Source organism: Amia ocellicauda, chromosome 13, assembly GCF_036373705.1.
Source record: "Amia ocellicauda isolate fAmiCal2 chromosome 13, fAmiCal2.hap1, whole genome shotgun sequence".
Classification (NCBI taxonomy): Eukaryota; Metazoa; Chordata; class Actinopteri; order Amiiformes; family Amiidae; genus Amia; species Amia ocellicauda.
The window spans coordinates 6,854,059-6,998,237 of NC_089862.1; the positions used below are offsets into that span (position 1 = coordinate 6,854,059).

At 39.2% G+C, this 144,179-nt stretch overlaps 3 protein-coding genes across 9 annotated transcripts; 1 reads left to right on the forward strand and 2 right to left on the reverse strand.

Annotated features, from left to right (window-relative positions):
* Positions 1-4,553: 4,553 nt before the first annotated feature.
* On the reverse strand, positions 4,554-45,437 carry LOC136766383 (uncharacterized). Its single transcript, XM_066719800.1, has 25 exons — positions 45,385-45,437; positions 43,255-43,393; positions 40,438-40,596; positions 39,350-39,487; positions 38,572-38,723; positions 36,054-36,157; positions 34,717-34,909; positions 34,133-34,264; positions 28,527-28,673; positions 27,714-27,852; positions 24,833-24,983; positions 24,188-24,324; positions 22,942-23,053; positions 22,597-22,660; positions 16,447-16,653; positions 16,092-16,237; positions 14,993-15,111; positions 10,938-11,062; positions 8,957-9,054; positions 8,237-8,373; positions 7,772-7,896; positions 7,138-7,283; positions 6,871-6,973; positions 6,493-6,635; positions 4,554-6,144 (listed from the first exon to the last, which is right to left on the reverse strand). The coding sequence occupies exons 1-25, from the start codon at positions 45,403-45,405 to the stop codon at positions 6,024-6,026; spliced, it is 3,258 nt and encodes a 1,085-aa protein (XP_066575897.1). The 5' UTR covers positions 45,406-45,437; the 3' UTR covers positions 4,554-6,023.
* Positions 44,530-83,713, forward strand: LOC136766384 (uncharacterized). Of its 3 annotated transcripts, XM_066719801.1 has the most exons (26): positions 44,537-44,685; positions 44,967-45,082; positions 46,962-47,112; positions 47,696-47,842; positions 48,350-48,487; positions 49,254-49,408; positions 50,095-50,198; positions 52,287-52,482; positions 52,569-52,700; positions 55,508-55,627; positions 56,076-56,214; positions 56,769-56,922; positions 62,134-62,270; positions 63,045-63,156; positions 63,503-63,569; positions 64,815-65,027; positions 67,407-67,552; positions 72,126-72,244; positions 72,681-72,805; positions 73,122-73,219; positions 73,373-73,521; positions 76,580-76,704; positions 81,368-81,513; positions 81,806-81,908; positions 82,114-82,256; positions 82,764-83,713. In XM_066719801.1, the coding sequence occupies exons 3-26, from the start codon at positions 46,968-46,970 to the stop codon at positions 82,882-82,884; spliced, it is 3,234 nt and encodes a 1,077-aa protein (XP_066575898.1). In that variant the 5' UTR covers positions 44,537-44,685; positions 44,967-45,082; positions 46,962-46,967; the 3' UTR covers positions 82,885-83,713. The 3 variants fall into 3 exon arrangements, 2 of the variants coding, with proteins under 2 accessions (XP_066575898.1, XP_066575901.1); XM_066719804.1 differs by lacking the exon at positions 44,537-44,685 and having other exon boundaries at positions 44,852-45,082; XR_010821726.1 differs by lacking the exons at positions 76,580-76,704; positions 82,114-82,256; positions 82,764-83,713 and having other exon boundaries at positions 44,530-44,685; positions 81,424-81,513.
* Positions 83,714-87,763: 4,050 nt separating this feature from the next.
* fam113 (family with sequence similarity 113) lies at positions 87,764-103,818 on the reverse strand. Of its 5 annotated transcripts, none has more exons than XM_066719806.1 (11): positions 103,689-103,818; positions 101,826-101,932; positions 99,506-99,585; positions 98,771-99,003; positions 96,614-96,764; positions 94,102-94,348; positions 93,313-93,405; positions 89,595-89,681; positions 89,167-89,253; positions 88,714-88,902; positions 87,764-88,262 (listed from the first exon to the last, which is right to left on the reverse strand). In XM_066719806.1, exons 2-11 carry the CDS (start codon positions 101,896-101,898, stop codon positions 88,120-88,122), a joined length of 1,383 nt encoding a protein of 460 aa, XP_066575903.1. In that variant the 5' UTR covers positions 101,899-101,932; positions 103,689-103,818; the 3' UTR covers positions 87,764-88,119. The 5 variants fall into 5 exon arrangements, with proteins under 5 accessions (XP_066575903.1, XP_066575902.1, XP_066575904.1 ...); XM_066719805.1 differs by lacking the exon at positions 103,689-103,818 and adding an exon at positions 102,651-102,805; XM_066719807.1 differs by lacking the exon at positions 103,689-103,818 and adding an exon at positions 102,543-102,805.
* Between the last annotated feature and the right edge of the window lie 40,361 nt (positions 103,819-144,179).

Sequence of the window (144,179 nt, forward strand, 5' to 3'; positions counted from 1 at the left end):
TGGGGGGATTCTCCGGGGATTCTGGTTCAGACTGACAGGACAGAAGGAAAACTCCGTTCTCATAGGGAGTGTCTGCTGGCCCTACCACAAGACTCTGCAAGAAACCTGAGAAAGGCCAGGATGTAAAAACGAGGTTACTTTGAAAACAGCTACACAAATACAAGTGTGTATAAATGAACACATGATCACTTGCTTGTACATGTGCATACTCTGTATCATGCATTGCGGCTATAATGTTCAGAAACCACTGAAGGCTGTTTTATTTAATTTATTATTAATGTATTTAACAAAATATTACAACAATTTCATACAGTACTTTAGTGGTGTTGTGGAATTTGTTTTAAATAAACTATTGAAATGTGATTATTTTCTACAATTAATTGATAAAACGATTACTTTATATATATTTTTGTTCATTTGATAATGCATCCCTACTAGATGATATTCTAAAGTATTAATTTGGTTGCCTTACAATGTTAATGTTCTCTATCAAGTACCAAGTACCAAAAAAACATGACATCAATGTAGACATTAATTATGAATATTTATCACACAATCATTTCTCATTGTTTTAAAGAATGGAACAATACTCCCAGTTCATAGCTGACAGTTTGGTGCATTTCTTGTTTGACAAGATGCAGGCTCTAACACCATGCATCTACAATTAGGTAACAAACTAAATATTATAACCTTTAAAAATGTAAACCTGACAACACACAAGGTAGCTGTGTAAAATAATAAAACAAATCTTGTTGCACACCTTCTACAGAGACGTATATTTAATAAAATAATAGCAGACATTCGATATATTTAGTATTGCAAAACACTATTTCAACACTAAACCTTCCTAGAAGAGAACAAAAACCAGTCATGTTGTGGACATTGTTCCTTGAAATCTGCTCATTTCAGCAAACTGTAACACAGCATAGGTACGTATGTTATCAAACAACAGACATATAGGTGGCAGAACAGAAAAATATCTGAGTTTTAGAAATGAAGCGCCAATGGCACTCAAATATAGGTCAGGGTCTAGGAGACACCTAGGTTGCCATTAGGGCCTAGGGTCAAGGCCCCTGAGGGACCTTTACCTATTTTACGGGTGTATCTTTCACTACCATTGCCCTTACCTGCACTATTTTCAATTATTTAACAGCTCAAAATAATTTAAAAATCCAATTATACTTTTATGAAGCCTCAAGGAATGTACAGCTGAGCTGGAAGTGAAACCTGCAAACACAGGACCACCGCTCTCCACAATCACGGGATGAATCACTCAAAGTCCCTCTCCTATCCAGCCCTACAACATTATGAAAAGTTTCAGATATCTTTACATAACCAATTAATCAATCCATACACTCTTCCAGAGAAAAGCAATCCACTAGCACAAGCTGTCTCAGTCAGGCATTAAGCTGTTCATATAATAATGTGACAAAATGTGAAAGTGAAGTAATACTGGTGCATGTGCAAGTCACATACCAGTGATTCCGGCAGGCTGTGAGTACAAGTCAGTCAGTCCTCCCTGGACACAAAATCTTTGCTACTTGAGTTTTATAGTTGTGAAAAAAGTGTATGGCTCTGATCTGTGAATGTTGTCTCTGTCTCTGCTGGACAGACGCATGGGTCATAGTCTTGAGTTTGGGTGAACAGTTGTCAACTTCACATTTGTTTGGGTGGGATAAAACAACTGAAGGCCAACGTGGAGATTTCTTGTTACTTACTTTGATTTGGACATCTTTATAAGTGCCTTTTAAATAAAAGTTGCCAATACAGAGTGGTACACAGAAAACGTCGCCAGCATTCAGGTCGTACAACCTGGTGAAGGATCAGGTAGCAGCAATGTGGCCACCTCTGAGTTTCAAAATGCAAAATTCAATTTCAAGTGTCAATGCAGAGGAAACCAGTGTCAATGCAAAAAAAAACACAAAAGCACTGCCCACCCGACATCATCTCCACCAGTGAGACAGTCTGGGAATCTGGAACCCACCTCCTTCAGCTCTCTGATCCCTCACTCCAGGGCGTCGTACAGCGGAGTGCAGCCTGACGCACTGATGCCCGAGACAAGCTCCTGAGGGCACACAATAAACAGTCCCTCTCTGCCTTTACAGCTGCAATTAACTCTGTTAATCCACTTCTTGTTTCTTAATTATATCTTGACGTGGCGATGAATCATGCGTTTATCATTTACTTCTTTCCATTTAAAGGAAACTCAGACCGAGCAATACACCTGTTACAGTAATTTACCAGGCGGGGTGCCACTGTTCTGCCAGTGAAAAGAAAGTGAGAGTGAGACTGCTCTCCACACAATTAACATGCAGATGGCAGGAATAAGTATTGAAAGTAAGCAAGCCTTATTATGATATATCATTGATCCAGTGTGCTGAGAGACTCTCATGCATTACCAGGGATTACATTATAAAAAAGCAAACTGAATACCACATGTTACAAAAAACATAGAGGTAGTTGTTCATTTAAAACCATAACGTACATGACAGTCTGTGCTTTTCATAATAAATAGTCATGGTAGAAAAACAAATGGTACAATAGATGATTCCGGCCATTCTTTCATTCTGGTTCTTAGATATGTAAGACCCAAGAGCCAAGGCCCAAAAAGAACACCAAATATGTTCAATCAAAAAGGTATTAGTGAAAACATTAGTAAAAGGGTAATATAACCTTGAAAAAATCCTCAAGCCCATGTCTATTATCAGAACAAAGATAGGTTGCAAATTACAGATGTGCTGGTCACCCCCTTTTGCTATCTGATGCTGAGTTCATTGTAATATGGCTCAGCACTGGGGTAACCGGACCAGACGCACTACCTGAAGAATTCTGTGATTCCAAGGAATTCCTTTTCTCCAGGTGGAATCGGTGAAATGTCTGAGGGAACATGATTTTAAAGCCAAAACCTTAACAAATTATACAATGAAACAACTGGGGAAAAGTGTGCGCTTCCTGAGAGCGAGGCCACTACAGTTCTGCACCTCAAGGGATAGGTCTACGCACAGCGTGCTGAGGAATTTGAGGAATTCTGCTGCAGGATTCCCCAGGGAGTGCAGCACGATGGGGAAATGGTTTCCTCTTGTGCGTACATTTCTTGCAAATATTGAAATGTCTAGTAATGTGGGAAAGCTTGTTGTGTTCAAATTACATCTCATAAAAAAGAATGCTGTAATTAAGCATCACGGCTTAAAACACAGGGCTTTCCCTTTATCAAGCACAAAATGCTCAGATCAAACGACCCAAAATCATTCCCTCTGCATTCTGCATCCTGCTGCTCAGGTGCTTCAGTGCATCAGAAGCGTATGAAGAGTCTGTGTAAGACTGGACACACTAACTCCAGGTGGGATGTATCAGAACATGGAGCTGGGCATTAAACCAATGGGGAGAAGGTATATTGGATACTCTTACTGAGGGGAAAAAAGTTCTCACCTCCCAGTTGAAGTGTCAGTCTGTGACTCAGAGCGGGAAAGATCTCCACGAGAGAGGCAGGCACAGTAAGTTTATGCATCGCTGGGTCGCTGCAAGCTCAGGGGTCTCAGGTTCTGCCCGAAACACCCAGGACTTCTTTTATTTTCTAGAGAACGACTCAAAGTCATTGCAAATGTTTTTAGCTACACCTTCCTCTGATCCATAAACACATTTTCAATCAGTTCAGATTCTCAACCCATTGTTTCCTCTGAACTCATACTCACTGCATAACTTATCACCAATCTTTTCTTTCTGTTCTCTTTCTACCGATGAGAGGTTAACGATCCTCCTGATGAAACAAAAATGAAATCATTTTCCATTTATAAAGATATCAGGCCTTTACTGGGCTTCAGGACTTCACTGGCTAGATGGCAACTAGACCCAAATCTCAAAAGTGAAAGTTGTAATTTTGTAAGCTCCGTATTGCTATTTTTTTCTATATATTTATTTTAACATTCTAACATTTTTAGTTTGTTTGTTTCACTTGCTACTTCAAACAAGTATCTCTCCACCACATATTGCATGGTTTATGGCTTTTGGATTCTGAAACAATCCAGAGTTCCTTTCAGTTTGAATGCTGGAATATATTTGCATAATAATTACTTATGAAGCAGAATTAGAGTTTAAGGTAAACTGGTGTTTGATTACTCTCGTAAGATTTCACACAAGGATCTAATGATCTTGCCTAAATGAACACACCATTTTTTTGCAGTGTTGTCCTAGTTATATTACAGCTGTTTGTGGTTAGGTTATATTAGGTTACATTGTATTTAAGTTTAATTAAAATTACGAACTACTTTGAAGTTCATCCTATAAGGAATTCACAAACAAATTCTGTTTTATCAGAAGGAGCTCCATTCTAAATCTTACCTAAAGACAAGCCCACAGCCAGAGGCATTAGCAACACTCTGCTGCCACCCTCTGGACAAACCCTGCATCACATTTAATAGAAACTGAAAAATAAAAAATATATTAAGTGGAGTTAGTGGATTATATTGAGCACGGGATATTGTCTCTAGCATTTGTCCTTTTTTGAGAACATTCTATAGAATCATAATCAAAAGATTAGAGATCAGAAAACTAGATTAGAGATGAAGACAAACATTTAATGGCATTTGGAAACTAATCTTTTCCTAGATAGCTTTGCATTACAAAGTATAAAATCTTAAAAAAAAAAAAAAAAACATTGAATGCTGACAAACATGATGCAGCTCAAGATAGTACGTACTACCAGCCCTAGGTTCAGGATGGCAAAAAAACCACTGACTTATACTCTGTATAGTAATTATATCAGCGCAACAGATTCATATTCCGTATGTTGAATATTGTTAATACTTATTAGAAGGTGAAGGTGCACAGCTACATTTGATGTTACTTTTATGTTTTGATCATACTTTTGTAAAAGGTGCATCATATTCAACAACCGGAATCCATTAAATGTACAGATATCAGACATGGTGTATAGAGATTTAATAGAAAATATAGAATACAGCATATGCAATGAGTTATACAGTGCAGCAACAATAAAAAAAGATATATATATATATATATATATATATATATATATATATATATATCACACATGAGAGACCAGCCAGCCACAGAGCAGCATTTCCTAACAATCCTAAATCTTGTATACAATACAACTACAGCAAATGAGTGAAAATATTTCAATATTATTGGATAGTAAGCAAGTAGTGGAACCCAGAACTACAAAAAATGTGTTTAATCTGTAGTATATAGTAGTGTTGGTGGAGAAAGTGTATAGGCAGCAAAGCACAGTGATGGATTGTGGGATTTGTGAGATGCAAACAGATGGGATTTGATCAGGCATGCTCAGAGATGCTGCTGTCCTGAAGATCCTTAGTTGCTGGGCAAAGGAGGAGAATTATTGGGCAGTGCACACAGAAGAAGAGATACAGCCAAGATGCCAAGGTAAGTCCATCATATATTTTCAATCAGTGTCCAAAAATTATGTTAATCTTGATTCATTAACCAGGCAATTGAGTGAATTATGTTACTGAAAGGCTGGTTTGAATATATATTGTAGGCCTCTCTATTACTTATAAAACACAGTAGGTCTACGTATTATTATAAGATTATATATTGTGAAGCTTAATATTATAAGAAAGAGTTTTATGGTACCAAATAACTATTTCTTAATCTTTGTATCACCAGTTCACATCTTGCTCATTTTGACACAGATATTCCTCCTCCTCAGGCAGTTTAACAGGGGTAATCATGAGATTACATTATGTATTTAACAGCATATACAATTATTTTACATTGATAATTGGTAGATATTTTTGACATAAAGCAATACATCCTTTCTGACTAAAAATCTACTGCTGTTTAATTCTAAATTATGCATTTCCAAATTATTTTACAAATGTTATGTTATTTTGAACAATAAAATAAACCCATTACATAAAATCTAAACTATGGAACTAGAGTATTAAAAATCTATCTTATTTTAAACATTTGTTTAATTGGACATAAAACTTCATCTGCTTATGTTCTTTGGAATAAGTGTGCCTCATATGACATGTATTGATTTATACAGCAGTTTCTTGAATTTGGCGCTTTCTGTAGGTTTCCACCATTTTTTTCATGTCTAAGCTTGATTTCAGTTCAGCTTGATGTAGAGGCTTATTATTTGATGGATCTGTGGCTTTCCTGCAAAATTCAAGAAAAATAAATACATTCAGTATTAAGTTATCAAAATAAAGCAATTTGGGGATAAACACTCACAATGAATGAAAGATTATGCAACAGAAAAGATTTAAATGGATACAACTATTAAATAAAGTGAATTATTTTCTCTAATTGTACATAGAGCTGATACACCCAGCTAAACTAGTTTTAATTTAAATAAGGACTTATATTAGTCTAAAATGTGTTTGTTTTAATTAAAATTATTGACACAGAAAAAACAGTTATTACACTTCTTACACATAAACTTTCTTAATTGTTTTGAGTTTCAGACTTATTACTTGGGTAAAGACAATTTTTAGAGTTGCGTACGTTTTCAGGTGGTTTTCAATAGCACGGCGCTCATAAACATTTCCAGAAGGGGTTTCCACCGGATCAATGAACATCTTTCCTGTAAGCCTACAAATCAAATGTGAAGGTCCAGGTTCATCTTTCAAGTCCATGCCCAGCAATGTCTATAGAAGAAATGGACAGACATTCAGATCATTAGAACACAAACATTTAACTAAAGCATGGATTTATTTTAAAAACAACTACAAACATTTTTACACAATAATAGTTTTACGCACTTGGTATTGCTGAAAGATAATAACTAAACACTAAGTTGCTCTTCTCTGCTTTTGTTGAAACTCATCTCTTTCTATCAGTTCTCAAAACACCAACAATTTTGTTTCCAATTTTATCATTAACCTTTTCCATGTCTTCCAAAGATGTGCTGGCATGAGTAGTTGTGCTGTTTTTAGCCTCTTCAAGGTATTTCCCTCTGCTGCTCTGGTATTCCTCAGCCAGGATGCTGTGAATAACAGTGTAAATACAACATTTTAGAGGCTGTAAAGAATGATCTGCTTTTCAAATATAATACTAAGATGAATTTGGTTGATTTTGCTGGGGCAGGCTCACTAGTTATTTTCACAAAGAAAGCCATTTGGTTCATGATGGTAGAAATACAGTCTTTACCTGTCCAATGGATCGTCAGGCTCAGGTGCAATCAAAAGGCCGTACACAGCTTCCAGGATGTTTCTCATAGTTACATGGGCAGAATAATTGCGATCAAATATGTTGTGACAGATACGTCCCACACTATTCACATTGCAGTGGTAAATCTAGTTTGAACATTTAAGGAATACTTGTTTCATATTTCATATCCCAGCCTACACTACATTAACCACATATATTTTATGAAAACAAATGGCTATCACATTAAAATTGACTCGTTACCTAATGATGGAAAATGATATGCGTTTTACAAGATACATTTTGGAATGTCATGTACTTCACATAGGTTTCAATATTCTATTGCTACATACAATATTAATAGTCAGGCAAATCTTTACATTTTGATTCATTTGAATACTGAATATTCTTGCAATGTATCAATCTATGTATAGCTTTCTTTAGTTATGTATCATTACTCAGACATGGACCTGCATATTAACACAATCAGGCCTTTTTGTCTTGAAAATCATTATCTTGTAAATGACAAATTGAAATTCTGTAACATTGTGTTATGAAGCAAACCAAAATGTATTTAAATTCAGTTATTTTACAGGTAGGGCTTCCACTGTTATGATGTTAAGTGCTTTAAGGATACGGTTGTGATGAAGCGTACGAGGGGAGGTTTAATAGGGTATTCTTCTCCAAACTTGCAGTAAAGGAGGAAGGTGCCATTTTCATAGGGTGTATCAGGAGGGCCAAGCATGAGAATCTGCCAAAAAGCTGAAAAATATCTCAGTATACAGCTCAGAACAAATAGACACAATAAATGCGCACTTTTGCTTTATCTACACAACAAACAAAAAAATGTCAGTGGCACACATCAAGTCAGTAAGCAGTTGTCAATCTCACACATATAATATCTAAATAAGAATAATATTGAAATGTTAGTTACAACAGCTAAAATCTAGAGACTTGCTTTCAGTTGGCATACCTTAAAATAAGAACATTAGAATAATTAAATCCTAGGGTTTCAGAAAAAAACACATACAAAAGCATGAGTAAGTATACTCTAATATACAAATTTTTATGTAAATGTTTGGTTCACTTCTATTCAACTTACTGATGTCGGTCTCAGAGGGAAACACTTTGCAGTAAGGATGAGGTGAACAGTGCAGATTCTTCAATTCTTCAAGAATTCGCTTGTCTTTCTCCATGACTTTACCAGTCTTGCATTCCTTGATTTTCTTTTTTAGCGCTCTGCAGTGCACAGGTTTCATAAGCAGGTCATCTCATATTACAAGGATGCTTCCATAACTGTTTAATTAAACTATGGTATACCAAATAAAGGACTGGTGTGCAAACGTGGATTTTAAAGATTAACAATCCTATTATTTTAACACTTAAGTCTATCAATTACTTTTTTCATTCAGGTAATTTTCATAGCCAATTGGTAAACATTACAAAAGTGGTAATTAGGATCATAACAAAAATGAGACATTTTGGAAAGAGTTATTACACAATTAATGTCCCCTTTACATTCATTTAAAAAAAATACGTTTATTTTTCTGTATTTGTTTGGTGTATTCTGTGTGGGAAATTAATTATGTTTCTGTATATTGAGTTTTTGAAGGAAATAGAAAAACTTTGTTCACATGTTAAATATACTCTGATGTTTACTGAAAGTAACTGTTGCTAATGGGTATACAATGTGTTAGATCAAAAATAATGTCCTCATTATCACAGAGAAACATCAAGAGATCATACCTACCATACAATTTCCTAAATAATCATATTTCTTGTTTGATTGCTTAATATGACTCACTATAATTATATAACTTACACATGTGTTAAAGCCACTTTTTCATTTACTTCTTCAGGCCGTTTAATGTCTGGTTTGTCATCGTACCCATGTGATGTAAAGACACTAGTTAAATCAGTCTGGAAAAATCAACAAAATTGCACTTAGTTGAAATATAATGATTTTATAAATAAACATTTTCTGAGATGAAGAATTATACCTGTCATGTAATGTGACAGATATTTAAATTATGCTAATATATAAAAATACACCAATACATTAACCCTTTGAGAGTGAGGCTGTACCTGTACATATTTTAACTTTAGGTCCTGATTACAGAGGTAATATATATTATATTATAATATATAATGATATTATAACTCTGTATGAGATAATTTTGGAAGCATGTGTAAATTACTTTCATTGCTATAATTGCTTTCTGAGGCCCTAATCCAGATTTTGTTCATAGGCTCTGTTATTTTTAACAAACAAATTAGGCTTGCAGGCAGTTCAGTACACTAATGACACTTTCCGAGTAATAAGAAATATAAAACACGTAACAATGGGTTTATAATTTGAGATAAACAATTAGGTCAATATTTGGAATTGATCTAAACACAAAAGGAATCTCATGTGAGTGATTGTGTTAGCGAAGACATAAGTGAAGATTTACTTTCAAAGAGTGAAGGGCGTACTGTATACTGGAATACCCATATATGTCTATGGGAATATGGGGATCCTGTCATTTTGTCTTGTACTTTTCATCACACACTTTTCATAACGAGTTTTTCGTCACCAGCGACAATTTCTCACTGGCAATTCATCACCAATTTGCATTGCCACTTACAAAATGCAAACTGACTGTCTGTTTTGATTTTGATTAATTGTTCATGATTAAATGTCTGTGATGAATTGTCATAGACCTGGGTATATGTCGCCATGCTCAAATACCTAAGGCCTGAATCAGCCAATCAGGAAGGACTATACTCACATCTAATTGGCTGTAACTGTCAATATATGGCAGTGGAGAGGTTTTTTCAAGAATTATATTTTTTACTTTTATTTGGTAACAAATGTAAGAACAGGTAATTCTGAAATATAAACAATGTTTTTAGTTTGTTTATATTCTCATGTACGTTTTTTTGCCCATGATCAGTGGCATATTTTGGGTGGGGGGGGCTACCAGTTATGACAGCAATAGGGGAGCGATCATTCAGTGCACTAAAACTACTCAAAACATATTTGCGCTCCACTATTACAGAATAAAGACTTTATGGACTTTATACACTTGTATAAGGACCTCAAACTATTTTATGTTGATGTTTTTCCTGAATTCGGGTGTCACAACAGGTGACTTGCATTCACCTAGAAACTCCCACATCAGCGGCGGAAACAGCTGATTTCCACTGAAGATGCATATTTCTAGCAGCGCACAGATCGAAAGTTGTGCTCCTCACCCGTTTCAATCACAGAGCTCTACCAAAATACATCTCTTTGATTGACAAGCACCAGAAACCACATCCAGTTTACCTGCATAATGTCGGTTGATGTGCGATTTGATGTGTTGGTTGATGTGTCCCATAGTGATTTGTGGTTGTGAAGCAAAGATATGTTTGAGTCAAAATCTGCCTGATTTCAAGGATTTCATGCAGATTTTGAGCTAGGTTTTTCGACTCCAAAATGACACAATTCGCAGATGTGTCTGTTCAGGTACGCAGTTCAGGTATTTAATTTTCAGTTTTCTGGGGGAGGTCCCCTCAGACCACCGTCATGAAATTCCTCATTCCTCTTTGCCCTCATTTTGCCCCCCCACCTTTGTGAATTCCTGGCTACGCCACTGCCCATGATCCTCTAGTCTTGTTTTTTACTTATATTTGAATCTGCTGCCAGTTTAATTTGACACAATTCCAACAAATATTTAACTAATATATTAGGCAAAGTGAGACAAATCCAAGAAAACATGGACTACATATAGATTAACAAATTTAATATGCCATAATAATGTTATAATTAAATGCCATACCAGCCTCTGGATGGATGATGCTTCATATTTCTTCTTAACCTTCCTGCACTCCAGAGATAAGACAGTTTCCATTTCAAATATTTTCAAGGCATCTTTACTCGTTGAAGGTTTGAAACAGCAGCCACCTAGGGTGATAATTTCAGACAGGATTACTATGAATCTATGAGCAATGATTTGTGTAGTAAAACCTTGAAAAGGCACGGGCTTTGTACTAAGCTTTAATTATTGTGTTTTAATTTGCAATTGCGTATAGCAAGTTTAAGGATATCTAGTTCTACAATATATTTCCCCAGTTTTTGGTCTTTTGCATTGTTGCTATTTGATAAATAGATAAACAAGTTTTCCTGACTGGTGCAGAAGATCTCTGAAAGGATGAAGAACTGTTTTAATGCCTACAATAGCTTAAAGGGGATTTATTAACATTTATATTGGCTACAATGGCAGAGAAATTGCCCTTGATTTAAAATGTTTAAAATGTAGGTGTATGTCTGACTTTCTATAAGAACAATGAAGGGGCTAGTGTGGCTGTAGGACCCTAACTAAAAACATTTTTTTTATTGAGGTAAAATGCCTGACCCTGGCCTTGTGCCAATTAATCCCGTTGGAGTTAGAATGACCATAGCTTTTCTTGTTTATTTGAAAGTACGATTCTGTAATGTGTCCACTCTTAAGAGACCTGGGGTCAGCTGCACAAAAGGTCTTAAATGCCTTTAAGACCATTTTTTAAGTCTTAAACTTAGATTTAAGCCCAAAATAAATAGGCCCGTTGCACAATATATATATATATATATATATATATATATATATATATATATATATATATATATATATATATATCAGTTTGGTCTTAAATTTAAGTAATTATTTAAGCCTACCCTACACCAGTACACCAGGCTTAAATGGGAATATTAAATATCTGTTGCTATAGAAACTGACATGAAACCAATATGGTAGGACATATGCCAGTTAATTTTGAATTTTTAAATGAAAGGGCATTTAATTACATTATTTGCCATATTGAAAACCCCATTTAAAACCCCAATCTAATTTTTGCTGTTCACCCTTTAATTGTATGCAAGGTGCAAAATCAGGGAAGTGGCTGAAATTATGCATGATTCCTGCTATGTACATAGCTGTCTGCCGCGCAAAAAACAGGTTTGCAGCTCACAAAATAATGTGTTGAAAAGTATGGTGTTAACTCCGCGCACAGCACTATTTCAGGGGACAGCTCCTGGACAGCGACATACCAGCACAGTGTTTTTATTTATGGTTGTATGTATGCTGCACCAGAACAAGTTCCTAACAGTCTTTTTTTTTTGACAGAATGGCAGTACATACATACATACATATATACATAGGAAATGTAGTTAGTAGCATGCAGCATGTCTGTGGACATTTGAACAGTAATGCTGCACTGTACACCTGGCAAAGCGCAACCCTGACACAGGCAAAGATGCTGCAGGGTGACCGGCCTCACACAGACACAATTCGCCCCCTCATACATTCTCCACATGAGCAACCATGAGTGCATTCACTTATCATAGAGCTATATAACATACACATATACATATATAGGTATATACACAATATAACATTATGACCACTGACAGGTGAAGTGAATAACACTGATAATCTCATTATCATGGCACCTGTCAGTGGGTGGGATATATGAGGCAGCAAGTGAACATTTTGTCCTCAAAGTTGATGTGTTAGAAACAGGAAAAATGGGCAAGTGTAAGGATCTGAGCGACTTTGACAAGGGCCAAATTGTGATGGCTAGACGACTGGGTCCAAGGAAGGAAAAGTGGTGAACCGGCGACAGGGTCATGGGTCGGCCAAGGCTCATTGATGCATGTGGGGAACAGACGAGCTACTGTACCTCAATTTACTGAAAAAGTTAGAGCTGGTTCTGATAGAAAGGTGTCAGAACACACACTGCATCGCAGTTTGTTGCGTATGGTGCTGCGTAGCCGCAGACCAGTTAGGGTGCCCATGCTGACCCCTGTCCACTGCCGAAAGCACCTACAATGGGCACGTTAGCATCAGAACTGGACCACGGAGCAATGGAAGAAGGTGGCCTGGTCTGATGAATCACTAGTTCAAGGTGTTGACTTGGCCTCCAAATTCCCCAGATCTCAATCCAATCGAGCATCTGTGGGATGTGCTGGACAAACAAGTCCAATCCACGGAGGCCCCACCTCGCAACTTACAGGACTTAAAGGATCTGCTGCTAACGTCTTGGTGCCAGATACCACAGCACACCTTCAGAGGTCTAGTGGAGTCCATGCCTCGACGGGTCAGGGCTGTTTTGGCGGCAAAAGGGGGACCTACACAATATTAGCTAGGTGGTCATAATGTTATGGCTGATCGGTGTATATATATGCACACACACACACACGCACACACACACACACACACACACATTTGTTCTTATTTCTTATTATTTCCTAATTTATACATTTATTTGTGACTAATGCCAGTACAGTAGTAGACAATATACAACTAATTAAGACAGTTGGTTGTGGCGGCTGTAGGCTACTTGAAACTAATAATAATACTAATCTCTGTTGGCACAGTGGTTAAATAACAGCCCTGTAAACTCTGTAATGTGAGTTTAAATCCCTAAGTCAGCTGTAATTTATTTGAGTTATTTTTTTCCTTTTTTAAATTATATATATATATATTTTATAAATATATTATATATAAGTTAAACGAAAACGAACAATTAAAAGGTGATGAATAAGGTGTTTACACAGCTTCTCTTAATTAGAATTCTATTTAAATAACAAGGTTCAGGAAACATTAACACCTAGCAAATATAAGACAAAGGGAAATTAACTCATTGATATCCAGTTAGAGTGGATCATTAATCGAATTCAGACAAACTAAATGTAAGAAATCAAAAACAATAACTTAATAAGAATAATAATAGGACATCCAAATATGCACTGAATTTAATAACAACGCTTAAGTAAAATAAATTAACAAAACGCGCCCTTTGTGCTTTGTAAGCACTGTACTTTCAAAAGATAAAAACAAGCTTACTTATGGAAATCAAAAAGGATGGCGGCTACAGAGCACTGCAGTACACACCTGTGGACACACAGCAGCAGCAATGCACATAATAAGATTATGCTTGAGTCTGTGACTACCTCCATACATACAGACAATTATGAGTATTGGGTAATATTTATTACTACTATGTCCACAATATTGTGTTTGTACTGCAATACTATGCATATGAGCCTTGTTGTTTGCCCTGTCAGGACAATGGCATAGAGGTGTGCACTACTATATTACCCAGTGAACGGTACAGTGTGGACCGATGCCAGATGTGATTTCTAATTAAATATTAGTTATTGCTCTTATGTTTTGTAATTCGCCCTGGATATATATATATATATATATATATATATATATATATATATATATATATATATATATATATGTACAAATAACAGAATGTGAAACATGGCACTCGCCTCTGTCCAGCACACTGCCCTCATTCATCCACCTGCTGAGTCCTGTTCCTTTAATTACTTATTAACATATGGTAATGTCTCTGTAATTGGAAACATGACGATGCAAATGTATTCCGGACTGACATTAACCATGCGCATAGTGCAATCGAATATTAATTGCGTGAAAGCTTTAATTTGACTGAGTATACTTGTTTTTGCGCGATATTTGCGTGGCATATTAATCCAATAACTGCGCAAAGCTGTGTTCAGTGGGAATAATAGTGCACTGTGTAGTGGCGCAGGCAGGTTTGACAGGAGAAAAATGCTATATTCCAAAGATTTGCACCATGTTTGAATATCTCTCCTTTTTAGGAGTCGCATATTTTTGGCATGGCACACATTTTGCGTGGACATTGAGTGAAGTTTGAATATCGGGCCCTATATCATTTTCAATCTAAAGAGGATGGAAATATTTTGTACACAGCCACTCCATTCCAAATAGATCCAGTGTGAATGGCCTATAATACAGTAAAAATACAAACATACAAACAGTAAACATTCTGATCACCTTTAAGACATAATTATTTGGCTTACCAGTCACATTTGTAATCCCATGTAGTACATAGTTTTCCACAGTTCCAACAATGATGGCATCAACAACTATGTTAGAACTGATTAGTTTGGCAGCAACATTCACAGGGTCACTCACTGAACTAAAATATAATGAAAAAGATGGAAATGTTATTGTAATCAAGAAATGACACAAGCAGCACTGATGAGATTTAAATTTCCAAAACAATGTACAATGATCATCAGGCATATGAATGAATCTTTATTTATGACACAAATGCAGTGAAAGTGAAAGGTGTTATGAAAAATTCACATTGTTCCTTCATGATGATAACTATCTATTTAAACATAATTGAAAACATAATCTACTATTTAAACATGATGTAAATATTTGAGTAAGTCTTAATTGAAGTTGCAAGAAAACTACCCTTTAGAATACAAAATTAGTTTTCCTTCAAGCACATTCTTTACACATTGGACAGCAGTGTGGAGTAGTGGTTAGGGGCTCTGGAGTGGAGGGTTGTGGGTTCAAGTGCTGTTGTACCCTTGACCAAGGTAATTTACCTAGATTGCTCCAGTAAAATCCCAGCTGTATTAATGGCTAATTATAAAAATAATGTGTTATATTTTAAAAATGTAAAAACGAATTATTCAACCGAGTATGATCTTCAATTTTGTGTTTGTTTAAAGTTGTATTGATCCAAGTGTGTGACCTGCCCAAGATGTTGCTCCCTGAAGTTTTTAACTTTTTATAAACTGTGTAGAGGTAATTGTGAGCTTTAAAACATTCTCCATTAGGTAACCTGATATTCAGAATTAGCTGGCAGGCTGTAACTTTTCTGTAATGTTTCTGTTTTAGACCTGGCAGTAAATGTAAACATGTAACTTTTTTCCCTACTGAAACACACTATGGGGAAACAAGGTTCAGATTGCAGTTTTCTCTGCATAAAAAATGGAACAAACATCTTTCTAAATTATATGGTTTATTTGAAAAGGATTATGCACAAAATACATATGCCCAGTACACAGTTCAAGAGTTGCAGATTATATGTATTCATAGTCACAAATAAACTATTTAAAACATAGCTAACTGAACACAAATACTAAATGTAAAAATTCATACCCCACGTCCTGTCCATCTGTGAGACATAAAATCCGTAGTTTGCAGTCAGGAAATTGTTCTTTGATCTTTCCTAGCTCTGAAATGCCAAAGTCCAAGCCATCATAAAGAGGAGTATTTCCAGAAGACTTAAGACTATTTATGTATTCCTAGAGCACATAAAAAAAAAAATATTTGTATAATATTCTGTGCTAAACCAGGGGCATCAATGAGAGATATATAAGGGCAGTGGTTTTACATGGACTCATTGAGCCTTACAGATAAAAAAAAAACATTGATATTAGTGCTTTTTAGTAGGATATTTCATAATTTATATTTTTTAATACAATTTAATTTTAGTCTCAAACACAAAAGTTACCTTGAATGTCTCCATAGTTTCTGTGAAAGTATGGAGGATTGTTGCTTTTCCTCCGACTCTCATGAGACCAATCACATGTTTAAAGTCATATGCCATACTCCTATTAGCAAAGGCATGGAACAGTTGTTTGACAGCATCAATTCTTTTCATTTTGGTTACTTTATCATAGCATTCATCCTGCATTGAAGAACTCGAATCCATGATTACCTGCAACAGAGAACAATATTTTAGACAGTTTTGGAGATTTACAATACCTCTACCCTGCAGAACATTGTTGCACTCTGTGGAAATATAGAACTATTATTTTTAGTAATGGCTGTGACCCAGAAGAAAACAAAGGTGGAAATTACCTGTGTTTAAATCTCAAATAAAGTCAAATAAACAATGGCCCTAGACCTATGGCTCAACCTGATTGTCCTGTCTTGTGCTTGGAGGCAGCTTTTATTCACCACTGCAAAATCCACTGTGAGACGGAAGTACTTAAAAATATGTACCCAGATATCACTCCAAAAATCTGGTCAGCGTATATTAGATTGGATAATTTCCTTCCCATAACACTACATGAACCGCTTCACATACTTAGACTAAGTAAGAGAGCATGGGGAGAGGTCATGGTGACCAATATCCTGTATATAAAATTACATACAAAATCCACAGTGGCTGGTTTATTTATTGTTAAATGCTTCTTTCTTCTACATATAAATATAACCTCTATTCAGCTCTCTGAGTTTGTAAATGTTTTTATTTATGTGTGTAGTGTCTTGCAGAAACCTGTGGCTTTCACCCTCTTTTTTTAGCTTGAATAACAACTGATGTGATTGACTCGCAGTGCCTGCACATTTCGGAAGCCACACCAGCAAAGCGTGTCTCCTCCTTGTTCAAAGCTCCTGATATTTTACATTTAATACAGCCAGAAGTATATTCAGAGCTGCAGCTCTCCAACAACTTATCAGATTAACAGAATGCAAACATTTGTTATTTAACAGGGTCCTAGGCTGTAATGAAGGGTAAAGTTTCACCTTTGAAATTTAGGAAAAATAAATGACCAAAGCTTTGGATGTACTAATTTGCATAATTATGGGGATGTCATAATTTAATCTGCACGTTTGATTTCAGTTTCGGTTCACAAATAGAGCATTTAAAAATATAGTGCCTTATCTTATCCGACTGCTTGCTGTGTTGTTTTTTGTCCACAGGGCTTTTTCTTCCACAGCAGAAACATTAACAGCGGCAGTAAAATCCGAGGCCCAGCTGCCCAGCCTAAGCCTCGGTGTGTAGTAAGAGATCTCGCCCGCGTGAGGGGCTCCTCTGCCGGCTTGCGCCCGCCTGGAGAGCTCGCTCTCTCAGCTTGCTGGAATCGAGCTATGCTAGGCTTCATCATCCGTCTGTGCGCCCTCGATTCTAGGCCTCGCTTCGGCTGGTGGACAACCACCCTCAGCTCCCCAGACCCTGGACTCGGCGTCACCTGTTATACCCGGAAACACTGGCCCACACGGTGTGGTTAAGCCTACGGACCTACGCGGCACTTGTATCCCACACTCCGGAGTCTGGATACACAGTGTACTGTCCGGCAACAGCAAGGATGCATGCGGTTTGGTGTAGCAGAGCCCCCGTATCCGCTTATGTTGGGTGGAGACGCATTTGCGCCGCTGTGCAGAGTCCCACTAGGCGCTCCACTTGGCATCCCAGTTGTTGTGCACCCCATGGTGCAAACACTGACCGGTGCCCCCTCTGCATGTTTTTCTGGTTCACGCATATGTGCACTCTGCAAAGATGGAGAGACCCCCTCTTCCTCTCGCCCCCGCCACTGTGCCACTTGCGTTCACCGCACCTTGCCCATCCTGGAGTGGGGAGGTCCTCTTCTGTGCACCGACAGCGGGCGCAATCTGACCGCGGCTTCTGGCCCCAGTACAGTTTGCCCAGAGCCCCGCAACCACTGCCACGCCTGGCGATTCCCCACTCCAGCGAGTGGCAGGGGCTCTGTGGCCCTGGACCTCTTTCTCTCCCCGAGCCCCACTGTCTCCTCCTTCAGGCAAGCAGCTTCGGAGACATTGAAGAGCTTGTTGTGGCTCCTAATTACTGCGCCTGATACTGCGCCTGCTGCCATGGCCACATCTGCTAAGGCAGCTGCTCCCCACATGCTCTCCCCTCCTACCCTGCCTGACATGCCCACAGTGTGTGCCACTGTGGTGCCCACGGGCCATCTCCTCCTCTTCCATGTCATTGCTAGCCCACTCCTCACCACGGCGTCGGTGTCAGATGTCCGGCTCCACGGACAGACAGCGCAATGAGGCCATCCTTGCTTTGAAAAGCAGGATGGACCAAATCTGAACTCAGCTGAGCTGAAGCTAGTGTCACTTAAGACTGTGTTCTTGCTGGCAATCACCTCTGCAAAACGTGTGAGTGAGTCACATGCCCCGCCACATCATGGGACTTTTTCTAGGTACCCCCTTGGCAGACATTTGTGCAACTGCAGCCTGGGGTTTACTGCACACATTTGTCCAGTTCTACAATTTGGATGTGACAGGCCCAGTCCCTTCCATTGGGAAGCCGGAGTTGGCTCCAGTTGAGCCCCAGTAGTCCACGGGCTCTGGCTCCTGATATTTCTTCCAAGTCTGGCCCCTGTTAGCACATCCTGGATAGAGCTATACTGAACTGTGTTTTCCCTTCCACACGAGCTGCTCCTGGACTTGCTCACTGCCCTGCTGATGTGTTCCCAGGGTCTGACATGGGGCCTCCAGGTACGTTGCCTTACAAGAGCACTCTGTATATAGTTAGTTTGTCATTGACATTGTGTTGCGGTGGTGCATGTGTCTGGCCTGTATCCCGTTACGTGTATATACTATGTGTAAATAGCAGGACTGCGGCTCCATCTTAGCTTGCTAGTAGTTTAGAGTGTCACTGCCGCTGTTCCCAGCTTGAGGCACTCGAGCTATTCTCAATGTCTCGCTAGTTCCTTGTCATCAGGTCTGTGGCCCGCTCTGGCTGTGAACGCCATGGAGCAGGAGACCGCTGCTCCTGTCCTCAGCAGAGGGCACTCGAGCTGACTCTAGTGCCCCGCTGTGCACATAGTTTGTTTGTTAACCACGTAGAGCTGTCATTGCCCTGCGTTAGCTGTGCTATTTAGCAGGAGTCAGCTGCTCCTGTGTTCCGTGTGTGGCACATGAGCTGGCTCCTGCGGTCCGTGGTATATATAGTTTATTGGAACGACATTGTAGAGCTTGTTGTGGCCTCGCTCCTAGTTACTAGTAGAGCCTGCGGCCACCGCTCCTGTGATTGTGCGGAGGGTGCATGAACTGATTTCCTGCACCCCATGATGTATATGGTTATTATGACAACACAGTGGAGCTGGCCACTCTGTACCATTCAGTTTGCTCCTGTGCTGCACGGAGGTGCAGCAAAGGTGGCGGAGGTGGCATGAATGTTCCTGCTGCCCATGTTGTATTTACTGTTGTGTCCAGCTGTGGCTATTCGGATTTACTAGCCAACTGTGAGTTATTTTATTGGATTCTGTGGTCCCCGCTCCTTTGACTGCCCTGTGCCACATATTGTGCAAGTAGATTACGGCCTCACTCCTAGCTGCACTAGTAGAGCAGCCAGCCTTGCTATTGTAAGCGGAGGGCGTAAGAGTTGACCTCTGTAGCCCCGCTTTGTACATGCTGATTGCAGTTCCCGGTAGAGCGTGACTGCGGTCCTCGCTCCTGGGCAGCCCAGCAGTGGCCCCAAGGGGCCCCTGTTGGCTTCTGTCTGGAGTTGTGTTGCTGAGGCCTCCTAGCGGTCACCTTTGGGGCAGGCTCCCTTATCAGCTCACTGCCTCCTCCCTTGCAACGGTTTTGTTAGACCGTAACCCCTCCACCTTGGGCAGTGCTTTTTTGCATTTGCAATCTATCGATCTCATGCACGCAGATTCATGCCCTCAACTATTAGAACTTCAAGGACTTGTTTCACAGACCCACATTAGTACTAGTCATGGACTACCCAATGTTATTTTAGGTAGAGTAGTTCTAGACTAGTTCAAATAGTTTCAAAGGTCTTTGAAACCCACCACAAATAAGTTAAATAAAATCAATTTCTAAATATAACTTTAACCCATCTCCTATCAACTATTATTACATAATTAAGAGCAATAAAGTTAAACTAACATTTTGAGTATATGTGTTCTAAATTAAATGGTTGAGCAGGATTTTTTTTCTCTTCATAATAAACAAATATGTTGATGTATAGGCTACGTTGAGATTTTGTTTCACTGCACATTTCAGCACTCTTTATATAGCATTTATTGTTTATTGCAAATGGAGAACAACTTAAATAGTGAGAATTTACAACTCAATGGGCAAATTAAACGTTAAATCTCTGATCTGTTTTACAATTTTGTCATATGGTTTTAACAGCAACAAAAACAATGAATATGAAACTTTTTGAAATATTTTGAATGTTTGAGAAATTAATTAACCTCCGCTGAGAGCCCTACTCAAACTAAATAATTCTTAAGCACATATACACTCACCTAAAGGATTATTAGGAACACCTGTTCAATTTCTCATTAATGCAATTATCTAACCAACCAATCACATGGCAGTTGCTTCAATGCATTTAGGGGTGTGGTCCTGGTCAAGACAATCTCCTGAACTCCAAACTGAATGTCTGAATGGGAAAGAAAGGTGATTTAAGCAATTTTGAGCGTGGCATGGTTGTTGGTGCCAGACGGGCCGGTCTGAGTATTTCACAATCTGCTCAGTTACTGGGATTTTCACGCACAACCATTTCTAGGGTTTACAAAGAATGGTGTGAAAAGGGAAAAACATCCAGTATGCGGCAGTCCTGTGGGCGAAAATGCCTTGTTGATGCTAGAGGTCAGAGGAGAATGGGCCGACTGATTCAAGCTGATAGAAGAGCAACTTTGACTGAAATAACCACTCGTTACAACCGAGGTATGCAGCAAAGCATTTGTGAAGCCACAACACGTACAACCTTGAGGCGGATGGGCTACAACAGCAGAAGACCCCACCGGGTACCACTCATCTCCACTACAAATAGGAAAAAGAGGCTACAATTTGCACAAGCTCACCAAAATTGGACAGTTGAAGACTGGAAAAATGTTGCCTGGTCTGATTGATTCAGATGGTAGAGTCAGAATGTGGCGTAAACAGAATGAGAACATGGATCCATCATGCCTTGTTACCACTGTGCAGGCTGGTGGTGGTGGTGTAATGGTGTGGGGGATGTTTTCTTGGCACACTTTAGGCCCCTTAGTGCCAACTGGGCATCGTTTAAATGCCACGGCCTACCTGAGCATTGTTTCTGACCATGTCCATCCCTTTATGACCACCATGTACCCATCCTCTGATGGCTACTTCCAGCAGGATAATGCACCATGTCACAAAGATCGAATAATTTCAAATTGGTTTCTTGAACATGACAATGAGTTCGCTGTACTAAACTGGCCCCCACAGTCACCAGATCTCAACCCAATAGAGCATCTTTGGGATGTGGTGGAACGGGAGCTTCGTGCCCTGGATGTGCATCCCACAAATCTCCATCAACTGCAAGATGCTATCCTATCAATATGGGCCAACATTTCTAAAGAATGCTTTCAGCACCTTGTTGAATCAATGCCACGTAGAATTAAGGCAGTTCTGAAGGCGAAAGGGGGTCAAACACAGTATTAGTATGGTGTTCCTAATAATCCTTTAGGTGAGTGTACTGTGTGCTGCCACAGCAGCCTAAATCAGAAATAGTTGAAACTTTGCTTTTGTTTTGGGAGCTTGAACCTCCAATCCCCTGTTATGCAAACATCACAACTTCATATTTAAATAACCACATGAGGAAACTCCAGCAAGGAGTCTGGCTTAAACAATATTTTTGAATGGATACTGGTTTCAACTGCAATGTCTCTAGCTATGTGTCTTGATTATTAGAAGTAGAAAGTGAATTTAAGGGTGATATAGTGATATACGTATGTGTTGTCCTGGTCAAAGAACAGTATTCAACCAACATCCTAAGAGTCTTAAAACTATTGTATTTTATCAGTAATTGAAAACTAAAAATATGGTAAATCACTTGAAATATGGAAATGTATACACATAATTTATGTGAAATTATCATTTTTGCCCATCTCCTAAGTATTTAGCAATTTTTAAAAACATTTACCAGTATTGCTTCTTTAGGCATTCTAGTGGTGCGGATGATCTGGTCACTTCTAACATCACGAAGGCTGCAAGACAATGTAATAATTAATTAGTTGAAATTAAAATACTTTCAAACTTTCATTTAAAACATTTGAAATGTAAGTTAAAGCCCCTCACTGTGCCATTAACCCCATTATTTATATATATAAGCTGCTGATTGAAGCAAGTGGAAACATCTTGGGGAGGCCTTCATCCAGCAGTGGATAGATAGGCTGATGGTGATGGTGATGATATATCTATATACAGATGTATAATATATATACATAATTTAATTATTATTATTATTATTAATAATAATAATACTGACTTGTATGCAAGTGTTTCCACACTAATGTTTTTATCTTTGCCCTCCAGAGTGTCGAAAACTGTGACATTTTCTGGATTTGCTTTGTCTTTTTGTAGGTAGACACCAAGGTTATCTGGAAAAAAAACATAATCAAGTATTATTTAGGATTGATAAAAATACTGCTCTTACACAATGTATTTATTTGAAAGTAAAATAAAGTCACATGTTTTTTTTGGTAAAACAATTCTAACTCCTTATTCTAAAGGTATTATAGATATACAATTGTCTTCAAAACATTTCATACCCCTAAGGACATTTTATTTATTTGTGGATTAGAAAAAGAGAAACAAGAAATAGCATTCCATTTATTTGCAGCTTTAGTTTAGTCAGAATGCTCCCTCATTCTCAAAGAAAGAAGGTTGACTGAGGTTTCCATTTCAAATTTAGGCCAAGTATTGCATGGTGAAGGTCTCAATAGTTTGCAGGCCAAGGGCTGGCCACTCTTAAGAAAATGTCAAAGGTTTAGTGGAGAGATTAAACAAAGTCCATAGTATTTGGTCACTCTGACAGTGATTATATTTGGAGAAAGCCTGGTGAGGCGAACCAAGAAAAGTAGTCCAATGTGTTCACTTTGTCATGTGATTATTCAGGGTATGCTTGCTATTTTGTGTTAATGAAAGGTGTTACTGGAAAAACAAAATGTTATAATGAATTATGTATTGTTTATTTTCTCCAGATCCATAAGGTTGTTCTGGTAATTTAATTATTTAAATATGTACTTGTTGGTATATTCTATATTCCCTTTATAGAAGACCTTTAATTTAAATTAACAATTTGAAGAGTTCTGAAAAAGTATAATAATAATGGTTATATAGATTGTATGTGTGAATATATATATATAAAAACAAATATATATATATTCACACACACTTCTGGTAACAGGGAATAAGTGGTACCTTCAAATTATTTGAGTATTTTCCATTTGCTTGAGGAAAGCTGTAATTCAAGTTACACCTCTGGACAAAAGTAACATTACTAAGAAAGAAGGTAAACAAGTTTTGAACTTACATGTTAAGGTGTTATTATTTGATGGCTGAGAATGGCCACTGACTAAATTGAATATGCAGTATTATTCACAGTAAGAGGCAGTGAAGTATGTACTCATGTATGCCCCTGTTAAATTAAATAAATGCAGTCTAACCTATAACATACTCTCCTATTAGAGGTTTGTCATTTTTACTGTCTTTACTAGACTGTGAGTTTTTACCTTCTTCTAAAAGTACAAGCAGTGGTCCTTCGAGTCCTATTGACTTTAGATATAAAGGTGGGGTGACGTCCAGATGAGGGAATGTATTACGGTTTTCACACATCTCATGGAAAGATATCTCATGTTGTATCTGAAAACTGTCAAGGCAAGCACAGAATTAGTCCATCCATCCATCCATTTTCGAAACCGCTTATCCATGTGGGTTGCGGGGGACGCCGGAGCCGATCCCGGCAGGCATATGGCGCAAGGCAGGAATACACCCAGGACAGGACGCCAGTCCATCGCTGGGCACACACACGCACGCACACGCACACACAGGGCAATTTAGCGTGGCCAATCAAACTAACCTGCATGTCTTTGGACAGTGGGAGCAAACCCGAGTACCCGGAGGAAACCCATGTGGACACGTGGAGAATAGAATTAGTATATTACATAATACATGACAATTTTCTTTATTTAAAGAATTTTACATGTATTACATTTTTGTTAAATACTACCACCCATCACTTTAACAAAACTTTGTTTTTCTTTTTCTTTGAGGTTTGCTTTACATTATTTTGTGACCAAACATAAACATATTTGCTTGTCATTCAGGGTATTTTCTATTTCTATGAGAAATATTGCCCATTTGGAATTCATACTTACTCATCACCCTGAATAAAATTGTGTGAAGTCCACAGGGGGAATGTCGTTTGAGAAGGAGGAACACATAACAGAATCCTCTCGATATCTGTAGCTCTTTGCACAGAAGCTGCTTTGAGGCTCTTTTCTGAGCAACTTGGAATTTTTTCTCCATCTAAAAAGAATAGTTAGCAAGTTATTTAATTTGATTAAAAAGTATGTAATTTACGATATAAAGATGCTCCCTCATAACACTCCATTGCGGGGTGGAAGTAATATGCTCGCCATCTTAAAGGGTGTCCCAGTTCCTTAGGGAACAAATGAAGGGAGCTTTATGTGCCCTCTAATGCTAATCAGAATAAAAATGTTGCTTTGAATTAATAAAGAAGCTATATAGTTATAAGATATAAGTGAGCAATATATTTCAGATATATTATTTGTACAATATATAGGGACAGAGGAATAAGATCCAAAGCTTATCCAGCTGCGTTAAGCAAACAGTGCCCTGTTCCCAAAGAAAACTAATGCTGCAAAGCTGGGCTGGCAGTGAGTGTTGAAAGGTGTCCCAATTAACTATTGCTGCTTCTTGTACCCTATGAAAAATTTGCCAAAGTTCTTGCTGAACACAGATTTAACAGGACCCCGGGGCAGTGCCATGACAAGTTAAAAAAAGTACAAAAAATAAAGCACAACAATAATCGGACAGACAGCAACCGAAAAACTTTTGCATTTTATGAGAACTGCTGTCGTCCTGTGAATAATGTGCATGGTCTGTTGCGCCATTTAAAAGCCACAAACTGTGTTTCCTCAATCAATTACAGGAAGGCATATATACTAGCACATATCTTCATGATGATTATAATAATAATAATAATAATAATAATAATAATAATAATAATAACAACAATAGATTCTATTTAAAAATGTTTTTTTTAAAAAGCACCATGGAAACATTATTGCAATGATTGAAGCACAATAATAGTTTAGCACTGGAGAAGAAAACAAGCAAACCTTTGCAAAAATCACTCATTTATTGTTGCACATGAAAGAGTTTTTAACTAGTAACGTAATGCTTCTCTGAATAAAATGTTGTCTATACACATTTAGCTCTTCCTAATGTTTCTTAATAGAAACCTGGGTATATATTATTCTGTCTACAATCATGTAAAGCAGAAAGAATAAAATAGCAACAAAAGTCAGGCTCCATAGCTGTCAGGCACTATTTATACCTAATATATGTCATATAACTCAATGATGTCACCCATAACTTGCTGAAATCTGCAGGTTGAAAAATACATCACAAACTCAAGAAACTCATATTCAAACAAAGCAGGTTCACTTAATCTATCTTTACAACTCAGGATCGAGTCCATCCTGCTCAGGAGCGAGATGAACCAAGCGCTGATCTGTTTATTACAACATAGCCGGGCTCACGATCAAGCTCAGAGCCCAGATCAGATCCTTTTACACAGCCAGGAGAAGAAGAAAGACTGGGTGACGTATGCATGTTTGTGTACCACTTGAGTTTCCATCATACTATAAGTGTGAGGATCCAGTGCCGTAAGTAGCAACATGGGTGTTAATGGTGGAGTGCTGAAACACTGTATGATATATTAACTCATTAAAAGATATATATATATATATATATATATATATATATATATATATATATATATATATATCTTTTAATGAGTTAATTAAAAAATCAAACAAAGGGCCTGCATCTTATAAAGGCCGATTTATACTTCTGCGTCGGTCCGCATGTGCGTCTCTGCGTAGCGACGCAGAGCAGGGGTTTGTGGGTAAGCGTAGCCCGCACGCCTCCGAGATCTCAACAGAAAATGAAGATTTTTTTTTGTTAACATTCTTATTTGATTCTGCACTTTTGTAATAAAACCTTGATTATGTTAAACACATACTTCAGTTCCTGTCTTCATTCTAAATGGCGAGCAGGTCAGAGAAACGATGGGGTGACATACGAAAGTATTGAAAATGCATCTCCTCATCCACAAAACGCATTTGTGCACATAAGTATTTTGTCCCTCGAATTGTACATTTCGTTAATTCACATTTTATCCCACGTATTTCGTGCTTGGAAATTTTGGACGAAAGGTAAAATGTGCATTGCTTTCCGTGGGCAGAATGAACAATTAGCATTCATGATCAAACAGTGACTGATTGATCCAGAGACCCGGGTTTGCAACGAGATCAGGATTGAATTCCAAATGAACGTTTGAGCCGATCAGATAAGTGCTGTACCAAGTGCAAATCTAATACAATAAATAATGATAATAGTTAATATACGATTGGTAGAAAATCGCGTGTTTCACCAATCAACATGATTATAAATCTTTCACAATCACTCATTTAATTACAAAACCAATATTGTCGGCTATATATTATTCAGACCACATGAACTGCGGGTCTGGCAGGTGGAGAAGAACTTATTAATAGCTCATTAATCTGAGCAGTTTAACAGCTGAAACGCCATATATGTATTTAATTCAAATATTTAGTAACATATAAGAACGGATATGCAGGAGAAATTCGCAGATATGTGTGTATGTATGTTCTAGTGTTAAGTCTCTAGCCACCTATAGCAAGATAATATAGAACTGCACATACAGGATGCACTTTGTGTTTGTGTGTGTTCGTGTAGTTTCATGTCATTACCAGTATGTAGTAATTTACATCCATACAATCGTAAGGTGCGCCAGAGAAACCGGGTTTGGTTGTCCGTAGATTGCGGTGTGTTAATGCGACACTGCCCCCTATGGACGCGTCAGTCTTACGTGCGAGTGTGTTGGCAGACAGCTGTGACCGTCTGCGCACGACGCCCGCGCATGTACGCAGAGATGCAGACGCATAAGTATAAACCAGCTATAAGAAACAAAGACATCTGTACCTGCAATTTTTTGCATCACATATGACCTTTCAAAAACGTCTGCAATTCCAGGAATGCGTACTGGTTCACAAAGGTGCAGTCCTGATCCTTTACACATCAAAGTTATAGGAGCATATACCTCATAGTCAATGCTTTGAGTCTAAAAAGAAAAACATAAAAGAATGAGAATTGAAATAACTTTGTTAATTTCAAATGAGATCTATATTGTCATATATTGTCATGACACAACATTAGGCAGAAAAATACTGTATATTATTCTTGTATTACATGTATAGGTATATTCCCTATATAAGTAAAAATGTATATGACTCGAGACTATAGTAAAAGCTTCAGTATCTAAACCAGTGAATATAACCAAACAAGGTAATGCAACTGGGATGTATCATATCAATAAATGATGCATGGCTTCTGCCTATACTCAATTACAATCCATTTGAGGCTATGTTTCTTTAAATTATTTTAAATCTGCAACATTTATATTGGTGCGCAATATAAAAATCTAAAACAACCTGTTTAAACCCAGGTCCTAATTAAATATTTTTACAATTATATAGTTTACATCATAATTCTAAAAGCTCTACAATTGAATGGTGCTATTTACATACAAGCTGTAATATACTATACCTTAATATTTTTAGGTATATATTAAATGTATTTAAATACATTCTACAGTTTATGTTCAAAATAAAATACAATACAAAAACAAAATACTTTTTTTCCAAATTGCAAAATACAATGACATTTATGTATATTTCAAATGTTATATTTTATGATCTATTTCAACATTACTTAATTTGTAATATATATATATACCTGTGCTGCAGATATGAGATATGCCCAGCAAAGAGATGCATGTTCAAAAACCTCTTGGTCTTCAATGATCCTTATATTATTAATCCTTTTTGCAATTGAGGGCAACAGCTCTCTAAAGAGGGTGTACAGACCTTCAACAACTGCAATCTACAATGAAAAGAAAACAATTTATGAAAAGGCAAAACTGATAATATATGATATCATTTCTAAATATATTAGGACAACACCAATTACATTATTTTGTCTGTTTTGTGCACTTCATGGTACAGGCAATTGGTAGATTAGCAATGAAAGTGTTAATGAAGGTTAGAATGGATTTTTAAAATCTAAATTGTATTAAAAATTGTATTGCTTGTTGAGTCCCTGCAAATATGTACATGGTGTTTGAATAAGGCGGCTCAGCTTTATTAATTTTAGTTTATTTCATTAATTTGTTTAAATACTATTGTGCACAGGTTTGGCAGTGTGTGACTGCTGTTAAATGTATTGCTTAGTGTTAATTCTGTGCTCAATTCAACTCAACTGAATTTTAGGCTTGCCAAAGATAATGCAATCCATTGGGCTACTTAATAGTACAGAAATAATTCTGTATGTGTAAAAATCCATTCCATGCTTCCTTTTCTCCTCTTAAATCGCTGATATCCACAAACTCTTTTCCTCCACATCTCTCTATTTAAGTAGCTTCCTCCAGGTCTCCTGCTGACCCATCTTCATTCTCACCTCTGTCTGACTCAGCTCTCCTCTCTGCTTCAGGGCCACAAACCCACCCCTACATCTCCTCCCTTCTCAACTCCACACTCCTCACTGGCCGTTTCCCCTCTGCTTTCAAGCAAGCTTCAGTGATTCCACTTCTCAAAAAAAAAAACACCAACCTCTCTTCAGAATTACCATCCTCTCTCCCTTCCCCCTTCCCTCTCTAAAACCCTTGAGTGGGGAGTTCATTGCAGTGTTGAAGATGAGAAAGACAGTGTAATAATCTTATGTATAAAATTAAAAGCTGTAGGCTAGTTTGTTATTTTGTATTTAATTATTCATTTTTTATATATTAAAGTTTCTACAAAATGTCTGCAAGATGTCCACTTAATAGGCTGACCAGATTTTCAAAATTAGAAACCGGGAAATATTGAAAAAATACTTATAAAACAATTACATCACTTAAAATGATGGTATTTGTTAAACAAAGTGTTAATTTACAGATATCTGCTTCCATTACATCTACCTTTCTTTTCTGAGTATTGTATTTACAGAAATGACAAATGTGTATGACTTCTCCCACATGATCCCAATTACATTGACAATAAGTTTCCCAGATATTTCTCTGTGGGAGAATTAAATTCACAGTTCCTTAATTAAAAGTGCCCATTAGTGTTGCTTAAATCTGTCCAGTTGCAGCATGGGCTATGTTGCTAACTGGTTGTAATACAATTATTATTGTATTGTAACTGGTTGTAACTAACATGGCAGAACTTATTCTTAATGACAGTACACATTTTAATATAGAATTATTAATACACCTACAACACTCTGGGATCCATAACTTACTAAAACTGTTTTTCACAAATTCATTGTCAACATTTTCCCCTGGATAACCTCCACATAAGCTTGATCAATTACATTAAGTGTCTGCTAAATAAGTGAATCACACTGTAACAGCGTGTGCGGCAATTATTTTGTATGGGATTCCTTTAACAAAATAATAAATAGCACTATAATAAATAACAGATAATAATAGATAGGTATCTGTTATTTATTATTTATTATAGTGCTATTTGTTTTTAGCACAACTTATGTTATATTGTGGCCTTAATTGGTAACTATAAGAGCAGACGTCGTAGTCAGACTTGAGTCCCGGATTTGGTGACTTGGACTCGGACTCGAGCCACAAGCAAGACTCGGACTCGGACCATTATAATTACTACTTAATTTAGCACAATCTATTATTCCTTTCCAAAGTATAATGCTAAATAAATTTCAAACACTGACAAAATCAGAATGATGTTGTTGTGGTCAAACACACCACACATTGCTTCTAAGCAGTGTTGCCAACTAGTTTCAGTGGAAAGTATCTAAAGCCTGCTCGAAAATTCCCTAAATGTCGCTAGATGACGCGATACCCTCATTAGCATATATGTGACGCCATCGCGTCTCATTTGCATTTTGCAGTGTCCGCCCTTTACATGTGTTTGCTTCTATGCTTGCCGTACATACTGTAATACCCTATTAATTCTCTATATCTATCAATCACTCAGAGAGAAAGCTAGATCTTTTCTCATCTATTCTCTCACACAGCGCTCAGCCATAACAAACCACTGTGTGCATATTTACAAAAAAATATGAGCATATTTACAAAAAACTATGTGCATGTTCACAAAAAATATATATGCATATTTACAAAACAAATGTTTTTTTTTTAACATGTGTAATGTCCAATGCTATTTGTATTAATATGTGTGATTGTATTGTGTGTGTATAAATGTAGTAAAATGTAAAGTTTGTTAGGCTATGTGTTTAAATAAAGTACAATGTACGGAGTTGTCTAAGTAAGTGTCTGAATTCAAAGTTCAGAAACAGGCATGAACAAGCGAGCAAGCGCGGCACGAGCTGTTACGTATATTGTCAATCATTAATAACTAGCTTTGATTGGTTGAACTCGGGGGTAAGGGGAGGGGTTAGGTAAAGTATAATACTAATTACTAAATGACAGTCACTATAACCTATAGGAACAGCAGGGAGTTGGGGGATAGGCGGGATCTAGATCATTAGCAGCAAATTGACAGTTGCCATAACCTATAGAAACAGAAGGAAGTTGTATGGCGTTATCTTTATTCAAGTATTATGTTTTAGATAAGTATTTTCTGTTTAGTAAATCTAGACCCCCAACCCCCATTTAAAATGCATACAGAATCAGAGATGATAAGGTGTGTGCAAAAAACAAATCGGCTATCATACTGCAATTGAACTGATTGGTACTTTAGAAAAACGCCCCTAACCGAGCAGCGCTTACGTTATTGTCTTAATATTAATGTTTAGATCTGCAGAAATCTGCCCTGCAGAAACTCGACCTTAGTGTTATGATGTCTGATTTATGCTGCTGTGCTGCACTGGGACCAGGAGGAAGTAGACAAAACAGTAAGTCTGTCCTGTTGTGATTAATTGTGGTCAGCAATGGACGTGTCTGTTGGACACACGGGAAAGAAGCATTTTGATTACAGTGCAAGTTGTCACGGCAGGGCAATGGGGAATCTGGGACTTTGTGTTGGACTCGCAGTGGTGTGTGTGCTGTGTGATAGAAAGCAACAGGCATCTTTCACACATACCCCCAGACCTGCAAGTGGCCTCTGATCACAACTCATTTTTTTAAAGTGTACCAAGAGGGCCAACAGGGGTTAATTGAAGAATAATGCAATGCTTACAGGGTTCTCAAGCACTAAAATACAATGTGAGATATAATATTATATAATTGTATAATAATATACAACATGCAACAATGTTGTGTTTGTATAGAAAATGTACCTTTGATAACTTTTATTAACTAGTGTTAAGTATATCTGTCACATCCCCAACTCTTCATTAGATGTCGCCATTACCCTTCTTTCCCAGTCACCTCTCCCAGTTCCCTTCATTCAATCATTCAATCACATTCCTGAAACCCATGTGCACTTCCACAATCACGCTCTGCTCCCATTCGCCCAGCACCTCCCAACCTGGTTTTCTGTTCCACTTATAAACCCCTCACTAACTCCCAGCAATTGCGAAGTTTTTGTCTGTACAACATCTCTAAGCATTACTCCCCGTGTCTTATTATTGTCCTGTTCCCTCGATTCCTTGCCTGACCTCCCGACCACGACTTTGGACTTTCCTCTTGACTTTGTTTGCCTGATCGCCTGACCTTTGCCTGTGACCACAACCACGTCTTTGCCTTGCCCTTGATTGCCCTGTCCTGCCGGTACCCGACCCACGCCTGTCTGACCTCCTCTACCACGCACCGCAACTGGGTCCCCTGTTCCCGTGTCGCGCGGTATGTTACAATATCATTAGGACAATTGACAGTGGAAATGGTCTCTTACAGAGTTTATTTTATTTCATGTTGATAATGTTAAGAAACATGAACAATAAAGAGAAATGGAAAAACAAATACCACCCTAAAGGCTCTGTCCTGGGCCTCCTCCTGTTCTCTCACTACACCTGCTCTCTGGGCCCCCTCAGCACATCCCATGAGTTCTCTTACCACTATGTGCAGATGACACCCAGATCTTCCTTTCTCTTCACTCTTCCAACACCCACATCCCCTCTAGCATCTCTTCCTGTCTTTCTGCTATCTCCTCCTGGCTGCACTCGCATTATCTCAAGCTTAACCTTTCCAAATCTGATCTCTTCTTTCAATCATTCTCACCTTCTACTGATCTCTTAATTTCCATTCCACTGGAATATACCACACTCTTCTTCCGCTAAGAATCTTGGAGTCATCCTTGACCCCACTCAGTTCTACTCCAAGCACATCTACACCCTAACGTGCAGTTTCCGATTCTTCCTGAGCAACGTACACAGAATCCATCCCTTCCTCACCAACTACTCAACTCAGCTGCTTGTCCAGACCATGGTTCTCGCTCTCCTGGATTACTGCAACTCCCTCCTGTCTGCCTTGCCTACATCTGCTCCCTGCCAACTCCAGCTTATCCTTAACACGGCTGCTCATCTGGTGTTCTCTCTGCCTCGATTCACACATGCTACTCCACAACTCCACACCATTCACTGGCTCCCGATCTCGGCTCCCATCCAGTTCAAAACTTTGACTTTTACCTACCATTGTGTTGACCACACTGCACCTAGCTACCTTCACGCTCTCACCTCTCCGTACACTCGCTCCAGATCACCCCGGTCCTCCTGCGCCAGAAGACCCACTGTACCCCCTCTACGCTTCCCTTCCTTTTCCACTCTCATTCCTAGGTGGTGGAGCAACCTTCCTACTGAGGTCAGGATAGTACAGTCCCTGACCACCTTCCGGTGATTACTCAACACACATCTGTTCAGACTGTACCTGTAATATGGCAGCCTAATCTCCTGGGCTGCTCAGCACTCTTGATATTTATTTTGCACTTTATTATGCACTTAACACTTGACTGCTGATTTTACTAGAATGTATGCTTATTATATTTTGTAGTGATTGTATTAGTGCACTTTTGTAATGCTTTAAAATGTTTCTCGTGTAAACTGTAAGTTGCTCTGGATAAGGGTGTCTGCAAAGAAATAATAATAATAATAATAATAATAATAATAATAATAATAATAATAAGTAGCTTACATGTCAGAATTTGGTGATTTCATAAATTTGATTTAACACCAAGGTAATATTTACTCAAATGTACTCTTTACTAATCTGATATTAGTAGCTACCTTAAAATATAAGTATCTACATCAAACATATAAGTTTAAATAAAGCTATGAGATCTGCATAGCAGAACTCACAAATAAAGTTAGGAATAAATATAAAAACATGCCCACCCATATGTCTCTGTCCACAACCATATTAACTTAACTTTTCTTACAATTATTAATTCTGTATTTTTCATTCCAGAGGAAAGAAGTGTACTTGGTATATACTGTACCTTTTGAACCTTGCTGATAACTTCATTTCTGCACATTATTTGATGCAAGCTTTGGGCCAATGCATTGCAGCCACTTAGTTTTCTAATAAATGCAATGACTTTCTGGAACTGATATCCCTTATGTTTCATATTCTAGAAAAAGAAGACAAAGAATGTTAAACATTATATATTCTATATTTTAGTATATATAAATTGATTCAAAAGGGGATTTAATAATAAGTGCCATAATACAGCATATTTTTATTATATCTGCAGCTTAGCATCTAAAAGCAATGACTGGCCATCTTATCTTTCTCCTCTTATGTCCAACTGATTAAGAAACCCACCCACATAATGCCATGATCACCACTATTCTTTATATCCTCATTATGAGAATGGTAATGTCCAATTATGATTATGAGTATGATGAATAATTATCATCAGCGTACAAAATTTTTTGGGTAGTAAGAAGCACATACAATAGCAATAAAATGTCTGAAAATTAAAGTTAAATGATTAAGATTTAATCTTCAGTTATAGAGATTCTTGAAGTTTGTCTTATGCTCTGCACTGAGACCTGTTGACCTTAATATATTGTTTCTTACAATCACATATAGGGTTGAGAAGAAGACACTCATGCCTCTCCTTGTTTGCTGTACAGAAGGATTAACGTCAGATACAAAGTTTTTCTTGCTTGGGTCACTCTCCATACTGAATGATGACAGGAAGAAATGTACAACAGTATCATCTTTGATCCCAAGTGACTCTAAATTAGCTACATTGCTCCATGTGGAATCTCTGTTTAAAAAAAAAGGGGGGGAGTATTTATTAATTTGCAAAACACAGAAGCAAATACAATAAAGCAACAATAAATGGCCAGATGGGAAGAAAAATCTTCTGGTAATTGTAAGTTGATCTTGCTGCGCGCCTCCTCTGTTCACTAGCCACCTGTCTCTGTGTGTATCCAATTTAATATTATTGTCTTTACCTTTTGATCCATCCTTTATTTCTAATATTCAGTTTCTTGTGTGTCTGTGTATCTCAACATATATCTACTAGATAGCATCTTCTTCTCACTTTCCAAGATCCTATGACTGCTAATTTGTCTCCTTTACCCCATTTGTGGAACCAACTAACATGGAACACCACAACTTTGTGGTTCAGATTCTTCTGAAAATTCACCTTTTCATTCTTCATCTATGGCCCCCGACATTTTGTTTGTGGCACTACTTTGTCCACCACACAAACACCTTTGCATATTTTTTTGTTCTACATAATCATATTGTAAAATTTACCAAATAAATATGAACTTTTAATTGTTAGTTTTAAAAGAGTTATTCTTTGATGCTTTACACTGTAAAACATCACTATGAGCATAGTTTAACAAATTATTTACAATAATGCAATTTAAGTGTTTTATGGTATATTATAGATATGCCCTGCAGGCTGTATAAGTGGTATAGTGGTTTCTTTACATTTTTACTGAAAAAACATATGGCTTCTAAAGTTCTCATATATAGTTGATCTAACATTTTCACAAACTGCAGTTGGTTTAGCAGAGAATACAAGACAAACAAGCATGAGCTGATATAAATTAGGTACTGTAATTTTTGCTATGATATGCTAAAATGCTCCAGACAAGAACAATGCATTAACATTAACATCTGGATTTTACGAGCATAAGAATCATAGATCTTTAATTCTTAATTGTATTAATTATATATAATTAAATGCATTAACAATTAACTAAAAGAGAAGTGTAATTCCCTATTAGTGAATACCATTTACTCTACAAAGAGAACCTGATGACATTTCATTAACTTGCCCTTTCTGTATATAAGCTGCCCTGAAAGTAACTTAAAGAAGTCATAAATGCAAAAATATGAGTCTTTAGATAAAATAAAACAATAAATAAAAAAACAATTCTCCCTATTATACTGACCTGGCTTGCAGCACTGTATAGGGTATTCCTGTTTCACGAGACAACTTCTGTTTCAGAACCTTCAGGGTGTCTTTTGAGAGGTCCACCTGGACTTCATAATCTCCCTATGAATACATTTTAAAATAAAATGTAAACATAACTTTTTAAAAGATATTAAGCAATTTTAAGTGTCCTATATAGTTTTGCTAAATAACTATAGGACACATACAGTGAGGGAAAAAAGTATTTGATCCCCTGCTGATTTTGTACATTTGCCCACTGACAAAGAAATGATCAGTCAAATAATTTTAATGGTAGGTGTATTTTAACAGTGAGAGACAGAATAACAACAAAAAAATCCAGAAAAACAAATTTCAAAAAGTTATACATTGATTTTCATGTTAATGAGGGAAATAAGTATTTGATCCCCTATCGATCAGCAAGATTTCTGGCTCCCAGGTGTCTTTTATACAGGTAACGAGCTGAGATTAGGAGCACTCTCTTAAAGGGAGTGCTCCTAATCTCTGCTCGTTACCTGTATAAAAGACACCTGTCCACAGAAGCAATCAATCAATCAGATTCCAAACCCTCCACCATGGCCAAGACCAAAGAGCTGTCCAAGGATGTCAGGGACAAGATTGTAGACCTACACAAGGCTGGAATGGGCTACAAGACCATCGCCAAGCAGCTTGGTGAGAAGGTGACAACAGTTGGTGCGATTATTCGCAAATGGAAGAAACACAAAATAACTGTCAGTCTCCCTCGGTCTGGGGCTCCATGCAAGATCTCACCTCGTGGAGTTTCAATGATCATGAGAACGGTGAGAAATCAGCCCAGAACTACATGGGAGGATCTTGTTAATGATCTCAAGGCAGCTGGGACCATAGTCACCAAGAAAACAATTAGTAACACACTATGCCGTGAAGGACTGAAATCCTGCAGCGCCCGCAAGGTCCCCCTGCTCAAGAAAGCACATGTACAGGCCCGTCTGAAGTTTGCCAACATCTGAATGATTCAGAGGAGAACTGGGTAAAAGTGTTGTGGTCAGATGAGACCAAAATCGAGCTCTTTGGCATCAACTCAACTCGCCGTGTTTGGAGGAGGAGGAATGACCCCAAGAACACCATCCCCACCGTCAAACATGGAGGTGGAAACATTATGCTTTGGGGGTGTTTTTCTGCTAAGGGGACAGGACAACTGCACTGCATCAAAGGGATGATGGACGGGGCCATGTACCGTCAAATCTTGGGCAAGAACCTCCTTCCCTCAGCCAGGGCATTGACAATGACCCAAATCACACAGCCAAGGCAACAAAGGAGTGGCTCAAGAAGAAGCACATTAAGGTCCTGGAGTGGCCTAGCCAGTCTCCAGACCTTAATCCCATAGAAAATCTGTGGAGGGGGCTGAAGGTTTGAGTTGCCAAACGTCAGCCTCGAAACCTTAATGACTTGGAGAGGATCTGCAAAGAGGAGTGGGACAAAATCCCTCCTGAGATGTGTGCAAACCTGGTGGCCAACTACAAGAAACGTCTGACCTCTGTGATTGCCAACAAGGGTTTTGAAACTTTTTTGAAATGCATTTTTCTGGATTTTTTTGTTGTTATTCTGTCTCTCACTGTTAAAATACACCTACCATTAAAATTATAGATTGATCATTTCTTTGTCAGTGGGCAAACGTACAAAATCAGCAGGGGATCAAATACTTTTTCCCTCACTGTATATTCAAGGGTAAATTGCACCATTTGTAAAATCTTATTTATGTGTTATTATACTGCATAAATATAATACATACCACTCTTCCAGATTGATTCTATCCTATTAGCAATTTTTTTAAACTGAAAAATGTTAAACTTACCACATAATGTCTGATGTCAAAACACAACATGTATGCTTCTTTAGTTTTTCAGGAATTGTTGTGTCGTAACTTCATGGTTAGTGGAAAAACTGCAAAACAATCCAATTTGTCTTCCCTACTGCAAATCCAGTGATTTGCCCCCCAAAGCCAAACTTCAACCACCCCTTTTCTGAACCTTTACTATATTTTTACACTTTCTGAAACTTACAGAAATTGCACATGCAAGTTGGTGGGAAAATAATAAAACCACAATTAAAGTTCATAAAAGTTCCCTAACAGAAATGTATAGAAAATAAATAGGTATGATTTGGTACATATTTAGTTTTCATCTGTGTTTAATTTTCTACTGTGGCCCCCGTGCAACCTCTGGAAATTAGCCCTCCATCACCAGACATTGGGAATCCCTGCTTTAAGGTATTAAGAGTTCAATATGAGTTTCGATGTATAAACAATATGATGAGGGCAATGGAAAACAGCTGGGATAGTTAAAATAATTATAATATGATGGCATGTGCAGTTTGTTCAGTGTATATTTGTTTGGGTATTATTGTCCACTAAAAGAAGCAACTTTCTTACTGTGGGTAATTGAACAATGGATTGTTACACTTCACAAAAGACATTGGTTATACCTTCAAGAATGAGTGTAGTTTTCCTGTGATTATGCTGGCTGCTTTAAGATACATACCTTTAGCATAATATGGCAACGTACGGTGTCTTCCCCAGTGTCTGGTATTTGTATCTGTTTTGCTCCTTGAACTGTAGATGTGAGGTTTTCTTTGAGTGTAAAAATGGCATATATTTCACTTCCATTTTCAATTTGCCTGTCGTTTAGACTCCCTATAAATTGGATTACAAAAGTCAGATTGTTTTCAGTACCACATAATGGAAAAATCAACTAAAATGTTTCAAGACTTGGTAGCACTATCAGATTTGTTTGATAAAATCCAATCATTTATATTGATTAAAATTAAACATATTTGTGCACCAAAGCTTTTTCCTGAAAATGCCAACACTTTCATACATCTTGAGTAATTTGTTTGGCTATTATTGTGTCATTCTTTTCTTGTTCAAGTGCTATGGAAAGGAACATATGGAAATGTAATTTTAAATTCTATATTTTGTGCAAAGTTTAACTAGAAAATAAAATAAACTCACTTTTCCTTGAAAAGTAGAGAAGAGCACATTCACTATATGTAAAAGATTAACTATATCCTGCACTATGTAGTATTCCCCTTTAAGTTGTATTTTTTTTAATTGAAAATCAATAATAATTTCATTTGGTAGTAAAAAATCTGTCAAAATGTTATAGAATTGTTCCAGAAATCCAACTTGTTTAACATCAACATTGCAATATCACAATTTGCAAGTATCACTCAATATTTAAGTGAGGAAGTAAACAAGTAACAAACTATGACCATTGTATTAATATTGAGAGTTCATCTGACAGTTATTTAATAACTTACACGTGTTGAAGAAAGGGTCATCAGTTAAAGGCATCCCTTCCTGTGAGTACAGGCAGACAGCTTTATTGTGTTCCACATGTTCCTGATGACAAATTCTTAACATAAGGTCCTCCACTGTGTTCATAGATGGATCCATGTCTATTTACCAAATAAAGAATTGCAGTGTTAATATGATTTAATCCACATAATTCCTATTTGGAAACCCAGAAAAATCCTATAAATACAATTTTACTCTATTATATATTTATACAGACAATAAGAATCATGTCCCACAATCCAACACAAATTAAAATCAATAGATTATTTTTTAAATATATTTTATTAAATAGATGGTGCATATATATATATATATATATATATATATATATATATATATATATATATATATACATTGTTATTGGGCCACTACATTATCTCTACAGCATCTCTTCCGACAGCACTTGTAATATTAGTCCTCTATTCCTGCTACATAGCACTTCAGATTATTATGCTCCTCGCGTTCTTGATTGTTTTCCTCCTTGCTCCCTTTCCCGTAGCCCTCGTCTGTAACACTACATCTTGACAGCACTTAGCTTTCACCGTCCAGGATGTAGGACCTCACTTACTGTACTTGTGTAAATTGTAAATTGGAATTTGTAAAATGTATTATTTTGAATTGCTATGTTTTAGCTAAGTTAAATTTGTAATGATTGATACCTTGTACTTCTCTGTATTTTTGCACTTTGTTTGCACTTATGTTGTAAGTCGCCCTGGATAAGGACGTCTGCCAAGAAATAAAAATAATAATAAAAAATAATACATTACTGAAATAATTCAGTTGGATTAGGTTCAGGGAACTGGCTGTGTGTTCATTATCATGCATGGGTTTGGTTGCAGTACACTATTACTATTTTTTTCAAAGTCATAGTAGCCTGTAAAAACAGGTAAGTCAGCATTCTCTTCATTCTGCTGACCATATGTACAATAAAATACATATCTGTTCCTCTAACATATCTTTTGCTTTTTACATTCCATTTCTCTTGTGTAGCAGACAAATCTCCCTAATGATATGTTAATCCTCCAGCATACATTATATTTCTTGTTCTTACCTGTAATTATTCTTGCCTCAGAAGACTTTGGGAATCTGTATTTTATACTGTAGACTTCCATTGACTTTTTGAATCCTGTTGAATCCAGAGTATCATTTCCAAGACGTTGAATGTAATTTAACATATTTTCAAAACGATTCTTTTCCATTTGAGAAAGACCTGCAATACACACAGTTAATTCAGTTAGAAGGCTTTATAAACCTGTTAATTTAATTTTAACAATACAATCAGTTAATCATCTATGACTAAATGCATTTTAATATGCTTAAGCCCATTTACCCTTACATTTCCCAAGTGGTAACTGTTGTACTCCATAAAGAGGTCTTCTGTACATAAAGAATATATAGTTGTCACACCCTTCATTTGAAACAATGATGGAGTTTACATGCAAAAAGTGAAAAGGATTACAACAGATTTCTCATGCTTTTTGGTAATGGTAGTTTTGCACTCACATGTGTGTTCATTGTGGAGAGAGTAATACAAATGGAAACAATGTCAATCATAATCAAATAAGGGAGGGTTTATTTAAATATAACAGAATACAATAAAGGTAGTGGTGTATGATGAATTACATTGTTTAAATAATGAAGAGCAGTGTGTGAAGCATGTGCAGGTCGGAGACCCCATTCAGATTTGAACCACACCATCTCAGGTGCACCTCCGAATGCTCCAATGAGCCCAATTACATATGCATGAGGGGTGTTACACTGGAAGAAGATTAAAGCTTCTACTGGATACAGAGGGTTTGCATTTACAAAAAATTGTTAGAACCTGGAAGTATTGAGCTGTGCCTACTGATGGTTTGTTATCCATGGAGGGAAGGGAAGGTGTTCCGTCAGTCCTGCCCTGATGGCAGATGCCCTGAAGTTGTGTTTGAATTATTGTATGATAAAACACATATATAGTTAAAATTATATATTTTTTAATATGATGTATTTCTTTTTTAATATGACAAATATTTCTAAAGAGCTAAAATAAAAACAACACATGCTGAAATGCATATGACACTTGTTGAAATTAATGAATGACACCTTTAAATAGGTATATCACTTACTGAAATTAATGACACATGTGGAAATGAATGTGTCAGCTTTTCTGTGAGTATATGTTTAATTTTCCAAAGCTGTAAATTTGATTAATACTCTATCCCCAAATGATTCAGTGTGATTCCTAAATGGAAAACAATATAATAAATTGCATGACGTTGAGTTGCAGATGCAACCTCAGTTATCTGAAATGAAGAAACAATTCCCGAGAGGGTGTTAGGTAATGAATTTTTACTTCAGAAAATTTAAATGTCTTATTTCAAAGTCGTTGATAGGCCCCTATGTGCCGTCAGGCACTTGGCCCGCATCCTGTTTCAGCCATAGTTACACTGCACGAGAAACACCCTATTTGCCTAGCTGTATAAGGTTGAAGGAGCTATCCCAAAAATCGGGGCACTATATCTTCATTTCAGATAATCGAGCTTGTATCCGCAACCCAATGTTCTCTTTCAAATTCAAAACAATTCCCCAGAGGGTGTTGGGAGACTGTTTACCCACTTTGTCATGATCTGACCAACAAAAGAGTGCATAGCATGCATCCTAACAACCAGGCATGTGCACAGATTCAAGAGGTTTAAACAGAGGTTTAAATTTACAATTATCAAAAATGTTAAAGTAAACTTTTCTTTGCTAGTTAAGACAGGTGGTGTCAGTTCAGTCAACTGAAATATTTTGTTTACCAATGGTTCACCAAATAACGTTGTTCCAAATGAAGGGTGTGAATACTTTCAACTAACTGTAAATCTTTCATAGCACATTAGAGCATGCAACTAAGACTTAATAGGAAAAAATACTAAAATCAAAGTAAACTTTTCAGAAAACAATATTGTAAATATATTGTTTACAGCTGGGGATTCTGATTTTTGTTTTACCTGATTTAACCAGTGAGTCTGTGAATACATGCATGCACACTTGTCAGTGATTCAAATGCAGAGAATTGACACCGGTAACTATACACTGAATTAAGCTACCTGAATATATTTGTATTGAAAATAATATTTTGGTAGTAAAAATATGTGCCAATATCATTCCATTAGGCTATGGCTTGTTGTTATAGTTATAGTTATATATATATATATATTTTTTTATCTTAAAACACTTAAGAAAAAATATAATGGAAAAAGTAATGATAAAATTGCTCCCAATAGGTTTCTCTAGCCATTGTCAAACCCAGTAAAATGTCAGAAAATGTAAACATCTAATGATGAAATATGGTATGATGATGATGGTGGTAATTACTAATTCTACTGATTTAGCAATGCAAATTTTGACAGATATTCTATTGATAAACACTATAGTCCATCATACAATTTGATTTTGATCCAATGTAATCAAAATGAGTGTTCATGGTTCATCAATGTTGTGCTTATCTATTTATTTCAGGATAAAACCTGATTTCTACCCAAATATTTATTTATTTATTGATCAAGTATTAAATATTCACACAATAATCTCCAAATGTTTTCGTTTTTAAATTCAACACTGTTTTAATCATTCACCTCAATTTGAACAAATCAGAACCCCTGTCTATAACAATGTATTTATAAATATTTCCCATTAACCACTTTAATAGTTTAATTTTAATATCAAACATATTTTGCATTGAGGACTGCATTTCCAACATGTCCTGTTACTTAAATAATAAGGGATGTTTTCATCTTGAGTAATGTGAATGGTCTGATGAATAAATACATTAAAAAATATTCCTTAGTTTTAACTGATCGTAACTTCTGCAGTCTTAACAAAGTATCTGAATTCATGGCAACGTTACCCAAGTAATTCAAATTTTGTTCCGTAACACTATCTTTGAAGTCTTTCTCATCTTCAACACCTAACTCAAGGAAGCCATTATAAAACTTCTCCAGTCTGTGACGCTGAAGCAGGCTGAAAATCCTCTTATTTGAATCCATCTGTAGGACAAAACAAATTATTATGGTGAACATGATTACAATTGAAATACATATTTATCTTAAAATGCAGCAGGAAAGAGAACTGGATCTGTAGAGCATCTCACAAGACACAAGGGTCAATGGCAAGGAACTGAAAGCTGCGCACTAACTGGAGATGATGCCACGGTTAGTGCGCAGCTCCGTCTGGGGCCCCAAATGTAAAATAGCGCACACTTTCTTTTCGAGGGTCTTTTCACACATTTAACTTAAACCTTTTTTTTCACATTTAGTAAATACTTAAGCTGTTTTTCCCACGTTTATAAGGATTTCGTTTTTTAAAATAAATACGTAGATAAATGCTTAATCTCCGTTTTTGAAAAATACATATTTATTGTTTGATTAAGCATTTAACTAGTCACAAAATATAGTTTTTAATTAAATATTTAGTGTAAATCTAAATGTTAAATCTAAATCTAAAGTTAAATATACATATAAATGTTAAATGTGGAGTTTGCAAAATAAGTATATCGCTAACATGCAAATCCAGCCCCGCCCCTCTGGCCTGTCAGCCTGTCACAGCAGTGGGCGGGGCTTCAGTGACCCTGTAATGAGAGCTGCGTGATGCGGTCACTGATCATTGAGTGCACACTGGCTCCCAGTAAAAATTGAATTAAAAACAATACTAATATTGGAAGAAAAGTGCCTCTACTCTTATCACAAATGCACAACTCTTAATAATTATTTAGAAGTGCCTTCACACAATGTTGTGGAATCTCTTCGTACGTGAATATTAAAGGATGCACAGTCTCTGGGCTGATTATATCTTACACACGCGTCAAATATTGACATTACTTGTCATTAGCAGACGCATTTCACTGGAGCAATCTAAGTGGATGTACATTGCTCAAGGTGCCCCACCCGGGCTTTGAACCCACAACCTTCCAGTGATGAGTCCAGGCCCCACTACTCTCATATCACACGTTCAGCCTTGTATCTAGCTGTGGTAGTTTATGTTAATGTCATGTATACATGTTAATACATTTGCACGTGTGTTTTGGTGGTGGTCTGCCTTCATAACTAATCTGGGTCTTGAGCTGCAACCAGCAGGGAAATGAAACGGAAAGCGAAACTACGCGCGTCCAGCAGCGCCGCTGACGGCTCTGCACAGCGCATGTGCAGCAGCTACAACAGGGATTGACCGCCCGGCTGTCTCCTCTCTCTGATCAAACACGGCAAACGCGGGTTCGGGATACAAATACAACCCTTCAAAACTGGATTGGTTGGCTTAACTAAAAAGCCCCTTCTCTTCAGTGGTAATTGAGTTAATTTGAGATGTATTTTGTGCTCATTATCCCCCCTTACCACAGCACATATAACGGCCTGATTTGCTTTTCCGATAGGAGCTCTCATTATTATATATTTTGCATTGTCTCTGAATACATTTAGAGAAACAGTGGTTGCTTCCCTGGGGGGGGGCGCATAACACAAGCTGAGGAGATCCTAATCCACTATACATGATTAGTTTGGTTTAAATTGAGAACTTTTGTGTCTGGAATATACGACTTAATTAAAAAAAGTAACGAACTCGTTGCAGGTTCACAGTGCTTTCGTTCAGTATCCCTCCCCCTCATCACGCCCGTCCCTGTTTTTATTGAAGCCCAGGCTGTGCGAGGAGCGGCGGCGGAGCGGCGCGCAGGGACCCGCAGCCAGGTAACCCAACCCTGGCTTGACATTTCGACAATATTGAGTTGTTTGTGTGCAAATGTGAATTTGAGACTATTCTATATATTTGCAATTGTTAGAAATGTAAACGTAAAATGTAAATTGTAACCCAAAATATTTTCCGGAAAATGCACTTCGCTAAACTAACTAGAAATTGCAGATATTATGATATGTAAGTGGGTCGGATACGTTTCGGAATGGTAATATTCAATTTATTTAAAATGCGCATCAAATGAAATGTAACCTATTGTTAATTGGAAATAAAAACGAGAATCAAAACCATACTTTACCTTAAGTTCTCTTGACTCCATCTGAATGTAGGACGGATATGTAATGAAAAATAGGCAACGCAAAGTTTTGGTTTCGTTTCTGAAAAAGCACTTCTTTTTTGGGAAAGTACCCCTTTTGAAATATGGTTTTTTTGGGTACAGTGTACTTCTGTATGTTAAAGTTGTTTATTTTGACCCAATAAAAATTGCTTTTGACATAGGTTTGATAAACGTACGTGAAATATAGAGAATCACAGTTCCCGGAGTTAGAGAAACCATAGGCTAAGCTTCTGCAGAATAAAGGTTGATTAACATATTTGTTTAATTATTAATCTCTTAGGCTATTTTTTGTGTGGCTTACTGCTTTAAAAAAGTGGTTTATTTCAAGTTATTAATAACTCACTTATTAAAACCGTATGCATTTTTTGTGAAGGTGTAGAATTTCTATTAGGAACTTAATTTGACTTTTTTTTACATACATGGGAAATAGGGTTGACATTGTAACAACATAAAGGTGTTTAGGAACATAGACTTCAGTATTTTATCATTATAATACTTTCTGCTGCTTTCTGCTTGCAACTCTGGCGAAGTACCCATTTATGGTCAAGTATGAGCACTCTTGAGGTCAGCATATTTGGGGGCTTCATATGATCTATTCGCCCAAGACTGCTAGTTTATGCTGTTATGCTGCAAACCCTGTTCTTCTGGGTATCTAGGGTGAACTATGGCACAGTATGGTAAAGTATGGTACAGTAGCACAGTAAGGCAGTGACCTCATTCACTGAAACACAAGGAAAAACATGCTGTTCTTCAATAAACTCTCCGCAAAATAGAAACATTTGTGTTGTATTTATTATGCAGTGTTGATTTACCATATATTAACATGTTCCTATATTATGTACTCATACAGAAGGTTTTATTTTTTCAACATTTTATGATTTATATTAGTACACATTAATCTTATTATGACTGATAAATGCATTTGCAGTATAAATATAGTTTATAAGTAATATAGGTAGATTTATACCAATGGAACTCCAGTTATAAGCTTTTTCTCAGTCTCCAGCTGACAAGACATTGTGTGGCAGTTAAACACTTTTTTTTTTTTTTTTTTCTCGGTTCCTGGGTAGTAAGTGTTATTTCCTAATTACTTTTGAGGCATAAGCATAGAAAATTGCTATTATTCCCCACAAACTTTGCTTTTGTGACCAGGACAGTGATATTTTGAAATGTAACTATTTCCAATGGGAAAACGGACAAATTTGTGTCTTTTTGTTCACATAAAGTCTGGAAATAAACTATATGAATCCAAATTAACATGTCATTATACTAAAGTAATACAAAAATGACTATAAAAGATTTAGAAGCGAGTCGTTTTTTTGAGATTTACTATTATACTGTATTTAGAATTTACAATGTGCAGATTTTGTTGGTGTTCTTTATAAATAGGTAAATTGAGTCAATATACATTTTTATAATGACTTAACTGACCAGATTTGTTTTACAGACTTTATCAATGGAGATGAACTATAAACCACTGTCTTCTCTTTCCTCCCTTCGCTCAATTGAACAAGTTATTTGTTGTGATCTATTTTTAGACAGAAATGGAGACGAGCAATAGCTCTAGAATATTTGGAATCCTTCAGGATTTTCGACTGCAGAAATACTACAATGGCTTTCTGGAACTGGGAGTCATAGATGAGAGAGATTTTTTGGACAGTATTTCACAGCAGAATTTAAATGACCTAGGTGAGTATGGTACCAATGTTATAATTTAAAACTGAAATTGATAAGATGAATACATTCAATGTTATTTATAGAAATTGCAATGTAACTTTGTTTTATTTGGTAAAAACTAAACCTGGCTGAAAGTGTTGCAATATATCGCTTTATTTTTTCATTCAATTACCCATTTATACAGCTGACTGCCCCCCACTGGAAATTTCTAGGTAAAGTATCTTGTTTAAAGGTACAACATTACAATTCCACGTAGGATTGAACCCACGACCCTAGAGCCCTAACCACTACTTGGCACTCCTACTGTGCATTTAGGATTCAACTGTTTTGACTTTGGAGAAATGTAGGATCTTCCTAGTGTGAGTCTTTAAAGACTCCTGCTGGATATTTGCAGGAATCCATTATGTATGCAATAACATAATTATTTAAAAATATGATTAATCAGAGAGAACTGATACCTGACATTGAAACATGTGACAGCAGTTTTAAACTTAACATCTGCGACCAGTTTCATTCAGCTGGTTTCACAGATCTTGAATATCATCAGTCTTGGACTAGGAAATCTAACATTGGGTTATCTTCTTTGGCTTTGTAGGACTGAGCCACGTGGAGATGAACCGCTTTGAGAAATTAAAGATAAGAATTCAGAGTTTGCACCATGCAGGCCAGGTGGGATCCCCAGCACAGGCTTTCAGTATAAAGTACACTTTCCCCAAGTGCCCTGCTCCCAGAGTCATTGATGGTATGTCTTTTCTATGTTGATGCTACATTTTTTGGCAGTTTTCGTTTGTCCACCGTTGTGAATAAATATTGTATTTCAAGTTTTTAAAGGACAGATTATTTTATAATTTGGATTACTGTTAACAGGATTTTCAACACAATTCTCTATTTGGCACCAGTAAACTATATAACCAAATTTTAAGGTTTATAAATGTATAATGTTCTCTTTGGACTAGACCAAACTAAAATTTTGACCTACCTGCAAAATGCAAATTACATGCTATAACTTGCACTTAACATAAATTAAACCACAATTGGGCACAACATTTGTGATTTGCAGGTAGGTCAAAGCCTTGATTTTGTCAAGGTCTTTGTTTGCCTCCATAATATTTGGAATACTTTTGCTATAGGATGAACTCTGATATCCTGTGATCTTCATTGTAATAAGAAACCAGTGTCTGAGTACAAGTTTTGCATTATTGTGCAATGTGTGAGGTTTGTTTGTTGATTCTACTTGCTTGTTGAGCAGAGCTAAGCCCTTCGGAGAATACCATTGAGGATCTCATAATGAGAGTTTATCTGAAAGAGAATATCAGCCCTGAGCAGACTGTGTGTTTATACACCCATGATGGCATTCCCTTGACAGATGACCCTTTCTTCAACAAATGTGAGTTCCTTTGTGTTTATAAGTCTGTCTGCATTTTTGGCTCTGGCACTATTGATAAATCAAAACACAAGGTAGAGAGGGGATCATATATTGGGTGTCCCCCACCCCCTAAAACCTATAACCCTACTAGAGGGAGCAAAAATCTACCTAATAGACCATTATACTTAACTGAATTCCTGTGGTTACAATGATAATATGAAATGTCTGATTTAATTTAGGTCAGGAGACAGCTTACTGTACTTCTGTAGGTACTTCATTTCCTATGCAAAATGTGTAATATTTGCAGTAAAAAAAAAAAAAAAAAAAAAGATGAATAATGCCCACATATAAAAATCTTAGAAGGTGCTGGGTATTGAAAAAGATCATATAGAATAAAAAGGAAGAAATACCGCACACTTACTACAGCTCCAAAAAATAAAAAGTATTTAGTTAGCTCATGCTTCACAGGTTTTTAGCACAAACGACGTGGCAATCTACCAAAATCTTAATCAGGATTTTTTTTTTTCTGATTTCTGATGGTAGAAACAGCCATTGGCTCATATTGTGAATACTTTGATAGTGATTGCAACTCAGGGCATATAGTGTATTGACATTGTTTTTCTTCAGATGATTGTATGCTCTGCAAAAATAAAATAGAAATGCAAGTAAGTTGGTTCAAATTCTGATACTATTAAGGAAATATAGTGCTTAGTATTCACTGACTACTTTTCAACATTTTTTCCTTTACTTAAAATCAAACGCTCTTTTTCAATTGATGGGCCTGCAGGGAGCCTGAGTGATCGCCACATTGCAAACGGAGAGCAGCTGTACGCCATCTTCACCCTGAAGGAGAATGTCAGCCTGAGTCCCACTTTACCACCTGACCAGACTGCTGACCCCAGCCTGGGTCAACACACCTTGCACTGCCATGTGATGCTCCGAGTGAGTTTGTAAAGTATTGCTGTGATCCAGGCTAACTGGGTCAGTGGTGGTGGTATGCCACTAAATAAGGCACCTAGCATGTTTTATTTCAAATGGCACAGTGTAGAAACAAGGGCTCTGGGTTCTAGGAATACATGGTAAACTGATGATGCATCCTAACAGGCCTAAAGTTAATTTAACAAGCAGTTGCACACTTCAAAACCCAAAAAGAGATCAACTCTCAGAAAATGCTTTGATTGCATTTCACTGAAATTGTTCTAATCAAAACACTATCCCATAACTAGGGCCTTGCATTTTATGTGACTTGTTTTTTTTTCCAGTTGTAATTCAACTGCTATACCCTAGATGTCCCTGCAGCCAATCTAGTTGTAGTAATCTAATTCACAATTAAGAAATCAACTAGAGCTGTAAGTGTTAATGCAAGCAATCAATTAAAAATGCGTTCATATTTTGTAACATAGTTAATCGCATTATTTGCATTTCTCTGTTTTAAGTGTCCTGTGCACCCGTAGTTGAACAACGGATGTGATCATGATTAAGAAGAAAGGTGGATTAATGAATCTTTCAATCTTTTTTTAAATGATGTATCATTTAATGCATCAGTGTTGATGACCGAAGCCTCTATGCTTTTGCGTTGTTATATATTTAAAAAAAAAAAATGAAAAAAAAAAAAAAAACTTTTTCAGGGAAATTATGAAATAAACGTTGACCTTGACACAGACACAGTCCTGGATCTTCGCTTGAAGCTATTCACTGTGACAAAAACCTCTCCAGCAGCAATAAAGTTCAGGTAGGAAACTAAAAAAAATCTGAAAATAGCAGCTTTTCATTTGACACTTTGGTCACATTTGGGGGAGTAAAAATAAAAGAATGAATGCAGATAATATTGTAAGATATTTGGGTAACGGCTTGGGAAGAAACGGTACATGCTGGGTACAGTGGGGGGGAAAAAAGTATTTGATCCCCTGCTGATTTTGTATGTTTGCCCACTGACAAAGAAATGATCAGTCTATAATTTTAATGGGAGGTGTATTTTAACAGTGAGAGACAGAATAACAACAAAAAAATCCAAAAAAACACATTTCAAAAAAGTTATAAATTGATTTGCATGTTAATGAGGGAAATAAGTATTTGACCCCTTCGACTTAGTACTAGGTGGCAAAACCCTTGTTGGCAATCACAGAGGTCAGACGTTTCTTGTAGTTGGCCACCAGGTTTGCACACATCTCAGGAGGGATTTTGTCCCACTCCTCTTTGCAGATCCTCTCCAAGTCATTAAGGTTTCGAGGCTGACGTTTGGCAACTCGAACCTTCAGCCCCCTCCACAGATTTTCTATGGGATTATGGTCTGGAGACTGGCTAGGCCACGCCAGGACCTTAATGTGCTTCTTCTTGAGCCACTCCTTTGTTGCCTTGGCTGTGTGTTTTGGGTCATTGTCATGCTGGAATACCCATCCACGACCCATTTTCAATGCCCTGGCTGAGGGAAGGAGGTTCTCACCCAAGATTTGATGGTACATGGTCCCGTCCATCGTCCCTTTGATGCGGTGCAGTTGTCCTGTCCCCTTTGCAGAAAAACACCCTAAAAGCATAATGTTTCCACCTCCATGTTTGACGGTGGGGATGGTGTTCTTGGGGTCATTCCTCCTCCTCCAAACACAGTGAGTTGAGATGATGCCAAAGAGCTTGATTTTGGTCTCATCTGACCACAGCACTTTCACCCAGTTCTTCTCTGAATCATTCAGATGTTCATTGGCAAACTTCAGACGGGCCTGTACATGTGCTTTCTTGAGCAGGGGGACCTTGCGGGTGCTGCAGGATTTCAGTCCTTCATGGCGTAGTGTGTTACCAATTGTTTTCTTGGTGACTATGGTCCCAGCTGCCTTGAGATCATTAACAAGATCCTCCTGTGTAGTTCTGGGCTGATTCCTCACCGTTCTCATGATCATTGAAACTCCACAAGGTGAGATCTTGCATGGAGCCCCAGACCGAGGGAGACTGACAGTTATTTTGTGTTTCTTCCATTTGCAAATAATCGCACCAACTGTTGTCACCTTCTCACCAAGCTGCTTGGCGATGGTCTTGTAGCCCATTCCAGCCTTGTGTAGGTCTACAATCTTCTCCCTGACATCCTTGGACAGCTCTTTGGTCTTGGCCATGGTGGAGAGTTTGGAATCTGATTGATTGATTGCTTCTGTGGACAGGTGTCTTTTATACAGGTAACGCGCTGAGATTAGGTGCACTCCCTTTAAGAGAGTGCTCCTAATCTCAGCTCGTTACCTGTATAAAAGACACCTGGGAGCCAGAAATCTTGCTGATTGATAGGGGATCAAATACTTATTTCCCTCATTAACATGCAAATCAATTTATAACTTTTTTGAAATGCGTTTTTCTGGATTTTTTTTTTTTGTTATTCTGTCTCTCACTGTTAAAATACACCTACCATTAAAATTATAGACTGATCATTTCTTTGTCAGTGGGCAAACGTACAAAATCAGCAGGGGATCAAATACTTTTTTTCCTCACTGTATGTACGTGTTGCATGATGTTTACCGGTAAATGTACATTAGTACCCTACTAACATTTTTACTACACAAATATTATTAAACTATTTAGATGTTTTAGGGGGAGTATAGAATGACATAAATGATTAAAACTTGGAAGAACTGCTGCAAAAGATGATGTGGATTAATAAGAAATGGACGAATCTCATTCACTTCGTGACAGACATGGGTAAACCCTTGGCCATGTGAAGAATTCCTGTCTTCTCTCACCCAGTGAATCAGTTTCTCATTTTGGTTATCCATGCATTGATTTTACTTACCATGTTACAAATTCTCAAAAAAATCTCCTCTGTTACTTGCCCCTCATCTTTCAGTCAGGAAGGTTGGACAGACAATTCAGTACTGGAAAGCCTGGGCCTCTCTGACCAGTCAGAGGTCCATGTGTCCCTGTCCTTATTCCCGCTCTTTGATATGGGCTTTGCTGAAGCCAACTTCATTGCTGATGTTAGGCCCATCATGCAACAGAGTGAGAAGGGCATCAGCATCTTCTATTCCTCTCTCTATTCAGTGGTAAGTGTAGATTACAGAAACATGAAGCATGTTAATGAAGTTGTCAAGTGTGGAAGGTGTAGTTGATCTGTGTTCATTGTCTTCAGGCCTCCAAGTGTCGCGGGCAGCAGGGCTGCAAGCTTATAGCGCTGCTCCGCCAGCTTACAGGTTGCCACCCCCTGGCCCAGGCCCTCTACCAGGTCATCTGCAGAAATGAGTGTGTGAGCAAAGCACAGAAGGTAATTCAATTCTATACAGCAGCTTAATATAAAGTGTGCAGTTTAATATAATTTGATAGCCTTCTCGTGAAATAATGATTTTGTTTGTCTTACCCCTATGGCTTGTTCTATGCCATTGTTCTACTGCATTGCAACAGCAGGTACAGTGAGGGGGGAAAAAAGTATTTGATCCCCTGCTGATTTTGTACGTTTGCCCACTGACAAAGAAATGATCCATCTATAATTTTAATGGTAGGTGTATTTTAACAGTGAGAGACAGAATAACCACAAAAAAAAAACAGATAAACGCATTTCAAAAAAGTTATAAATTGATTTGCATGTTAATGAGGGAAATAAGTATTTGATCCCCTATCAATCAGCAAGATTTCTGGCTCCCAGGTGTCTTTTATACAGGTAACGAGCTGAGATTAGGAGCACTCTTTTAAAGGGAGTGCTCCTAATCTCAGCTCGTTACCTGTATAAAAGACACCTGGGAACAGAAGCCATCAATTAATCGGATTCCAAACTCTCCACCATGGCCAAGACCAAAGAGCTGTCCAAGGATGTCAGGGACAAGATTGTAGACCTACACAAGGCTGGAATGGGCTACAAGACCTTCGCCAAACAGCTTGGTGAGAAGGTGACAATAGTTGGTGCGATTATTCACAAATGGAAGAAACACAAAATAACTGTCAGTCTCCCTCGGTCTGGGGCTCCATGCAAGATCTCACCTCGTGGAGTTTCAATGATCATGAGAACGGTGAGGAATCAGCCAAGAACTACACGGGAGGATCTTGTTAATGATCTCAAGGCAGCTGGGACCATAGTCGCCAAGAAAACAATTGGTAACGCACTACGCCGTGAAGGACTGAAATCCTGCAGCACCCGCAAGGTCCCCCTGCTCAAGAAAGCACATGTACAGGCCCGTCTGAAGTTTGCCAATGAACATCTGAATGATTCAAAGGAGAACTGGGTGAAAGTGTTGTGGTCAGATGAGACCAAAATCGAGCTCTTTGGCATCATCTCAACTCGCTGTGTTTGGAGGAGGAGGAATGACCCCAAGAACACCATCCCCACCGTCAAACATGGAGGTGGAAACATTATGCTTTGGGGGTGTTTTTCTGCAAAGGGGACAGGACAACTGCACCACATCAAAGGGACGATGGACGGGACCATGTACCATCAAATCTTGGGTGAGAACCTCCTTCCCTCAGCCAGGGCATTGAAAATGGGTCGTGGATGGGTATTCCAGCATGACCCAAAACACACAGCCAAGGCAACAAAGGAGTGGCTCAAGAAGAAGCACATTAAGGTCCTGGAGTGGCCTAGCCAGTCTCCAGACCTTAATCCCATAGAAAATCTGTGGAGGGAGCTGAAGGTTCGAGTTGCCAAACGTCAGCCTCGAAACCTTAACGACTTGGAGAGGATCTGCAAAGAGGAGTGGGACAAAATCCCTCCTGAGATGTGTGCAAACCTGGTGGCCAACTACAAGAAACATCTGACCTCTGTGATTTGCCAGCAAGGGTTTTGCCACCAAGTACTAAGTCGAAGGGGTCAAATACTTATTTCCCTCATTAACATGCAAATCAATTTATAACTTTTTTTGAAACCATTAAAATTACAGACTGATCATTTCTTTGTCAGTGGGCAAACGTACAAAATCAGCAGGGGATCAAATACTTTTTTTTCCCTCATTGTACCTAGCATTACTTTATCCTTGGTATCTTAGTGTGTGACACCACTTTTTTGATATTAGTACTTAGTATCTGAATTTCTGATGCAAACCCTATAAAAACAGACATAGTAGTCAACATGAATAACATCCACAATGGTGTTTTCAAACTACTATCTGCTATACCAAATTAATTCATGTATGTCTCTTGTACAACTTGTGGATACACTATTTTCAGCCTTAAACAACCAAGAATATGCTCTAGGTATCTTTCTAGATTTATCCAAAGCATTCGACACAGTTGATCATTAAATATTGCTTGCAGGAATGCACTACTATGGTTTTCGTGATTATACACATAAATGGTTACACAGTATGTTTATGATGAGGAACAATTTGTACATGCAAATGGTTATGCATCTACTAGGGCCAAGATAACCTGTGGCATTCCACAGGGTTTGATCCTTGGACCTTTACTCTTCCTAATCTTTATCAATGACCTTGCTGTTGTGTCTTCTACCATGCTTCCCATTCTTTTTGCTGATGATACCAACTTAAACATATTATTTCCACTAACAAAAATATTAAATATTCACAAAATACATCTTGGAAAGAACATATTAACTTTGTTTTCAACAACGTGATTAAATATATTGGTAACATCAAATGAGTGGTATGATTTATCAGACTAGCTTCTTAATTCTATACTATAGTTGTATTTACCCATATCTCATCTACTGTAATATTGTCTGGGCCATCACCCCAGCTATAAAAGTTATTCATCATACAAAATACATTTGCAAGATTGGCCACTAGGCTCCCTCTGCCCCTTTAAGAAATGTAATATCTTGTCTATGTATATCATTAACATAATTAAATTATGCACTTTTATCTACAAATACTCATACCTTCCAGACAGCCCACCTGAACCCTTCAATAGTTTTTTTTCATGTTAATTTCGAAATCCATCAATACAAACTGCGATTAGGGCTTCCAACCTCTCCTGCACATTCTTATTGTTTTTACCTTTTTGTCTTTCATATTTTTTGGTGCAAAAAAATAAATACCTAAACTTATGATTAATTATTATTATTTTGGACATAACAGATTTAACATGGTTAATGAAGTTCTGCCTTTTTTAAAATCTAATTGACAGGTTGTAATTGTGGAGGGACTTTACACCTTATTCAGGGAGATTTTGCCTAGCTATATTGACGATGGAGATGTTTATGAGCATGCTAATGTGTGCTGGGCCTATCTTCTATCACATGAAAAGGTATTTTTTCTCTGTATCATATTTATTACAGGGCATGCATCAGTTGTCTTTTCTTTATTCATGTAAATTATTAATAATTATATAATAAAGTATACCATGGTTCTCAGTCATAAGTAGTGAAGTGCCTGACCAGAACAGGAGACTTACTCTTGGAATGAACTATAAGACCTAAAGCAATGTTCAGGTAATAATGGGATGATGTTCTCCACAAATTTCTGTGATTTTAGCCTACTCTGTAAAGTCTGTTCTTTTTCAAACATCTACCACAGTTACCATCTTTCACTAGTCAAGTTTTCCAAGACACTTTTTAGAGCTGCCACATGAGTTCTGCTTTTGTAAATATTTGAATGGATTACTATTCAGCTGTTGTCTGAATTACTGTTATGCTTGCCTCTGTCTGAAGGCCCATGTTGGCGCTGAAGGGAGTGTTTTTTCTTTCCATTCACAGAGTGGAGGCGCTGATAGGGAGCAGTACGCTACGCTGTCCCTGTTATGTGCGGGATCGCAGCAGCATCTCACTGAGCCAGTGCGCGTTCCTGGACTGCCCACTGTGTTTGAGCGCAGATATATCATCAAACAAATCAAAGGTGAGAGTAAGACCTGCTTTCAGTTTCAAGGCAAAATAAATTGTATTTGTTCAACCCATTGAATTAGATATTTCATAGAAGTATACAGGTTATATACTGCTGTAAGATACTAGGTACAATGATACAATTTGTGAGCAGGGTGACATCTTTGCAAAGATCACCATGAAAAGCCTTAGAACAAAATGAATTGGTATTGCCTTTCATGATTTAAATTAATTTCAGTAGACTGGGATCATTCTAAAATGTTAGTTTATTAGTCACTTTGATAAGATTGAGCAAGGTTTTATTTAGTGTTTATTAGACGTATGTAATTGAAATCCCTTTTGGTACCACAATTTGTCAACATTGATGGAGCATAATGGGTTTCAAGCTTTCTTAGGAAACACTAAGGTCAGAGTTTAAATGATTAAAAAGGATTTTAGACCTGTTTAAGAGGCATTTTATTTCAAATCTATCTGAACATGTAGGATGCACCTTTGTGGCAGTAAAGTGTGAATTCAAACTAAGTGCATGTAAAATCTGTTTTTGTTTTGTTTTTTCTCCTCTATTTCTAGAGGACAAAAGAATTCCTGGGTGTTCTGAACAGAACCTGAGCACCCTGAGCCTGCAGCGAGCCAGCGATTTGGAGCGGGTCTTACTGTGCCTGCCTCTCTCAAGGAGGTCCTTCCCACAGTGGGTAACAGATCCTGATGCTTCATCTTATGGGAAGTGAGTCCTTGTTTTTCCTTTTAACAATGCTCAGTTCCAGCTTTGCCTACTTTGCAAAGGTTTAGGAACACAAAGATAGATTTCTGAATTTACTACCTAACCCAAAAAAAGAAGTCCCACCAACAAATGTCTCTCATCATGAATCTTATAAGCCACAGGTAAAAGAGCAGAAAATATGACTTCCGTGAATTTAAATCAATGCTACAGACTACTGCAGTCAAAACAGGCATACTTACAAAAAGTACAGATCTACTTATTGATTTAAGGCAAAATAAAAAATCAATATGACAGAGCAATAGTAGGGATCTTCATGGTGTAACAAATATATTTGAAAAGATTTTTCATTACATTTTTAAGGTTAGAGATCGTATTGTCTAGAAGGTGAGCATTGGAGTATTGCAGCTTCTGAACTGGTGAAGGTGCCAATAGGTTGTTAGGAACAAAGTAGTACTGACCTTGGTGTTTAAGTTGTTCAATAACTATGGACAATGGTGGAGAAGAACTGGGCCCTGGAGGCAGGGGAATAAGGAGGCAGGACCTCAAGACTTCTAGTGCAGGAAGGTCAAAGTGGTCAAGTGGGAATTTCAAGAGATGAGTCCGTAGGTAACTTGAGTGCTGTCTGGACAAGACATCAGTTGGCCAGTACAAGATATTTGAACTAGATGTAAGCTGTGATTGGCAGCCAGTGAAGAGAGCAAAACTGTGGTAAAGGGTGGACAAAGGCAGGTAGAGAGAACACAAGACAAGCAGCAGAGTTCTGGATGAGCTGGAATGGACAGGTGGCAGATGCTTGGAAGTCAGCCAGGAGTTTAGGAGACACAGTACCAGGTCCTGGACAAGAAGTGGAGTATTCCTTGTATGTTTCTCAGGAAGATTAGGTGTGTGGCAGACTGAAGATGTGCTTGAAATAAGAGAAGCAGGGGTCAAGGGTGACTCCAAGGTTCTTAGCTGATGAAGAGGGAGAGAGTGGTAGTTGTGAGAGAAATGGAGATGGAGATCAGTGGAGGATGAGGACGAGGAAGCAAAGAAAATGGGATCTAGAAGAGTTGGTTGAATTTTAGAAGGTGAGTGTATACAGGATGTTTTGCAAGATGTGGAAGTCAGAGAGAAACTATAGGCTATGAAAGGGGAATCATGTAGAGAAATCAGGAAGGGACCAGGACTGCTCTTTGGGATTCTTCTTTTGAGAAAGGGTGAGAAGAGGTTGAGCCATATTGTGTTACCTGGTAGGTGCATATGGAAAGGTAGGAGGAGAACCATGTCAGAAATATTCCTGAATTCAAGTGCTGACGCTTAGCCCTACTAACCAGTGTTGTGTCATGACCATTATCAAGGCAAGCACTCAGGGAATTGTCAATTGCCAAACCATTCAAACGTGTATAAACTGACAGGTATCACTTTATGGAGCTGATGCCTTGCATAAACTGGCATAGAATTGTTCTATGACACTTTCAGTTTCCCTTAAATTGAAATATATTCATGCGTAAAATTGTTTCCCCAAGACCAGTATTGATGTCTAATTGCCATGCATGGCCAAGATAATCTGATCAGCTGACTTACTATCCTACAACTGATCAGACTATTTGCAATTTGATCGGAAGACAATTTGAAAGCACCTTAATACATAGAAGAAATACTTTAACATTCATTACTTTATTTGTATGTAGTCTTTAATGTTTCTTGGATAAATACCCAATGTACCATAATCCCTTGCTATATTTGAGATTTCAGTTATACGAGACTGAAATTAATCTCCTTCCATGAAACAAGCATATTTTTGCTCTTATGAAAAGGGAGCTCACAAAGCTGCCGATCCTATTACATCTTTGCAAAAAGTACATGAAAATTACACCACAACACCTTCCGGTGAGTTTTGTTAAGATTAAGAGATTGTTCCTCAATAGAAGATTTGGCATCAGCTGCTGTAACCACCTTTTCTTTTCTGTGATGTTTACTTAAGTGCTTTTTTATTTGTTATATTTAACTTTTTAATTATTTTTCATAACTGCATTTATTAGCATTTTTACAACACTATTAGTATTTACTGTAACTTACATTTTCTATAACTATAAGTGCATGAAAGAAAAATGTTAGCCCAGGTCTTTATCTGTGGAGAACTCATGCATACTGCAAGAGATTGTTTATTTACTGAACAACTTTAAGCAATTTTTTGAGAGGAAATGTTTGGGGCTCTGGAACCAATCGAAGATTATAACATGGGAACCAATGGGGATATAATTTCCGTTACACAAGATTTCACATAACGAGCCGCTTAAGTAACTAATTACGCTCGTATAACAAGGGATTACTGTATTGAGCATCTTTGCTGTGATAGCTATGAGATGTATATTGTGATAGATATGATGTGTGTGTGTGTGTGTATATATATATATATATATATATATATATATATATATAACATTTTATGAAGTAACACTGTATTGGAACCAGCAGAACCATTATGCTTCAGACTTGTCTGTTGAGGTTTTAAACTATTTTTTAAATATATATTTTAATGACAATTCAAGTTATAAGGATATACAGACGTGCTCAAATTTGTTGGTACCCCTCCACAATTGGCATCCATCATTGTTTATTCCATATTTAATAGAAATCAGATTTTACTTTTGTTTTTGTTTTTCAACATTTTGTAAATAATTAAACAAATGAAAATGGCATGGACAAAAATGATGGGACCCTCAACCTAATATTTTGTTACACAACCTTTAGAGGCAATCACTGCAATCAAACGTTTATGTAGCTCTCAATGAGACATCTGCACTGGTTAACAGGTAGTTTGTCCCATTCTTCCTGAGCAAACTGCTGCAGCTGTCTCAGGTTTGATGGGTGCTTTCTCCAGACTTGAGTTTCGATAGGATTCGGATCAGGACTCATAGGAGGCCACTTCAGAACCGTACAATGTTTTGTGAGACAGAGCTTTCTGACACCGGGCAGTACATTTCAATCCAGAATGCCTTGATAGTCTTGATTTCATTGTGCCCTGCACAGATTTAAGGCACCCTGTGCCAGGTGTAGCACAGCAGCCCCAAAACATAACTGAGCCTCCTCCATGTTTCACTGTAGGTATGGTGTTCTTTTCTTTGAAAGCTTCATTTTTTCATCTGTGAACATAGAGCTGATGTGATTTGCCAAAAAGCTCCAGTTTTGACTCATGTCTAAAGGACATTCTCCCAGAAGCATTTTGGCTAATTCCAGTCTGGCTTTTTTATGTTTTTCTTTCAAAAGTGGAGTCCTCCTGTGTCTTCTTCCATGGAGGCCATTTTCGCTCAAAAAGCAAAGGATGGTACAATCAGAAACTGACGTACCTTCACCTTGAGTTCAGCTTGTATCTCTTTGGCAGTTATCCTTGGTTCTTTTCTGCCATTCGCACTATCCTTCTGTTCAATCTGGGGTCGATTTTCCTCTTGTGGCCGCCCAGGGAGGTTGGCTACAGTTCCATGGACCTTGAACTTCTTAATATTTGCAACTGTTGTCACAGGAACATCAAGCTGCTACCTTTACCATGTTTGTCTATTTTCTTTCTGATCTCCTCAGACAACTCTTTTGCTTTCTCTGGTCCTTCACTGGTTCAGTGTGGCGCACACAATGATACCAAACGGCACAGTGACTACTTTCCTCCGTTTAAATAGGCTGAATGACTGATTACAAGATTGGAGACGTGTAATACTAATTATTGAAACTAATTATTTTGGAATATCACTATAATCCAATTATTTATTATCTTTTCTAAGGGGTACCAACAAATGTGTCCAGGCCATTTTAGAATATCTTTGTAGAATGAGCAATAATCAATCTCTTTTCACAGATTAATTCTATGACATACCAAAGGCATGCAAGTAGGGCTGTGCGATATGACAATATATATCGTTTGACGATAGAAAAACGTCTATCGTTTCATATTATTACGTTCTATCGTTTATATCGTGGTGTCGCAAATCGCACTCTTTACGGCAGTATTTTTCGTCATTATGACAGTTTGCGTTCTCTCCAGTTTTTCCACTCGTGTCGGATGCGGCAAGAAATGTGCATCAGAAACACAAACAGACATGGAGGAGAGTGAACTGACACAATAACCAAGAGATATTTTAATGCACAAGCGCACACGGTCCGCCCTGCTCTCGTCACCGAGCTGAACTCAATCTGCAAGCAGCACCCCTCCCACCCCCGCAAATTTAGACGGATATAATTTGTATAAAATTAAAGAATAATAGTTTGTTTGCTTTTTAATAAGTTGGAAAGCAATGCAAACATATGCATAAAGTTTCATAAGATGGTGAAGTGGTACAACAGTTTTTTTTTAAATTATTAATAATAATAATATTATTAATAATAATAATAATAATATTATTATTAACTATTTAGTATTAACACACGCTGTACCGGTAAGTAGAATCGAAACGCGACAGTCAGAGAAGAAATGTCCCTGTATAGCAGATGTTAAATGCGCCACTGTAAACCCGGCTGTGCTAAATATAACTGAATCTATACCATTTTACATCACATGTGTTGCGTGATTACTATTACTTGTGTTATTGTTATGTGACAGTAAATCATGTGTGTGTGTGTGTATATGTGTGTGTATATATATAATCCCATAACATAACACACTTAATAGTAGTGCGCTGTTATATGCAGAATGCAACATATATTTCCCATGACAGCCTGCATGTAGTATTTGTTTTGCATATTGAATGATTCAATAAAGACTTGTTGTTTAAATGTCTTTGGTCTTATTTTGTAGCTTGATTGGATAAAAACAAGGCATACCGCGGTATATATCGTGTATCACCCAAACTTCCATTAATATCGAGATATTATTTTTAAGTCATATCGCCCAGCCCTACATGCAAGTATACATGATGCAATAGCTTTTAATTTCATTACTTGTCAGGAGGAATGAACCTCTATTTCAATGAGCTGTAAGGGTACCAACAAATTTGAGCATGTCTGTATAAGGTATTATTATGCCTGTTTAAATGTTTACATATTGCCTGCATTTAAATTTCTGGCGTCAATGTAATTTATCCAGGGATATCCTATGCTTTATCAGAAAGACCTACAGGATTCAGAGACCCATTCAAGAGGAGAACTAATTATGTTGTACGCTTAATGAAAAGTACCGTAACAAAATTTGAAACTGATGTTGTTTATGTGCTCTTATTTTCCCATTTTTTTTGACGTGTGGCTCAGCTTCCATTCTGTCTCCAAGAAATCATACAGTGACATGTACTCTGCTCTTAAAGAGACCCATTATCTTCAGATCACCCCCCCTCTGGTCCTGAAGGGCCTGGGGCTCACTGGGCCATTGCTGGTGTTCCTTGAGAAAGGTGGGATTTTTTTTAAATAGTGTTGTGTGTGAATTTATTTTTGTCCTTTCTTTTTCTTTGTTTTAGTGCATGACGAGGAATATTTAGTAAAGAAGGACATGGCAATCAATCTTTAAAAAAATGTACCTAAATGGATTTCATTGCAATAGTTAGTGCTTCCGGCCGGTACTGTTGGTGTTAACAAAGGATTATTATATTAATTCCTGACAATTAAAACCAAGTATTTATGTCAAATTGTATCAAAACATTGAAACCTATGATGGTCTATTAATTACCGATTTAAAAGAAGTTACCACAAAACATTTTAGAAAAGGGTTCTACCTTCATATTTCATATTTTTTGTATTTTCACCTTCAGGGTCCATGTTTCACATCCATGCTAGTAGATGCAGGTCAAAGACTTTCCTTTGGGGGCAGCTTTTATTTAATACTTAATTCATATTACTAGTAACTGACCGATTGTCTGTGCTTCCTTATGGATAGTGGAGATTGGGCTGGAAAATATATTTTAGTACAGATTCAGTGTATACACACACACACACATCAGTCAAAATCAAGTCATCTTTCTGAAATACATAAAAAAAAATGTAAGAATCGGCATACAAGAGAGGACAAACTGTAATTTTACTGCAAACTATTAATGTCAAATGCAGGGTGTTCACGTAGCTATCTGATCAATGGGGGTCTATCATTTTTATGAATCGTCCCAATTAATCCTCAGCTGAAATATAACGTGATGATAGTCACAATATTTTTGGTCCCTTTCCCTCTGTAGATCATCTTGGAGTTTATACAGGAAGACATAAAATGGATGCAAACAATGTAATTGTGTTTGATGTTCAGAATGGGAAGACAAGGACTGTGGATGTGGACATGCTGGCTGCCAAGTATGTACTGATAATTTTTTATATTAATGTACAATGTTATGATCAAACCCCTACTGCTTCTGTGCACATCTAAAAACAAAGCATTGATTGTATTAATTGTACTGCTTTCTTTGTGTACAAGCTTGATCTGAAGTTTAATAAGCCTCTGTCCATGTGCATGTAGTAGCAAAGTATTTGGATGGACATCCACATTTTCTGCAAATATTTGTAAATGTTTGTATTTGTATTGTATCATTTTAAACATATTTTTTCATACATACAATATAAAAGTCAATGCTGCTGCTGCTACTACTATTACTACTAAATAATAGTTTCATGTGGTAATTAAGTCCTGTCTATTTCTAAGGTTACAGGATAAGAGAGAGACCCTGACATCAATCAACACCACACGTATACCAGTGGAAGCCATACTTGTAAGGTCACTGTACAGTAAAATGGCTAATTATTGCTGGTTAATGTTATTGCTGGTAATAGTTTTAGTATTGAAATTCAAAAAAATATCCAGAATCAACTATTTGATACATTTTTAAAATGTGTTATGCAATTGTTTAATTTTTATTTTTCCATACACTTCCAGTATCGCCAAACTGTAGATTCAGCCAGAGAAGCCACAAATTGAAGTCTGTCTAAGTTCATTGTCAGTGCAACCCCACTAGGTTTTATTCTGGCCTCCAAAAAATTGTAGGAGATGAATGCTGAATCACACTGTACTGCACACGCAAACATTCATGACTGGTTTCTTTGAAAGTTAATGCATCCTCTAATTGCCTAGTCAAATTGACATAAACATTCTTTGTCATCGTGGCGATAATTAGGACTGCAGTTTTCAATCTAACAATCAGTTCATACATTTCCACCTTGCCCAACACTCAAAAACAGGGACAGTGTGCTGAAGCATTATTCATATAGTTTGTTTCAGTATCAAGAGTAACTAGAGGTTTGGGAAAAAATGTAGTGGAGTACAATGTTTTCTTCATGAATGTACTTGAAGAAGAGTGTTAATCCCCCCCCACAAATATTTAAGTAGTATAATTAAGTATTTCTACTTAATTACTTTTCACCACTGATGCCAGGAACTGGGGAATAATAATTTTGTACCTGGCATTATATATGTTTATAGAGAATTGCCTTATATTCAGTTAAACAGCAAACCACTATCACCCAAACAATCTATCTAAATATATGTAACAAAGCGTCTTGATATCTTTAACTGATTAGAAAATAGATATACAACATTAGACATAGGAAGGTGAAATTGATTTGGACTGTTAAGGGAACTATGGGGAAACAATTTCATCTAATGTCTTAATGCATTTTATATATGGTATATGACCAAACATTTTAATGGTTTCATATGGTTTAATAAGTTAATAAGCTTTGAAGCTACCTTTTGATTTTGATCAATTAACTTTACCTTTTTTGTAGAATAACTGTTTATTCCTTTCTTGTTGCTGTTCATGGATAAATGTAACGGTACATTTAAGCCATGCGTGACATTATTTGTATAAATAAAAATGTCTAAAATGTATTAAAAACAATATTGAAAATTAATGCTACAGCTCAGCTAATTAGAGCACTCTTATTAAATGTGTGTGAAGCCCGCTATGAAGTTAAGATTGTTGCAGTTGCCACTGGGTTGACGATGCTTCTACTCTCAGGTGCTACTGGACTGCAGCTTGTCCATGGAGGAGGGACGATTTGAAGCTGTCAGTACCCTGTCTCGCTTGGATGCAGTGAAGGTTCTATTTGAGGCCTTTGCCAACAGGACCATGGCCTACAACTTTCACCATATTGTTGGGCTGGTGACATTTGGAGGAAATGCAGATGTTAAACGTATACACACATTCACTGAGAACCTGGAACACTTTAAGGTATTTGATTAAATATTATCTATAAATAAATTAATAAATGTCATGTATGTATGTATATACATATTTATTTATCAGCACATGTTCTTAACTAGGGCAACTTACAATTGCATAATACGGTATGAGCAGAAATGTTGTATGTACAGCTTACAATGTAAAACATATTAAATACAAAATAGTGTATGATTATATTAAGGAGCAGTGTAGGGGTAGTAAAAGCAGTAAATATCACTGCTACATTGCTGTGTAATCAGAAACAAGTGCAATTATTAATGAAGGAAAGTTAAGGCACATTTTAGTGCAAGACTAGAAACAGATAACATGGAGCAATAGTAGGGAACGTCAAGTCAATATAAATTAATTAAAGCTGACATACCTTATAGTCCAGAAGGGGAGGTTTGAGGTATTTACAGGTGCTATCTGGACAGGTGTCTTCAGAATCTGCTGGAAAGTGGTCAGGGACAGAATGCTCCTGACCTCTGTGGGTGGAGAAGGAGTGAGCTCTGAAGGCAGGGCAGCAATGGATGCAAGCTGTGATTGGGAGCCAGTGAGGAGAGCAAAGTTGTGATATAACATGAGCTAATGGAGGTTGGGGGAATACCAGGCAAACAGCGGAGTTGTGGTTGAGCTGGACTGAACATTAAGCAGAGAAGCCAACCAGAAGATAATTGTAGTATTCAAAGTGGGATAGTACCAAGACTTGCCAACATGTGGAGGATTAAGGAAGGGATGGATTAATTTGCTATTGTATAATTGCCCTGGATAAGAGCGTCTGCCAAGAAATAATAATAATTGTATGTTGCTGAAAGAAGAACTGTCAGGTGTATGGTAGTGAAGATTCACTGGGCGCAGGAGTCAAGGGTGACTACTTGGATCAGAGAGACAGAGGTACAGTAGATGTGAGATCAATGGAGGGGGAAGAGGAGGATGCAAAGAAAAGGGAACTTTTAAATAAAAGGAGGTTGAGTTTTTGATCTGAATGCATTCTGGAGGAAATGGCAGACAAGACCGTTAAAAACATTATTTGAGGGTCAGGGAGGAAGAAGGAGAGAAGCCAAAACATGTTAAAGGACTGCTTATTTGGATACTTCCGTTGAGAGGGTGAGGAGTAGCACCATTTTATGGAAAGACTGTGTGTGTGTATTTAGGTATACATTTTTTTGAGCAATGTATAAACATTTAACAGAACACTTAAATCACACATCGGATCTGGATGAATGAAATATATTAAAGATCAAAATCTTTACTGTACATTGTGTAATTTGTTGAGAACAAAATTACGTTTGAGGTCTGGATTCAAACTCACACCGAAAATCAAAGTAAACAATTGAAATCATAGACTGTTCCAAGTTGCGTGAATTTCATCACGGCAACTCATAATGTGACTCGGTAGTGTGTATGGCCCCCACGTGCCTGTGTGCACTCCCGACAACGTCTGAGCATGCTCCTGATGAGACGGCGGATGGTGTCCTGGGGGATCTCCACCCAGACCTGGATCAGGGCATCAGTGAGCTCCTGGACAGTCTGTGGCGATACTTTGGCGGCGTCGGATGCACTGATGCATAATGTCCCAAAGGTTCTCAGTTAGATTCAGGTCTGGGTAACATGAGGGCCAGTCAATGGCATCAATGCCTTCGTCATCCAGGAACTGCCTACACACTCTGGCCACATGAGGCCAGGCATTGTCCTGCACCAGGAGGAACCCAGGGCCCACTGCACCAGCGTAAGGTCGACGATGGGACTGAGGATTTAATGCCTCATGCTACCAGTAGTGACAAGGACACTAGCAAAACACAAAACTAGAGAAGAATCAGTCAGGAAGGATAAGGAGAGAGCAATTGCCTGTGGCCACCACCTCCAAAACCATTCCCTTTTGGGGGGTTGTCTTGCTGTTGCCTCTCCAGTGCACCTGTTGTCACTTTCATTTGCACCAAAACAGGTGACATTGATTCACAATCGCTTAAGCTTCCTAACTGAACAGATTAATATCCCTGAAGTTGAATTGACTTGTGTTATACTGTGATTACATGTTCTCTTAATTTGTTTGAGCAGTGTATTTAGACTATTGTTAATCTAATTTGGGGATCCCTAGATTTCTGTATACATTTGACCAATTAAGGTAATCTGTCTTGAACATGGTACCTGTTTTATATTTACTTGTTAAGTCCTTGTTTATCCCAAATTATATGATATGCCAATGAAGGAAAATGGGAGGGAGTGGGGGTCTTATTTCAGATATCATCGGTAAGGCCCCTTTCAGTCTCATGCTTTTTAAAGTCTACAGAATATTTACATGATTTTGCATGAGAAGAAAATCTCATCTATACCATCCCATTGGTGTAAGTAGGCTCTCTGATGGGACTGTTTATTTTCTGCCCTCAGGAGTTTGTCTCAAGCATAAGGGCGTCAGGGTGCACTCCGCTGTACGATGCCCTGGAGCGAGGGCTCCGAGAGCTAGAGGAGGTTCGTTCCAGTTTCCCTGACTGCAGGCTCCGCATGCTGTGTCTCACTGATGGAGATGATGTAGGGTGAGTTACAATCTTGTTTGCTTGAGTACCTCATTCTTCAAGCAATTCCTTTGGGGGGATCTGGGGAACTAAAAGTAATTCGTATGCTCACACCTATATAAATGTTTTCACACGAGCATAAATTACTGTTGCGTCTCTTGTCATGGGGGGAGGTATGAGCTTAATCTAATCATTTGGATCAAATTGGCATCGCGGTGCACTAATTCTTGTTCTCGCCTTCTAATGTTCAACAAGTGTACAAGGAGTATATTTTGCAGAGTCTGTAGAATTATCCAAAAATATTAGAAATGCAAGTATTGTTTATAGCACGTGATGCATATTACCACTAACATTGAGGAGTAAATGTGTGTGTGTGTGTGTGTGTGTGTGTGTGTGTGTATATATATATACACGGTACTGTGCAAAAGTTTTTCGGCAGGTGTGAAGAAATGCTGTAAAGTAAGTGCTTTCAAAAATGGACATGCTAATAGATTATATTGATCAATTTATCAATCCACCCCGAACCCCACACAGCATGACCAGTCACAGGCTGTGCCCCCCCACTTTTCGACCTACTAGGTGACCCAGTAATAACACTTCTATGGGAGAGGAGGAGGGAGATTAACACACAGAACTACACTCACCTAAAGGATTATTAGGAACACCTGTTCAATTTCTCATTAATGCAATTATCTAACCAACCAATCACATGGCAGTTGCTTCAATGCATTTAGGGGTGCGGTCCTGGTCAAGACAATCTCCTGAACTCCAAACTGAATGTCTGAATGGGAAAGAAAGGTGATTTAAGCAATTTTGAGCGTGGCATGGTGCCAGACAGGCCGGTCTGAGTATTTCACAGTCTGCTCAGTTACTGGGATTTTCACGCACAACCATTTCTAGGGTTTACAAAGAATGGTGTGAAAAGGGAAAAACATCCAGTATGCGGCAGTCCTGTGGGCGAAAATGCCTTGTTGATGCTAGAGGTCAGAGGAGAATGGGCCGACTGATTCAAGCTGATAGAAGAGCAACATTGACTGAAATAACCACTCGTTACAACCGAGGTATGCAGCAAAGCATTTGTGAAGCCACAACACGTACAACCTTGAGGCGGAAGGGCTACAACAGCAGAAGACCCCACCGGGTACCACTCATCTCCACTACAAATAGGAAAAAGAGGCTACAACAGGACAGTTGAAGACTGGAAAAATGTTGCCTGGTCTGATGAGTCTCGATTTCTGTTGAGACATTCAGATGGTAGAGTCAGAATTTGGCATAAACAGAATGAGAACATGGATCCATCATGCCTTGTTACCACTGTGCAGGCTGGTGGTGGTGGTGTAATGGTGTGGGGGATGTTTTCTTGGCACACTTTAGGCCCCTTAGTGCCAATTGGGCATCGTTTAAATGCCACGGCCTACCTGAGCATTGTTTCTGACCATGTCCATCCCTTTATGACCACCATGTACCCATCCTCTGATGGCTACTTCCAGCAGGATAATGCACCATGTCACAAAGGTCGAATCATTTCAAATTGGTTTCTTGAACATGACAATGAGTTCACTGTACTAAACTGGCCCCCACAGTCACCAGATCTCAACCCAATAGAGCATCTTTGGGATGTGGTGGAACGGGAGCTTCGTGCCCTGGATGTGCATCCCACAAATCTCCATCAACTGCAAGATGTTGGCCCATATTGATAGGATAGCATTTCTAAAGAATGCTTTCAGCACCTTGTTGAATCAGTGCCACGTAGAATTAAGGCAGTTCTGAAGGCGAAAGGGGGTCAAGAACAGTATTAGTATGGTGTTCCTAATAATCCTTTAGGTGAGTGTATATACACAAGAGAAAACGCATAAGACAGACACAAACAGAGATGGAACCAAAGTCCTTTCAAGGTCTTCCTGGGTTGCTACAATATACTTAACACTAGTTAATAAAAGTTATTAAAAGTACATTTTCTATACAAACACACTTGTTGTATGTTGTATATTATGCAATTATATTGTATTTTAGTGCTTGAGAACCCTGTAAGCCTTGGACTTCAGCCAAATAACAAGTAAATAACTGCATTTGTCTTCAATTCACCCCTGTTGGCTCTCTTGGTACACTTTAAAAATTAGTTTAAAAATATTAGCAGAACACCTTTCCAAAGCATGTCACAACATAAAGAATAAGTGCATCATACAATGAATACATAATTTGAATGTTGCAGTATTGTGCAGTAAAATGCATGGATTACATTTCATTACGCATGAAGTTTGTGGATTATAGTGCTAAAGTACATTAAAAATAAACAATCACAAAGCATTACACTACAGCAGAGGGACGCATGGTTGGTGACGTCACACACGTACACTGCTGGCTTGCTTTCTATCACACGGCACACACACCACTGCGAGTCCAACATAAAGTCCCAGATTCACCATTGCCCTGCCGTTACAATACAATAAGTTTGTTAATTTGTGCACATCAGTAACCCGTCCATGTTTATATTTTTGTTTGCACTTGCACTGTGTTCCAGTGTACCTTTTTTTCTGCATATATTTAGCCTATTAAAAATATCTACTGCTTTTACATTTTGTAAAAATAACTAATACTGGTAGTATCTTTTTAAAAGAAGAAATATAATGTGTGTTCAAACTACTGTAAAATGCATAAATGTACTCTACAAATCAAATGCATAATTTATTTATTGAGAATTTAGAGGTTTGTTTGCCCATTTTATTAAGCCGGAGTATTAAATATGAAGGATTGTGGCCATTAGATACAGGAGTTAATGGTAATCAAAATGCTTCTTTCCCGTGTGTCCAACAGACGCGTCCATTGCTGACCACAATTAATCAGAACAGGACAGACTTACTGTTTTGTCTACTTCCTCCTGGTCCCAGTGCAGCACAGCAGCATAAATCAGACAACACTAAGGTCGCGTTTCTGCAGGGAAGATTCCCGCAAATCTGCACAGCTCAACCAGTGGGATCGGTGGAGTTCTGCAGAACTGTGCAAATCTGCGCACCACAAATGCGACCTAAAACATTAATATTAAGAACATAACGTAAGCGCTGCTCAGTTACTTAGGGGCGGTACTGTCCCTGACAAACGCACTGTTTTTCTAAAGTACCAATCAGTTCAATGATGTATGATAGTATGATAGCCGTTTTGTTTCTTGCACACACCATAAAATCTCTGATTCTGTATGCATTTTAAATGGGGGGGTTGGAGGTCTAGATTTACTAGACCTAGCATATTCAATGTTAAAGATGATTAAAAAATCCCTGAGTGTATCACATAAGAACATCTAGTAATACCTATGTCAGAGTGTTTGTTTTCCTGCTTTGGTATATAAAATACTGGTTCTGGTTCAGTCGGAGGTGGGGCCAGTTGTGCTGCTGTTGCTTGTGAACAGGTCAGAAGCGAAGCGTGGTGTTGTTGTGGTCAAACACATCATGCTGATCTTGGCAGTGTTTGATATTTATTTAGCATTATACTTTGGAAAGGAATAATAATTATGCTAAATTAAGTAGTAATGATAATGACTCGTCAAGAATGATTAGAGTCCAAGGCAAGGAAAAGGTCGAGTCCTACAAGTCTGAGATATATAAAAATTAGGGCTGTCCATCGATTTTAAAATATTTGGTTGGTTAATCAAATGGCATTAGTTGATTTTAATCGGTAGATTAATCGGGCATTTATTAAAATAAGTGTAACAGTCTGGTTGTGGTTGTACCACACAGTAATACTTTAATAAATACTAAGCATTGATATTAGAATATAAGAGCACTGAATGGGAATGGTAAAAATAAAAAATAAAATAAAAAAATGTATGTTTAAAAAAAACACAATTATAATCAGCAAATTTTATTATAATTACTATTACAAATGATACTGTAAACTACTCGCACTGCCCTTGTAAGAAAAGCATTGCTTGGCTCCTGTAGGTAGTTTGAAATGTCGGCGCTTCTAGTGTTAACCGTTTAATCACCAGTCAATATAATTTAAAAAAAATTATAATAAAACATCTGCTTGATTTAGTAGAGAAAACATTGATCATCAATCAATTCATTAGTTATTTCAAAAGTCATACACCATGGCAAGACTGAGCACAGCAACAAGACACAAGGTAGTTATACTGCATCAGCAAAGTCTCTCCCAGGCAGACAGGGGTTTCCAGATATGCTGTCCAAGCTCTTTTGAAGAAGCACAATGAAACGGGCAATGTTGAGGACCGTAGACACAGTGGTTGGCCAAGGAAACTTAATGCAGCAGATGAAAGACGCATCATGCTTCCTTCCCTCTGCAATCGGAAGATGTCCAGCAGTGCCAGTTATATTAATATACTTAATCTATTTAATTGAGGCAGCCCTAATAAGTAAGTATATGAATATATGAGATTCTGGAGTACATAAAATACCTCCCAGTGATAACACTACAAAGTCGGAAGACCCGAGACCTCTGTGGACTTCACTCTACCCAACTCTTGATTAACAGATTGTGCTGATCAACCTTTGTACTTTCATAGACCTGTCTTTACATTTTATCTGTCCATGTTGTTATGCCACTGAAGCTGAGGTCTCTAATCGAGCCGATGATTTTGCAGCTCTGACAGCAACCCAACGAGGACAGTGAATAAGCTGCAGGAGGCTGGCATTGTGGTGGACGCCATTATTATTGGCAGCGTTAATAACCCTGTGCTGCATGGCATCAGCAATGTCACTGGTACGTGCTTTCCTTCAGTTCAGCCACATCTCCAGTTCTCCATTTCATTTGAAGTGGATGTGAAGCAAGAGGGAATCCACTGTGCTATTTCCAAAAATAATTGTGAAAAAATATGAAAAATGAAAAGTAATTGCCCGTTTAACAGTTGTATTAGTAAATATGCTAATATCATGAAGCCATGTTTAGGGAACAAAAAAAAACACCTGATTTCTTCTTGCTTGCATCAGACAACACTTTTAAACTTGGTGGGGGGGTAAATATGACTACTTTTGGAAGTAACCCATATTTTTAAATTTCACAATGCTTGTCACAGATATCATATTATAACTTGAGATCTTTAAAATGACAAAGAAGGAAATTGCATTGTCTGTTTAATTGCTGACACTCTTTTGTTCAATTTAATGTATTTGTTTCCCCTTGTATTTTTCTTTACAAGGCGGTTGCTGCTTTAAGCCAGAAACTCTTTCAGAGGCTCTGAAGCTGTTTGAAATGGAAACCGTTTTATCACTGAACAGCCGTAATGTAAAACCAAGCCATCCTGAAGGGTCCATCAAGAGATTGGTGAAGATCTTGGTTTAATCCTTACAACACTCATTCATCAATCAAATGCTTTTCCACTTTTCTATATACTTTTGGAAAAATATATATTTATTGTTCATTCTTCAAAGTAGTCTGATGCATATCTTGCTAGAGGTTCAAGTTCAACAGTACATACAATAACTCTGGCATGTTTCATTGGCTGAAGCCTTTCTGTTCTGGGATTGTTTAGAACACTTCTGCATGTTGTTTTTCTCTATGCTCTCGTATAGTGTTATGATGCCCTATTATAACATTCATTTGTTTACTTATTTATTCTTAACTCTTTCTTCTTTTGCAGGCAGACTTAAAGAAAATCTTTGCAACTCGTGGGTATGATTTTGAGCCAGAGAAGAAGGTGCCTTTGGAAGTCCAAAGCAAAGTTGCTCCTGCATACAAGTAAGAATATGTGGAACATAATTTTCAGATTAAAAAATAAATGAATCTGTTAATAACACAAATACAATGAAATATATTATTATAGGTATATTTAAAAAATGTTGTGGACCTCATTCTATTTTTAATACATTTATAAGGCAATATTGGTCCCAGGGTTTTCAGCAGGAAGTCCAAAGAGCACAAGGCAGTGAAAGAGCAGAATGTGTCTTTGCTGCGTGAGAAGAGGATTCTGGAGGAGATACGAGAGTTGCACCTCTCCCCTCACCCCTACTGCCGAGTTTACCCCTGTGAGAGCAACATAGGTGAGCAGTGCCTCTACCCATATCAGTACTCCCACTCTCACTACCACTCCCACTCCACTAAACACGCTGAAATGGTGTCAAGATTAGGACAGGTCATTCCTCAAGAGTCAGTTGTCTAATTTCCCCTGAGTTTTGCAGTTTCTTTCTGCTGGATTTCTTAGTATTGCAGTCAGTCATCAATTTTCATTATTTTTCGGGTATCGGGTGTCATTTGTATTTGAAGGGATTCATTACTTGAATTAAGTATAACTGATACTTAATTCATGTGATTACTGACTCCATGTGCTGTATTTATAATAGTATATTTATGTCCCCCTTTTTATTGAGCTGGGTAGGGTAATTCCTCTTTACTTCAAACTAAATGTCTATGATTTGAACACCCATGTAAACTCCACCATTGACAACTAGTGGTTCAGAAATGTAACTTGTTCTAAACTCTGGAGTTATTTTTACGATTGTGTAGCTTTACAAAGAATTAGGTAATGTGCTTATAGTAGTCGGAAACAAATCTACTGATGCATTTAGTATTAATTATAGCCTGTCAAGTGTATGTGTAATGGGAAATATGATAAACATGATACAATACTCAAAAGGGTGGAAGTGAACATCTGAAACAGAATTCTGTGAATAGGTTATTGAGTTATCTTCTATAATTGTTAAAGAGCAAATTTTGATCCAGAAATATAAAACTCAAAAATTAAAATAAGGAAGTACTCCTAAAGAAGTTCAAGACTATCATACTGAACTAGGGGTTTATATGGGAAATCCAGATAGTTAAAGGAAAAAAGCTAGAATGGTTGAAGCATTAATTGTTTCAGGAGTCTACATCACTATATAATATATAATATATTACCATACTCATCATAAGCCTTTGTCAATCCACTGCTGGATGAAAGCTCCCCCAAGATATTTCCAATTATTTTGCTGGTGTAGCCTGTAAAAGAGATGCTATGAATCTATTCTTTCCATCTTTTATTTGGCCGCCTTGCTTGTTTTTCCTTTCTTGAGATGCATTATGTAGCGTAAGGTACACTTATAAATAAATAAATAAGTGAATTTAAGTATCACCTTATCAAGAATCCTAGAATCTTGTAGAACTCAATTTCTGCAATAATTGGACGCAGACACCAATTTCAAAGATCTATAAATTCTCAAATGTATTAAAACCAAAGATAAAATACAGCACCACACTAGTTATACAAAAAGGGAAAAACTAATTAAAATTCACTCAAGATCAACAAATCAAAGACAAATCACTTCCGTGACCAAATCAAAGACCATGGAATCGCATAAGATGACACACAAAACGTTACACAAAATTACAAACCCATTGACTACAATACCGGTTAGTAAGACGAAGGTAAGTCTCTCATTATTATTGTTAGTCGGACATTAAATCACTAATGCAGGTTAGTATTTATGTCAAATAACTTCTCGTTATATAGATCAGTCTCATTTACGTTTGGGTGCCGAGAAAGATCCTATAATTTCTTGTTACCACAATTCTTCCTAATTGATTACTGTTCAATGATTAAGGATAGGCAGGGCCACCTATAATCTAGTGTTTATTAATGTGTCAATTTCAGACTAAACCGTTAAACAGGAATGAGAAGATATTTCTCGGTGTTGACAGATTTCTAAAATTGTCAAACAAAACAGTTTAATGCAGCACTCATTTATATTTAAGAAAATACTAAATGATATTACACATTCTAAAGTTTATGACTCACAGAATAACATTTCTAATTGATTTCTCAAATGTCATGAATAATAAACTCCAAACTGTTAAACTTATCTGAACTTCGTCGCAGAGAGGCCTCTCACGAGGTCCGTGTGGTTTGGAACAAAGGCAGTCCGGTTCGGCTTTGTCCAATAACTTCCACTTCAGTCGATGCTCCTGGAAGTTGGGGTTTCGCGAAAGTAGTCTTTTCCAAACAGATTTTCCACTGGTTTGAAGCCTCCAAGGTTGTGCACAGGATCTTCTTCGCAAGCAGGGTTTCCACCGTAGTTACTTGAAGACAGAGTCTTTGAGGAAAGCAGGGCCCTGTTCGTTTCCAAGGGTCAAGTTTCTTAAGACTCAAATAGCTATTTAAATGACTGAACACTTTCGTATTGCAGTCGACTTAGTCAATTGTCCAGCTGTAAAACTCCACTGATCAGGTGGGTACAGGCGGGCAGGCGCAGTTTCTAAAGTTCTTTAATTAATAAAGTTCTTTAAAGAATTCTTCGTACGGCTCAATCTCCTTCTCCCAGTTTAACTCTTCTGTTGCCGGCAAAGACTTAGCTGGTTTCCGGTTCCGTTTCTGGTGACAGAGCTATGAGGTTGAGCTGTGGCAGCGAGTTACTGGTTCAGGTGAGAGAGAGAGTGAAGCCGTGCGCTAGCTTTTATGCCCATTAGATCAAGAGACGATTGGTTCTTGAGTTTGTGAGATTGGATTTCAGTTTCAGCCCCTAGTGTCCTATTGGAGGGGGGCTCGATTTATGACTGATGTCAATCCATGTCATCTTTTGGAAATGCCAGTTGGCCTGGGTTTGTAGCTCTGTTTCGGGAGTTCGGCTCTCGTCCACTTCAAAGAGTTTTATGACCTCAACGCCGTATTCCCCAGACATTTTCACAGCAGGGATTCCAAGCCATTTGGCGCATTCTCAGTGCCATCCTCCCAAGAGTGCCATGTAGAACAGTTCATGGGCTGATGAGCTCAGGAATTCTGGTAACTTTGGGGGAGAGGTCTTCTTTAGATCAGAGCTCCAGCTCAGAGCTAGAATGCTCTATCAAAATACACCCCCCCCCTTAACGCTACAATTCTATAGCTTCTTTAGTCTGACCTGTTCTTGTAAGGTGTCCAGGCCATTGCCATTTTAATATGTTCACCCTTTCAATTATGACATTTACCTATATGCTAGTTATCAGATCAATTTGTTTTTCTTGGTTCTTTGTGTTGGGAGTACTGTTACTATGAAATGGCATGTTCAAATGGGTTAATGATAATGTACATAAACAATGTACATTCCAATATATATTTTTAATAATATGGTTTATTCTCCCAACTATTTTCAGCTTTCTGGCAGATCCTCATGATGGGGCCGTCAGAAACCCCCTATGAGAATGGAGTTTTCCTCCTGTACTGTCAGTTTGGACCAGAATACCCAGAGAAGCCCCCAGTGATACGATTCTTTACACCAGTATCCTTTAAGATACGTAAGGTCACACAATTAAAACGACAACTTTACTGCATGTGAACAATACAATTCCCTAGGAGAGGAGGCTTTTCAGTCTACTATTGTCTGGATTTTAACCGCTAATTCCATCTGGCCAATTTTTAGAGGATCCCTGAGTGCCAGCTTTAACTATATGCTGGACACTTTTTTTTTTTATTGTGTGTTTGTGTGTGTGTGTCTGTACAGTACTGTGCAAAAGTTTTAGGCAGGTGTGAAAAAATGCTGTAAAGTAAGAATGCTTTAAAAACTTAATGCAAAGTAAGTGAACAGAAGAAAAACCTAAATCAAATCCATATTTGACAGCACTGTGGAGTAGTGTTAGGGCTCATGATTCAAAGGTTGTGGGTTCAAATCTCTTGAGCAAGGTACTTCACTTAGATTGCTCCAGTAAAATGCCCAGCTGTATAAATGGGTGCAAATGTAATTCACCCTGGATAAGAGCATCTGCTAAATGACAAATTTAATGTATTTGGTGTGACAACCCTTTGCCTTCCAAACAGTATCAATTCCTCTAGGTAGACTTGCACAAAGTTTGCACAGGGATTTTGTAGGCATATAGTCAGGTGTATGATTAAACAATTGTACCAAACAGATGCTAATGATCAATTCAATATGTAGGTTGAAACACAATCATAAACAGAAACAGCTGCGTAGGAGGAATAAAACTGAGTGAGGAGCAGCCAAACAAAGCCAAGGTGAGGTTGCTGAAGACAGTTTACTGTCAAAAGTCATACACCATGGCAAGACTGAGCACAGCAACAAGACATAAGGTCATCAGCAAGGTCTCTCCCAGGCAGACAGGGGTTTCCAGATATGCTGTCCAAGCTCTTTTGAAGAAGCACAATGAAACGGGCAACGTTGAGGACCGTAGACACAGTGGTTGGCCAAGGAAACTTAATGCAGCAGATGAAAGACGCATCATGCTTCCTTCCCTCTGCAATCGGAAGATGTCCAGCAGTGCCAGTTATATTAATATACTTAATCTATTTAAGTGAGGCAGCCCTAATAAGTACGTACAGTGGGGGAAAAAGTATTTGATCCCCTGCTGATTTTGTATGTTTGCCCACTGACAAAGAAATGATCAGTCTATAATTTTAATGGTAGGTGTATTTTAACAGTGAGAGACAGAATAACAACAAAAATGTTAATGAGGGAAATAAGTATTTGACCCCTTCGACTTAGTACTTGGTGGCAAAACCCTTGTTGGCAATCACAGAGGTCAGACGTTTCTTGTAGTTGGCCACCAGGTTTGCACACATCTCAGGAGGGATTTTGTCCCACTCCTCTTTGCAGATCCTCTCAAAGTCATTAAGGTTTCGAGGCTGACGTTTGGCAACTCGAACCTTCAGCTCCCTCCACAGATTTTCTATGGGATTAAGGTCTGGAGACTGGCTAGGCCACTCCAGGACCTTAATGTGCTTCTTCTTGAGCCACTCCTTTGTTGCCTTGGCTGTGTGTTTTGGGTCATTATCATGCTGGAATACCCATCAACGACCCATTTTCAATGCCCTGGCTGAGGGAAGGAGGTTCTCACCCAAGATGTGACGGTACATGGCCCCGTCCATCGTCCCTTTGATGCGGTGCAGTTGTCCTGTCCCCTTAGCAGAAAAACACCCCCAAAGCATAATGTTTTCACCTCCATGTTTGACGGTGGGGATGGTGTTTTTGGGGTCATTCCTCCTCCTCCAAACACGGTGAGTTGAGTTAATGCCAAAGAGCTCGATTTTGGTCTTGTAGCCCATTCCAGCCTTGTGTAGGTCTACAATCTTATCCCTGACATCCTTGGACAGCTCTTTGGTCTTGGCCATGGTGGAGAGTTTGGAATCTGATTGATTGATTGCTTCTGTGGACGGGTGTCTTTTATACAGGTAACGAGCTGAGATTAGGAGCACTCCCTTTAAGAGAGTGCTCCTAATCTCAGATCGTTACCTGTATAAAAGACACCTGGGAGCCAGAAATCTTGCTGATTGATAGGGGATCAAATACTTATTTCCCTCATTAACATGCAAATCAATTTATAACTTTTTTGAAATGCGTTTATCTGTTTTTTTTTTGTGGTTATTCTGTCTCTCACTGTTAAAATACACCTACCATTAAAATTATAGACTGATCATTTCTTTGTCAGTGTGCAAACGTACAAAATCAGCAGGGGATCAAATACTTTTTTCCCTCACTGTATATGAATATATGAGATTCTGGAGTACATAAAATACCTCCCAGTGATAACACTACAAAGTCGGAAGACCCGAGACCTCTGGGACTTCACTCTACCCAACTCTTGATTAACAGATTGTGCTGATCAACCTTTGTACTTTCATAGACTTGTCTTTTTACATTTTATCTCTCCATGTTGTTATGCCACTGAAGCCATGGCCAAGGAAACTTAATGCAGCAAATGAAAGACGCATCATGCTTACTTCCCTCTGCAATCGGAAGATGTCCAGCAGTGCCATCAGCTCGGAATTGGCAGAAAACAGTGGGACCCTGGTACACCCAGCTACAGTCTGGAGAAGTCTGGTCAGAAGTGGCCTTCATGGAAGACTTGCGGCCAAAAAGCCATACCTCCGGCGTGGAAACAAGGCCAAGTGACTAAACTACACACGAAAACACAGGAACTGGGGTGCAGAAAAATTGCAGCAGGTGCTCTGGACTGATGAGTCAAAATTTTGAAATATTTGGCTGTAGCAGAAGGCAGTTTGTTCACCGAAGGGCTGGAGAGCGGTGCATGATGAGTGTCTGCAGGCAACAGTGAAGCATGGTGGAGGTTCTTTGCAAGTTTGGGGCTGCATTTCTGCAAATGGAGTTGGGGATTTGGTCAGAATGAATGGTCTCCTCAATGCTGAGAAGTACAGGCAGATACTTATCCATCATGCAATACCATCAGGGAGGCATCTGATTGGCCCCAAATTTATTCTGCAGCATGACAACCACCCCAAACATACAGCAACAGTCATTAAGAACTATCTTCAGCATAAAGAACAAGGAAGTCCTGGAAGTGATGGTATGGCCCCCACAGAGCCCTGATCTCCACATTATCAAGTCTGTCTGGGATTACATGGAGAGAGAAGCAACCAAGGCTGCCTAAATCCACAGAAGAACTGTGGTTAGTTATACAAGATGTTTGGGCCGACCTACCTCCCGAGTTCCTTCAAAAACTCTGTGCAAGTGTACCTAGAAGAATTTATGCTGTTTTGAAGGCATTGGGTGGTCACACCAAATATTGATTTGATGTAGATTTTTCTTCTGTTCACTCACTTTGCATTTAGTTAATTGATAAATATAATCTGTGCGTGTGTATGTGTACATATATATATACACTCACCTAAAGGATTATTAGGAACACCATACTAATACTGTGTTTGACCCCCTTTCGCCTTCAGAACTGCCTTAATTCTACGTGGCATTGATTCAACAAGGTGCTGAAAGCATTCTTTAGAAATGTTGGCCCATATTGATAGGATAGCATCTTGCAGTTGATGGAGATTTGTGGGATGCACATCCAGGGCACGAAGCTCCCGTTCCACCACATCCCAAAGATGCTCTATTGGGTTGAGATCTGGTGACTGTGGGGGCCAGTTTAGTACAGTGAACTCATTGTCATGTTCAAGAAACCAATTTGAAATGATTCGACCTTTGTGACATGGTGCATTATCCTGCTGGAAGTAGCCATCAGAGGATGGGTACATGGTGGTCATAAAGGGATGGACATGGTCAGAAACAATGCTCAGGTAGGCCGTGGCATTTAAACGATGCCCAATTGGCACTAAGGGGCCTAAAGTGTGCCAAGAAAACATCCCCCACACCATTACACCACCACCACCAGCCTGCACAGTGGTAACAAGGCATGATGGATCCATGTTCTCATTCTGTTTACGCCACATTCTGACTCTACCATCTGAATGTCTCAACAGAAATCGAGACTCATCAGACCAGGCAACATTTTTCCAGTCTTCAACTGTCCAATTTTGGTGAGCTTGTGCAAATTGTAGCCTCTTTTTCCTATCTGTAGTGGAGATGAGTGGTACCCGGTGGGGTCTTCTGCTGTTGTAGCCCATCCGCCTCAAGGTTGTACGTGTTGTGGCTTCACAAATGCTTTGCTGCATACCTCGGTTGTAACGAGTGGTTATTTCAGTCAAAGTTGCTCTTCTATCAGCTTGAATCAGTCGGCCCATTCTCCTCTGACCTCTAGCATCAACAAGGCATTTTCGCCCACAGGACTGCCACATACTGGATGTTTTTCCCTTTTCACACCATTCTTTGTAAACCCTAGAAATGGTTGTGCGTGAAAATCCCAGTAACTGAGCAGATTGTGAAATACTCAGACCGGCCCGTCTGGCACCAACAACCATGCCACGCTCAAAATTGCTTAAATCACCTTTCTTTCCCATTCAGACATTCAGTTTGGAGTTCAGGAGATTGTCTTGACCAGGACCACACCCCTAAATGCATTGAAGCAACTGCCATGTGATTGGTTGATTAGATAATTGCATTCATGAGAAATTGAACAGGTGTTCCTAATAATCCTTTAGGTGAGTGTATATATATATATATTATAATATAATGCAGGGATGTGCAGAAGGGGGGGGGGCACGGAGCTGAGGTTGTCTTCCCTAAATGATGTCTTTAGATCTACCACTGCAACATTAACAGCGTGGGACGTATCTGCCACAACATCTTTGACAGGAACTATTCGGCCCATGTGACTGTGAAGCAGATCCTAGATGCGGTGTTTGGCCTTCTCATCACACCAGAGCCAGAGGACCCACTGGACAGGTAATGCAACATTTTGCACCGAAATATACGATCCTTATATGCGTCTGCTGTGGAATATTGTTTTAATTAAGACTATGACATCAATATCCCACGCCAGTTTACAGGCGTTTGATTTTGAAGATGAATTGAAATTTCCAGGCATAAAATAATTCTGAATTACAAAAAATAGTGGTAAAATGTTTTGGTTCCAGGTCTGTTGTAGTAATGAGAGAGCAGTTTGAGACAGCTTGTTGAAAGAGGGTTATTATTGGACAAGGGGTCTTTGTTTGCTTATTTGTTTTACCCCATGCAGCATACTGGCTGAACAGTACATGATGGCCAGAGAGGAGTACCTGGAAGAGGCAAAGAAGAGAGCAGCTGATGAAGCCAGCCCAACTCTGGAGGACATGGAGAAGGTAGAGCTGGTGGCTTTCTTTTATGGAAAGGGGAGAATTCAGAAATAATTCAGTAAGTTCATGAACAACTCCCAAATCTGATTATAGTATGTATTTGACGTTTTTAGTCCCGTATATTATGCTAGGATGATTTATTATACATATTGATTAAACCATAAAAGTTAGCAGTTTATTATAAGTATTAGTTTCATTCTCTGAATTGCAGAAGTTACTGGGCTCTGACCTGGATGATAACCCAGGTCCAGCCCACCTGGTCTGCCGCCTGTCCAGACAGATGTTTGTCGATCCTGTGGGGACCTGGTATGGAGACGTCTATGAGCGCAGGGCCATTGAGAAACACCTGAAGACGTGAGCTGCTTTCTCTAGTCCTCGTTGCTGCAGTTGGCACCTATCCACCCTGTCTGCAGAAAGTCTTGTGATATTGAGCATCTGTCTTCTGGTTCAGACGGCATTGTAGAGTGTTGAAGCAGAACCAAGGACAGTACTTACAAACATTATAAAATGTAAAACAAATTATAAATACATTGTTTATAACTTCATTATCTTTCACCTTTGCAAAAAACATCTTCAAGCACATTTCTGTGAATAGCACTACTGTTTCATGTTTCTTAAGTTTCAAATATCAGAGAACAATTATTTATTCAGAAAAATAAATGTGCCTACTCAAGTACAGCATCTTTACATATATTTATAAATGTATAAATACGGAGGTAAACAGATTGGCAAATATGAAATGGGGCATTATTTGATTGATTTAAAAAATAATACCATTGTTTTAGCAAATTGATTTTGGAGCACTCTGTGAAGTTAATGATCAATAAGAGCATGTTTCTGTTTGCTACCATGTTGCTGCAGAGAGCACAGGGACCCTTTCTCAGGAAAACCTCTGGACATGAGCTGCCTTAGACCTGACCACAACATGAAGAGAATGGTGGATGCCTTCCGCATGCATCAGATGGAGGACGACTCCGTGTGAACTAGACTGGACCACTGCTTACTGTGACGCTGTAACCGTCTGAGATTGTAAAACAAAACAAAGTTTACCATATAAATGCACTTTATTGATGTCCATAGCCACTCTCACATCTTTATGAGAGGAATCATAAAACAGGATCTCGAGTCTGTTTTCATTTTATTCCAGTGGAGCCCAGAAGTCTGTTTATCATTAGAACTTAATAATACATGGAGAAGTAACCACAAATGCATGACATTCTCAAAACATACATCTTAAAAGCTAGTTGTTTAGCCTTCAATGCTGAAGTCTCTGTAGTGTTGAGTTGTATTATTGTAGTAGTTATAAATATTTATTGGTTTTGAGTCTTTTACAGTCGAGAGTTTCCCTAATAAGTTGAACAAAAAAAAATCACCAATGTGTTTTAAGGTTCTTAGAGTTACACCCTTAAATGCATGTATTTAAATGCAATTTAATGTAATTGATATTAAGGTACATTTGTGAGAAACTGTCATTACAGGTGTAGGAATTCTGTATTTTATAGGGTTGAAATGGAAAGATCTCCCTTTTCTTTTTCTGAAATGTTAAATGTTATTTACTCGACTCCCTGTCCTGGATCTCCAGGCCCAATTGGTTTAGGACTAATTATCTATGTGGTATATTATGCTTTACCTTGGTGTGTCTGGTTCCCAAGGGAAAAAGAGGAGATTGTTACATGCACCAAAACCTTGAATGGGATTGTATACAAGCTGTACAGACAGGTATATTTGAGAATCACCTAGTCTTTGTATGCAATTGCTTTACAAACTCTTTTCATTCTAATTGAGCATTTAATAAATGTGATTGTATTTCACTCCTGCTTCCAGACAGTTTTGCTTCCTTACAAAAGTATGCTTCTTTACTTCAGAAACATAAAGATTGACTAGTAGAAATCTTGTAGAAATACATTCCGTAAGTAAATGGTTTCTGATCTTAAAAAAAATTCCAGCAACATATTGGCAGCCATTCCAGTTCTCCATTAGTAGAAACCACAACACCTTTGCTTTCATTAGGAAGTAACAAAGATGATTAAAGTCTGCAACTGAAGTTTGAGGTAACAAACCAGACGTATTGACAAATCTAACTGAAAAGCTAAACTTGTCAATTATAAAACACATTATTTAATTTGAATGATAATGTTTATGCAATTTGAATGGGACCAACAAGTAGACAATTACTATAGATACTTATTTATAGTAATTAATATAACCTACATTTTAGTGCACATTTGTTTTGTATTATCATAAGAATGATCAACAAAACAATTAAGGCTACAATAACATTTGATTACAAAGTTAATACAAAGAAATTGGTAAAGTCACGAAAATCATTTCAAATGAACATTTTATGCACCTTCGATGGCCCCATCACCGTATTTATCTGAAAGAACCATCGGTTTATAGTCAGAGCCACCCAGAACAGTTGCTATTATTTGACATGATTATTTTGACTCGAGGGACTGCTGCATCGGTTACAGCGGAGTGTAAACTGTACACACGTGTTCTGCACAGGGGAATCCCGGCCCTTAGTTTTGATCTGGCTGCTGGCAGAAGCGAGAAGATGGAAGAAGATTAATTTTTTTTGAAGCTATGGCGTTGAGAGCAAGCTGGTGTTCAGTCAACAAATGTAGTTTTTATAAAAGTTACGTATGGAGGTTTTCCTATTGAAAATACCATATACTCTTGAGTCATTTGATATGTTTTAGAAATGATGAACATGCTTATCTGTGCTGTGTGGGAGATATAGACCAGTACTTTGTATTTAGTGAGGTAGCATTATTTGTTACACTGAGTTCTTTGTCTGATCTCTTTTATAGAGACAAAACTACCCCCGCAGAGTGGAGGTGCAGGAGGAGAGGACACAGCCAGGCGATTGAGGTACATGGCCGCAGTGAGGGACTACAGCTATAAATATCACAGGGTCAAATGTCACTTACTACTGTAAAGGAACATGTTCAAGCACTGTCTTGTCTCTCTGGAATATCACAAGCCCTGAATTAGTTCATGTCTGAGCGCACACACTCACCTGGGGAGACGTACGGTTGTCTCAAAATCAGACAAAAAGTAACATCAGGAAAGCAGCACACTGAGGGGCTGGGCTGAGCTCTACTTCCTGCTTGAGGCAGGGCAGACTGGTTCAGCCCAGGGCAGCTACAGTGGGCCCAGCAAGGGGAAGCCCTGCGCCAGCAGCCCCACTGCCAATAGAGACCTCAGTGTTTGTATCCAATGTAAACAGCCTGATTTTACAGCTATAGTGGTGTAGCTTCGTGCATCACAGCAGACATGTAGAGCGATGTTAAAGCCTGTTTGTCAAGGGTATTTGAACTAGATGAGGAAGGACTGCTTGCTGCAGTGCAGTGGGACTCCCAGAATGCCCTGTTGACATATAGATGGGAAAAAACAGTCAATGGAAGGTAAGAGTGAGAGCAGTGGAAGCAAGGGTGGAGGGGGAGACAGAGTGGAGATTACAGCGGAAGGTGACAGAGGGAGTGGGGAGAGAGGGGAGGGAAAGGGAGAAGGAGATGAAGTGGTGGTCTGAGATGTCCATGGGTGTCATGGAGAGTGTTGGAGGGGAGTAGCCTCTAGAGAAGATGAGGTCTAGCTGGCGGCCTGCACTGTGAGTTGTGGGAGACGGGGAGAGAGAGAAGTTAAAGGAGTGAAGGAGAGGAAGAAATCTGGCAGTGGGAGGGGTTGGAGAGGTGGATGTTGAAGTCTCCCAGGAGGATGATAGGTGAGCACAGCCAGGGGAGGGAGGAGAGAAGAAAGTCAAGTTTATCCAGGAAGGAGGTGAGTGGACCAGGGAGACGGTAGAGAACTAGAAGGAAGAGGTGAGAGGGAGAGGTGAGTTCCACTGCATGGAATTCAAAGCTGTCAGGATGGCACTCCCTCCCACGCAGGACTGCTAATAGCACAATTAATGGCCGCTTTATATCTGAATATAGACAGAGACCGTGCCAGACACACGCAGTTACACTGAACAATAGCTCGTAGTAATGCTAAATAAATGCTAAATAATAACAGCCTACAATGTAACGCTTCTGATTTACAGAAAGTGCATGTCGAGTGTGCTACGTAAGTTGCTAAATTAACTAAAAAACAGTCGCTGCTCTTACTACAATACAGGTGCAAGATATATAATTCTTAGCTAAACAAGTAACAACAAGACAAGGCTGGGTAAAAAGAGACGGTGACGAGTGCTGCGTTTTACCCAAAGTTGAACATTTTTCAACTCTCGGCGACCAGAAAAAAATGCCCAGCGTGAAAAAGACGCTCAGCGCCACGTCATGCTGCCGGCGTTTTAAAAATGCGGCGCTTCCATTGCAAACAATTGGAAAAAATACGCCGACCTCAGGAAAAAACACTTTGGTGGACACACAGCCTTAAGGTACAAAAACAGAATGAATGTGTCCTGAAACAACCTGCACAGTCATTGAAGAAGAAATGGTTAAGGAAGTTCAAGTAAGTTCAAAGGCTCATAATGTATTGAGAAATGGTGCAGTCCTTTTTGATCAAGGGTAACCTTTTCCATCTCTGGAGCAAGAGAGGGGACAGAGCAGGCCTAGGTAGTAGAACCTGGGAAGAGCATGAGGTGGAGGTACAAGAGGCCGAGAGTGTGGAACAGTTGTGAACATGAGGGTCTTGATCTGGCTGCGAGCAGTGAGGGGAAGCTACTAAATCATCTCAAGCAGAAGAGTAGTGAGGGAGAGAGAAAATAAGGCAAGAAGGTGAGTTGTGGATGAGCTAAAGATCTCTGATCCTAGAAGCAGGGAGAGCTATAGACCAGTCTTGATAGAACCAGAGCCTGGACAAGAAGCTAGATCCAGTAGGTGGTAAGAAAATTAGGAAATTTAAATAGTTAATGAAAAAGAAGTGTCAAGAGAACATGCATGCTTACTGAGTGGTAGGTTACTGGGAATGGGAAGGTCTATAATCTGGATATTATAATGGAAAGCTGAACAGAGCTTCTGTTCTAAAACTCAAATTCTAGTTTATCATTTATAATTTATCATGTCACCCTGGACAAGGGCACCTGCTAAGAAATAAATAATAAACATTTCAAGAATAATTTAGTGTCTGGCAATGTGATATTGATGCAGGGTAATCCATATCATAATTAAAATATAAATAAATAGGAAATAAATATATAAATACATATAAAAGGAAATCAAAATATATATCTATTTTTTATTTTCTATTTCCCATTTTATTTATTAGGAATTTTGTTATGCATTTCATTTAGTTATTTCCTATTTTTTATTTTATGTACTTAGTTATTTATTATTTCCTTTTTTAATTTTGTTTTCATGTTTCATGTTTTCATCCTTGTATTACCTCCTAGCATCAATCATTCTCAGAGGGTGGGACAAGACATGGATCGATGCTCTACTAACTCTGCCTAGTGCTGAAGCGGAGAGCCATCAATTTGCACAGCGATGAGATGCGCTCTGTGCCCCGCCCCCCCCAAAAAATCCCCTGGCAGCAACACGCCCCAAAAAACGGAACAAAAAGCAATACACTTCTGTACATTACAACAAAGAATGTAATGCAGCACTCCCCAAGTTTTCCCCAGTCAAGGAGAGTTAGTCAGTCCAATGTCTAACTGTCCCAAGGACTGCATTGGTTTTGTCTCCAAAAACTACTTGTTCATAAATGAAGATAAAAAAATGGAATCACTGAAATAAAAACAATTTATGATGCAGGCTTCAATAAGCCCCAATCCCACTGCACAGCTGCTCTTCAGTCCACACCAGAAATGCCCTGCAGAGGTTTACAGGGCAGGCTTCATAAGCGACATATTTGTCTACATATAAAAAATGTTTTTACAATGAAACCACACAGACTTACAAAACAGTACAAGTCTGGCATCTTTTTCAAACTGGTTTTACTTACATTTTCAATAAAAGAAAAAAATAAAATAAAGCTTTAAGTATTGACATTTCTATCATGCACAGAGGGGAGGGGAAAACCCCCACAAAGCATTCAATCAAATATGAAACATTTACAACTATTAAAACGGTAAATGCTGATACATATATAACTATATATAAATAAAATGCTCAGCATGTTTCACTGAAACAAAAGAAGTTCAGCAAGACAACCATCAAGGGAACTCTTGCAATAAAAAGATGGATGTATTAGCATAGACAAAAAAAGAAAAAAAACTACAATATGTATAAAAATCCAATACTGCTAAAGAGTCTGCCAGGAGATCTCTGTAGCTTCAGTATCTGTAGTTGGGATGATGGCTGTATCGGTTGTAGGGAGCGTAGAACCTCTTTGCGGGTCGCTGCCTCATCACAAAATTACTGCCAGAGGGTCTCCATTGGTTTGCGTTAGAAGTTGGCACCCCATCGTAATTTGCACCTGGATAAACAAATGTGTGGAGTTCAGAATTCTGCTGTTCAGTTTCTTCTGGATTGCGGTTCTGTAGAGTCAGATCTCTGCAACCAGCAAAATACATTAATTACCACCTACCTGGAACGGAGTCTGAGCTTCAAAGACATTGCATAACCCAATTAATTTCAACAAAATATCAAATACAGAATAATACAAGTAGTAAGAATGAATTGGGGGATTCTTTTTCTCCAGTTTTAAGTAATATATGCATTCACTAGAAATGACTATGGGCAACTCTGAACTTAAGGAGATATAATGGGAGATATTTAAAAAGATATTTAAAAGAACAGTCATCAGTATAGCTATTCTGCCAATTTCTCAGGTAAGGAAACTGATCAAGAGAGTCTGAGTCAGTAATTGCTTCAAGAATCCTGAACAAAAGGGCAAAATACAGAAAATCTATATGATCTGCGAATACCTGGAGGTTTCATTCTTATCTTGTTGTTCTCCTCGAAGCTGATGTAGCCATCAATTACACGGGGGTTTGAAGTTGTGCCAATGAGCGGAGAATCATTGTGGAAAAAGGGATTGAACATGGTCGCTGTGTTACAGCTGCCATACCTATACGGGGGATTTTGATATCTGCAGGTCGGTTGCCGCGGTTGTCCTAAAAGATTAAAAACAGTTCAGGATTCTCTGACACCACCACCTGTGCAGAACAGACATTAACACCTTTAACAGAGCACCAACAACGCTTTCCAAATGAACCGGCCATCCTGTTGCATGCAGCACATCCAATGAAAAAGCAATACACAATGTCTAGTTTATCAAAAACAACATGGAATGTTTAAGAAACGAGACACGAAACTAAATGTTTTCAGATATTGAAACTGAACATCCTGTGCCAAACCACCCTAAGTGTGCGATTTACCAGAGACATTGAAATTCATCACAGGGGACTGCATGTATGGATCCATGCTGTAGGGCCTGAGCCACCGATTGTGATTCCTGCAGAGGCCTGGTTTGAACGAGGAGACACCAGCAACACCACCATTTAACAAGAACAGATCTCAGGCAAACCTTAAAAGCAATCATTTTAACGCCATGCACAATCTTCCAAGATCAGAGTGCAAACAACCAATGTATGCCTAAATGCCAGCATGTGATTTTTTTTTTTTTTTTTTTTAAACCTGCTGTAAACTACTGAAACAAAAATAAATAAATAAAAGCCAGTATCATGCAGGTGCCAAAAGCAGACTTCCTGTTAATAGGGAAAGTGCTGAGAGCGAGGGAAGGATTAGAGCACAGTGCTGGGCATAGCAAGATGGGATTCCAGTGAGAAAGGCCAAAACTCTTTACCACTGTAGTTAGGGGCATTTATCCTTGGGGGTTCGTTGTAGGAGTTCATAAGAGGAGGCCCCAATCTCCCATTCAGATTCCAGTAGCCTGGGGACAAGGACAAGGCCAGGAGTATAAAAACCACAATACAGGAACCACACACCCTTTCTTGCTGTACTTACTGGTTGAATCATTTTGCATGATGCAGAATGCAAGATCACTCATATGCACTAAAGTTGGGCCAATTGTACAATTACTGGAAGTTAAATATATTTTTGGATTATGCAAAGTTAAACTATTACACATGGTGTCCTACTGAATACAAGTTGACTTTATCCAGGTATTAAAATATCTGACCGAAGAGCCACACAACTTTTATATAAACATGCTAATTTGTTTCCGAGTTAAAAACTAACAAAATATATTTTCTCTGAACAACAGTTATCTACACATTATTTTACAGAAATCATCTGCTTAGGCTGATATAGTGAGTTACCAGTTTGTTGGCAGGGGCTGCTAGCGGATTGTAGGACAGGAAGGGGGGCAGTTCGCGGTGAACAAAAGCGGGGGGCAGAGCATGTGCGCTTGCATTTCTAAGACCCCGTTCACACACGAGATTTAGGCAGGCCCAATTGACAACTTTATATGCATTTCGGCTAACTTTTTCTCCCTATGGTCAGCGCCATTTTGGATTTCAAAACGAGGCTATGATACAAACGTGACGTAGTGGCGGCCCACACAGCACAGACTAGAGTCAGGTACAAAGCTTTTGTTCACACACCAGACTTACAAAACAGCACAATTTGAGTAAGATGAGTAAATTATTATTGTTGATCAGAGTTTTTTCCAAGCAATACAAAACAAACTAATCCAGGTTGCAAAGAAACTTCTCTCTCTCCTTCTCTCCCTCTCCCTCTACTCTCCCAGCTGTGGCTCTGGCGCAGCACATAACCTGACACCTGCCATAGCCTGTGTGTGATTTTAAGTAGATCTTTCCATTCAAATTGATGGCCTGAGTCTATGGTGACACAGTCACTGATGCCGACAGGCGTGTATATATACATATATACACACACACACAGTGAGGGAAAAAAGTATTTGATCCCCTGCTGATTTTGTACGTTTGCCCACTGACAAAGAAATGATCAGTCTATAATTTTAATGGTAGGTGTATTTTAACAGTGAGAGACAGAATAACAAAAAAATCCAGAAAAACGCATTTCAAAAAAGTTATAAATTGATTTGCATGTTAATGAGGGAAATAAGTATTTGATCCCCTATCAATCAGCAAGATTTCTGGCTCCCAGGTGTCTTTTATACAGGTAACGAGCTGAGATTAGGAGCACTCTCTTAAAGGGAGTGCTCCTAATCTCAGCGCGTTACCTGTATAAAAGACATCCGTCCACAGAAGCAATCAATCAATCAGATTCCAAACTCTCCACCATGGCCAAGACCAAAGAGCTGTCCAAGGATGTCAGGGACAAGATTGTAGACCTACACAAGGCTGGAATGGGCTACAAGACCATCGCCAAGCAGCTTGGTGAGAAGGTGACAACAGTTGGTGCAATTATTCGCAAATGGAACACAAAATAACTGTCAGTCTCCCTCGGTCTGGGGCTCCATGCAAGATCTCACCTTGTGGAGTTTCAATGATCATGAGAACGGTGAGGAATCAGCCCAGAACTACACGGGAGGATCTTGTTAATGATCAAGGCAGCTGGGACCATAGTCACCAAGAAAACAATTGGTAACACACTACGCCATGAAGGACTGAAATCCTGCAGCGCCCGCAAGGTCCCCCTGCTCAAGAAAGCACATGTACAGGCCCATCTGAAGTTTTCCAATGAACATCTGAATGATTCAGAGGAGAACTGGGTGAAAGTGTTGTGGTCAGATGAGACCAAAATTGAGCTCTTTGGCATCAACTCAACTCGCCGTGTTTGGAGGAGGAGGAATGACCCCAAGAACACCATCCCCACCGTCAAACATGGAGGTGGAAACATTATACTTTTAGGGTGTTTTTCTGCAAAGGGGACAGGACAACTGCACCGCATCAAAGGGACGATGGACGGGACCATGTACCATCAAATCTTGGGTGAGAACCTCCTTCCCTCAGCCAGGGCATTGAAAATGGGTCGTGGATGGGTATTCCAGCATGATAATGACCCAAAACACACAGCCAAGGCAACAAAGGAGTGGCTCAAGAAGAAGCACATTAAGGTCCTGGAGTGGCCTAGCCAGTCTCCAGACCTTAATCCCATAGAAAATCTGTGGAGGGAGCTGAAGGTTCGAGATGCCAAACGTCAGCCTCGAAACCTTAATGACTTGGAGAGGATCTGCAAAGAGGAGTGGGACAAAATCCCTCCTGAGATGTGTGCAAACCTGGTGGCCAACTACAAGAAACGTCTGACCTCTGTGATTGCCAGCAAGGGTTTTGCCACCAAGTACTAAGTCGAAGGGGTCAAATACTTATTTCACTCATTAACATGCAAATCAATGTATAACTTTTTTGAAATGCGTTTTTCTGGATTTTTTTGTTGTTATTCTGTCTCTCACTGTTAAAATACACCTACCATTAAAATTATAGACTGATCATTTCTTTGTCAGTGGGCAAACGTACAAAATCAGCAGGGGATCAAATACTTTTTCCCCTCACTGTATATATATTTATATATATATATATATATATATTACACACACACACACAGCCGAGACTCTCAGCTTTCTAATGATAGAAAATTTGTTTTTTATACTCCCCCATCCGCATTCTAAAATGGGGGGGTGGGGGGATACTTGGTCTGAGTAGGAATACAAAATCTTAGTAAATATTGACAATGACAACATATTCAGAACCAGACAGTCTACTGATCAAAACAAGATGATCCACGTGTTGGTAGAAGCAACACACACCCATAGAGAGCTAAAAATGTCAAGATGTAAAACTCTGTTTAGAGTGTACTAATACACAACGATTTTACATAACTGGATCTGGAAAAATGGTGGTGTTCTAAAATGTTTGACCGGTAGTGTATATATATTTAAATTAGTAAATATAATTTATTTAAATTATATATATTTATCAATATAATGTAGTTAAATAGATATTATTTAATACTAATAAACACAAAACATAAGTGTACACCAAAAATTACTGGATTCTTGTGTGAAAGTTACATTATTTTTACCACTGGCATTAAGGCACAGAAGTGAAGCTTTAAATTCTTACATTTAAGAATTGGGGGCTAAGATAAGATTTCTCTACAATGAAGGAATAGGTCTCCATGCTAGCCTGGTCTCTCCTGGCAGGCTGTAGTTTAACCATTTCATAACCCTACAGGGTATGAACTCATGTACATTGTTCATTAAAGTTTTCATGTTCAACTTATGACCTTGGGCCTAGGCATGAAGGGGACAATTTCCTGAGGTACCTCACCAACTTATCTAAACTAGTAGTGGTAAGGATTCTGGACTCTGAGTTCAATCACGGTTGGGGGACATTGCATTCGTACCCTTGAGCAAGGTACTTAATTGGGTACCCAGATTGCTCCAGTTGAAATGCCAAGTTGACAAACTTAATTATTCATATATTATTAATAAATCAAATCATTTTAGGTTTCACATTGAATCTGTCCCAAACAAATTATTATTGCACCTGTGACTTGCTGTGTTTTCCCCATAGCAATACTGTCTGGAATTCATTGTGCTAAAAAGCCCTCTTAAAAAGTCAATGAACCTTTACCTGCAGCAGGTCCACGGTTTAGTCGAGGCTGGAAACCATCTCTGGTGCCACTATGATGAAACGCAACCCCAGTGTTCTCGCCGTAACCAGAATCTGAAGAAGTTGCATATTTATAAGGAAAGGGGGAAAAAAAAAAAGATTGCTTTTCAAACATCAGTAGCAATACACTGCACACACATGAGGAGGGAAGGAATTTGAGATTTTGATCTTGGGTTGTTCTACCAGGGCTCCAGAATATTTTACATTATGTACTGGTCCCATCAACAACTAAACTTCTTGATTTTGTTCTAACTTTCATGATTTGGTCAAACAGTATGTTCCTGCTGCTAAGGTGGAGTTTACATGCCTGTTTAACCTTGCTTGAGTCAAAGATTAAATGATCCACCAGCAACTTTCTTTCTGACACCTTGAAACTCCATAAACTGACCAGTTATCTTCCCCTTTTAGAATGTGGTAATTTAGATGTGCAAATTCTGCCGAGATAGACGTACATTAAATGCATGTTTACATGTGGAAATGGGCATGTTTTTCAGGTGCTGGTGCCACCAACTAAAACATTAGTAGCACCAATGCCACCAGTGGAAAATGTTAGTCTGGAGCCCTGGCTAGCAGCTTACTGACAAGTCAAGTACAAGTAACAATTAAAGCAAAGAGCCATTACTGGGAATGTATTAATTAACAAATATGAGGCACTCCTTGCAGTGGCATATTGAAGGAATTAAAAATATTTTAGAGGGGAGTAGTTGCAAAGATGAGCATTGTTGCCCCTGGACTCCTCATTATGCTCACTGTTGGGGAGTTGGCTGTCGGGCAGCTCCACGCCCCAGGCCTCAGCGATGTGCTCCAGCAGTAAGAAGCTGATACGCCGATGGGCCAGCTGGTTCCAGTGTACCCCATCCCTCATGCGGTGCTGCAGGCTGAAGCGGAAGTGGTAGTGCAGGTCCAGCACATCAAAACCGAATGAGTCCGCCAGGGTGGCACTGTAGAAATTGGCTTCAATAATGTCCATGCGCAGTGACTGTCCCAGGTGCTGGATCTGAGGGGCGATAGACAATATTGTTAGTATGGATTTGAATTATGTAGAACTTTATGTGGCTGACATTTTGATGCTATGATAACAACAAATTGTATTATGTATGCATCTCTTATTAAGTAACTTAAAACCTATGCAATACATTCACACCAGAAAATCTGTAATTCAAGTCTGGATAGTCCTGGCACAACACAGCTCCTCTCAAACCCATTACATTGTACGTGTATCTGAAGTGTGTATCGCTTCTCTTGTAGAAAGGTAGAAAATACATTTGCAATTGCTTCCCGGGCCTTGTGCTTCATGTTCAGTTTTTGTCAGGCAGAAATACTTCCTCTTTGATGCAAAGTTGAAGTTAATATTCATACTGGCAACAGAATTTCAGAAGCAGGGTTATTTTCAATGCCTCCTTTAGCAAGTCAAGGATCTTAAAGTATTTTTCTGCTACATATTATGTGTGCAATTTTTCCTAACCAGAAACACTTAAATAACAGAAATTCTAAGTAATTACTTTCTTAATTTCAAACCAGAAATTGCATCAGCTTTTAAAAGCTATGGCATCACATAGGCTACCAAGTTTAATGCATGCATCCATTATCTTACTGCAGATGCACTGCTCTTCAAAACATCTGATTAGTTACATAACCTCAGAATACAAGACTCATTATGCATTAATTTCCTGTTCTTCAAACAGAACAGTTTAATATAAAACCTTATTTATCATTTTTAAATGTATTCAAGTATACTGAATAAAAATACAGCATTTAAAGGTTGCACAGTGTAGAAATTATTGTCTGGAACAGTTTACAAATGTGTCCAAGTACAGTGGTGTAATGAGTTACAGACAGTTCCTGACACACTGATCAAAGCTTAAACAAAACTGTAGATGGTTCCAATATTTGCATTTATGAAAGTTTGTCAGATCTAGGGAACTTTACAGTACTTATTAGGGATGAGCGAGTACACCATTATCTGTATCTGTTCAACCAACTAAATTAACTGTATCTGTATCTGTACTCAGAATGGGCATGGTTGGAAGTGGGTGGAGCAAGCATGAATTTAATACAAGCTGAAATTGATATGGGTTGATCAGAAGTCGATATATTTAGTAAAAAAAACTATTTACAGAACAGCCTCAGAATTGAGCGTCAGAGCAATGTTTTTGATCATAAGAGTAAGAGAACTATTTAGTTTTTTATAAACTTGAATGAATAAATGAATCGAACACATGAAGTACAAAGTAAAAACTAATTCATGCTTTTTAGTCTTCTATTTTTTTTACTCTTTAAAATTTTAATTTAAACAGTGTGATGTTTGTGTGCGATCACTTTTTTCACTGCCTAATGTTTTTACTTTGGGGGAGAATGGTATTTTTTATTTCTACACAATGTTAATTCATTATTTGGTGCATGTGCTGTGCAGTCAAACATATAGGCGATATATATTTGTAATATCTAAAGCCTAAATAAAGCCTACATATATTTAAAGCTTTAATTTGTAATATTTACGATTTATTTTTATGAGCTATAGTGAGAAAAACATGTTAGGTCAGCCATTTAAAAAATAAAATAATGTACTGTACTTGTATGTTCAGCAAATAATGTGTGTGTGTGTGTGGGGGGGGGGGGGGCTGGTTTTATCATGAACTGACAGTGTGAAGCTGGGTGTGATTTATGCACAGACACAGAATTCAGCCGTGCAGCTGTATTCTTGAAGTCAGATGTTTTACCGAGGTAGGAGTGAGCCAAAAATCAAATTAACTGGTAGAAGCAGTGAGAGCCACAAGCTGTAACTTGCGACTGCACCGCGTCCAGTTCAAGCCAAGTTCTCAAAGTAACTCGGCTGAATTTACCTTTTAAGAGAGAAGAGGTGACGGTGCGAGATTGCGTCTGTGTGGCAACAGAACTGCAGCAGTCTGTGTAGGCGAGGACGCAGAGCTCTGTGTGTAGCTGGCCTATCACAGAACGATGTGGACAGACAGAGTTAGCAGCTGGTAGCTGCTAGCTGTTTGAGGATTTTTACTACCCAATGAGGATTTTTCTTCATCACGTGTACAGATATTGACACATTTCACTCGAGTGATACTCGTGCTCTTAAAAAGTACATTATCCGTACCGGATACTTGTTTCAGCCGAGTACTCGCTCAACCTTAGTACGTATACATTGGGAAAGAGTATATTGAAGCAGAAGGGAGGCATTGGGGGCCCTACACATCACTGAACTAACTTAGCATAACAGCAAATTGTATGTGACAGCTGTGGGGCCACCTACCTCAGGTACAAGGAAGCCACCAGTAATCTTCATCCCAAGAGGCATGGTCATGTTCCATATAACAAGACACTCTGGGAGAAGTGTTTTTTTCAGCTGGATGAAAAACATATTGAGATTCTCTCTGTAGTCAGTCATCGAGTTGCCTCCATACCTGAATCAATGCATGGCAGAGAAGACGAGGTACCAAGTCAGCAGTAACACCTCACAAATGGTTACAAACTGTGACATGGTTCTATTGCGATCTATACTTGCAGAATAAAGACAAAAGCTGGATCAGACTCAGGGAATCGAATACTGAGCCAAATGATGACATAACATTGACAAACATGTGCTCAGCAGCAGACCTATTTTTTGTCAGACACTGCCTTTTCTACTCATAAATGTAACCATTATCGAGTAATTGAACAAATAATTTAGTTTTTTCTTTCACAAGCCCTGTGACAGGTCACATACACTAATCAACCATAACATTATGACCACCTGCCTAATATTGTGTAGGTCCCCCTTTGCCGCCAAAACAGCCCTGACCCGTCAAGGCATGGACTCCACTAGACCTCTGCAGGTGTGCTGTGGTATCTGGCACCAAGACGTTAGCAGCAGATCCTTTATGTCCTGCAGGTCGCGAGGTGGGGCCACTACGGATCGGACTTGTTTGTCCAGCACATCCCACAGATGCTCGATTGGATTGAGATCTGGGGAAGTCAACACCTTGAACTCGTGATTCATCAGACCAGACCACCTTCTTCCATTGCGCCGTGGTCCAGTTCTGATGCTCACGTGCCCATTGTAGGTGCTTCCAGCAGTGGACAAGGGTCAGCATGGGCACCCTGACTGGTCTGCAGCTACGCAGCCCCATACGCAACAAACTGCGATGCACTGTTTTCTGACACCTTTCTATCAGAACTAGCATGAACTTTTTCAGCAATTTGAGCTACAGTAGCTCGTCTGTTGGATCGGACCACACGGGCCAGCCTTCGCTTCCCACGTGCATCAGTGAGCCTTGGCCGCCCATGACCCTGTCGCCGGTTCACCGCTTTTCCTTCCTTGGACCACTTTTGATAGGTACTGACCACTGCAGACCAGGAACACCCCACAAGAGCTGCAGTTTTGGAGATGCTCTGACCCAGTCGTCTAGCCATCACAATTTGGCCTTTGTCAAAGTCACTCAGATCCTTACGCTTGCCCATTTTTCCTGCTTCTAACACATCAACTTTGAGGAAAAATGTTCGCTTGCTGCCTAATATATCCCACCCACTGACAGGTGCCATGATAACGAGATTATCAGTGTTATTCACTTCACCTGTCACTGGTCATAATGTTATGGCTGATCAGTGTATATACTTCCATGTACACACAACCTTTCAAAGGAAGTTTGTTGATGTGCAGAATAAGACTGCCAACCTCATGGCCGTGAACAAATCGAAACATTTATTCCTCCACTCCCCTGCTATTTTTAAGACATGCGTTCTTTTACAGACAACTACTGGAATAACAACATTTATTCTCAAAGGAAATCAGTCCACGAATTCTAATACACAAGACTGGGAAAGGTAGATGTCCTACTGAAGAGGATAACCTGAAAAACTGACTGACTGCCCTTTGACTTCCTGCTCACTGAATGGAAATTGAGAAATATCTTTCCAGTTCAGTCAGTCCAATTCACAACATTCAAGACACTCTGCTCACTCAATTTAATTCTAAAACATGCCAAGAAGAAGGTTCTTCTGAAATTTCTCATTCAGCTGCTTTTAAATCACTGTTTATCCAAGACTCCAATAATTATAAGGCTGCAGTATACATTGGATATCAAGGTCATCATGCTCCCTGGGAAGTGACGAGAACAAGGAAACCACTGATAGTGATAAGTAAGCTGTAGAGAAGCACAAAAGCAACTGAATAAATACAAGGCTATACTGTTATTGTGTTCTATATAGTGCTATGCAGGGAATGGTTTGTTGATGCCTTTCTGAGAGAGAAAAAAATTATAATAATAAAGTAAGGATTTAGAAAGAAAATAACTTTTTTCATATAAAACCAATATTAAGATAAAGCTGGCTTACTAACTAATGAAACTTGACAGATGTGGTATACATAAAGATGGCATGTGTAACTTCTAATGAAGAGCATAATGAGGGTGAAGGTTTAACAGGCACTCACCTGGACACATCCCACACACAAGAGTTGACTACAAGCACATCTGGCTGTGGCCCCGCCTTGAAGTCTGACAGGATGCTCTCCATGTAGTTGGAGTAAATTTGAGTGAGGAAGTAGAAGCGCACCAGATGATGGGGGGTTCGAAACTGCCGTACCTCCTTGTACTCTGTCCCGTTTGTCATTTGGCCCATCTTCCCACCTTCCACCAAGCAGTCCTGTTCAAAATTGAGTTCCCCCTGATAGCAGCAGAAGAACAAGGAGAGTAAAACACATACCAAAGGCCGGCACTTTTGAAAGAGCAATGTGTGTGACTAGACGTGTGTGAATGCACAACAATGTTAATGGATACTGCTCTTTACAAATACAGTGACCATGGCGGTCTCTGAAGGGCATCTGCAGGACAATGCATTTTTCTTTATGTAGGAAACCTGCACAACTAAAGAAGGTGGCTGTCTTGCCTGGTAAACCAAAAAATAAAAAAAATAACTTCTGTCTAGAGAGCACATGACCTTTACAAATAAATGGATGACCAATCATTTCTCTTAAACTACGGTAAAAGGAATATGTCACTGTTGACAATTTGATTTTAATAGCCTCTTTTGATATCTGATGTGAATCCATATTTGCCAAAGGACAGACAACATTCTCGTTTTTGTCAATAGCGAGAGAAACACTTCCTCCAGTACTGATCTTGTGTCTCAGTGCGGTAGATTGTGAAAAGCTTCATTGTGCCCTCACCTTACATTTGAGCTGAGCCACTGAAAGATAGCTGTCTCTCTGTAACAATACCACAAGGTCCTTATAAACTGACCGCTGAACTGAAAGGCAAAAAACAACTCTTTATGAATTATGAAGCATGCGATTAATACACGTCCTGAGAGTCACTGCACAGGGAAAATAAGTGGCCATCTCTTTATGGCATTATATGGAGATTAATTGGGTTTATGGGACTAACATGGGAAACGAGCCGGGCTTAGTAGGATTTTTACAGAATATGCGTGTGTGCCAGTGTAACACTGTTTGCTATGCTTTGCAGCAGAAAAAAATCTATTTACTGTTTTGAAAGTCCTTTGTTTTAATCTCCCACCCCCCCTATTGTTTATCTACCTACCTACCTACCTTTTGATGGGTTTTAAAAGAATGCAGTTTTTCAATACATTTGTGAGCAGAAGACATTAATCATTGTTTGAGTTTTGCTATTTAGCCTGAATTAGCTTTCTCAGCAAAGATTGTGAACATCCTATTCAAGATGTACAGAGCCTTTCAATATTTAAGATGGGATATAATGATAGAATTGGCAAGGAGTTCTCCCCCAGGAGTGGGTAAGGTAAGGCCAAAACTATAATACCTAATAAAAAGCACATGAGACCACATGAGAATGGAGAATAACAATTCTACAAAGATCCCTACTATATTTGAAACCGGGACAGGCAAGGTAAAACAGGCTGATGCATGGACCTGGCTAGCAGTTTTCCTTCTGTTTAACTGTGTCCTGTGCAGGTCTAAATGTTCTGGACACAGATAGTCACAGCAAAGATTGCTCTGGAACCTCATGTGTAGGTATGTCAGTATAACCTCTGCCTTTAAGAGGTGATGAAAACTATAGATTCTGCACTCAAACACAAATATTAGAGAGGAGCAGTTACTTTGAACATGCCGAAGGTTACCGGAGCATGTTGCAGAACAATTACACTATTTACATTTACATATTTAAAGAAAAACACTGGTGTTATGTCTAATATGTAGCAGAGAGGTCTAATAATAAAATAAATTTAAAAAGAGCAGCTGTTGAAACAGATTGGTAAGTACTGTGATCAATGCTGTGATTGTGTATGAAGTGGCTTAAAACCAACATAGAAGCACACAGCGCTTTAACAATCTTATGTTGACACAGATGTCAACAGTTCTGGGATGTTAAATTTAAAATAATAAAAGATTTGTCAGGAAATAGGTGGTGATTTCAGTATGTGGTAAATTCCGGTTTTGAGGGAGGTCATATACTTCGTTCCAGACAACTCGGAAAGTCGGGTTTTCCAACTTCCTAATAGGAAAAGTCAGAATGCCACTCGATGTCGGAGTTCCAACTAGTAAACTCAGGCGGAACTGAAGAGCCCCAACTCCACCAAGAGGCGGTTATATGACGTCACACAAACATGGCGGCGCACATGGTTGTGTACAACTTAAATGTAAACAATCATCTTAAGACCATTTTAAACTTTTAAAATGCATTGTTAGGTAAAATTTGTACATGGTATGATAACAAAACCTGTTATGATTACAGACACAGCTCTGTCCACGCGTGTTAATCATGAATAGCTGTTCAACATAGAACAATATATCAGTATGGGATTCTACAATATTCACTCTGGATATCAATGAAACTTGAAAAAAGCAGTATCATTTAGCCTGTATGTGGTGTAGGTGATACAACTTATTCACTTCTATGGGCACTGCAGTCTATGCAGATAGGGGTTTGAATCTATTTGTGGATGAGGCAAGGTCGCAACCTCTCACTGTATGCCAGGAGGCTTTTCTGTTATTTCAACTGGTCGTACACCTGCAAAACAAACACAAGCTTCTCAAGCCATTTTCTTTGTTTATGTCATCTTTCTGAGCTCTGAACACTGGAGCGCTGTTTGGTTGGAAGTCAGAAATATCAAGTAGGAACTTCCCACATCTGATTTTGTCTGGAACACAGCAATAATCTGAGTCTGAATCTCCTTTGTTTCCCCCCCATCTTAATTAGGGGAGAAGGTAATACACTAAAACAGCAAATAAACGCTAAAGCATTACTTAATTATTTGTACAAGTGCAGAGAATATATTACTGATAATTATAATGAATTGTTTAATTATGTAATTTACAGATTGAATGCTTTAAGGGAACCATAAAGCAACTGAATTAACTTTCTGGAATGATGTTGCCCTCTCTGAAGTTTAAGCAATAAGTGCCATAATATATAAAAGTGGTCACAAAAATTAAACACTGTAACACTCTCACACTCTGCTGCGACACAAACATTGTATTTTATCTGTTACTCCGTAAACATCATACTCACTGGAGTCTCCAAGAACTACAACAAACTTGTTGTGGAGAAGACGACGAGCTTGATCCTGATTTACGCACTTCATACTTCACCCAATCCAGCAGATTGCAACCAAGATACTGGGAGGAAAATAAATACACAAATATACTGACAATGTATAATTAATGTACAGCAGCATGACAAGATGTAAGGAATAGCATACAAAATAAATACATTTTCAGATTGTAAAGCAATCCTTAAAACACATTTCAAGACATTCACATTTCGCATTCACCATATTCATTAATGTATGTTAATATTTCTAAATGTCAGGAATATAAAGTTTGTCTAACCTGTTACATACAGATTTAGATGTATTAGAAGTAAAATTCATGGAATCTTTTTTTAGGTTTTAAATCTGCAGTCGTGTGCTTCTTTGCATTAAGCAGACATGAATAAAATACAAAATTAGTTAAATATACTAGCCTTATCAATATTAACTCTAGCGTCTGCTTAGATCCATATGACAAAAGCTCTGCTTAACCCTCTTAATAGGTAAAGGTATTTAATCAGGTCAGTGCAAGTGTAGCCTAATCCTTCTCATTGAATAAATTGTATTTTAGCGATTACACCCGAGAGGATACTAAAAACTGTTATGACATCCAAGATCTTAGATACATGAACCCTCAATCCTGTATATCCCTTGAAAAATGGGCAAAAGACCATTGCAAATAATCAGTCATTACCTACCATTACTGTCCAAAACTGTGGATGCAAGTTATTACAACTCAGAAGTACGGTAATCCCAAAAGCATACAAACTGTCCACAACCCCAAACTAGCAAACACGTTTACACACCTCTAATCCAACAACAGCACAATTACTGTAGCATTGCTTCCATGTCCCAGTTAAAATATCAGATTCTTTAGTTAGTTAGAGGGTTCCTTTAATGCAGAGGACTACAAAACACGTTTTTAATATTACATTTTCTTTAACGCTTTTTAATCTCTTAAGCAACTCCCCAGCTGGCTGACCTTGACGGCTCCTAACAGCTACAATCAGTCAGAGCAGCTTCCACTGATAACCAGCCTGGATCCAGACGAGTGCAGCACACATTAAAAAATGCTAAAGCATGGTTACAAATCCCATTCAACACTGATCATATCCAAGCTTTCAAGAAAATGAACAAAATCCGTACTAGGAAAACTTTCTAAGAGGTCATTTCATTCGGGTTTTTTTTTTTTTTAAAGAACGCACTGAAGCATTAAACATTTAAATCAGACATGGGGCCAATACAATAGCTAGGAAGCATGTATGAAGTGAGCTAACATTCAGTTATAATTATAATGACATGATATAGACCTATAATTTTGACTACAGCACCAGGTGTGAAGTTCATCAGAAAGATTACAACCTGTAGATGCCAAGTTTTTTTTTTCTCGTCCCCTTTTCACAATTAAGATTCAATACACATCCCTGATCCACTGGCGCACATACGTTTCTACTGGCCGGGGACAGTGAGCTACAGCAGCCAATCAAACATGGCTGCCCGCCGTGAAGCGCAATTCAAAGCGCACAAAGCGGCCCAATTCTGAGACGTGTGATCTACAGTATGAAGCAAATATATTATATATATATATATTGGTGCATTTTGCCAAGCAACTCCATTGTTTTACACGAATTAATCATGCCACCCTCTCTAATCAAGATTACACGCCCTGTTCAGCCCATCTGCTGGAAAATGTTCCTGGTTGCTTAGGTGTCCACAATGCCTTTTCAAATAATAACTTTAAACTTGCAAGTAACTGACCGTTATATAAATAATATAGATTAAACTATATGTATTACAGTTTGTCTATTGTTTACTGAAAGAAAGAAAAAAGATGGCTACGTCACCTTCCTTTGGATATGTCACTTTCCCGGGCGCAGGTATCAGACTCCAGCGCTCAAACTATTCGGCCGATCGGGACTCCTCGGCATTTTACGGACAGAATTGACGACTCGGCGTGACGCGCTTCAGCGTCCACAGCGTGTGGAATTGAGCTGTTGCGTGCGCTGCTGCTTCACTTATTGAATTGCGCTCGGTCTTATTCAGTGGTCGCACTTTGTTGGTTAAAAACATGTTTAGAGTTCAAAGAAAAATCACTCCTCAAAGCCAGGAATATGAAATGCAATCAGTACCACAAGCGAAAAGTCTGCAAAAAATACTGATTCAGGTAAAAAGCGAGACAACTGTAATCGCCTGGTTTCTGTTCTATCTTAATTGTATGCGTCTTTTGTTTTGTTCTTGGTGTGTGTTCGGGGTGATCTGGGTGCAGTTCCTGGGGATTTGGAAACCCTCGCTGTGACAGTCATGATGTGAGCAGATTCAGCCCAGAGCTTATACTTCAGATCTGTGATCCACAAGGATTCCTACACACAATCAGCTGAAAACCAACTGTTAGCTTAAGGTCATGTTCAAAACTACCTAAAACCATTATTATTATTTTTAATGTATTAGCACTCTCTCCAGAAAATATGCAAGGTGTTCTGAACCATTCAGAAGCAACAAGATCATTTGATTTCCTACTGTACCTAACATACCACAACAGTAATGGTTTCTGTTGTGGTATGTTAGGTATAGTAGGAAATCAAACTCATTTCCAATGCTGTAGACTGCTTTGTTCCTCATTCATACTGGTATGTGCAATATATTCTATTCCCAGTTAAGAAGGTCAGATACATCTGTAGTCGTATTTCTGCCTAGTTGTTGTTACAGACAAGGTTTTGAGAGTAGTGTTTTGATTGGCTTTTTACATTCCAAATTAAATATGGAAATATTAAAACCAACCCTTTGTGTTTAAATTCCCCTACTTGATTCAGAGGTATACCAAATGATAACTTTTGTCAGTGCGGTGAATACGAGAGTAATATTGGTTTAACATGTACTTGTGGTGGGAGGCTGAACGAATCTCCATATATTTGAATTAGATGTGTGATTGTTCACATGTAAGACAACACAAATAGAAACCCCCTAATTTGGAAAATCTGTGATGGTTTTAATGAACACTCTAGATTATAGCATTCAAATAAAATTGGAATCACCGGGGAGCAAGAGGTTGTGGTAGCTGGCTGTGAAGCTAAGTGCTTGTGAGCAGTGGACCAGATCAGAGCCTGCACACAGGCTGGAGTCAAAACAGTCTCTCCTCTCAACCACATGGATCATAGAGCCTGCACAGGGATGCAGTACATCTCTATATTGCATTGAAGTGTCTCCAGTTTGGACAACTATTCTATGTGGAACAATGGGGCACATATTTTCCTTAATTCATTAATATATCTGGATTTGTAAAGAACCTTGTGGTACAATGTTAAAATTACATGCAGAATTACACATGAGCTATTTCTGGGCATTGGCTGTTTTTGTATTCAACTAAACAATTGCACAGACATAAATAATTATAATAAATTGTAGAACCCTTACTATATTGCCATGAACAATACCACAAAATGTAACTGTAACTGGTCTCCAATTATCTAAACAACTACAGGAATTTCAGCAATTAAGTAATCAGATAATGACTTTGTGTTTTCTGATTGGCAACATAAGATTTTTGTATTTATTAATGTTATCAATTTCTTTATAAAAATCAACACAGTCATTCTTCAGGTGGCCCAAATATCTGCACTAGACAGCACACCCAGGGAGATTAAAAAATGTTTAAAAATGAAACTTCCTCTTACTGTGTATCAAAGCTTAACAAAACCTGTTATATACCTGGCTAACCTAAGTTTCGACTATAATGCTGTAAGGTCAAGGTGTTTACTGGGTTTACATTGAGCCAGTGAAACAGGCCCATCATTGTGAAACACAGGTATATTAACATAGTTAGGAACACTGTTGTAACATTCTCTCAAAGCTAGGAATTTCTGTATTAAAACCTGGTCTGACAATTCTGAACCAACACTGGCCCCCCGCTGATAGCTGACTATACAACAAAGCAACAGTGATCCAATAATGGTTCCTTACCTGGTTATTATTTTGGCTCTGGGTAATCAGAAGTGTCATTATCTGTATTGTAATTGTCTTCTCTATAGGCACTTAAGACATGTTTGGCAAGTGATGCATAGGTGGGTTAAATAATGAACATAATTAAATAATTAATTACTTTTTTAGACAGGCTGAATACTCTGCAGATTCTTTCCAGCTGAATTTCCAATAAACTAGGCTTTTTGAAACTATCCAGGGTACCACAGAAACGAGCACACACACACACACACACACACACACACACACTTAAAATTAATTGTTTTCATTAATTTTCATTTTAGATACAATAGTCAAGTAGGCAGCACTTGAGACTTACTTGAGAATCAAAACCGATATCACAAGCACCAATGTGTTTGAATTTTAAACCAGAAGGCCATTTTGGGAACTCTAGATTGTGCATGTGATTTTAAAATCTCCACCTGTTGATGAAACTGCTTCAGTTATCTGTTTAGTTGTTATAAACTGCACTCATTTAATTTGGCATATATATTTTATGTGGGGGGGGGTTCACTAGATTACTTTCCCGCATTGCAGAGACAGCAACACTTCCTCTGTCTATTGCTGCCGGGGTCAAAGGTGAGAGCGAGAGTGACTGTAGCGAGAGACAGGGAATGTACAAAATACCCTACTACTGTTTAAAAATAAAGACCCGTTGAACTCAGTCACGTCACTTCGGAGTTCTTTCTTCATCACATAACTAAACCAATAGCAGGATAGAGACAGATACGTTAACTGTATATTAGAATGTAGGGATACATTTTTGTTTTTCTGTTTAAGCTTTAAGTAGAGTATAACAGACAATCTCTCAGGGGAATAAACTTGTAGAATAACTCCACTGCTAATAATAGTAACAATTATGATAATACTTTGAGGTGATTAAGAATGCCAGTAACTCTTATCCATAATGTACTTTCACTCTTAAGTTTTGTTTGAAGCATATTATCTTAAGTGTAACTTTATTTTATTGTGTACTTACCCAGACCTGACTTTTTACCTTTCTGTCTGTGCTCACATTTCTATTATTCAAAGACCACTGTAGTTCTTTCAAGCAGCTGATACATTAATTTAACTAAGTTAGCATGTTAATAAAGTAAGTAAATGGTAAATAAGTACATTAATTTCTGGGACTGTTATTGGAAAAGTTAAGATGAAAAGTTGTATGTTTTTTGTTCTTGAGACAGTTGAAAGAAAGTCACAAACCGCTGTATTTCATTAAGTCAACTGCTAAATTAATTTGACTAAGTTAGCAAGTATATAATAAGTGTAAGAGGATTTTTTTCTATGGTTGGTTTTCTAGCCAATCCAATAAATAGTTTAACTGAAAATTCATAGGCCAATTTATACCCCAATAAGATCATTTTTAGTGGGAAGATGCAGTCAAGTCACAGGTGTGCAATAATAATTTATTTGTGACAAAAATAGAAAACTAATATAATTGAATTACATTACTAAAACAAGTAATATTAAGCTTGTGCTGAGTTATAGGAAAGAATCATAGTGAAATACCTCTATAGCATGAGCTCAATGTGTGATGAGACCATGCTTTACATGGGCCCCTCTCTTCTATCCATGCTTAAGGTCAAAAAGGTCAACACTAAAATGGACTAGATGAGGTTAAACTGCAGGCTGTGACCACTCTCTCTGGGTGACCTGTGGGGCAAATTCTGCACATTAAATAACTTGTTTGTCACTACTGTAACAGTAAAGCCCAATATTCACTGGTGTTGTAAATGTCTGTGAATAACTAGGTGAGAGCATGCTTTTTAGATAATGATTAATTATAATTGTTCACCAAAAACAAGCATTTTTTATTTGGATTTGAAGCATAACCTCAGTGTTAAATTAAAACTATTTTAATATCAAATACAGTAGTAGTAAAACCAGCAAAACATAACCAGAATAGATGTTACATATATAACAAATATACTTTCATGTTGATTGTACTATTTTCCTTTTGTGCCATTCCTGAATGATTTAAAATATTGTGATTTCAAAAAACAAAAACATTTTTTTCCCTCTATCTCTCTCCTATTTCTGTTTTCAGTTTAATATGATGCTTTGAACCTGATCGATTGGATATAATTTGTTATTTAATTTTACAGTCTGTTTGTAGATTGTCATGGTTTCCCCTGCACTTCTCCAACTCGCCACAAGAGGTCATCATCACCAGAGTTCTAACCCCATGCACCTGTCATTCCACATTCCTCAAACCACAGTGCACTCTCTCACCTCCCTCAGCTCCCATTCACTCAGCCCTGCCCAGCACCTATTACCTTCCGTCTCCCGCCCTGTATATAAACCCCTTGAAAGACCGGCTTACATGCTACCAGGGCCGGATCTATACATGGGAAGGGGTGGGCAGAGCCCACCCAAACGTCTGTCTTGCCCACCTAATCAGAATTTAGTCAAAGACAGTATTAATCTTTTATTTTTTATGATGTGTGCATTGGTTAAAAGCACTCTGAGGTGGGCTGTGTGTTGAGAAGTTTGAGGGAGGGCTGTAGACTGCCCCAACCAATCAAAAAATAACACCAGAAAATTGCAGTATTTTTTTATGTTTTTATTGGCTGAAAGCAACTGCACTGCAGACTCACGACTCGCCTTCAGTAGCGACATGGTGATGACATTAAAAGCAGCAGTATTTGCGCGCAATGAGAGATTGCTGGTGCCTGTAAGGACGTCTGTTAGCGGCCTGTTTGACATTTACCCTTTATCTGTCTTTGTGCTGCCATGGCAGTACTTTATCACATACTCTCCACTGGTTCCCCACCACAGCATGCAACATGTTCAAGAAGCTTGTACTGGCCTGCCAGTGTCTGGACAAGACTGCACCCATGCATGACCACAATGCTCCTCCTACAGCAGAAGACTTGGCTTCCAGTGAATTGTCTACAATTCTCCCAACACCAAATACCCAATTTTTCCAAATGTCCAATTCTTCCAGCTAGGCCCATACAAATCTACACCCAACTCAACAAATTCCATGGGATAGCAACCGTAGCTTTAACACAAGACTAAGGCTGGGATTAAATCAAAACTTTGATCCACCTGCTAATAGACAACTACAGAATTGTACTCAGTTGCAGCATTATTTTTAGTAAAATGCCACTTTCTTCTAATCAGAATTGTAGCTAGTATGATGTACAGCTTTGTAGTTTGCCATTAGCAGGTGGGTCAAAGTATGTTATGAGTTGCACATGAGGCCGGGAATTGTCCTGCACCAGGAGGAACCCAGGGCCCACTGCACCAGTGTATGGTCTGACGATGGGTCTGAGGATTTCATCCCGGTACCTAACAAGCAGTCAGGGTACGTTGGCTAGTCTGTGCGACCCTCCAAGGTTATGCCTCCCCAGACCATCACTGACCCACCGCCAAACCGGTCATGCTGGATGATGTTGCAGGCAGCATAATGTTCACCAAGGCGTCTCCAGACTCTTTCACGTCTGTCACATGTGCTCAATGTGAACCTGCTCTCATCTGTGAAGAGAACGGAGCGCCAATGGCAGACCTGCCAATTCTGGTGTTCTCTGGCGGATGCCAATCAAACTGCACTGTCAGATCTGTCTAAGGTGTCAGTAGAAGGATAACTCTGAAAATGACCAGTAGGCCTTTATGATGTGCTTTTGAATGGTATAGGTTGCATTCCTCCATTGAGCTGCCTTAGAGGAAACCCCGGCCCTTCTTCAGTATTCCAGCTCCACAGGGTCCTGTACAGTATGGATAGTCAAAAATGATTGTGTCTCTGTGTGTATTCATTTTTGTGTTCAGTTATTTTGACAGGTTATTCTTTGCCTTGTGACATGAAACATCCAATAATTCTTGTGTTTGTCCATTGAATTTACTGCCTGTGTGAATTCCTGTGGTGAAGTGATTTGTATTTTTACCCCAAAACAAAACAACAGCAAACAAAATAAAAAATATTTCCTGTATTTTCTTGTTTGAACTGATTTTAGGTAACTGAACTGAAGGGATAGATCGCCCTCTATTGAGTAAAGTGAGTTATGCCACGCAGTCATATGGTAAAGAAAATATGGCAATATACACCGATCAGACATAACATTAGAGGTCCTTGATCATGGGTGCTGATCTCCTGGATTAATCATGTTTAGCTCTCGCCAACTGGACTTAAATAAAAATAAAGTTATTGTCACCTAGTCCCACCGGCGCCACCGGGCAGGTTTTAGGACGACCGTTTAAGGGTCAATGTTTAATTGCATTCTTTTTCATAACAAACCAATGCATTTTTAATTACATTGTGGTTAAGGTAGAGTATGATTTCATTTCATAATCTAATTAGAATTGTTTTAACACCAATCGTAGTAAAACTATCGCAAACTGACTTTTTTTATCTGCAGGTGCGCGTCAGCGTGGTGATGTGCCGGGAGTAGGAGAGCGCAGGATCGAGGGGGACTCCGACATTTGTAGCGGAAGAAGAAGGAGAGAGTGTGGTGGATTGCAAGCGGATCGAGATGGAGAGATCAGCAGAAGGTGAGGAAGAGTGGGGGGGAAAGAGGAGATCCGATTTGAATATGATGTTTGTCGACCAAATTAAAATTAACTGTGGAACTAGAAATATTCGTGTAAATGTAAACTTACATTTTCTTTGTCAAAATCATAGATTTTTTTTTAGTTATTTTTTTACAGTGCAGTTTCTATAGGAAGTCGCTTTGTTACAACCATGTAGCCGGAATTATCGATAAAAAGCGCTGAGATTAAAGAGCTGAAAAGACTACAACTGCCGGCTAACTGGATGATTTAATTAAAGGCTGTTTTGGACCTGTGTAGGACATTAAGAAGTATTGATCTCAATCAAACGAGATAGTAAGTGATCAGGTTTTATTTATGTCGTTACTGAATTGAAGACGTATTGTGTCTGTTATGTGTGGTTTATTATAGTGCTGTTTGTTTTTAGCACAGCTTAAGTAGTGATTTCCAAAAGATATCTTGATGACAATCTTTTGTCAGTGACCTTATTGTTTGTGATTAAAAGCTTGTGATGAAATGTGCGTGGCAAATTGACGGGATACCGTATGCTCCATGTAAGAAGTGTTTTTTAAACTAATAGTGTACAGTTAAAGCCAGGCGGTCATGTCGGTATTTGTCGCACAGGACCTGCACAACCAACATCACTGAAATCACACGTGTGTAAAAATTCAAAACAACAATAACAACAGAAAAACGCATTCATTTATATATAGTTCTTTAAAATATATATTTGAATCTAAAAAGTGTATTTCAATGCTCCTTTTAAAGTCGGGATTTTAAGTCGGAAACTTTATAACAAACCATTTGCAAATGTAATTTGCACATCCGTCTTTTAAATATGTATTTTATTCAGTTTGTGTTGTGTATTCATTAATACTACCTTTATTTTGTATTTGTGTAGTAACTAGTGCTACTGTTTGGTTGAACAATAAAACTGAAGACTCCTCGTACTTTTTCAGAAAGCGGATCAAAGCCCTTGAATGCTACGATTCTGTCTGTTCTTCGCAACCCGGATTTTATAGCGCCCTACACACCCCATCTGCACGTCTGTCTATTTACAAACGCTCATTTCATTCAGTCTCATGACACATTTGAGCCACCGTACCTCGGCCAGCTTCTGTCAGTGAAGGAGCGCAAAGTTTTCCAAGGTAAGAAAATCCGTCTCTCTCCCATGTTAACTGTAGTTCAAGTCACTGATGATACTCTACCCCCCTTATAATGACACAGGACTGCGGCAGACACTGGTGTGTGGAAACGCGAAAATTGTCATGACAGGTAGAGGTGGAGGGGCCCCTAAACTGAGCTTTGATTGGGGCCCCAAAAGTGACAGACACAGCCCTGGGGATGATGGCCTTGTTGGCTGTGTCTGGGGGGATGCAGCTGTCGTTTCGGACAATCCCTGCAGCGCTGACCAGTAGCTGCGCATTGAGCAGCGGCTCGGATGCTGGATGACCCGCAATGGACTCGGGTTTGTATTCAGTGCTCTTGAAGCGCCGCGCCGTTGCGATGCTGTAGCAGCTCTGTAAAGCAGTCTCTCTGCGGAGAAGTGGCTCTGCTGGTCCGCGTCCAGAGCCGAGCAATGCGAGGAGAGCTCGCCTCCGAGGGCCGCAGCGTCTGTGCGCTTCTAGAGCAGGAGAGCCGGCCTGTCCGTGGAGCCACACTCTTCAGGCTGCTAGTACCGATGATCGTGTCTGATATTGTAATGGCAGTCTCTCAGTGCCACTGCTCAATCAATATGCGGGTAGATTATATATGAGGGGATGAGGCGACAAAATATTCCCACACGGGCCCGCAGTGGGCCAGCGATAGAATGAGTGCACGCAAATCACTGACTGGGTGGGACTAATCAAGCATTTCATTCATATTGCTATGTGTAAGTATGAAAACGGGAGATGCAGAAATGGATTTTGGGTTAGTATATAGCATAGGCAGTATATTGTTAGCATCCTAAAATGAGTGTTAAAACAGATTGTGCATCAGGTTGCTAATGCAAGACGCTCAGCTTCGGTCAGCACTAGTGTTGCCCAAGACAGGAACACACTATCGCCCTCTACTGACCATATCTGTACTACAACCCCCTTTTATTTCTTGTGTATGCATTTACAGATTTACATTTCTATTATTACACTTTACGACAAAGTCTTTTTGAACTGCATACACAATAATCATTCATCATTAAATAAATGTGTAACACATTAATACATATTACGTCTTGTGGTTTAAGGCAAGTGTGACCAACTTAGTTTTATTGTGTTTAAACCCCTTGTAATGTGTGCAGATCGAACCTTGGATTAAGATGTTTTGAAAATAACAACAATTAAATGTTGTTTTATATAAACCATTCATTTGAAACAACTGCTGTAATTCGCTTTTTGCCGGTGCGCTCTAGAACAGTGTACAGTAACATTCTTGTGCCTCCGAGGCTTCCGTCCAGTGGCATTGTCAACGAGACCAGCCTCTCATTAACATATACACTCACCTAAAGGATTATTAGGAACACCTGTTCAATTTCTCATTAATGCAATTATCTAACGAATCAATCACATGGCAGTTGCTTCAATGCATTTAGGGGTGTGGTCCTGGTCAAGACAATCTCCTGAACTCCAAACTGAATGTCTGAATGGGAAAGAAAGGTGATTTAAGCAATTTGCCCACTGACAAAGAAATGATCAGTCTATAATTTTAATGGTAGGTGTATTTTAACAGTGAGAGACAGAATAACAACAAAAAAATCCAGAAAAACGCATTTCAAAAAAGTTATACATTGCTTTGCATGTTAATGAGGGAAATAAGTCTTTGATCCCCTATCAATCAGCAAGATTTCTGTCTCCCAGATGTCTTTTATACAGGTAACGAGCTGAGATAAGGAGCACTCTCTCTGTCCACAGAAGGAATCAAACAATCAGATTCCTAACTCTCCACCATGTCCAAGACCAAAGAGCTGTCCAAGGATGTCAGGGACAAGATTGTAGACCTACACAAGGCTGGAATGGGCTACAAGACCATCGCCAAGCAGCTTGGTGAGAAGGTGACAACAGTTGGTGCGATTATTCACAAATGGAAGAAACACAAAATAATAAGACTGATCATTTCTTTGTCAGTGGGCAAACGTACAAAATCAGCAGGGGATCAAATACTTTTTCCCCCACTGTACATACATTGCATTTTCCACTGGCTGACAGCATGTGGCTTCTGTGCACCCTACTAACCAATAGACCGAACATCCAACCATACTTTACATAAGACTAAAGCCTTCATATAGAGGTAATACAAAACAGCAAGCTCAAACAGGAGCACACCTCAACACATCACTGCCCAACAGCTTGGCACTGCACTTCCAAAAGGGCACGACAGGAATCAAAAGATCGTACAGGAGATGTGAGAGAGGTCTGGGCACAACTGACAATTCTGCCATGCCTTAAGGTGTGTCTTGCAGTCTGGGTTTGCCATTTAAAAAGCGCTACGATATGAACTGCACTGTTGCTGATGGTGTGACTGATTGCTCTCCTGCAGGACGAGAGGGCTGGCAGGAATGTGGCGGACTCCAACTAAAGTCTGAAGCTCAGAGCGCAGGACTCGAGGAAAGTGATCAGGTGAGACTGACTTTCAACTTGGTTTGATGTCAGTTTAGGTTTACAGAGTCCTGGATAAGTGCTGGTGAAGATCTGGGAAGTCTGCAGTGAAAGTATGAAGAAAACAAAAAGCCCTCTAGCAGGAGACTTAGTATTGATCTACAGCCGGGGTCTCCAACCCTGGTCCTGGAGAGCCCCATCCAGCAGGTTTTAGGAAGGAAAGAAGCTTTGGTTTGATAAATTCAGTAATTTAGAAACCATTGAAGCAATAATCAGAATACCTGTACCCTCTCTGAGCAAGAGCTCCCTTGGTTGCTGTGTTCCTAGTATTTAGAAATTGGTGATTTAGGGTGACCTATAAGATAAACTGGATTGGGGCTCTCCAGGACCAGGGTTGGAGACCCTTGATCTACAGCTTGCCTCATTCATGGGTCAAGTGCCTTTTCAAACAGAGCACTTGGTGAGGATGGAGAAGCCTCCCGCTTCCACTGCTGAGCCATGTGTGGCCACCGCACGCTTCCTCATGCAGATGAACACGCGTGTCTGGACCTGACCACAGACGCAGAGCACACGAGGAACCCGCCTCACTCCAGACGCCATTGCCTCCGCATCTCTGGGCTGTCCTCTTCCCAGAGTGATGGCAGGGCTTCAGTGGCTCCAGACTTTCTGCTCCCGCTACTGCTGAACCTCCTGGCAGAGCTGCAGTCCTCTTAAGACCACCCAGCAACGGCCCCTTCGCCAGGACACACTGCAACCTTGTTGGTCGCTGTAATGCGCCACAGCGCACGTGCTCCCCGCTAGCTAGGGTTGGCAGTGCTCCGGGTTTGCTGGCTGTGACTCCGCAGTGACTCCAGAGGGTCAGCTTCAGCTCTAGGCCGGCTCCAGCAGCCCCAGCTCCAGCTCCGGAGCGGCTACACACTGCTGCTCCAGCTCCGGAGCCACAAGAAAGTGATCATTATTTATAACGTTTCCTTTTTTACTTCTCGTATGAAAATTACTGTTTAACAAAACCAAAATATGAATAGCAAACATCTGTTTAAGCATTCAATCATGAAAAGATAGAATACTGTAAAGATGTCTGTGGCAATTAGGGTTGCCAGCCGGCCAGTATTTTTCTGGACTGTCCGTTTTTTTTGCACTACAAGGCCAACAGTATGTGGACACCCCTTCTAATTAGTGGATTTGGCTATTTCAGCCACACCCATTGCTGACAGCTGTATACAGTGGCTCTCAATAGTATTCACCCCCCTTGGACTTTTCCACATTTCATTGTGCTACATCATGAAATCAGAATGGATTTAATCAGGAGTTTGTGCCACTGATCAACACAGAAAATATCCGTAATGTCAAAGTGAGAAACATAATCTGCAAATTGTATACATTAATTACAAATACAAAACAGAAAATAATTTGCCAAACTGTGGGGCCCCTGGGGGGGCGCAAGACCCTTTATAGGGGGGCGCGGGGAAATAGCTGAATGTGTAAAAAGTTAGGACGAGACACAAGAAATAAACGAGGGCATGACAACTGTTGATTGCCGCCCCACTAAAATCGCATTGGATAAACCGATAAACCTTTTGCATCGACCTATCTCTGTGAAATGACTTTTTCTACACTTACGCATTAAAAACAAACTGTACTGTCGCAACACACAAGAGTGGAAATTGGGTCTTGGTTATTGGATTCTTCCATATCCAATCCTGGCCAATCAGAATAGAGGACTGTCAGGTAGCAGTGTCTGTTAAAGCCACTGATTGGTAGTTTCAGACCAAAATACACAGCAGTTTATATGAGGTGATAATTACGGTAAAATAAATACATAAGAATAACTTGCAGATCATGGGTGGCCAAGGCTCATTGGCCCGTGTGGTCCGATCCAACAGACAAGCTACTGTAGCTCAGATTGCTGAAATTGTTAATGCTGGTTCTGATAGAAAGGTGTCAGAACACACAGTGCATCGCAGTTTGTTGCGTATGGGGCTGCGTAGCTGCAGACCAGTCCGGGTGCCCATGCTTAACCCTGTCCACTGCCGAAAGCGCCTACAATGGGCACGTGAGCATCAGAACTGGACCACAGAGCAATGGAAGAAGGTGGCCTGGTCTGATGAATCACGAGTTCAAGGTGTTGACTTGGCCTCCAAATTCCCCAGATCTCAATCCAATCGAGCATCTGTGGGATGTGCTGGCCACACAAGTCCAATCCATGGAGGCCCCACCTGGCAACTTACAGGACTTAAAGGATCTGCTGCTAACGTCTTGGTGCCAGATACCACAGCACACCTTCAGAGGTCTAGTGGAGTCCATGCCTCGACGGGTCAGGGCTGATCTGGCGGCAAAGGGGGACCTAAACAATATTAGGCAGGTGGGCATAATGTTATGGCTGATCGGTGTAGATAGCAATAGCTGGCTGTGTGTGTTTTAATAACGGTATGGTTAACACACCAGTTGTAGATTTGTGGTATATTAATTGCACTGCACATATTATACACTTAACAGTGTTTTAATTTACTTTGTCAAAGTATTTCCCCACAGAAATTCTCTGAGAGGAAGCCATTGGTCGCGTTCTTGTAGTGCTGCAGATTTCCACAGGTCTGCGCAGATCTGCAGAATTCCACCGATCCCATTGGTGGAGTCGCACAGATTTGTCATTGTCAGCCACAGACAAGAAATAACAAATCCCACCCTTCCGTCAACCTTCATTACAGCTGCATAGATTATCCTATATATAAAATAACTAGTGAAATTGTATAAAATTGGAAGTTTTGAAGTATATTCATCCTTGGTAAACGTGAGGCCTTTAAAAAAAAAAAAAGGTAATATACATATGAATGTGTGGGACATGGGGGGGGGGGCGCGAGCTCTGACCCAAATGTTTCTGGGGGACGCCACCCAGAAAGTTTGGGAACCGCTGCCAACCACGGAGCGAGGCAATCGCTTCATTCTGATTGCTATGGATTATTTTTCTATTTTCCAGGAGGCGGCAGTTGTGGCAGAAGCTCTTGTGGGACAGTTCACTCGCTTCGGAGTGCCAGGTGAGCTCCACAGTGGCCAAGGACGAAACTTTGAGTCCGGGGTCTTCTGGGAGGTCTGCAAACTTCTGAGAATACAGAAGACGCGCACCACAGCCCTGCATCCCCAGAGTGACGCTGTGGTGGAGCACTACAATCGCACTCTGGAGTTACAACTATCCCTTTTTGTGGAGCAGCACCAGCGTGATTGGGACACGCACCATCCCCTGCTGCTCATGGTGTACTGGACTGCGGTCCACCAGACTACTGGCTGCACCCCTGCGTCCGTCGTGTTTGGCTGGGAGCTCAGAATGCCCACTGAACTGCTTTATGGCAGGCCGCCTGATGAGGACACCACTACAGGGCCGGGACTGGAGTACGTGTGCCAACTACAGGACTGCATTGATAAGATTCATCAGTTTGCACGACAACATATGAGAACGCAGTCCAACCATCAAAAGCGCCTGTATGATATGCGTGCCAGAGAGACTCACTTTGAGCCGGGTGACAAGGTGTGGGTCTACTCGCCACGGAAGAGAAGACTACTGACGACCCTGCTGCGGAGATCGGGCCACAGGCTGTTCTGGAGGGGGGGGCAGAAGGGGTAAACTCACCAGTTGCACCTGGGGACGTTGTCTCTGCCCCTAGTGACCTCTCCCCGGAGTGTATGCTGAACGCTGATCCAGAGGGGGAGGAAGAAGAGGAAAGCATGTGTCCCATGGTCGAGCTAGGACAACAGGAGACTCCTCAGGGCATTGTGCCGGGCATAAGTGGAACCGTGGCCCCACACTGACGAAGGAGGGCCACAAGGGCCCATAAGGACTGATTTAGTGTTATGTTTAAAAAAAAAAAAAGTGTTTAGTGCTGTGGAAATGTTAATCTGATCTTCTGTAAATAGTTGATGCCACATCATTCAGGGCGAATGAAGCTAAGTGGGGGCAATGTAGCATGCCACCGCACTGTAGGGGTTAATGGGTATAGGCAGTGTGGTGGGTGGAGCATAGAGGGGGAATATAAAAGAGAAAGGAAGTTGAAGAAGGAGTGTAATAGAGTGTGACTATGTAATGGTGTGTGCAGGGCGGATTTGTTGAAAAAATAAAAGGGACTTGTGTTGCACCTTCAAGTATGAGTCGGGGAAAAAAAACCTGAGCGCTACAATTCATTAAGGTGAATTTGTTTCAAAGTCGCATACAAAAATATGACTAATTAGTTCTCACATCAGATGTGTCAAGTTGTTTTTTTACTTACGTAATGTAATGTAATATTTACATACACGGAGGTAGGCCCTAATCTGTAACATGACTGGTCTCCTACTCTGCCCAGAGTACAGGCTTACTGTAGTGTAAAAAAATACAAAACATATCTTAAAATTATGATCACTTTCCTAATTACGAATAAAAACCATGTGGAAAATGTTATATACTAACCTTCAAATAGTGTTTCTGATGCTGAAATCGCCTTGTTGCTCCTGTTCTGGTTACTGGAGATGTGTGTGAAGAAGTGTGTTTGTATTCGTAGCTCTGAAGTTACATGACTCAGACGAAGTCTGAGCATTCATTGACTCAATGGTCAGAATCCTGCAGAATGACAAAAGTCTGTGCAGCGTGAATGCACCCCGTGTCAACAAGCCTGTTGATGCCTGTAGTTCTATACACTGTAAAAAATATTGTGCCTGCTCTACTTAAAAACAAATTGAGGCAATCGTTTCTCCAAATGGGAACTATTAGGAAGAGAAGTGTGGATCGGGAGGAGAATATTTCGAGCAGCCCTGTGGAAACTGAAGTGAATGACAGTGAACCGAGCACAAGTGCTAGGGGCTTCTTCAGCAGCACCAGTGAAGTCTATACAGCACCTTCTAGCAGCAAACAGCGCAAATCAGTAAGGAAATATGACTCGAGTTGCGTCAAATTTGGATTCAGCTGTAGCGGGACGGAGGAAGAGCCCAGCCCGCGTGCAGTATGTGGTGATGTTCTTAGCAATGAATCCATGAAACCATCGCATCTCAAATGGCACCCTATAACCAAACACGCAGTGCTGAAAGACAAACAGTTGATTTTTTCCAAAAAAAACGTGACGAACTGAAGCAGTCCAAGTCCACGATTCAATCCTGTATTACACCCGTAGCCAAAGCACAGGAAGCTTCGTATTCTGCCAGCCTCCGCATTGCAAAAGCCGGTAAGCCACAAACAATTGGCGAACAACTGTGTCTACCATTAGCCAAAGAGATGATGTTAAAAACACACTGATTCAGTGCATTAAAAGTAATCGCTCTTATTGCATCCAGCTAGATGAGACTACTGATGTTGCAGACTTGGCCAATTTGCTTGTTTACGTCAGATATGAATATGATGGTGCAGCTCAGGAGGAGTTTCTGTTCTGTCAATCACTGCACACCAGAACTACAGCTGAGCACATATTCCAGCTCCTGAATGCGTTTGTCCAAGAGAATGGGCTCAATTGGAGAAAGTGTGTTGGAGTCTGCACGGATGGCGCCAGGGCTATGACAGATCACCACAGCGGAGTAGCAGCTTGAATCTGTGAGGTAGCGCCCGAGATGCGATGGACTCACTGCAACATCCATCGCGAGGCCCTGGCGTTGAAGAAGATGCCCGAAGAATTGAAGTCTGTGCTGGACTCGGCTGTGAAAACTCTGAACTTCATTAAGGCCCAACAGATGCATTCTCGCCTATTCCATGTGCTCTGCGATGAGATGGGCAGCGAGCGTGTCCAACTCTTGCTTCATACGGAAGTAAGGTGGCTATGAAGAGGGAAGGTGCTTTCGAGGCTTTTCAAATTGCACAGAGAGGTCCAGATGTTCTTACAGGACAAAAGCTTCCCCATATCAGATGTTTTTGAAGATACTGTGTGGCTCAGTCAACTGGCAAACTTGTCGGACATTTTCTCTCATTTACACAATCTGAATTTGGGACTACAGTGACTCGACATCAATGTTTTTGATGTGCAGGACAAAATCAACGCAATGCTGAAAAAGATGGAGTTGTTCGAAAATCAAAGTCAAGGCAGGTGATGCTTCAGCTTTCCCTACTGTGGAGAGTTTTGCTGTCTGACAATGACCTGACCCTTGATGATGGAGTCAGGGACAACATCGTTGCGTATCTCGTCTCACTCAGACAGCAGTTCCGCGAATATTTCCCAGTGACAGCCGAAATGAACAACTGGATGAGATACCCGTTCAGCATTGAAACCTCAGAAATGCCCAAGTACTTCACTGTTGGTGAGCAGGAGAGTTTAATAGAATTGTCTAGTGACGAAACATTGAAGTCTGCTTTCAGAAGTCACTCGTGTTGGACTTTTGGATACAGCAACACAGCGAATACCCTGCGCTTTTGGACAAGGCCATGCACTTTCTCCTTCCTTTTGCAACCACATATTTGTGTGTAAGGATGTCGGGGTGGTCAGTGTAGAGTATCTCCAACAACACTTTGTGAAGAATGGCAGAAACCTAAGTTACATAACAAAACAAAATAACAACAAAACAAATAATATCTAATCAAATCAAATCGAATCAATAAGCACAAAACTTTAGATAATCCATAATCACACTAAATGGAACTTGCTATCACGCTGAGGATCTTGTCCTATCCTCTCTCCCTCTCTCCTTGAATGTGCTCTGTGCCGAGCTTATATCCATCATAGGTTATGTAGCTCCTCCCATTGAGCGGTACCACTTTCACGTCATAGCTGGTTAAATAAGTCATAGCCATTTTGATTGCCTTATAGGAGCTATATCAGAATTCAAATATAGTGACATCTATATAAAAAGTTTCGGACCACACCATATCCTTTGAAGCACATTATATATATATATATATATATATATATATATGCATTTACACAACATGCTTCAAGATAGGTTCACCCCTCTATTCCTCTGGTCATGCAAGGTATAGATACACAATACACACTGATATCAATAAGAAACAACATTTGTTTCTGTGCAGCCCGTACATATACAAACAAGCACCAGAGACTGTAATGCATTTGCATACTCAAGTTCGTAAGTAGGGAAGGGGAACGTGTTTCTCCTTCACACTGTGCGAGAAAGGCTTCTCTTCACTTGCCGTCATAAAAACGAAATACAGAAGCAGGATGGATGCTGAGCCGAACCTGGGACTGAAGCTGACCTCGATTGACCCAGACATCGCAGGGCTGTGTTCGCAGAGGAAGGCGCAGCCTTCTCATTAGGCTGTGTGTGTGTGTCTGTGTATATATATCAGAATGTGTGTGTGTGTGTCTGTGTGTATATCAGAATTGTGTGTGTGTGTGTCTGTGTACATATCAGAATGTTTGTGTGTCTGTGTATATATATATATCAGAATTGTGTGTTTGTGTGTGTGTGTATATATCAGAGTCTGTGTGTGTTTGAATGAAGTATAGTTGTTATTCTTAATGTTCTCACCTGCTGTGTGTGTGTGTGTGTGTGTTTGTGTGTGTGTGTGTGTGTGTGTGTGTGTATGTTAACTGGATGATTGCATGGTTAGTATTGAGGTGATGATGACCTCTGGTGGTGAACAGGTGAATTGTGGATGGCAGGTGTGATAAGTAAGAATAACTCTGATGACAGGAACCAGTGGAGGCAAAACTTCTGCTCCAGACGGCTGATGTGATATTTAGAGTGTGGAGATGCGCTGAAGCTTGAAAGAACAAATGGGATTCCTAAAATGTGCAGATATAGTCTGGTTTTGATTTGGAAATGTATTACAAATGTAAATCATTGAATTGCTACAAAGAAAGAAACTGAAAATATGGTTAATATAATAGAGCTCAATTACAGAGTGACTGAGAATTGTTATACTTCCAGGGTGTTGTTTTCATTAAATAAATAAAATAAAATGTGCAAACACAAGAAACAAATACATTTCTCATTTGTGTCAATTTATCAAGTGCATTTTATATTGTATATTTATATTGCCACAAACAACACCTTTATGCGTGTCTCTAACACACCGACACCCAGTGTGTCACAAACAACACCTTTGTGCGTGTCTTTAACACACTGACACCCAGTCTGTCGCATGAAACACAGTACACACGCAGACGTCACCCATTCTCATCAATAATAAAGGATTAGTTACGTGTTAGGCTATATTTATGATCACTGAGAACACCTCACCAGTACACACTGAATTGACTGTTTTCAGTCTGGTTTTTTTTTTAATTAAAAATAAAATACCCTTTTGTTAAAATCCAGAAAGCAATAAAATACATTATATTTACCTATGCTTATGAAATTGTCTTATATGAAGTTTGTTGTTGTGGTAGATAATTTTGTTTTGCTGTTGTTTTTTAAATATCCCACATGTAAAAACCCAGTTATGGGTGATTGTATGTAAAAATAATGTGACACTGTAACAATTGTGAGTCACCCTGGATAAGGGAGCCTGCTAAGAAATACATTATTATTAATAATAATGACAATAATAATTATTATAGAAGTAGAATAGAAGTAGAATCTCCAGATTAGGTTTATCTGTAGACAAATCTGGCAGTGCAATGAGCAGAAAAAACTTTATTACAAGTGAATTGATGATGGTTTGCCTCAGCATGCCCATCCAGACTGAAAATAGACAAACTGTACTAAAATTTTCTTCATAGTTGATCATGATCAGACAAACTCTATTACACTACTACCAGGTTTTATTCACAAAAACAGAAATACATTTTTTGAAATTGACATTTTTGACCTTTTCCTCCATTAAAGTGTAAGGAACATTTTGAGATGAAAATGTTATGCTGAAATACCACTCAAATTGAAATTTGTAGAGTTTGTTGGGTGAAAATAGCATAAGAAATGAAGGAATAATGTGCAATTGAAATAATCTAACCTATGCGGAAAAGTTTAGAGAAAATGTTTATGACAAAATGCAAAAACATAAATCAAAATCACTGTTTTCATGAAATACAAAAGGCATTATTTTCTGAACACACATAAAATAGTGATGGGGATGTTTTTCAGCGGCAGGAACTGGGAGACTAGTCAGGATCGAGGGAAAGATGAATGCAGCAATGTACAGAGACATCCTTGATGAAAACCTGCTCAAGAGCGCTCTGGACCTCAGACTGGGGCGGAGGTTCATCTTCCAACAGGACAATGACCCTAAGCACACAGCCAAGATAAGAAAGGAGTGGCTACAGGACAACTCTGTGATTGTCCTTGAGTGGCCCAGCCAGAGCCCAGACTCGAACCCGATTGAACATCTCTGGAGAGATCTGAAAATGGCTGTGCACCGACACTCCCCATCCAACTTGATGGAGCTTGAGAGGTCCTGCAAAGAAGAATGGGAGAAACTGCCCAAAAATAGGTGTGCCAAGCTTGTAGCATCATACTCAAAAAGACTTGAGGCTGTAATTGGTGCCAAAGGTGCTTTAACAAAGTATTGAGCAAAGGCTGTGAATACTTATGTTCATGTGCTTTTTTTATTTTTAATACATTTGCAAAGATTTCAAACATTGTTGTCATTATGGGGTATTGTTTGTAGAATTTTCAGGAAGATAATGAATTTAATCCATTTTGGAATAAGGCTGTAACATAACAAAATGTGGAAAAAGTGAAGCGCTGTGAATATTTTCCGGATGCACTGTATATATCATGTGAAACTAAGGGGGATGTAGACTAACTGGTATTTTGTCCCTCTGTTCCAGCCATACTGTGATTACATTCTTATGCACTGGTGTGTGCAAGTCACGGAAGTATATGCCTAATGCCAATATATATGGTTTCACCTTGGTCTGGTGGTTAATAAAGGTTACCTACTGTTCTCCAATACAAGTGCCTCCACTCGATCAATCTACACCTACCTCTGTAATAGGGTGGGTGGACTCTTCCATTTCTGGGGGAATGAGAATAAATGCTTTACATAAAGCTTTACATTAGTTCTGTTTTTCTACTCTGTGAATTTATGGAATCTTATTGGTTCAAGAATGTTTTCATGGATTTACTTTTCTGGACTCTAAAGCTTTTTCCATTGCAACATCTGATGCCTCAATTTTTACACCTTTCATGGCCGCTTTCTACAATACCTGAGCAAACAGTTGGACAGTTATTATATTTAGTGGCAAGTCCATTCTCCATCACCTTGGACCTCACACTGAGCAAAAGTATTGAAGTGCGCTCCCTATCCTTAACTGAGCGCTCTCACGAAAATACCTAATTGACAAGAAAATGTCACGACATGTTTTCACATTCCGTTCATTTACATTGTAAATCATGGTCCAAGAACGTATCGCTGCCCCACCCACATTGTTTAACACAGGAACAGCAGGCTAACATCAATAGTTTGTAAATCAGCTGTTCCTCTTATTTCAGATAGATGGATATAGGTGCAATGTTATTTTTATAATGTCATAATGATGTTCTCCTCAAATGGACATTAAATAGAAGTTAGGATACCATTTTAATCATTGATGTACTGATTGAATTCAGACACTTTCATTCCTGTTACAACTTGAGTGCTTTTCAGACACTTATCGAGTCAATGTATTGGTCAAACGAGGTCTCTGTTCAGTAGAACATTCGGTTCCATGGATACAATGATTTATGCAGATGTGGGCAGTGCCCTGTCTAGAATATATTTGCACCATTGTTGCAACAAGATTGTGTAACCTGTGTAGGCACGTCAGTTGGTGTGTTGCTCTGGAGGCTCTGGCTGCAGCAGTTTTGTGCAGGCGACTGGGAATAGTCGGTTTCACGAGCTGAAAAGTCACCAGACCCAAGTTCTGAAGACTAGTCCTCTTTGGGCAAAGTGACCGATCGAACCCCTGCAGGGGGCAGAGCAGGGGCCTTGAAGAGCAGCTCTAGTTTCCATCACAGACCCAGGGCAGGAGGAAAGCTTGCTTAAAGCTTGCTTTTAATATACACTTCAATCAAAACACAGTTACTCTACATTAAAAATAAAGACAAACAGTTGGGGAAACCCCTTTGTGTCTGCAGCAATCAGACTGTTCAACTCGGTCAGTAATAGTGACATTGGTTCTAGCAGGCAGTGAACCGCCCCGCCATATATCCCATCACACATTCTCCATGTTACTTATTTGTATATTTTATATTGCATTTGATATAAATATGCCTATTTATTATAACTGCATATGTTATTTTTGGTACATTGTATATTTATTGTTCACTTATTTATACATTTTTGGTGTTACATATTGCCATTTAATTTTGCATTAGGCCTACCTCTGATAGGAGCACTTCTGAAATGTACATGCAGACTGTAACACCTGAATTTCCCTTAGGGGATTAATAAAGTTAATTAATTAATTGATTAATTAATTAATTAATTAAAAGTTACATCTTAAAGAATATAGGAATCGAATGTCATAACATTCTTCTATAATATAATATTTTAAATTAAACCCGATTTCAAAGTCTTAGTGCTGTGTATTCTGACAGAGCAAGATGAGACGTTTAGCAAGAAAACTCCCAGGACAGCAGGACCAGGAAAATTAACAGCTCTTTAAAGAATATAATGATGACACGTATTCAGATTATAACAGGAATATAATGAAGTGTGGAGCGTGTTATTAAGACAGTGATTTGTGTTCAGAACAAATGATTGCCCTGACAATAAGATCTCCTGGACAGTGAGAGTATACCATGCAGCAGGTATGGATTTAGACTGGTTCACTTGCTTGCCTATTCCTTCTCAGTATGGCTGCTCTCTGGTGAGATTCATACTCACGCTTTCTTTCTAAATGGAATAAAATTCTGATTGATTGGAATGTAAAACACTTTTGAGATCATCATGAACATTTCCATAAAATAGCCTACAGCAAGCTGCAGACAGTGACAGCCACACTTGAGATAATGTTGCTGTCTACACATTATGTTTAAAATGACACTGACATGGCTGACAGTATATTACTGCTTTTTAAACTGACTGGTGAAATGAGCTGAAGTGACTTATTGTACAGTAAAAATATATTATTTAAATCTAAAACATCATTTTGAATTGCAGATATCAATTTATTCTAATACATTAATCATGCAGTACCTTAAACTATTTCCCTCCAGAGCTACAAATACGTCAGTGTTGTTATTGAAGCTCAGTGTGTGTGCAGTGGAGCTCCTCACAGGCTGTGTCCCATTTCACTGCCTTCACCCTCAGCACCTGCAGTAGGTCTCAGCTGCAGCAGTGCAGTCTCTGTGCAGTTCAGCTGAGAGGTTTTTGTACGGCTGTGTAGCACTGTGTTGACACATACACACTGTTAGGATAGTGGAAACTCTGACAGTAGTAATCGCCTGTATCTTCAGGCTGGACTCCACTGATGGTCAGAGTGAAGTCAGTCCCAGATCCACTGCCACTGAATCGCTCTGGTATCCCAGACTGACGTTTAGTGACAAGATAGATCAGGAGTTTAGGAGCTTCTCCAGGTTTTTGTTGGTACCAGGCTAGCCACTGTCCATTAGAATCACTGTACACTGCACTGCTGACTTTACAGTTCACATTGATGATCTCTCCTCGGTGAACAGATTTCAATGATGGAGTCTGAGTCACAGTGTACTGTCCACTGGATTCTGGAAATGGAAAATAAAAATGTAAGGAATTTATATAAAACATTGAGAAATGTATATATATATATATATATATATATATATATATATATATATATATACATAAAACAGTGTGTATCCCACAGTCACAAAAATAATAAATAAAAAGCAAATTTCTCACCCTGAGTGCAGATGGCGAGAGCCCAGATGAAGATGGTGATAAAAGTCATTGTTGTTGTGGATAATGTTGCCATGAAGGGCAGCTCTCAGTCATGAAGTGTTAAACTCACAGGGCTATAAACACTCCCAGAGCACTGAAGCATGTGCTGCCCATGCAAAGTGGCTCTTCTATGCAAAGTGTCTTCCTGGGTACAGTAGCTACTGGTAGTAAAGCAGTGCTGTGAACACAGGCTTGGTGTTTTGTGTCTGACAGAGCAACAAGTGCAATTTAGCTTGAACACACCCAGGACAGCAGGGCTAGACAAGCAGCTATTCAAGTCCTCAGTATATGTTACCTGGGAAACAATAATGAATGTTTGTTATATAACAGGGATGATTTTTGTAATAAGCCTGTTAGTGTGGAGTCTTACAAATGTCATTTACTCCATCAGTTAGTCTACAGAAAACTGTGTCTGGAGTCCAGATTGGTCTTTTCTTTGTCCTCACTGGCCCTGAGGACAGCACTACTGCCCCACTGGTGTGTTTGGGGTTTGAAGGGTCACAAGACCTAGAAGATCGCTATAGCAATGAGATTGAGCATTGTCACCTCAGTTTTTATTGTAATTACCCATCTTCTTACAGTTATTTGATTAACCACAGCAGTGTTATGTCTCCCTCTTGTGGTCAGTGTTTGGTAACTACACACTGTGCTACTCACTTGTTACTAACAGACATCTGAAGAGGAAATGTTTTGCAGCTCCAGACTCCTGCATCACCTGACTGCCATTATTACAGATGAGGTATATTGTGTATTGTCCAGTCTCACGTTCTCTTCAGAAACATGTGACAGTGACCCAGGGTGGTGAGGGCCATTGCTCTGATAATGGCTGCTGTCCCACTGGGACCTTTCAAAAGGGCATGTTCCTGTTCAAGATATTTAGTGGGATCCAACAGGATCTAAGCTCTGTCCCGGCTTCAGCTGGTACCAGGACAAATCCCAGCCAATGACCTGGCTTGCACTGCACTGGAGACTGACAGTCTGTCCAGGAGACACAGAGACTGTGGCAGAGCCTGAGTCACTGTGAGCTGCCCCTCAGCCACTGCAGAAACAGGACCACGACACTAACACTACTGCTCCACTGAGGGCTTTGCTTCAGGAATTTAAAAATACTTTGGAGCATTTGAATGGCTACACATTTGTGATATTTTCTTAACATATACAAAACTAAACATTGATGTCTAGATTCAAAGATTATATCACCTATATCACAATATGACCACGAGACGAAGACTATGCCAACATCACAGTGAGACCCAGGGCAGCACAGACCATTACAGTGCCCATCCCAGAGCGGGCCCATCACAGTGCAATCCAAACCACCTGCAATGACAGTGCCAGCCTTTTACAATGCAGTCCTTTTACTGTGTCAGACATTATAACCCAGTCCTAATGAGACACGACAACTTTACTTACTAAGGGTTCTCATTGTACTGGGACACGCAGTGAAGAGTCTGTGCTGTTAAGGACTGATGCTGTAATGGTATACACTGTAAAGGTGTGCAGTGATGTAGATGTGGCCTTGGACTCACGGTCATGTAGTTAAACCAAGTGAACCACAGGCACTCCTATCTAAGCAGGGCTGTAGACACAGGCTTGGTGCTGTGTTTTCTGATAGAGCAGGATTATTGTCTGCCCTGGTGGCCCAGACATGCCATGAACAATGACACTATACATGACTGATGTCCAAAGTAATATCACAGTACTTAATGCCTCACTTTAACTTCTGAATTGCAGTAGGTTTTTTAAAAAGCTCAGTGGGTTCAGTAGCAATAGAAGGCACTCAGGCATAGACTCATTGAATGCTTTCCAGTGAATGGACAATTATACATTTGTATTCTATTATACATTTATATTGTGTGTTTCTTAAAAGCAGTCAAAGTGGCTTGCAGAATTGGAAACGTCAGGAGAAACATTTACCAGCCACTGAGGGAGCAGTCCTGCATTGGCAGCACAGATGTGTAATCTGATAGAATTAAAGTTCTACTCCAGACTGACAGTGTCGGCTGCTACTACATAATGGAAATAAATCATAATGAAACAAGAGAACTGTTAAAACTTTAATTACTGATCAAATTACAGATAAAATGCTTACAAATGAAACTGTTTAAAGTTTTTTTGCTTTGGAATACAGTATCATTATTTATGTAAGAAGGGGTTTGTAAGGAAAGACTGTTCCTAAAATCGTTCACTCTGGCACTGCACTAAATTCTATTAATTCAAACAACAAAGCTAAGAATTATGTATTTATAGATCCATCTTGTATGTCTGGATTTGAAAATCAATACATAATAATCAGTTCAAAAAGTTCATGCTTTATTTCTGTTTACTAAATGGGTATGAGGAGTACCAGTCATCCAAGCTGATTGAGGCCTCCCTGGGGAAAGCAGACCATTGGACAGATCAGAATTAACAAAGGGAGGTTTTCACTGGCTGTGGGGAGAGATCTGATCTGAGCGTGTGTGGGCTGAGCGGAGAGTTGACTTGTTGGTAACCTGTGGTAGTTCTACTCCTTGTAGTTTACTTTTCTAACTCATCGAAGTCACAAGAGTTTGTTGCTGATACCTGCATGGTGTACTTCTTTGAGTGTACATTTTGTGCCCTTCACAGACACTGTGAAACTTTATATTATCTAAATATGTCCCTGTGTAAATATTATTATTTTTATTTTAGCTGATGGTTGCTCTTCCATGTGTTTAGTGAGGTGCATTGGGAAATCTGCAAGAATATGCATCTGGGGTGAGATTAAGTGGGACTTTAATTGGCATCAATCAGGTCCTCTCCATTTAAACTAAAGTGACATAGTCACTGATTAATTCACGATGTATTAACAGAAATTGACAAGATCTTCTTTCTGTGTTGAATATAAAGGAATAAACTGTTAAAAGTGTAACTTTCATTAACAATGAAGCTGTGTATGGTTTCAAGAAATGACAATTATAAATTGCTCTTGTTGAGTAAACATCAATTTCTATGGATTTTTTATTTTGAGCAAATAAAACAGTTAAATGTATGAAAACAAGGAATAAATGCCTACAATTACTAAACATCTGTTACTTTCTTATCCTAATCAAAAACAGATCTGTAGTAACTCTGCAGCTGTTCTTGGCTTCAGACCCCTGAATTGCTAGTGCAATTTCTGTAGAGCTGAGGCAGAGGGCAGCTGCTACCCTGCTGACAGTAATATCTCCAACATCTTCAGCCTGGACTGGACTGATCAGTGTAAAGACTGTCCCAGATCCACTGCCTGTGGAATCATCAGGCATCCCAGAGGTTTGTTGCCATATAAACTGATGTCAAGTCCTCTCTGAAACCCAGGACCCGTGTCCATGTTGGTAACGGCCTCCCTCTCTGTTCCTCCCAGGTGCACCTCTCTTCAGAAGCCAGAGTTCCAGACAGCTCCCTGGGAACTCTATACCAGCACTGCAGGGAAGTCTGATCTCCCCCCACAGGTGCGGCAATTGCTAAAACCAGGAATGAATGATCTTTGTATTTTGCTTTGTTCTTGTAGTGCAGCCAGCTGCACTGACAGGGCACAGGAAAATTACAAGAGAAAGTATGGTTTTCTAATGATTGCTTGTTCTTTATGAATTGATCCACTGAAGAAGACTGGAGATGCACTGTAATACGGAAGTGAGGACTCTGGTGCATGCGCAGGGATGATGGACTACGCCACTGCTATAGCAACACAATTACTTTTGATGGCAATGTAATTCTCGCACCAGGAATGCCAATAAGCTTTCCCTTGGTACAATAGTCTCTTCTAGCTAAGCAGTGCTGTGCATACAAGCTTGGTGCTGTGTATTCTGAGAAATCAATATTAGCAGTTTAGCATGAACACCTTATTTCTCTCAACACAGCTGGGATGACTGTATTTTATCCATCATCTCAGACAGTTCATTAGACAGTCTTCAGGAACTGGAGTAGAATCTGTTCTGCAGTCCAAATTGTTTGTTCCAATGCAACTGAGGACTTCTCACTGGCACTGAGGTCAGCAGACAAGGGGAAACAAAATAGCAAAGGGATTACTGTCAGTGTGGGGTTTAACTGTTGTAACATGTCTAATTATTATGTAATTCCATTTTGATCAGCAGTAATGCTCTGGTTCCCCCTTGTGGTCAGTGTTCATAATTGCAGCCTGAGATAAAATGTGTTTCTGTGATGTTGGTTACAGTGGTAGTACATTCATACATGTATATAAATAATATTTTGTCCTTTGTTTGCTCTTGTTACTTGCTAATGAATGGTAAGTTGTAACTCACTGGCCTCCAGCCTCTGACCTGAGATCAAGCCCCCGCAGATCCCAAGAGTTCAGAATGTGGAGATCTGGAGCCACATCACACAGTGCAGACAGGGCTCTGTGACAGATGAGCTGACGGCAGTACTGAGCTGCTCCAGTGGAAGCTCTCATGGTGGCTGCTTGCTCTGACTGAGGGAAGTGTAACAGAATGCATTGTTTACATGAGCTCATTAGTGACGTAACCCTTCTGTAAAATCAGCACAGTGACAAAACCTCCCATTTTATAACATTACATTGATATAAAGACTACAGAACAGTTATATAAAGATTATTTGATAAGACACAATCAGAATTTTCTAGACTGAGCATTAACAGTTCTCAAACAGAGGGGCATTATACAGTGCATCCGGAAAGTATTCACAGCGCTTCACTTTTTCCACATTTTGTTATGTTACAGCTTTATTCCAAAATGGATTCAATTAATTATTTTCCTCAAAATTCTACAAACAATATCCCATAATGACAACGTGAAAGAAGTTTGTTTGAAATCTTTGCAAATGTATTAAAAATTAAAAACAAAAAAAGCACATGTACATAAGTATTCACAGCCTTTGCCATAATACTCAAAACTGAGGTCAGGTGCATCCTGTTTCCACTGATCATCCTTGAGATGTTTGACTGGACTTGACTGGAGTCCACCTGTGGTAAATTCAGTTGATTGGACATGATTTGGAAAGGCACACACCTGTCTATATAAGGTCCCACAGTTAACAGTGCATGTCAGAGCACAAACCAAGTAACCAAGTCCAAGGAATTGTCTGTAGACCTCCGAGACAGGATTGTATTGACACACAGATCTGGGGAAGGATACAGGAAAATGTCTGCAGCATTGAAGGTCCCAATGAGCACAGTGGCCTCCATCATCTGTAAATGGAAGAAGTTTAGAACCACCAGGACTCTTCCTAGAGCTGGCCGCCTGGCCAAACTCAGCGATCGGGGGAGAAGGGCCTTAGTCAGAGAGGTGACCAAGAACCCGATGGTCACTCTGACAGAGCTCCAGCGTGTCTCTGTGGAGAGAGGAGAACCTTCCAGAAGAACAACCATCTCTGCAGCACTCCACCAATCAGGCCTGTATGGTAGAGTGGCCAGATGGAAGTCTGGAGTTTGCCAAAAGGCACCTGAAAGACTCTCAGACCATGAGAAACAAAATTCTCTGGTCTGATGAAACAAAGATTGAACTCTATGGCCTAAATGGCAAGCGTCATGTCTGGAGGAAACCAGGCACCGCTCATCACCTGGCCAATACCATCCCTACAGTGAAGCATGGTGGTGGCAGCATCATGCTGTGGGGATGTTTTTCAGCAGCAGGAACGGGAGAATAGTCAGGATCGAGGGAAACATGAATGCAGCAATGTACAGAGACATCCTTGATGAAAACCTGCTCCAGAGCGCTCTGGACCTCAGACTGGGGCGAAGGTTCATCTTCCAACAGGACAATGACCCTAAGCACACAGCCAAGATAACAAAGGAGTGGCTACAGGACAACTCTGTAAATGTCCTTGAGTGGCCCAGCCAGAGCCCAGACTCGAACCCGATTGAACATCTCTGGAGAGATCTGAAAATGGCTGTGCACCGACACTCCCCATCCAACCTGATGGAGCTTGAGAGGTCCTGCAAAGAAGAATGGGAGAAACTGCCCAAAAATAGGTGTGCTAAGCTTGTAGCATCATACTCAAAAAGACTTGAGGCTGTAATTGGTGCCAAAGGTGCTTCAACAAAGTACTGAGCAAAGGCTGTGAATACTTATGTACATGTGCTTTTTTTGTTTTTTATTTTTAATACATTTGCAAAGATTTCAAACAAACTTCTTTCACGTTGTCATTATGGGATATTGTTTTCTATAATTTTGAGGAATATAATGAATTTAATCAATTTTGGAATAAGGCTGTAACATAACAAAATGTGGAAAAAGTGAAGCGCTGTGAATATTTTCTGGATGCACTGTAACTGAAGATGTGTATCATGAGTGAAATAAGAACATCATCAACACAGTAATTATATCAGAACAGTACATTATGCTTATTAACATCAGAAAATGCATTTCTGAAACACATTAGAGTTCTGAATGATCAGCACACAACCTGTGTGTTACGTTATTAAAATATGATGAATAACACAGCAGAAACATCCCTTGGTTCTGAGAGCACGATTAGCAGCTTGGGATCTTGGGAATATGAGGGTAGCATGAGATTCAGGACAGGTGTTTATTCTAATACCCATCTAGTGTTAATCATAAAAAGACAATTACTGTGTTATTAGATTAAGTCATACTCTTAAATTTATGAAGGGTTAATAATTACTGACTTTTGATTGTTTAGAGTAATTGTGTTTTACTGTTTCAATAACAGTCCATCAATCTCTTTATTTCTGTACAGTTTTACACAGTACACAAGTGTTCTGTATAATACATGTTTAACAATTACATCAAAGTTAGTTGAATTTACAAATAGAAAAGTACAGTGAATACATACATATGGAAGAAAAACATTAATTTCTATGGTGTTGTCTTTTTATTTCAAACATTTTACAATATATGTCAGTTGTGATTAAGCATTTGGGGGAAATTATCACATTATCACACCCAGGCTGCAGGCAGGTTTGGTTCTAGACCATTTCAGCTGGGGTGTTTTGTCTGCGGTGCTAAGCGGGTGAGGGGGGAATGGTGACGGTGTTTTGACAGCATTGATTAGATGCAACTCACGAGGAGGGGCCAGTGGGGGGACCAGCGATTGTATCAGGGTGGCCGTGATCACCACTTGGCACCAATGGATGCAGGCATACTCTCGGCTACGTGTATTGGTCTCACACTCTTTGTTTCTTTCTTTTTTCCATGTCTTTCCTTGACAGTGTCCTCTCTCCTTCTGATCTTTCTGCTGCCGCTGTTTAACTTCAGGGCTCTCTCTGGGAAGAGAGGCGGAGTCCAGATAACAGGAGCCACTGTCCGGTAGTGGGGCTTCAGTTGATTTGGTGGAGGTGCGCAACATAGGCAATTCGGCCTGTGCAGAAAATAATGTAATTAAATAATCAAACAATTTGTGAAATAAGATCATAAAACAAATAGTGCAAAAGTGATTAATATGCAAACCAATAATAAAACACTTTTATTATTTTTTATTTTATTTTATTTTATTTATTTTTTATATATATAAATATTTAGACAGTGACACAATTGTCATAATTTTTTCTCTGTACAACACCACAATGGATTTGAAAGTAAACAATCAAGATGTCATTTAAGTGTAGACTTTTATCTTTAATTTGAGGGTAGTTACATCCAAATTGGGTGAACAGTTCAGGAATTACAAATTTTTATATGTGGTCCCCCCAATTTTAAGGTCTCAAAAGTATTTGGACAAAATAACATAATCATGAATTAAATTATGAGTTTCAATACTAGGTTGCAAATCCTTTGCAGTCAATGACTGCCTGAGGTCTGGAACCCATAGACATTACCAGATGCTGGGTTTCCTCCCTGGTGATGCTCTGCCAGGCCTGCACTGCAGCTGTCTTCAGTTCCTGCTTGTTCTTGGGGCATTTTGCCTTCAGTTTTGCCTTCAGCAAGTTAAATGCTGCTCAATTGTATTCATTTCAGGTGATTGACTTGGCCATTGCAGAACATTCCACTTCTTCACCTTAAAAAAGTATTGGGTTGCTTTCGCAGTATGCTTCAGGTCATTGCCATCTGCACTGTGAAGCACCGTCCAATGAGTTTTGAAGCATTTGGCTGAATCTGAGCAGATAATATAGCCCTGAACACCTCAGAATTCATCCTGCTGCTTTTGTCAGGAGTCACATCATCAATAAATACAAGGGAACCAGTTTCCTGGGCAGCCATACATGCCCATGCCATAACATGCTTCACAGATGAGGTGGTATGCTTCGGATCATGAGAAGTTCCTTATCTTCTCCATACTCTTCTCTTCCCATCATTCTGGTACAAGTTGATCTTTGTCTCATCTGTCCATAGGATGTTGTTCCAGAACTGTACAGGGTTCTTTAGAAGATTTTTGGCAAACTCTAATGTAGTCTCCCTGTTTTGGGGGCTTACCAATGGTTTACATCTTGTGGTAAACCCTCTGTATTTACTCTGGTGCAGTCTTCTCTTGATTGTTGACTTTGACACAGATACACAGGAGATTGAGTTTTTTTTGTTTGTTTGTTTTTTAAATCAGTGGGCCGTCCCACTCAATCAATATTACATTGTGCCGGCCCAGTACCGGTATTACCTCTGAGAGATCATCCGGGGCTTCCATTGGCTTATAGCACGACTTTCCTGAGCAACACAGGCCTGCCTGCAGCCTGGAGCCCCGCATCTTTCCTCAGACACACTGACAGTGACGCAGCCTCGACACATCCATTCCGATTTGTAAAACATCATGGATAAAAAAATAATAAAAAACATAGAGGAGGGATCTAAAGGAGACAAATGCAAAGTCGCTTGAGACTGAAGCTGCATCAAGTAGGAAGTTAACCAACTTATTAAGTGGCGCTTCTAATGCGATGTGAAGAGGATGCTGCAGTCCCACAGGGTCAAACAGGAGCAGAAGAAGGAGATGGCAAAGTCAGTGCTGTGGCCCAAGCAGTAGGCAATGGGGGGCCGGGGCAGGGAGGGAGACAGATAACACAACATCAATATTGTGCTGCTAATAGGGATGTTACTAGTTTACATTTTAAACGTTAACAAATTGATAAACGTTTATTTTCTCTTTATTCTGAAGTCGAATTGGGTGGATCTGCCCACAATTGGGGCATCTATTACTAAGTATTAATTCATAGAGAAACAATTTGTGATAGTCATACTTTTTAGTTGCATAGTTGAGATTTGGCTGAAAAAAACACGTGTTTTGTTTACATCGCGTATTTCCTGGTGTTTGCATTTCAATGCGCAAATGCAGAATATGGGCAAGGTATTGACCAATGTAAAGGACGTTACTGTGAGCATCAACCATTGAGATCTGATATTTTTTACCCAATCACAAACACCGACTCTATGAATAGCTAGCCAATCCAAAGACCTTCCATCAGCTCTGGAACTCAGGTTACGCCCTGTAATGTATAAGACACATTTATGTATAAGAAAAATGTATAAGACACATTTATTAACTAAATGCATGATATATTAATTAAATGCATGATGATTCAGCCTGAGTATAAGCTATTGTTTCCACTATGTTGCTATATTTATAATCTGTCACTAAAACAACTGCATTACAACTGACTTCTTGTGTTAGCTACTTTTCTCCAGCCCCATTCATGCTATACAAATAGTTGTATTAGTATTATTATTATTCATTCATTCATTTGATAAAATGGAGGGGCTGCTGCTATTCTAGCTATTATACCATTTCTATTTTTATCTAGGCTGCAGATAAAGATGGGATGTTGACAATTCAGTATGTGTTGTGTATAACTCTTACAGCAGCATACAGAGTGTGTGTTGTGTAGCACTCTGACAATAGTACTGCATACTGTACAGTAATAGCTGTGATGCAGCTGGTGGTAAATTAGGGGTTGGTGTGTGAACGTGCGTGTCGGTGGGGCCAGACGAGTGTCCGTGGGCCATTTGTGGTGGGCCGGGCCTACCTCCTGGAGGGTGTTCTTGATCTGGCCAACTGTTGTGAAGGGTGTCGTGTCTCCGGAAGAGCAGACCAGAAATAATGTATGGATTTCCACAGAAGAAAAGCTAAAGCACTGTTTGCGCTGAAAAATAACCGTAAGACAACACACCGCCTCTCCTCACTGGCGGGCTCCAACTCCCTACACGTTAGCATGCATTTCCTAATATAGGGCTTTTGGACAGCCAATCAGCTTTTACCTGAGCTTCCCACAAATTTTTCCATATATGGAACAACTCTGACCCTTGAACTGTACACTACCACACTCCTCCCCACAAAATCAAAACTTATTTTTTTATATTAATTTACAATATACACTCACCTAAAGGATTATTAGGAACACCTGTTCAATTTCTCATTAATGCAATTATCTAACCAACCAATCACATGGCAGTTGCTTCAATGTATTTAGGGGTGTGGTCCTGGTCAAGACAATCTCCTGAACTCCAAACTGAATGTCTGAATGGGAAAGAAAGGTGATTTAAGCAATTTTGAGCGTGGCATGGTTGTTGGTGCCAGACGGTCCGGTCTGAGTATTTCACAATCTGCTCAGTTACTGGGATTTTCACACACAACCATTTCTAGGGTTTACAAACAATGGTGTGAAAAGGGAAAAACATCCAGTATGCGGCAGTCCTGTGGGCGAAAATGCCTTGTTGATGCTAGAGGTCAGAGGAGAATGGGCCGACTGATTCAAGCTGATAGAAGAGCAACTTTGACTGAAATAACCACTCGTTACAACCGAGGTATGCAGCAAAGCATTTGTGAAGCCACAACACGTACAACCTTGAGGCGGATGGGCTACAACAGCAGAAGACCCCACCGGGTACCACTCATCTCCACTACAAATAGGAAAAAGAGGCTACAATTTGCACAAGCTCACCAAAATTGGACAGTTGAAGACTGGAAAAATGTTGCCTGGTCTGATGAGTCTCGATTTCTGTTGAGACATTCAGATGGTAGAGTCAGAATTTGGCGTAAACAGAATGAGAACATGGATCCATCATGCCTTGTTACCACTGTGCAGGCTGGTGGTGGTGGTGTAATGGTGTGGGGGATGTTTTCTTGGCACACTTTAGGCCCCTTAGTGCCAATTGGGCATCGTTTAAATGCCACGGCCTACCTGAGCATTGTTTCTGACCATGTCCATCCCTTTATGACCACCATGTACCCATCCTCTGATGGCTACTTCCAGCAGGATAATGCACCATGTCACAAAGGTCGAATCATTTCAAATTGGTTTCTTGAACATGACAATGAGTTCACTGTACTAAACTGGCACCCACAGTCACCAGATCTCAACCCAATAGAGCATCTTTGGGATGTGGTGGAACGGGAGCTTCGTGCCCTGGATGTGCATCCCACAAATCTCCATCAACTGCAAGATGCTATCCTATCAATATTGGTCAACATTTCTAAAGAATGCTTTCAGCACCTTGTTGAATCAATGCCACGTAAAATTAAGGCAGTTCTGAAGGCGAAAGGGGGTCAAACACAGTATTAGTATGGTGTTCCTAATAATCCTTTAGGTGAGTGTACATTAATATATCCACTCTACAGGTCTGCACCTCCCAAATGCCTCAGGCTGTTGATCCTGCTCCTGTCCCATAACCACAGTGTCTAGCATTGCTGGTTCTGTAACCACTGGCTCCCAACCTGCCATACTACTCTCATACCCCAATGAACCCTGACTGTTACTGAGAATGCTGATTTTGTGATTGAACCTGGACTAGCTGAAGGACCCACTGCATACCGATTTGGACAAACACTTTCACAATGTCAGAGAAGCCTCTGGTGTTGGACTACTTTGAAAACTTAAGTGAAACCGTTAAGGATTAAGGAATTGGTGTGGGAGAAATTGGAATTGAGTTTGCAGAATTGATCCGAATTTGGAATTGAGCTAGCAGAATTGATCTGAATTTGGAATTGAGATTAATTGAATTGAAAAGGAATTTAGGAAAGTTTTTTGGATAATTAATTGATTTGATGGAATTTAAATGGATAAAGAATTGAATTGGAATTTAATTAGTGGAATTGACCCCAACATTATATGTTAACACAGTCAAAACCACCACAATCATTCTACCCAACAAACAAGGAGAGCGAGGTATTTCCTTATATAGTAAGTTTTAGAACAGTGGGTAATTGCAAGTAATTGCAATTGCAAGACCCGAGAAGCTGCTGAGATGCATTTGCCTTTATTTTGAATAATAAAACATTGTCTTGTAAACATTGTATTTTCTAAATCATCGAAAAATGTGATGAAAACACAATTATTACAAAATAAAATAGATTAAGAACAGATAATACATCATTATAGAGGATTCATAATGGATTCAAATTGGTAAAATGGTAAAATGATTAAAACAAGGTACATTAAAAGCATTTCCAATTCAAATTCTGAAGTATGAGATAAACAATTACAAATTCAATTCCAGCGTAAAATGTCTAAATTCCAATTCAATTCAAATTCCAAAGATTGAAACATTCACAATTCCAATTCAGTTCTAATTAGAAGAATCACAATTCCAATTCATTAATTTGAATTACAAGAATCATTAAGAATTCAAATTGGAATTGATACATTTCTAAAAGTATGATATTTGAGTTGGAATTAGCCCATGAATTTCAATTTAAATTGAATTGACCCCCAACCCTGGAATGTAGTGGAAAAGCAGTGGCCAAGATTTCTAAAGCTAGACTGGTTCCCTATGCATTGAGAGAAGCAGTCGATCAGCAATTAGATGAGTTGGTACAACAGGGTATTCTGCGCCAATAGTATGTGTGCCAAAGAATGATGGAAAGGTACACATATGTGGTGATTACAAAGTGACAATTAACCCTTGGTTAGAGACAGATTCATTCCCCATTCTGAGGGCTCAGGATTTGTATACAAAACTAGCAAATGGGAAGCAATTCAGCAAAATAGACTTGGCACAGACTTATCAGTAAGTTGAGTTAAGTGACTTGAGTAAGCAGTACTTAACTATTAACACGCAAAAGGGATTGTTTCAGTACAATAGATTGCCCTATGGCGTTTCTAGTGCTCCGGCGTTTTTTCAATGCATCATGGACACTGCATTGCAAGGTTTAGAGGGAGTCATTTGTTATTTAGATGACATCCTAGTGACCGGTAATGATACACCTGAACACCTACGGAATCTGGAAGCGGATTTAAAAAGATTAGTGCAGCATGGGCTTAAAGTAAATGAAGACAAATGTACCTTTTTCCAGGACAGTGTGAAATATCTGGGTCACATCATTAACAGAGAAGGTATTAGGCCTTTAAAAGAGAAAACAGAGGCAATTGAAAAAGCTCCAGTTCCAAAGAATAAGACGGAATTGAGGCCATTTTTAGCTTTAGTACATTACAGGGGGAAATTCATACCAAATCTGTTGACTTTGATTAAGCCAATGACCGAATTGTTAGAAGAGGACAGATTGTGGGTCTGGACATCCAAAATTCAGGATGCATTTCAAAGAACTCGTAAGCAGCTGTGGTGTTCAGAGAGCCTTTTGGTACATTTAAGTTACCAGCAGTATTTGCTTGTGATGCATCTTACAGGTGGGTGCTGTTATAGCTCACAAGTTCACTGATGGTTATGAAAGACCGTTGCTATGGGGTAGCTTGAGGGTGCTTTGATTGTAGCATCGGGGGGGGGGGTGGATTTTGATAGAGCATTTTAGCTCTGAGCTGAAGCTCTGACCTAAAGAAGACCTCTCCCCCAAAGTTATCAGATTTCCTGAGCTCATCGGCACATGAACTGTTCTATATCAATCTGGCAGTCTTGGGAGGATGGCACCGAGAATGGGCCAAATGGCTTGGAATCCCTTCGTTGAAAATGTCTGGGGAATATGTCGTGGAGGTCATAAAACTCTTTGAAGTGGACGAGAGCCGAAATCCCGAAACAGAGCTATGAACCCAGGCCAACCGGCATTTCAAAAAGATGGCATAGATTGACATCAGTCATAAATCGAGTCTCCTCCAATAGGACACTGGGTGCTGAAACCGAAATCCAATCTCACAAACTCAAGAACCAATCGTCTATTGATCTGACAGTCATATAAAGGGTAGCGCACGGCATCTCTTTCTCTCTCTCTCACCTGAACCAGTAACTCGCTGCCACAGCTCAACTTGTAGCTCTGTTGCCAGAACCGAAACCAGAAACCAACTAAGTCTTTGCCAGCAACAGAAGAGTTAAACTGGGAGAAGGAGATTGAGCCGAACGAAAAATTATTTTAAAGGACTTTATTAAGTAAAGTACTTTAGAAACTGTGCATGCCCGCCTGTACCCATCTGATCAGTGGAGTTTTACAGCTGGACAATTGACTAAGTCGACTGCAATACGAAAGTGTTCAGTCATTTAAATAGCTATTGAGTCTTAAGAAACTTGACCCTTGGAAACGAACAGGGCCCTGCTTTCCTCAAAGACTTTGTCTTCAAGTAACTACGGTGGAAACCCTGCTTGCAAAGAAGATCCTGTGCACAACCTTGGAGCCTTCAAACCAGTGGAAAATCTGTTTGGAACAGACTCTACTTTTGCAAAACCCCAACTTCCAGGTGCATCGACTGAGTGGAAGTTATTGGACAAAGCCAAACCGGACTGCCTTTGTTCCAAACCACACGGACCTCGTGAGAGGCCTCTCTGCGACGAAGTTCAGATAAGTTAACAGTTTGGAGTTTATTATTCATGACATTTGAGAAATCAATTAGAAATGTTATTCTGTGAGTCATAAACTTTAGAATGTGTAATATCATTTAGTATTTTCTTAAATATAAATGAGTGCTGCATTAAACTGTTTTGTTAGTTTTTGAAATAAAATCTGTCAACGCCGAAAAATATATTCTCATTCCTGTTTAACTGTTTAGTCTGAAATTGACACGTTAATAGACACTACATTATAGGTGGCCCTGCCTATCCTTAATCATTGAATAATAATCAGTTAAGGGAAATTGTGGTAACAAGAAATGATAGGATCTTTCTCGGCACCCAAACGTAAATGAGACTGATATATATATACACTCACCTAAAGGATTATTAGGAACACCATACTAATACTGTGTTTGACCCCCTTTCGCCTTCAGAACTGCCTTAATTCTACGTGGCATTGATTCAACAAGGTGCTGAAAGCATTCTTTAGAAATGTTGGCCCATATTGATAGGATAGCATCTTGCAGTTGATGGAGATTTGTGGGATGCACATCCAGGGCACCAAGCTCCCGTTCCACCACATCCCAAAGATGCTCTATTGGGTTGAGATCTGGTGACTGTGGGGGCCAGTTTAGTACAGTGAACTCATTGTCATGTTCAAGAAACCAATTTGAAATGATTCGACCTTTGTGACATGGTGCATTATCCTGCTGGAAGTAGCCATCAGAGGATGGGTACATGGTGGTCATAAAGGGATGGACATGGTCAGAAACAATGCTCAGGTAGGCTGTGGCATTTAAACGATGCCCAATTGGCACTAAGGGGCCTAAAGTGTGCCAAGAAAACATCCCCCACACCATTACACCACCACCACCAGCCTGCACAGAGGTAACAAGGCATGATGGATCCATGTTCTCATTCTGTTTACGCCAAATTCTGACTCTACCATCTGAATGTCTCAACAGAAATCGAGACTCATCAGACCAGGCAACATTTTTCCAGTCTTCAACTGTCCAATTTTGGTGAGCTTGTGCAAATTGTAGCCTCTTTTTCCTATTTGTAGTGGAGATGAGTGGTACCCGGTGGGGTCTTCTGCTGTTGTAGCCCATCCGCCTCAAGGTTGTACGTGTTGTGGCTTCACAAATGCTTTGCTGCATACCTCGGTTGTAACGAGTGGTTATTTCAGTCAAAGTTGCTCTTCTATCAGCTTGAATCAGTCGACCCATTCTCCTCTGACCTCTAGCATCAACAAGGCATTTTCGCCCACAGGACTGCCGCATACTGGATGTTTTTCCTTTTTCACACATTCTTTGTAAACCCTAGAAATGGTTGTGCGTGAAAATCCCAGTAACTGAGCAGATTGTGAAATACTCAGACCGGCCCGTCTGGCACCAACAACCATGCCACGCTCAAAATTGCTTAAATCACCTTTCTTTCCCATTCAGACATTCAGTTTGGAGTTCAGGAGATTGTCTTGAGCAGGACCACACCCCTAAATGCATTGAAGCAACTGCCATGTGATTGGTTGATTAGATAATTGCATTAATGAGAAATTGAACAGGTGTTCCTAATAATCCTTTAGGTGAGTGTATATAGATATAACGAGAAGTTATTTGACTTAAATACTAATCTGCATTAGTTATTTAATGTTCGACTAACAATACTAATGAGAGACTCACCTTCGTCTTACTAACCGGTATTGTAGTCAATGTGTTTGTAATTTTGCGTACCATTTTGTGTGTTATCATATGCCATTCCATGGTCTTTGATTTGGTCACGGAAGTGATTTGTCTTTGATTTGTTGATCTTGAGTGAATTTTAATTAGTTTTTCCCTTTTTGTATAACTAGTGTGGTGCTACATTTTATCTTTGTTTTTAATACATTTGAGAAATTATATCTTTGGAATTGGTGTCTGCGTCCAATTATTGCAGAAATTGAGCTCTATTCCTGATTCCTGATAAGGTGATACTTAAATTCACTTCTTTGAACTGAAATGTATAAGTGTACACGATACACACACACGCGCACATAGGCCTACGCAGTACCCGCTCTGCGACAGTTACAATGCCATTCTGCCATTGTACCACAATTTTATATGAATGAGCATCGCATAGAGATACCTATATGGAGTCAGAATTTGTGCCTCAACCGCCAAATATATTAAAAATATCATGAACTTACCGATAGATGTCTTCATAGCAGCGTCTGTTGTTGTGGTTCATCACGAAGGCATCAATTATTTTGTCGCTGTCCATGTCCCTTGTTCTCTCAATGTTTATAGCCAACAGTGCCAGGTCACTGGTTCGAGAGTCCCCACTGCTGTTCCTCAAGTAGTTTTTGAAACGACAAGAAAAACTGTGCTCACAGCTTACTGATGTGACGGGAAGTGTCAGAGATATGCATATGAGTCTGTACACATCTATAAATGCATCTTTGTACGGCCTCCTCTTTTCTCTTTTCTCCTCTTTTCTTTGCAGTAGCTGGCGAGTCTGGTAGAGCTCTGCAGACAAGTTTTCCATAATGACGGGCCATGGGTAGTATGCGTTGTTGGTCTAGAAAAGATGTGTGTTAGGGGCTTAGGGCTGGCACACCTCTCAGTACATAATTTGTCTTTGATGAAAAGCGCCGTTTCATCTCCATTAACAATCTGTCTATAACAGGATAGAAAGAGTGCATTCTCAGGTCGTCCATGCTGTCTAAGCGTACTCTTTCTAATGGGGCCTCCACAACAAAACCCTCCAGATGTTTAACTGTTTGGGTCTGCCTTCTCTCACGTAGTGTAGTCTGTGTTGCAATTCCTGTGTTCGCGCACAGGCCTTCTGCTGGCTTTTGGATTTCTTTCCATGTGGCTTTTCTGAGATGGTAGTGATTACAGACTGGGCCAGATCATCTGCCGCTACAAGATCAAAGGATCAAGTTCCTTTAGTTTTTTTATGAAAAGTTCGTGCACCACCGACCCAGAAAAAAACTTGTAGAGCATTTGTAGTGTCTCA

Bases quoted from the DNA above. Each gene is read 5' to 3' on its own strand.
- LOC136766383 (XM_066719800.1), bottom strand. From the start codon at position 45,405: ATGGAGTCAAGAGAACTTAAG. The intron at 40,597-43,254 runs GTAACGTTGCCA...TGTGTATTGCAG, and splicing joins ACAAAATTTGAATTACTTGG to GTCTTTCTCAAATGGAAAAG. The intron at 16,238-16,446 runs GTAACTTTTGTG...TATGTGCTCTAG, and splicing joins AAACTATGGAGACATTCAAG to GAATACATAAATAGTCTTAA.
- LOC136766384 (XM_066719801.1), top strand. From the start codon at position 46,968: ATGGAGACGAGCAATAGCTCTAGAATATTTGGAATCCTTCAGGATTTT. The intron at 47,843-48,349 runs GTATGTCTTTTC...CTTGTTGAGCAG, and splicing joins TGCTCCCAGAGTCATTGATG to AGCTAAGCCCTTCGGAGAAT. The intron at 62,271-63,044 runs GTGGGATTTTTT...TTCCCTCTGTAG, and splicing joins GCTGGTGTTCCTTGAGAAAG to ATCATCTTGGAGTTTATACA.
- fam113 (XM_066719806.1), bottom strand. From the start codon at position 101,898: ATGAAGTGCGTAAATCAGGATCAAGCTCGTCGTCTTCTCCACAACAAG. The intron at 96,765-98,770 runs GTGAGTGCCTGT...GCATTGATTCAG, and splicing joins TGTGTGTGGGATGTGTCCAG to GTATGGAGGCAACTCGATGA. The intron at 88,903-89,166 runs GTAAATCGCACA...TTAATCTTTTAG, and splicing joins GATGAATTTCAATGTCTCTG to GACAACCGCGGCAACCGACC.